Source organism: Microcaecilia unicolor, chromosome 13 (assembly GCF_901765095.1).
Source record: "Microcaecilia unicolor chromosome 13, aMicUni1.1, whole genome shotgun sequence".
Taxonomy (NCBI): domain Eukaryota; kingdom Metazoa; phylum Chordata; class Amphibia; order Gymnophiona; family Siphonopidae; genus Microcaecilia; species Microcaecilia unicolor.
In genome coordinates this window covers 54,104,569-54,248,747 of record NC_044043.1, presented here as the reverse complement: position 1 = coordinate 54,248,747, position 144,179 = coordinate 54,104,569, and the positions used below count along the sequence as shown (strand labels likewise).

The 144,179-nt window shown below is 44.5% G+C and overlaps 2 protein-coding genes across 4 annotated transcripts in view; one reads left to right on the top strand and one right to left on the bottom strand.

The window, feature by feature from the left end:
* The window catches only part of EMC6 (ER membrane protein complex subunit 6), a 3,100-nt gene extending 611 nt beyond the window's left edge, over positions 1-2,489 (bottom strand). Inside the window, exons 1-2 of one of the 3 annotated variants that reach the window (XM_030185588.1) lie at positions 2,393-2,489; positions 1-95 (exon numbers count right to left, since the gene is read on the bottom strand). The exon at positions 1-95 is cut by the window's left edge and continues 611 nt beyond it. In XM_030185588.1, the coding sequence (XP_030041448.1) occupies positions 1-69 (69 nt within the window). In that variant the 5' untranslated portion in view covers positions 70-95; positions 2,393-2,489. Of the gene's footprint in view, positions 96-1,829; positions 1,916-2,392 lie in introns of those variants that run through there. The other 2 variants (XM_030185589.1, XM_030185590.1) reach the window with 2 other exon arrangements.
* A 43,485-nt stretch (positions 2,490-45,974) lies between these two features.
* Positions 45,975-137,862, top strand: LOC115482385 (transient receptor potential cation channel subfamily V member 1-like). The gene is made up of 17 exons (XM_030222133.1): positions 45,975-46,273; positions 56,483-56,646; positions 60,307-60,459; positions 63,458-63,598; positions 65,581-65,879; positions 67,941-68,117; positions 68,211-68,369; positions 70,457-70,552; positions 71,105-71,175; positions 73,717-73,882; positions 89,979-90,045; positions 94,109-94,425; positions 95,792-95,919; positions 96,759-96,874; positions 100,375-100,519; positions 136,994-137,015; positions 137,728-137,862. Exons 1-17 carry the CDS (start codon positions 45,981-45,983, stop codon positions 137,860-137,862), a joined length of 2,649 nt encoding a protein of 882 aa, XP_030077993.1. The 5' UTR covers positions 45,975-45,980.
* The last annotated feature ends 6,317 nt before the right edge of the window (positions 137,863-144,179 follow it).

Here is a 144,179-nt window from a genome sequence, read left to right as displayed (position 1 = left end):
AGCATTCCCTCTGACTGCTGCCTCACTGATGAACTGGGGGCCTTCTCGTTTTGCCACCACTGCAGCCATCCCAGGAGGATAACAATATAACAGAACTGCAAAGAGAACAGGGAAAAAGGCTTTATACCATAGCGTTCACCAAAAAAAGTTATATTACTGATCCCTTATTGGCAATCCATGCAACAAAATTTTAACATCTGAAATTTACTCTATCTGTACAAATTCAGCTGTTGAAAACAATTTGTTCTGATTCAAATCACAAATTGTATACTCAGTACTAAAGTGTTACATCCAGTTTACTCAGCAAGCTTTTGATGGCTTTTTAAACTGTTCTTCTGCACCTAAATATAAACCTCTCAAAAATTTCAAGTGCCAACAATTTTTGCAAGACTCGCATTTAAGCGCCGAACATGTGCCGACTTAAAGCAAAACCAAAGTATCGTTGATGATACTTTGAAACCCTCTGCTCAGTGTGCTGCGGCGAAAAAGAAAGCAAATAGAATGTTAGGTATTATTAGGAAAAGAATAGAAAATAAAAACAAGGATGTTATAATGCCTTTGTATCACTCCATGGTGCGACCGCACCTTGAATACTGTGTTCAATTCTGGTCACCGCATCTCAAAAAAAAAAGAAAAAAAGATATAGTGGAATTAGAAAAGGTACAGAGAAGGTCAACAAAAATGATAAAGGGGATGGGACGACTTCCCTGTGAGGAAAAGCTGAAACGGCTAGGGCTCTTGGAGAAAAGACGGCTGAAGGGAGATATGATAAAGATCTATAAAATAATCAGTGGAGAGGAATGGGTAGACGTGAATCTATTCTTTCCAAAAATACTAGGAGATCTGCAATGAAGCTACAAAGTAGTAAATTTAAAACAAATCCGAGAAAATATTTCTTCACTCAATGTGTAATTAAACTCTGGAATTCATTGCCAGAGAATGTGGTAAAAGCAGTTAGCTTAGCAAGGTTTAAATAACATTTGGATAGCTTCCTAAAATAAAAGTCCATAAGCCATTATGAAAATGGACTAGGAAACATCCGCTGCTTATTTCTAGGATAAGCAGCATAAAATATATTGTACTGTTCTGGGATCTTGAAAGGTACTTGTGACCTGGATTGGCCACTGTTGGAAATAGGATACTGGGCTTGATGGACCTTCGGTCTGTCCCAGTATGGCAACATTTATGTACATATATACATAAGTACATAAGTATTGCCATACTGGGAAAGACCAAAAGTTCATTGAGCCCAGCATCCTGTTTCCAACAGTGGCCAATCCAGGTCACAAATACCCGGCAAGATCCCAAAAATAACATTTTATACTGCTTATCCCAGAAATAGTGGATTTTCCCCTAGTCCATTTAATAATAGTCTATGAACTTTTCCTTTAGGAAGCCGTCCAAATCTTTTTTAAACTCCGCTAAGCTAACCGCCTTTACCACATTCTCTGGCAACGAATTCCAGAGTTTAATTACACATTGAGTGAAGAAAGATTTTCTCCGATTCGTTTTAAATTTACTACATTGTAGCTTCATCGCATGCCCCCTAGTACTAGTATTTTTGGGAAGCGTGAACAGACGCTTCACATCTACCTGTTCAACTCCACTCATTATTTTATAGACCTCTATCATATCTCCCCTCAGCCGCCTTTTCTCCAAGCTGAAGAGCCCTAGCTGCTTTAGCCTTTCCTCATAGGGAAGTCGTCCCATCCCCTTTATCATATACTTAAAAGTGTCAGCACACAAGCTACTGCACTTGCTGCAAAACCTTGTGCACATGCATCCAGCCTACTCCCTTCACATTTGCTGCATGCATAAAATTAACTTACTGGTATTATGCTCGCAGTAGAAGTCATGCGTGGCTCTTCCGCAAGCCTTTCTGCATCAACCCCCTAGATTATAAGCCCTCCTGGAACAGTGAAATACCTATTATTCTTGAATGTAGGTAAGTCTCTAACACAAAAAAAAGGCATGAACTAAATCCAAATAAATACGTACAAATTTCCCTTACTTTCATAGGTGCCAGTTCTGTGTGTGCTTGACCACCATAATATTGGGCAAACTGCCTTCCTGTGAACAGGAAGGATTAATCTGTGCTGAGTTTGGTACCTCTAACTGAAGGATTTATTTCCAAAACCTGCTAAAGCCATATTAAGAAGGTTTTGGAAATAAGCCCTTCGATGGTTTCAAAAGTTGGCTCCTATGCACTCCAATGCTCTTTCAGTATTAAGCGCTTCTGCATCTTCAAACGTTATGAATCTCAATTGAGATCTGTAATACTAGCAAATTCATAAGGCATAAACCTTATCGTCTGCTCTCCTCAATCCACCATGTCTCTCTCTGTCCGCGATCCTGCACTGCTCCCTCAAAACACCCAATACTACCGTCATACCTGACCCACCAGACCCACAGCTTTCTTTCTCCGGTTCCCCGTCCGGGTCCCCTCTGACACTCTCTTCGTCTCTCTGCCACTTTGCCGGAAACAGGAAGTTACGTCCATGGCAGGAGCAAGAAGGTTAGAGTAAGAAAAGAGCAGGAGACGGCATGACGTCAAAAAGCTGAAGCTAATTAGGGTAGACTCCCTTTCCCTCTCTTCCACGCAAGTGACGAAACTGTCATCCCCGTTCATCTAACTGAATGCGAGCAAACTTATGAGCTGCTCTTTCTACGTTGTCTTTCTACGTTGTCTTTCTTTAATGTTTGGTAGCAATTTTATTTGATCTCACTTATATTTTCAAACTTGCTGGTTTGTGCAGCATGCGGATATACAAAGAGGAACTATTGGTTTCATTGGTTAGAATGATAATTAGTTCTAAATTGTAAATCATTGTGTCATTTAGAGGGGCTGGTTATAGGGACTCCCTGTATTCACCTTGTAAAGGGCCACCAAAGCAGATATCATGTTTATGAGAATGAGGTGCGTAACAATAAGACTTACTATTTATAAGTACATTTAAAAAAAACATTAATTAGGTAGAAACCTGGAAGCATTTAATATATTTTTTTTCCTGTGCCTACATCAAAAGAAAAAGATGGCATGTGGGAACTTGATCCTTTAGTTTTGTGGAATGCATTGGTATATTATAAAAATGCACTTGCCTTTTTTTTTTATTACTACTGTTTCACTGGGGGGGGGGGGGGGGGGAGGAGTATTGAATATGGAAAGGAAGGGCTTCCTTCATGCAGAAGTTCTGTCCAGACACAGTCTAAATGTGCCATCATTGTCCAATTCAGCACACTATTAGCTGCCAAGTTCATACAAAGTTAATTATGTTCAGTGGAAAATAAATCTGTTGGCTCAGGTTGCTTGCTATGTGAATGATTCCATCACTGTTTTATTATTGCTACCAAGTATTGCGTATTAAGGGCATTTACTTTAAACTTTAATTCGTGTATCCAGTCCTTACATGCACATGGTTTTGCTTTTTAAGCCCAAAGGTGAATCCTAAGAGTGGTTGAACAATAAACTGTGTTTCTGACTTTACTTGTTTTGGACTGCTTTGGGTTCTACAGATCTGTACATCTGCTGTCTAGAGTTGTGGAATATGGAATAAAATAAAAATTAACCTCCCTGTTTACTAAGCCTTACGGCAATGCTGACACAGTCCATTCAAAGTGAGTAGGCTGCGTCGGCATGCTGTGTCGGCATTAGCACATGGCAGCCACTAGCACAGCTTAGTAAACAGGTGGGTAAGTTTTGGATGTACTCTGTAGAAGTTATTTGCTTTTGCAATGTGTGTATGAATGCCTGTTCTGGTGTGTGTATGTGATAATATTTGAATAATTGTCTACTTATGGCTATGATTTCTGAACACGCGGCATCTTTAAAGGACTTTTAAATGCCCAGTTGGGTATATATGCTAATCTCAACTTTGTTAAATGTTTCAGACATATCCACCTATTTGCTCCCATGATATAAGTGAATTCTATTTCCAAATATTTTATTAATTTCCAAGAATACAAATAACAGGAAAACAATGATGGAAAAACATAGGAAGCAAGAAACACAACAGGTGGGAAAGGAAAAAAGAGAAAGGAAAGAAGAGAAAAAAAGGAGGGGAAAGCATCCAGGTGTTTAACAAATAAGTCCTTTGTACTGGTTTAAGGTGTGGCCTGAATAGTTTGGAGGTAGTTGTCCAAAATAGACCAAATTTTTTTTCTTAGATACTATCATCCGACTTTTTGCAGCCATGGCGAGCTCAAACTTCTGATGCTGCAGGACTGTATTCCACCAGAAATAATAACCTTTTGTCAGAGAACATTATTTTGCTCCGTGGCAACAGGCAAGGCTGTCCATTATCCCCATACCTCTTCAATATTGCATTAGAGCCGCTTCTAATTGCGATTAGATCTCATGCATGTGTAAATGGAATTGTCTATAAAGATCTAGAATTTAAGTACTCTGCCTATGCAGATGATGTCTTACTTTATATTTCTGATCCGAACAAGTCTATCCCAATGCTCCTGGACCTAATCGCTCACTTTTCCAAATTTTCGGGCTACAAAATCAATCAGCAGAAGACGGAATTATTTCCTCTCAACGCATTAGCGCTTCCGAATATAGCTCAGTCTTTTAACTTGGTGTGGGCCACCCCAAAATTAAATACTTAGGAATAGAATTGCACGCCAACTCCATAGATTCTATTCATCATAACTCCAACTTAATCCTGAAAACCCTTAAAGCTTTGCTACATTCCTGGCATCCTCTACACTTGTCCTGGTGGGGCCGGCTTGAAACTATTAAAATGATGATATCTCCAAAAATTAATTATATCCTCAGTATGCTTCCGATCCTCTTCCCCCTTCCATTCTACTCACAAGTTGACAAATTATTATCTTCCTTTCTATGGTCAAATAAGCCTCCAAAAATTGCTTTGAGGAAACTTAAATGCACCAGGGAAAAAGGCGGAGTTTTATTTTCCGACTTCCTCACTTATCATAAATCTTACATTTCACAGCAGGGGTGCAGATGGTTCTTCCGCACTTCTGAATACAAGCCCATGTGGCTGCAATTGGAGGAGGCCATGGTAGCTCCTCTCACTTTACCGCTTCTTCTTACTGCTTCTTCATTTCTATCACATAGAGTTAATCAGATTATAGTCTCCACGGTCAAATGTCTATTGGACCTCGACAAATTTCAAGCAATACCTTTCAGTAAGTCATCACATCGGTCACTTTGGTATAATCCGCATATCTTAATAAATAAGGCTCCATTCTTTTGGAAAGAGTGGATAGATAAGGGAGTCTTCTATCTGTCTGATATTGTTAATGCTGATAATAGTTTTTGGTCCTTTTCTGAGGTGGTATCCAAATTTTCTCTACCTCCTACTATGTTCTTTCAATGGATGCAACTTACTCATAGTGTGAAGGCATCTGTTGAGCTGGCATCATTGTCATCTCGGCTGCCTTCTTTATTTGCCAACGCCCAGACACTAGTATTAGCTGGGCACACAGCTTCATCTGTTTATAAAATTTGTATTAACGCAACACACAGCTTCAATACTGCCCTTCAACATAATTGGCAGCTTGATACAGAGTCTGTGGTAGATGAAAATATGTGGTTCTGTTTCTGGTCTAAAGTTATGAAACCTCTTTCCTCTGCAGCGGTTTTACAGTCTATGTTTTTTTTATATCATAAAACCAATTGGACTCCTCGAAAACTTGCTACTGCTGACCTGAGCTCATCAGACAAATGTTGGCACTGTTCGCTGCAAGTGGGTACTTTCTCTCATATGTTATATGAGTGTCCTCCGATCTTTGAATTCTGGAAGGCTGTTTGGAATATTATACAAAACATTTTGCCCATAACTGATGACCTGACTTATTCAATTGTAATTTTTAAGTCCGTTCATGCAACTTTTGATTTGACCTCCCCGCAATCAAAACTATTGGACATTCTCCTCACTATTGCTCAACGGCATATTTTGCAAAACTGGAAAAACGCACAGTTGCTGAATATTCATTTCTGGTGGATATAAGTGAATTCTATTATTTTGTCTCACTGTATTTTCAGATGTAAGCTACATTGAAAATCATCTTGTCCTCGATGAAGACCACCTTCTGTCAGACCGACTCCATTGCTGCATCTTGACTAAAGATCTCTGCATTAGGTTTGCTTCCTACATTTCTATAGCTGGTAAATTCAGTTTCAAGACCTTTGGGAATTAGCTATTGTTTGTCCCATTCTGAAAAAAGCTGCTCTGGATCCTGCAATTGCTAGTCATTACCAGCCTGTTTCCAATCTCACCTTTATGTCCAAAGTTCTCAAGAAGATAGTCTTTCTTCAAATCTCTGAATTTTCAGATAAGACTCTTGCCTTACACCAATGCCAGTCTGGATTTAGGTCTAACTACAGTACCAAAATGGTTCTGTCGGCCTTATTACGTGATATTTATTCTCATTTCATGAACCTCAACATGTTTACGCTGGAAGATGGGAGACAGGGGATGATAGAGATGTTTAAATACTTCAGTGACGTTAATGTACAGGAGGTGAGCCTTTTTCAAATGAAGGAAACCTCTGAAATGAGAGGGCATAAGACAAAGATAAGAGGAAATAAGCTTAGAACGAATCTGAGGAAATCCTTTTTCATGGAAAGGGTGGTGCATGCGTGGAATGGCCTCCCAGTGGAGGTCGTGGAGACGAAGACAGTGTCAGAGTTTAAGAAGGCATGGGACAGACACATGGGATCTCTTAGGAAAAGGAGGAGTTAGTGGTTACTGAGGATGGGCAGACTGGATGGGCCATACGGCCCTTATCTGCTGTCATATTTTTTTGTTTCTATTTTGGTAGTTTCTCTGATCTTTCTGCTTCTTTCAGTCTCGTTAACCATTCCCTACTGATCTCTTGCCTACCTTCACTGGTGAGGTTCTTTCTTGGTTTACTTCTTTTCTATCTAACCATTCATTTCAGGTTGTTACTTCCACTTCTACCTCTTCTCAGGAGGGATGTTCACTGTGGGGTTCCCCAAGGATCTATCCTCTCTCCACTACTATTCAATCTTTATTTAAGTCCTCTGGTTGCACTTATTCAATCACATGGTATATCCGCTTATTTCTACGCTGATTATATTCTTCTACTCCACCCAACAGACACCCTCTCTTTCTCCATTTGACCTCTACAAACTTGTTTGGATGCTGTTGCCACCTGGCTCTTTGAACACCAACCAGTTCTCAATTCTGATAAGACTGTGGTTTGCTGGTTTTCCAATTCTTTGACTCCTACTTCATCTTCTATCTCCCTCTTTTGCATGCGATTTCCCCGGTCCCACAGTTCTGTGATCTAGGAATAATCCTTGATTCTTCTCTTTCCTTTTTGTCACATATCTCACATATCTCACTTTGGTATTTCCCATTTGTCTTTGCTGGTCTGTAGAGACACTATAGAAGGAGAAATTATGGCTTACCTGCTATTTTTTTTTTTCTTTTAGTCCCTCCAGACTGGCACAGAGCCCACCCTTTGTCATATATCTGCATGGTCGGTGATGAAGAAGATGTGGATGTCGTGGTGCTTGCGGTTTTCAGCTGCAGTATCTGGTTGTTGTCCAGGTTTGTTTCAAACAAACAGACAAAAAAAAGACAAAAGAAACAATAGTCCAATGTTAATTAATTACTGTGGGGTCATGGTCAAGGGGAGGTTCACTGAGTTTGTATGGGCAGCAGCAGTGGTAGCACATGGTCTGGATTAGCTGGAGGATGGGCAGCACTAAGAGGGAATTTGTAGGTTAGCGTTTTTTGTTTTCAAAGGTCATCTGTTTGGCTATATGTGGACTGGCTGTAGGGGCCTGCACAGCCTACTTATAGGGTCCAAGAAAACAGCAAGCAAACTCCAAAGTGGAAAACAACGGAGCAGATCAGTGGTAAACGTAAACAAGCTTTATTAATAAAATAGCATATAGAGTATACTGTCCGACACAGGCCGTGTTTCGCCCAGCAGGTCTGCGTCAGGGGCTACTCAATGATCCTAGCTGCTAGGATCTCAAAGACAAGTTAAAGTAAAATTTACTGGAACAAACATTCATTATGTGGTATTTATAGTAAAGATCATTGAGTAGCCCATGACACAGCCCTACTGGGCGAAACACGGCGGGTGTCGGGCAGTATACTCTATATGCTATTTTATTAATAAAGCTTGTTTACGTTTACCACTGATCTGCTTCGTTGTTTTCCAGCCTACTTATAGGTAAGACAGTAGTTAGTGGTTCTCAGTCTCCATCGGCTGGTAGAAGTGCATACCCCATTTGTCTGTGTTGGTCTGGAGGGACTAAAAGAAAATTAGCAGGTAAGCCCTAATTTCTCCTTTAAAGAACTGAGCCAGTTAATTTTCAAGTTGAATATGGGGCTCATGTTGTTATGTTTGCTAATGGTATATGAAATGTAAAGGTGGACCTTTACCTTTACTGGAACAGATGTTTACTTGCATACTTGTGAAAACACGCTGGAGTCCAGAACACCACATCTGGACACTCTTATTAAAGATAATGAACCCATCATTGATTTTACCATTTTAGCGTCTATTACAAATTTCCTGAACTCATTAGCAGACTTTTGAGAAACAATAACTGGAACTTTGCTTCTGATTGCTATTTACTTTTAATGAAAAAAAGAAAACAAATTAAATTCTTGCAGATTCTGTCCCTTGAGAATGATAATTATTAATGGAAAAACAAAATTACAGTGATGTAGAAATTAGTCACTCATTTTCCCATTAAAGGACTAGAAAGGGCATTATATTAATTACTTACAATGGCACTGGCTGTATTGCATGTATAATTAATAAGCTTTAAATGGGTGTGTCATGCTGAAGGACCATTTTTTTGGACAGATACAACCTTTGGTTATTACTGAACAACTGAGTGTTATCCAGTTAAACAGATAAGGTCAAGCTCAAGGGGAAAAAAACTAAGGGGTCCTTTTACTAAGCTGTGGTAAAAGGGAGCCTGCACTAGCATCAGTGCGTGTTTTTGCTGGAAAAGAAATGGCCATGCAGTAAGTGAACCACTTGCCACGCAGCCATTTTGGGGGAGAGCACTTACTGCCACCCATTGAGGTAGCAGTAAGGGCTCCCGTGCTAAGCTAGCGGTAATCAGGCAGCAATTACCACTGGGTAAGCAATGGTGCTACAAAAATAGAAATATTTTTGTAGCTCTGGAAATAGCATGCGCTGGAGATGGGAACTACTGCCGGGCTCTTGCAGTAGCCCGGAGGTAGTTCTGGATTGGCGTGCGGCAAGCCTGTTGCCGCATACCAACCATTTAGTAAAAGGGCCCATAAGAGACCCAGTTCATCTCTATCAGCACAGAGGTAATGAGAAGACCTAGGCACAAACCCCTTTATTCTATATAAGTTGTCTAAAGTTGGGCACTCAAATTTGGATCCCAGATCTGTGCACAAGCTAATTAGTTAATTTGGAAGTATCAATAATTGAAGTTAACAAGCATATAATTGGCAAACAGGTGTTGCACACAGATCTGATCTGTGCCCTATTCAATGCAGACTGTCTAAATTTTCTAGCGTGTAACTCAGAAGGGGGTGTGGCCATGGGAGGAGTGTGGGCAGGTCATGGGCATTCCTAGGATTTAGGAGTGATGTTATAAAACAGTATCATTTCCTCACCCAAGTTCCAAAAGTTGCGCACCAGGATTTACACCAGGTTTCATCAGGCGTAAGTGTGGCGCGTAATGATCGCTGTGTGCCGAGTGCTTTTTGCTGAATACTCTTTTTGCACAGATCTTTCCAGCACCTAATTTCGGGGTCCATTTACTAAGCTGTGGGAAAAATGGCCCTGCAGTAGTGGCAGGGGATGTTTTTCCCATGTTCCAGGGCCCTTTTTACTTCAGCAGGTAAAAAGTGGTAACTCTGTGCGAGGTGATGCCCGATTACTGCTGGGTTAGCGCTGCACTATAAATGTTTTGGCACGCCACAAATGGCGTACACTCGAGGAAGAACTGCTGGCGGCCGCGTTGGGCTAGCAGTAGTTCCGAGTTAGTGTGTGGTAAGCCCAAATTGGGCTTACCAACGCTTTGTAAAAGTGCCCCTTTGGGTGCCATTTACTGAATTCCCCCCATACTGACTAAATTACTTGTCATATGTAAGTCTGTCAAATATATGAAATGAACAATCAAATTAGGGGTCCTGAGTGAAATACTCTGTAAGAGGACTGCTTAATTTAATCAAAAGGGAAGGATAAACCACAGGGTAAAATTGTCAACCCATAGCATGGCCAAGAGGAAAACTGTAAGGCAATAACAGGAAGGGAATGAGCTGTGTGGGAAACTCACTGGACAGTCTGTGCTGAGTCTGTGTAGTCTGGCCCTCTTAGGAGGTCACAAGCTTGTAAGCAAGCATTTCCTCCATTGTAATTCTAATATTTCAAAAAACATAGATCAATTACCGGTAGTGCTGGAAATAGGAAGATTTGTTTTCCACTAAGTGCTTGCTCATAGCAGATCACAATAAAGTTGACCACAAGACAGACAAAACAAACAATAGGTGTTTACATCTCACTAACATGGTGACTAACTTTTTCTCTTCAACTAAGTTTCACTGTATTAATCACGAATAACGAGCAAAAAATAAAATGGAATAACCTTCCATAAAGGCTTCCTTGAAGAATAAAGTTTGAATTTTCTTCTGGAAGGAAGGAAAATCAGTTTCCAGCCGAACTTTGAGAGGAAGTGTATTCCACAGAATTGAGGCTGTGCAGGAAGAAGATCTGTTTCTGGCTTTTGACATACAGTGTCTTGATCATAAGAACACGAAGTCAAGCTTCCAAGGTGGATCGAAGAGCCCCAGTGGAAATGTACTTTGACAGGACAGGTTTACCGTAACCGTCAACCAGAATGTAATTTATAAGCCACTTTGAACCGAAACCTGTTTTTGGATAATAGTGGGATACAAGAATGCATAAATAAATAAATAAATAAATAAATAAATAAATAAAATAGGAACCTTACTGTAGCCTGGGGCTGAAGAAATATCAGGTCAATATTCAACTGGTGCTAGACGTGCCGATTGCATGTGTAAATGATTAAAGAACATTAGCATTTATGTGTACATATGTGTGTGTCACAGGATACACATAACAAAAAGACGGATGGTATCCTTATGGAATATACAAAGTATGAAACAGTGAGAATATTATTTTGTAATATCCTTCCAGTGTCAAACCGACATGCCGACAAGTTGGTAGCCCTGTCTTTAGATGCCGAAAAAGCGTTTGATAGCGTGGAATGGAGGTGTTTGTTCAGGGTGTTGGAGTATTTTGGACTTGGCGCCACATTCATAAATATGGTAAAACTATTATACCAGCATCCAAAAGCATTTATTTTTGTTAACAATAGGTCCACTCCCTTTTTCTCACTGTCTAGGGGGACTAGGCAAGGCTGTCCCTTATCTCCATTGCTGTTTAATCTGGCAATGGAGCCTTTGGCAATAGCTATCCTGGGAAATGTGCATATTGCTGGATTTAAAGTTGAATCTACTGTTGTTAAATTGTCTCTCTATGCTGATGGTGTACTATTGTATACTGATGTGCCCTCCATATCACATATCTTATCTCTGATATCTTCATTCTCCTTTGTGTCTGGCTATAAGATAAACTGGGATAAATCAGAGTGTCTTCCTTTGCATGAGGCTATCTTGGCTCAAGAACTGAGTTCATTCCCATTTAAAATACAGACTTCATTTATAAAATATTTAGGGGTATATTTTGCCCGAACTTTACAAGCCACCATTAATAGAAATGCTGAATCAGTTATAACTTCCAATAGGGCCACAATTGCCAAATGGTCTCCCTTGTTCCTTAGTTGGTGGGGCAGATTGGACACCATAAAAATGACTTTGGCTCCCAAAAAGTGGTCCCTACGTGGTGTATCGAACCATACCATTCTTTCTAGCTTTGTTGACATTCAGTGCAGGCAGCAACACACAGCCTCATTGTTTTACAAAGCCTTGAGGTCTAGTGTTGCTGCATTACATAGTTCCACGCAACATGTGTGGGAACTGGATTTAAATGATACATTGTCAGATGTCCAATGGTCGCGTATTTGGTTGACTGGCCCTTGGGCGTCACTGTCGGCTGCGATAACTCAGTCTCTCTTTTTTATGTATCACAGGGCCCTTTGGACACCTAGAAAGAGTAAACTGTCCGGGTCTTCTAGTTATGATTTGTGTTGGTCCTGTAAACAGGGCCGGTCTTAGGCAGAGGCGACCAAGGCGGCCGCATAGGGCCCCGCACCTAAGGGGGCCCCGCTCAGCATGCCTCAACTCTGCCTCGTGCCTCCGTTCTGAGCTGGACCGGGACCGCATCGAGTCACTCAACCTCTCTCCAACCATAGGCAGATAAAGCATTCCTGGCATACCTTGTACACTGTACCACTGTGCTGGATCTTTTCTTAATATTTTTCCTTATTTTCTCCTTTGTTATGAGAATTGGAACTACTATTTGTAGTGGACTTGAACTGAATAATTTCGGGGGAGGGGAGGTTTCATGATGATAGCAATGTGCTTATTATTTCAATCAGTTTTTTTGTACAAGTTTAGCTTCATTTGTCTTTATTTAAAATTTCATAAATAAAAAAAATGTCTAAAAATGGAATAATCTTATCAATGGGGTGGAGCTAGGGTGGGGGCGGAGCTAGGATGGGGCCCCACCAAATTGGTCTGCACAGGGCCCCGCACTTGCTAAGACCGGCCCTACCTGTAAAAACAAAACTGGAACTCTTGTACATCTCCTGTTGGAGTGTCCACCTCTTGTAATATTTTGGGCAGACGTTTGGGAAAAATTGAAAGAGATTTTTGGATTCCAAGAATCTTTTTTACCTAAATATGTGATATGGAAATCTGTTTGTATCTCATTTCTCTTTACAGATAATGATAAGTTATTGTTTGACTTTTTGGTCTCAGTTGCACTGAAACTGATCATTTCGCATTGGAAAGATAATTCCCACGTTAATGTGGTGGTTTGGTGGAATTGGATCCTGCTTTACAAAAAATATGAGCAATCTACGGTATTTTCCATGTTTGGACATAAATCAGTTCTTCAAAAATGGAAGCCTTTGGACCTTTATCAATCCAATACGGACTGATTTTTGGTTTTGAACTCGGCTCTGTGTATTGTATTGTGTGTTTTGTTTTGTTGTATTGCCTTTTTGTGTGGCTGTATCTTTAAACTCTAATAAACATATTTTGGAATTGAAAAAAACAAACAAACAATAATCCAGATGGGACAAAATATAAAAAACAAACAGTGAGAATACTGTAGATAGAGGAGAAACACCATAAAATATAAAAAAATATATTTAATCAATGTCCATCAACATACAGATAACTCGCTCAATTACAGATGCATGTGGGGCATGGGCATAGACTGGGGGGGGCGAGGGGGGCAATGCTCCCCCAAACGACGACAAGGCGCAGCCGCGCCAGTAGTTAAAAAAAAACAATCAGGCACGCGCTCCTCTCCGTCTGCTTGGCTTCCCTGCCCTCTCTGTCTGCGTCCCGCCTTCCTCTGATGTCATTTCCTTTCGGGCGGGACACAGACAGAGAGGGCAGGGAAGCCAAGCGGACGGAGAGGAGCGTGTCCGTCTACCCCCTCTCTTCCTCCCTCCCTCCGGCGCAGACAGCAGTCTTTTTCAGCGTTTCTGGCAGCGGTAGCAATGTACACGCTGCCTTCGGTTCTGCCCCGAAGCCTTCTCTTCAAGTTCCTGTTCCCGCATAGGTGGGAACAGGAACTTGAAGAGAAGGCTTCCGGGGCAGACCGAAGGCAGCGTGTACATTGCTACGGCTGCCAGGAACACAAAAAAGCTGAAGAAGACTGTTGCCTGTGCCGGAGGGAGGGAGGAAGAGAGGGGGTAAACGGAGTCACGATCTTGGACCTCGCGGGGGGGGGGGGGGGAGGTAGCAGAAGGAAGATGGATGGAACTGGGAGGGGTGGGGAGCAGATGGAAGATGGATGGGACTGGGAGGGGTGGGGAGCAGAGGGAAGGAGCAAGAGATGGATGGGACTGGGAGGGGTGGGGAGCAGAGGGATGGACCAGGAGATGGATGGGATTGGGAGAGGTCAGGCACAGCAGAGGGAAGGAGCAGAAGATGGATGGGACGGAGGGATGGTGAGCAGAGGGAAGGAACAGAAGATGGATGGGACTGGGAGGTGTGCGGAGCAGAGGGAAGGAGCAGGAGATGGATGGGACTGGAAGAGGAGGTGAGCAGAGGGAAGGAGCAGGAGATGGATGGGACTGGGAGGGGTGGGGAGCTTGGAGCAAGAGATGGATGGGACTGGGAGGGGTGGGGAGCAGAGGGAAGCCTACTGGAAAGAAGACACTGCATAAAACAGAAGACACTGGGACCAAAGCGAATAGAAAAACTAAATGATCAGACAACAAAAGTAGATAAAAGTATTTTATTCAGAATTTATTAATTGAAATATGTCAGCTTTTTGAAATGTGCATCTGTGATATTTTGCCTGTAAATTTCAATTCCTTCCTCCATATTAGCATATTCATTTGCATATGTATATATGCAAATGAATATGCTAATATGCTCTGCCCATTCTTTGCCCCCCCCCCCCCCAAATGAAACAGTCAAACTACGCCTATGGTGTGGGGCACAAAGAAAGGGACTCAATGTGGCTGTGTTTCGGCAGTGTTGCCTGCATCAAGAGTCACTCAATCTGAACGTGGTATCACACTTGGTTCAGTAGTGAACTTATGTAGGGTGGCTGCACTATTCACACCAAACTATTCTAGATATGTCCACTTGTCGACTGTCATGGAGCAATCTCATCAAACTCACTACATACGAGTGTGTCAAAATGCCACCTGAGCACTATTCTGTAAATGTGCATATAGCTTACATAGCAGGGGCAGGCTGACAGTGCTCTGGGCCCCTGGGCAGTAAGGGAAGTTGGGCCCCCCTGGACACTGCCTGCATCCCCATCCGCACACCACCACCTCCCCTCCACACCCTGCACATTAGTGCACCTTCCCCAGTCCTACCTTGAAGGACCCTGGTAGTCTAGTGGCCTCTTCAGGGGCAGGAAAGATCCCCACTCTTTCCTGTCCACTGATGCTACTTTGCCTGACACTGCCATGTTTTCAAAATGGCTGCCGAGACTCACAGGTCTCGGCAGTCTCACGAGAATGCCACAGGGAAGTCTCAGCAAACATTTTAAAAATGCAGTGGCAGCGGGCAGAGTAGCGGCAGTGGGCAGGAAAGTGTGAACATCTTTCCTGCCCCCAAAGCGGCCACTAGACCACCAGGGCCCTTTAAAATGGAACCAAGGGGGCTGTAGTTTGCATGGGGGGGGGGGGGGGGGGAGGGAGAGAGCCAGTACCCAGTTGCCTGTGTGGTCAGTCTGCCCTTGTTACATAGTGTGCATTTGACAGATGTACACATGGGCAGAGTCTGGGCAGAATATGAGCAGGGTGCACATTTACATGCATACCTCATAGAATACCATATGTTATGCACGTATCTCTGCCATTTAAGTGTGAGCACATGGCTGGCAAAAATGCTCACACCTAACTGTGTGTATAGCCAGTTACATAAGTATTCTATATTATAGAAAAGTAGGTTGTCACTGGTTCCCTCTTCCAGTAGTAGGCCTGGGCTGCTCCTGCTTAGCTCACCACTCATCTCCTCCGGGAAACACACATCCACCATACTGCAGCTCACACATGCCTCTAGTGAGTGAGAGAAAGAGAGACTCCTTCAGCCTTGTCCTGGAGCTCCCTCAACACTACAAGATTGTATCTTCACGCTTGTACTTTCCAGGATATAAGAAGATTTATTGGTGTCCCAAAACACAAAAGTGCACCCAGGCACAGGTTCAACAGCTTCAATATAAAGAAAACCGAAAAGAAACGATAAGTTGCACCAGTCCCTCCTGAGGAGGTTTATCTTCAGGCGTGTTCCAAAACCCAAACATTCAGTCCTTCACAGTTTCAACATGACATCAGTCCCCACATTCCCTTATTGCCTCTCCCTCCCCCCCCCCCCCCCCCCCGTACTGCTCTGAGCCCTTCCCACATGCTCTTACAAGGACCTTTGAGTCGGGGAAAAAAAGGCAAGTGCCACAGCTTGCAATTTACCTTCTCTTGGCATCTGGGCTAGAGCTGAAGTATCCATAAGTTCCCCACAGCTCCCTCCTCCCCCACTGTTGGGCGCCCACTCCATAAAATCCTCTCCTCCAGGTTCTACCAGCTGACTCCCCTCCTCCTGATTAGTATCCATTAGCCAATCATCATCCACCTCCTCTGCAGCTGGGGCCTTCCAGTCCTCTTTTCCCTCCTTCTCCGCAAGCCTCTCCCTCCCCCGAGATCTCTGGGAGTTGTAGTCCCCTTTCCTCCCCTTCCCAGCAAGCCTTTCTTTCTGCCGGGATTTCTGGGAGTTGGAGGCCCCCTTCCTTTCAGCGTCAGTCAATCCCTGCCTTCCATAAACTCTACCCCCAGGGTACTGGGACTTCTGGGACCTGTAGTGAAGATTCCCCAGAGGGTGTAGGGCCCTTCTACCACTTCCCCCAACTCCCGCCTCAAGCTCCCCTGGAGGGTTCTCACAAGGTGCTTATTTCCTTTATTGAATAGGCACCACATAGGCAATGGACACCTAATATAGATGTACTGTTATAGAATTCCCACCATAGTGCCGACACAGTCCAACCAGATATTCAATGGCCTTAGCCAGATAATGCTGCTGAAAATCCGAGGAGGAATCTTGTCAGTGGGGCTTATCAGGTGGAACCATTCCTATCTGGAATGAACATAGGAACATATATATATATATATATATATATATATATATATATATATATATATATATATATAACTCTTGTCTATCCTATTTTGAGGTTTACTACTATTTTTATATGTTAGTTATATGTATGTTTATTTTAATGGTTTATTCTTTATGCTTTGATGTACATTTTTTTACTGACATTAACTGTATGCATGCTTACAGCATTCATCCACCCCTGAGGCAGCCGTTTGGCAAAACATGGCCATGTTGGGCAACCTTCTTAACAACTGGAAATTAAAAGTTCAAATAACAACTGCGTTTTTCATATGGTCTGTTTCTCTTTTGTTCTCTATGGCAGTGCCCTTATGTGTTCAGTGGCCATGTAGAGAGAAGTAAAGGCAAGTTTAAAAAAAAACAACCTTGGCAGCAAGAAGAGAGCCATGAGTACGGTGGCAGTCAGGGGAGCCACAGCTCTGCTGAAGAGAGCTGCAGGGAGGCATAGAACTAGCTGCACTGCATTAGTGGTCACAGCCTGATGCCAGAGTACATCTGGGAAGAGACTGGCTGGAAAAGGAGGCAGAAGCAGCAAGGAGATTCTCAAGAACATAAGAATAGCCATACTGGTCCATCTAGCCCAATATCCTGCTTCCAACAGTGGCCAATCCAGTCACAAGTACCTGGCAGAAATCCAAATAGTAGCAACATTCCATGTAGAACCCCAAAGAATACCAAGATTCTGGAATCCTAAAGAGTAACAAGACTCCATGTAGAACCCCAAAGGATAACAAGATTCTGTAATCCTAAAACGTAACAAGATTCCATGTAGAACCCCAAAGGATAGCAAGATTCTGGAATCCTAAAGAGTAACAAGATTCCATGTAGAACCCCAAAGAGTAGCAACATTGCATGCTACAAATCCCAGGGCAAGTAGTGGCTTCCCCATGTTTGTCTCTGAAGATGTAGCTGTTGCCATGAAAAGGTGCAGTGGGGGCCAGCCTAGCCAAGCAGGAAGAGAAGAGCTGTGAAGAAAAGTCCTTCCCCCCCACCCAGGAAACAGAGCAGAAGAATGAGGCCTGATATTATAACAGGATGCATATATGAGAAGTCTCAACAAGGTGTCTGTTTCTAGCCCATTTTATAAAGGCAACATAGCACCTATATCTGTATAGAACAGACAGCCAGAACCAGCCCCTGTGACACTCACACGCCGATGCACATTATTTTTTTTATTATTTATCATTTTACTTAATTACATTCACATTTATCACATAAATGTAAGGGAAAACAGAAATTAATATTAAAAAAAAACCATTTTCTCCCACCAATATATATTATATAATCGTCCACAACTGGGAGATCCAAGATCAGGAAAACAATCTCAAAGAAAATAAGAAAAACTCAAAATAGTTAATCTTACAATTCACTTTTTCTGAGGGAGGAAGGTTAATCGGTAATTGCAGCCGGTACAGTGGTAACTAAAAGAAGTTGCTGCAGAGGGTTCTTCATCTGTTCTTTCAACTCCACAAACTCTTGTAATTTCTTAGGTTCAACAAATAAGTAATTATTAAAATTCAAAGAAATAGAACACTTACAAGGGAATTGCACTAGGAAGGTCCCACTTAGGGCAATGATCTTTGGCTTAAAAGCCAAGAGTTCACACCTCCTAGTCTGCGATTCCCCTGATAAGTCAGGAAATATCTTTGAACCCAAAAAACTATCAACCATGTGTCGGAAATACAATTTCAAAACATTATTCCTATCTAAATCAAAGGTGAAAGACACTAGTAATATAGCTTTTCTAAAATATCAATTAAGTTCACATCTCTTTTCTCTGATAAAGAAGATTATTTAGGGGAAATATAAATTGCTTTAGACACCGAAGGGTGGCTATCAGAAAATGTTTGCAAATTATCAGAGAAATATTTCTTCAACAGTTCAATAAAAGAAAAAAATTCCATAGTCAAAGTCTCTATTTTTATGTCTTGGACTTCCACTTTGTTAGATAAGTATTGATATAAATTCTTTAATTCACATGTTTATTCCTGAAAATTTTTAAACATCTGAAGAAGAAAGTTATTCACACTCTGCAGCGCTTCTCATAATGCATCCATTGTGACATTTTTTGGCTTCACCAGGTCCAATTTCTCCACAGAAACCGCTCCAGATATCTTCGGGGGGGGGGGGGGGGGGGGGGGGAAGAACTCACTCTCCAATCCCCCAGTTGGTTTATTATCCAGAGTCGATGCTGTGCCAGGACCTCCTCGGGTCGCGTGAAAATCCTAACCCACTTCGGGCGTTTCCACTGTCGACCTCCATAGCGAAGCGTTACTGTTTCCGGTTCTTGGAGGGGTCGTGCCAACAGGGGGACTCAAAAGTCACTCCCTCTCCACTGAGATTCGGCAAAAAAGCATTGCTGTTCACCGAAGCAGGAACCGATATCCCCGACGTTATGACCCCGAATCTCTCCAAAGTAGGCTGAGAAGTGGTGTGAACCCCAGCCGTGTTCGAGGAGGACAATACCACGGCTTTACCTTGTCTCTTCCCCATTCTCTGGGGAGCGTGCCTACTTCTTCAGGTATTCTGGCATAAAACGGGAACTCAACTAACGTACGTCCTCCCTCAATGCCATCTTGGATCCTCCAGTTTGGGACACTCTTTGGTTTCTCCTCAGAGGCCTGTCTGCATAGGCGTAGTTTGACTGTTTCATTTGGGGGGGCAAAAAATGGGCGGAGCATATTAGCATATCATTTGCATATATACATATGCAAATGAATATGCTAATATGGAGGAAGGAAATGAAATTTACAGGCAAAATATCACAGATGCACATTTCAAAAAGCTGACATTTCAATTAATAAATTATGAATAAAATAAACTTTTATTTACCTTTGTTGTCTGATCATGTAGTTTTTCTATTCGCTTTGATCCCAGTGTCTTCTGTTTTATGCAGTGTCTTCTTTCCAGTAGGCTTCCCTCTGCTCCCCACCCTCCCAGTCCCATCCATCTCTTGCTCCTTCCCTCTGCTCCCCACCCCTCCCAGTCCCATCCATCTTCTGTTCCTTCCCTCTGCTCACCATCCCTCCGTCCCATCCATCTCTTGCTCCTTCCCTCTGCTGTGCCTGACCTCTCCAAATCCCATCCATCTCCTGGTCCATCCCTCTGCTCCCCACCCCTCGCAGTCCCATCCATCTCTTGCTCCTTTCCTCTGCTCCCCACCCCTCCCAGTCCCAACCATCTCTTGCTCCTTCCCGCTGCTCCCCACCCCTCCCAGTCCCATCCATCTCCTGCTCCTTCCCACTGCTTCCCACCCTCCCAGTCCCATCCATCTCCTGCTCCTTCCCTCTGCTCCCCACCCCTCCCAGTCCCAACCATCTCTTGCTCCTTCCCGCTGCTCCCCACCCCTCCCAGTCCCATCCATCTCCTGCTCCTTCCCACTGCTTCCCACCCTCCCAGTCCCATCCATCTCCTGCTCCTTCCCACTGCTTCCCACCCTCCCAGTCCCATCCATCTCCTGCTCCTTCCCACCCTCCCAGTCCCATCCATCTCCTGCTCCTTCCCACTGCTTCCCACCCTCCCAGTCCCATCCATCTCCTGCTCCTTCCCTCTGCTCCCCACCCCTCCCAGTCCCAACCATCTCTTGCTCCTTCCCGCTGCTCCCCACCCCTCCCAGTCCCATCCATCTCCTGCTCCTTCCCACTGCTTCCCACCCTCCCAGTCCCATCCATCTCCTGCTCCTTCCCACTGCTTCCCACCCTCCCAGTCCCATCCATCTCTTGCTCCTTCCCTCTGCTCCCCACCCCTCCCAGTACTATCCATCTTCCCTCTGCTCCCCACCCCTCCCCCCCGCGCGAGGTCCAAGATGGTGACTCCGTTTACCCCCTCTCTTCCTCCCTCCCTCCGGCGCAGGCAGCAGTCTTTTCCAGCGTTCCTGGCAGCTGTAGCGATATACACGCTGCCTTCGGTCTGCCCCGGAAGCCTTCTCTTCAAGTTCCTGTTCCCACCTATGCGGGAACAGGAACTTGAAGAGAAGACTTCGGGGCAGAGCCAAAGGCAGCGTGTACAACGCTACCGCTGCCAGGAACGCTGGAAAAGACTGCTGCCTGCGCCGGAGGGAGGGAGGAAGAGAGAGGAGTAGACGGAGACGCTCCTCTCCGTCCGCTTGGCTTCCCTGCCCTCTCTGTCTGCGTCCCGCCCGAAAGGAAATGACGTCAGAGGAAGGCGGGACGCAGATAGAGAGGGCAGGGAAGCCAATCGGACGGAGAGGAGCGCGTGCCTGCATGCGTTTTTGTTTTTTTTTTTACTTTTTTTTTTTTTTTTAACTAATGGCGCGGCAGCGCCTCGCGTCGTTTGGGGGGGCACTGCCCCCCCTCGCCCCCCCCAGTCTACGCCTATGCCTGTCTGATATGGGTAACCCTACAGCATAGCCCTCTGAGTCATTGAAACACTGAAACCCCTCCACCCCGACAAGGTGGTGTCCCTTCGGAGGGGCCGATGCTCATATTTATACCTGAAACAAACACATACATTTCACTCCATCATCTAAGTGAGTAATCCTGCCAATCTGAAGTATATAACACAGAAGGGAAAAGCCTTAGAGTTCTTGTAAGCACCCACTCCACTCCACTCATCAGCATGTGAAACTACCATTCAGCCCACCACATTCCAACTCTGTTGTGTTCATTTCCACATTCAATTTTTCAAATTTTTAACCTTCTTGAACGTTATACAAAAATGACATCAAGCTAAATTTGTTTATCTTTAAGTTGTTTATCTTTGAGTCAGGTCTGACCAATGACCTGCATTTCGTGGCTGAAAACAACTGTCTGAGGGATTTAGATCCACATTGTTTGATGCAGCTCTGTTATATCAACTTTAGCATGGAACAGCAGTTTTCAGCCATGAAACCCTGGTCATTGTCGTCAGGGCGGTCAGTGCTGATATTCAGTGGCACTACCCAGTTACATTCCACTGAATACCAGCAGATAGCTGGTCACATATGATTTAACTGGGCAGGAGAGCGCGGGGGGAGCAGAGAGCAGACTGGTGATGGCGCTGCTGCATATTTTAAACGTGTCAGATCGTATCAAAAAAAGACGCCAGCGCTGTCACAAATCCGTTCGGGGGAGCGGCTGCTCCCCTGGTGACCCACCTAGCTACGCCTGTGGCAGGAGCCTCTCCTGCCCAGTCAAATTGCTTAAATATTGGGCCCCAGATGTATATATGGAGTCACTCTCATTTTGAGTCTCTGGGGAGGAGAATCCTTACTATATCAGACCCCAACTGTATCATTCCAAAGGTCATCAGTCAATTCTGCACTTAGTGTCCAGTGTTCAGGAAGTTTAGTTTTAATCTCTGTAGAGACAGGGACAAAGTATAAACCGGCTCAGCAGGATGGGCCAGGGATGGATCCCTGGGGCCAGTTCTAGGGGCTCAAAGGTTTGGGGGGGCCTTCTCATTTGCATAGCAGCCTTCCTGCACAGTCCAGTGGATGTGTTTTGCATGAATGTGATAAATCCATTTATAAACCCCGCTGAAACCCTGACATTTACCATTTATTAATGCTTGTGTCAATACCCTATAACATTAACAGTAACTTGATGTTATACATGTACTTGTATAAATGTAAAACTCTTACACAGTTGCATGTATATTGTGTTCCTTGTGTGATGGATGGTAAAACAATGTACTTGGCAGTTGCAGCTGGGAAAGGGGGAGGGGGCCCTATGTGCTTGGCTCAGGGGCCATAAACGTGATTTGTCCCTGGGATGGTCTATATCCTGCTGCTACGAGACTGCAGCATTAAAGTAACTCATTGATTTTCCAGTTTCCATTTTAACAGCTCTGATAATGTTCCTTTTATAAAAAAAGATTGTTTATAAAGCCCCACTGATGTACATGAATGGATAAAAGAACAAGGTATGTAAAAAGAACCCAATAAACAGGGAGATTTTTTTTTCTGCTTTACTGGAGATCAATTGCAAAAATGTACATTTTGAAGGCTGCTTCAGCTGTTTCCTCCCTGAAAGGTCTAATGAGATTATCCACTCCTCACTTATTCTCCATAATGAGTTATCATAAAGCGCTTAGCTACTGCTGTCCCAGCTTATCACATGATTTTATCCAAAGACCCATGAGATCTGGCCTGTGCATAACAGAGACATCCTCATTCTCTCTTATTTTATGTGGTTTTCCTGTTTTCCATTATGTTGTTATGAACACAACCCTTCATGCCCATTCGTATTTGACATTTATTTTGCTTACACTCTCTTTGATGGAGGAGAGCATCAACTGGCTGCTTCAGGGTCTTATGCTGAGGACTGTACAGTAATAACACACAGCGAAAGATTAATAATAAAGATCAGTGAACACTTCAAAGACTAACCTCGAGAGTTCAGAATCAATACAGCTTACAGAATGCATATAAGATAATGCCATTTATTTAAAGGCAGAATGCAGGCTATGCCATTGTCTAAAAGAACCTTGAGTTACTCCTAATCAGACCCATTTGTTCATAACTACATAAGTACATAAGTAATGCCACACTGGGAAAAGACCAAGAGTCCATCGAGCCCAGCATCCTGTCCACAACAGAGGCCAATCCAGGCCAAGGGCACCTGGCAAGCTTCCCAAACGTACAAACGTTCTATACATGTTATTCCCGGAATTGTGGATTTTTCCCCAGTCCATTTAGTAGTGGTTTATGGACTTGCCCTTTAGGAAACCGTCTAACTCCTTTTTAAACTCTGCTAAGCTAACCGCCTTCACCATGTTCTCCATCAACGAATTCCAGAGTTTAATTATGCGTTGGGTGAAGAAATATTTTCTCAGATTTGTTTTAAATTTACTGCACTGTTGTTTCATCGCATGCCCCCTAGTCCTAGTATTTTTGGAAAGCGTGAACAGACGCTTCACATCCACCTGTTCCACTCCACTCATTATTTTATATACCTCTATCATGTCTCCCCTCAGCCGTCTCTTCTCCAAGCTGAAAAGCCCTAGCTTCCTTAGTCTTTCTTCATAGCGAAGTCGTCCCATCCCCGCTATCATTTTAGTCGCCCTTCGCTGCACCTTTTCCAATTCTACTATATCTTTCTTGAGATGCGGTGACCAGAATTGAACACAATACTCAAGGAGCGGTCGCACCATGGAGCGATACAACAGCATTATAACATCCTCACACCTGTTTTCCATACCTTTCCTAATAATACCCAACATTCTATTCGCTTTCCTAGCCGAAGCAGCACACTGAGCAGAAGGTTTCAGTGTATTATCGACGATGACACCCAGATCCTTTTCATGGTCCGTAACTCCTAACGTGGAACCTTGCATGACGTAGCTATAATTCGGGTTCTTTTTTCCCACATGCGTCACCTTGCACTTGCTCACATTAAACGTCATCTGCCATTTAGCCGCCCAAGTCTCCCAGTCTCGTAAGGTCCTTCTGTAATTTTTCACAATCCTGTCGTGAGTTAACGACTTTGAATAACTTTGTGTCATCAGCAAATTTAATTACCTTGCTAGTTACTCCCATCTCTAAATCATTTATAAATATATTAAAAAGCAGCTGTCCTAGCACAGACCCCTGAGGAACCCCACTAATTACCCTTCTCCATTGTGAATACTGCCCATTTAACCCCACTTTCTGTTTCCTATCCTTCAACCAGTTTTTAATCCACAATAGGACATTACCTCCTATCCCATGACCCTTCAATTTCCTCTGTAGCCTTTCATGAGGCACCTTGTCAAATGCCTTTTGAAAATCCAGATACACAATCCTGCTTATTTTTGAAAGAGAAAAATGCCTATAGTGCAACCTAAATCGGGAGATAGACGTTTGTCTCGCAAAGGCGCCCAAATCGGTATAATCGAAAGCCGATTTTGGGCGTTTCCAACTGCACTCCATCGCGGAAACGAATAAAGTTGACTGGGGCGTGTCGGAGGCGTGGTGGAGGCGGAATTGGGGCGTGGTTATCAGCCGAGGAGAGATGGGCGTCTTTGGCTGATAATCGAAAAAAAAAGGCGTTTTTACTGCGATTTTGGGTCACTTTTTTTGGACCCTTTTTTTTCATGAACAAGTCCCAAAAAAGTGCTCCAACTACCCAGATGACCACTGGAGGGCATCGGGGATGACCTCCCCGGACTCCCCCAGTGGTCACTAACCCCCTCCCACCAAAAAAACCCCACTTTAAAAACTTTTTTTACAGCCTGTATGCCAGCCTCAAATGCCGTACCCACCTCCATGACAGCAGAATGTGTTTGATCCTGTCACAGCCTTTCCCTGGGTCAGATGTGGCTCTCGGGTGCAGTACAGGGTCACATCAGCATTGCATTGTGGTGGGTTTAGGTTATTGGCCTCCGTGATTTCATTAGCTTGTGTTACAGTCTCACGATGTTGGTAGTTGGTAGGCTCTTCTCCCATGGTGCTTTTCCCCCTGCCTACTGGGTCAGAGTGTGCCCTGTTGTGTTTCCTGTTGTAGTCCATGCGGTAGTGGCCATTTTTGTAAGCCAGTTTTAGTTCCCTTTCCTGTGTTAGCCACGTTAGACAACTTAGTTCTTCCCTTGAATGTGGCTGAAAGGGCATTGTACAGCATTCTGCCAGCTCTGATCTACTGCTCATCTCAGTACCAGGGAGACTCGTTGTCAGTGGGACACAACCTCTAATCTGCAGTTAACTGTGAGTAAACGCGGTTATTCCAATAAAGGACGTTTTCGGAGAGATTAGTCTTCAGGTGTCAACTGGTGTGCCAATGTTATATAGCAGCAACCAGTCCTAGAGGCCTGCGTGTATGCAGGTCCCTGGAGCACTTTTATTGGGTACCGCAGTGCACTTCAGCCAGATGGCCCCAGGCCCATCCCCCCCCCCCCACCTGTAACACTTGTGCTGGTAAATGGGAGGCCTCCAAAACCCACTGTACCCACATGTAGGTGCCCCCTTCACCCCTAAGAGCTATGGTAGTGTACATTTGTGGGTAGTGGGTTTTGGGGGAGGGGGGTTGGGTGTTCAGCACCCTTGGTAAGGGAGCTATGCATGTGGGAGCTTTTTCTGAAGTCCACTGCACTGACCTAGGGTGCCCAGTTGGTGTCCTGGCATATCAGGGGGGCCAGTGTACTACCAATCCTGGCCCCTCCCACGACCAAATGGCTCGGATTAGGATGTTTTTGAGCTGGGCGTTTTTAGTTTCCATTATCGCTAAAAAAAAACCAAACGCTCAAAAACGCCCATTTTTTCGAAAATACGGTTTGGCCCGCCCCTTCACGGACCCATTCTCGGAGATAAACGCCCATGGAGATAGGCGTTTCCATTCGATTATGCCCCTCCACATCAACCGGATCCCCTTTGTCCACATGTTTGTTTACTCCTTCAAAGAATTGAAGTAAATTGGTCAGGCAAGATTTCCCCACATAAAAGCCATGCTGACTTGGTCTCAGTAATCCATGTCCTCGGATGTGCTCTGTAATTTTGTTTTTGATAATAGCCTCTACCATTTTCCCCGGCACCGACGTCAGACTCACCGATCTATAATTTCCCGGATCTCCCCTGGAACCTTTTTTAAAAATGGGCGTTACATTGGCCACCCTCCAATCTTCCGGTACCACGCTCGATTTTAAGGATAAATTGCATATCACTAACAGTAGCTCCGCAAGCTCCTTTTTCAGTTCTGTCAGTGCTCTAGGATGATTACCATCCGGTCCAGGAGATTTGCTACTCTTCAGTTTGCTGAACTGCCCCATTACGTCCTCCAGGTTTACCATGAAGTCAGTAAGTTTCTCCGACTCGTCCGCTTGAAATACCATTTCCGACACTGGTATCCCACCCAAATCTTCCTCGGTGAAGACTGAAGCAAAGAATTCATTCAATCTCTCCGCTACGTCTTTATCTTCCTTGATCGCCCCTTTTACCCCTCGGTCATCCAGCGGGCCAACCAATTCTTTTGCCGGCTTCCTGCTTTTAATACACCGAAAAAGTTTTTGCCTCTAAAGCTATCTTTTTTTCGTAATCCCTCTTGGCCTTCTTTATCTGCGCCTTACATTTGCTTTGACACTCCTTATGCTGCTTCTTGTTAGTATTCAGATGATTGTAGATCGCAGGAACCTACTTTTATCATCTGAGAGGCTTGAGGATCACATGAAGGTTCCAGAAGAGTCACTATCTGGCCAATATTCAGTGCTATTTAACTGGCCAGGAATGGCTCCTGGCCGGTTAAATAGCATTTAACCGGCTAAGCGTTAATAGCATGAGATAGCCCGTTATCTCTGCTGAATATTAGTGCTTAGCCCATAGGGGGAAATTCTATTTATATGGTGCTTAAAAACTTGGTGCTGAAATCAGTGCTGACTCAGCAATTATATAATTGGCACCTAGATTTAGGCGCTAGTTATAGAATATGCTTAGTTGATATTTCAGCGCCTAAATCTACACACATCCATTTACGCCAATGAAAATGTGACGTAAATCCCGGCACATAGGTTTAGGCACACTGGGCCATATTCTATAAAGAGGTGCGCAAATTTCAGAATGCCCATGGAACACCTATTTCCCCGCACATAACCACACCTCTTTTTGCCTGATCATGTTAGAAGTTCGGCGTACATTGTACAGAATATTCTTAGTGAGTTGTTTGCCTAAATTCTAATTAGTGCTCATTATTGCTTGTTAAGTGCTGTTTTCAGTTCTCATTAGTTTGTTAAGATTTTGACGCAGATCTCTAGGTGCGCTATATAGAATCGGGGAGATAGTAGTTAACTGGCTATATTGCATGAAATAACTGTCTAGCCACAAAGATCAGATCGACTAAATAGCAGTCCTATCTTTGGCCACTATAAACTTAACCGGCCAGCTCTGCATATTGACTTGGCTGGTTAAGTTTAAACCAGCCAACCCCCCCCCCCCCCCCAGATATTCAATGCTGGTCCATGGAAATGATCCGACTTTGAATATCCAGGCTCAGCAACACTTAGCCAGCTTGCCTTCCACAGGCTGAATGTTTGCCGGTTTGAACCCAGCTCCTAGAGATCACGTTCACTGCAATTGTCATGTCCAGGTAGAAATGGTGAGTGGTGAGCCCTTGTGCTGACCCTCAAGGGGAGGCAGCAGTCAATAAGCCAGGACCTTCACCTGTACCAATCACAATCCCCCAAGGGTTGAGCCCCCAGGTTCAAGTGACCTGCAGGGCTTACGAACTGGAGAAGCTTGAAGGGCGAGATAGCTGGGATGCTAGTCAGGAAATGGTAAGTTGGAGGCAGGCAACTGATATGCAGTGTTGTGTTGTGGTCTGGGTCTTGGCAGGCAGGGTCATGGTCTGCTCTGGATCTTGGCAGGCAGCTGGCAGACAGAGTCATGGTCTGGTCTGGGTCTTGGCAGTTAGAGTGAGAAACAGGCGGACAGAGTGAGCACCGAGACGCAGAAAAAGGTGAGACGCAGAAGGGAGCAGTACCAGATAAAGGAAGACTTCAAGCCGAAGCATCTTGCCTCCAGTGAAGCTGGGATTTCAATGGAGAGGGTGTGCGTCAGATGTGGGGAACCTCCCAATGCATCAATGATGTCACCAGCATTCCTGCATGAGGTAGCAGTGAAGCTGTTGCCTCACCCGTGCGCGCATACCCTGAAGCATGCCCCTGAAGACCGCCCGCTTCTTCCTACTATTGCCGAAGATCACTGGCCTGGCCTAGAGGATGCGGTCGCTGGTTGGCCCGGCTTGAAGGAAGTGGAACACACGGCCGCGAGGTAGGTGGCCGTGACAGCAATAGAGGGGTGTGCAGCCCCAAAATGTTTGTTTTCTGTAGTTTCTCCTGGGAATTTTTGTTTGTTTGTTTTCATATTTCCCAATAGTGAATACAAACAATGCACTATCAAGAAAGCATGCATGTTCTTCATTAAATAACTTCACTGTTTCCAACACAAAAAAGAAAATTGAAATTTCTTGTTGTTTTGGGCCATAAATGACATAGGAAATACCACTGAGATTCCCATGTCATTTCAAATGAATGGATACCCCTGCTACAATATGAAGAGTATAAAGCCGATGTCATTACTTTACCTATAGACCACATAAGAACATCAATTGGCAAATCAGAAACTTCCAAAGCTCAAAGGGTCATACTTCAATTTGCAGGAAAACAGCACCAGAGGGGAACAAGGAAATTAATTCTTTTATCATTTATTAATGTGATACACCACTTCTTTCAAGCATGAGTCAAGGCAGTTTGCCAATAATTGTAAACATAAAAAACTTAAAGCTACATATTATTAGAAAAGAACACCAAAGTTTGATAGGACAGAACAACACACAGAACCAGTAGAAATAGATAATTATTCATTCATAGACTGCTACCCCCTGCCCCCAAGCCCATGCATCCCAATTGCAAGGTCACCGGCAGTCAAATGCCATGTGAAATAAGTGTGTTTTCAATTCTGATCTAAAGGAGAAATACAATGTTTCTAATCTTAGGTATTGCAGTAGAGAATTCCATAGTACTGGGGCCAAAAAATAGAAAGTGCTGGACCTAGTTGATTCCCATTTCGCCTTGGAAGAAAGGGGTAGTAACAATCTATTGTCTGTGAGAGATCAGAGTCCAGAGTGGTGTGTAAGGAATAACCAACGAAGCAAGGTAACTCTGGTGACTGAAGGACACCAAGGATCCATAAAGCTTTTAGCTGCTTTCCTAAGACTGTTAAAATGAATATTGCAAATGATAAAGTTATTGCTGGGCAGTAATAATATCTAAAGCAGTGATTCTCAGAGTTACAGGGTACACTGGTATGTCACCACATATAGGCTTGCATGGTGTTTACAGGTGTAAATGCCCCACACATCCAAAATAAACATTCTTAGAAAGCTGCTTTTTATAACTGTAGATCTGTGGAAAGCAGTTTTGAAGGGGGCATGCTATACACATGCTTTGGGTGGGACTCAAATGTATGCCTGTGTTTCTTATTTTGCAATGGCAATAGATGCTTACGTTAAAAAAAAATCTAGACTGTGACATTTACACCTGTTCTAAGGCAGGCATAAGGACCAGTCAACTATTCGTTTGGACCTGTAGTTCGTAGGTGTGTTTGAAAGTGCAATTGTGCTTACCTCTCTGGTGTTTAAACCACCTCCAAAATCCAAAGAAGAAATAGGTAGATATTGAACAGCACTTCTCCAGGTGTCACAGCAGCTCCAACCCAGTTATGTGCCACGTACTAGGGCCAGTCACGTTCAGCAGCATTACAGGGAATAATGCTGCCTAAAATCTTTACTGATCACACTGGTAGTATCTGGATAGAGCCGGGATAGTCCAGAGGAGGAGTCAGAAGTTATCTGGGAGCTGTTGATGTTCAAACTTCTCCGGATTGGTATTTGGGTACTGCTGATGCTCTAATTTGTCTGGATAGGTATCTGGCTACTGTTGATATTCTAAATTGTTTGGATAGTTACCTGGGTACTGCAGATGTACTGTAGAACTAGAGGACATGAAATGAGATTGAAGGGGGGTAGACTCAAGAAAAATGTCAGGAAGTATTTTTTCACGGAGAGAGTGATGGATATTTGGAATGTCCTCCCGCGGGAGGTGGTGGAGATGAAAACAGTAACAGAATTCAAACATGCGTGGGATAAACATAAAGGAATCCTGTTCAGAAGGAATGGATCCTAAGGAGCTTAGCCGAGATTGGGTGGCAGAGCCGGTGGCGGTGCTGGGCAGACTTATACGGTCTGTGCCAGAGCCGGTGGTGGGAGGCGGGACTGGTGGTTGGGAGGCGGGGATGGTGCCGGGCAGACTTATACGGTCTGTGCCAGAGCCGGTGGTGGGAGGCGGGACTGGTGGTTGGGAGGCGGGGATAATGCTGGGCAGACTTATACAGTCTGTGCCAGAGCCGGTGGTGGGAGGCGGGACTGGTGGTTGGGAGGCGGGGATAATGCTGGGCAGACTTATACAGTCTGTGCCAGAGCCAGTGGTGGGAGGCGGGGCTGGTGGTTGGCAGGTGGGGATAGTGCTGGGCAGACTTATACAGTCTGTGCTGGAGCTGGTGGTTGGGAGGCGGGGATAATGCTGGACAGACTTATACAGTCTGTGCCAGAGCCAGTGGTGGGAGGCGGGGCTGGTGGTTGGGAGGTGGGGATAGTGCTGGGCAGACTTGTACGGTCTGTGCCCTGAAGAGGACAGGTACAAATCAAGGTAGGGTATACACAAAAAGTAGTTTATCTTGTTGAGCAGGTTGGATGGACCGTGCAGGTCTTTTTCTGCCATCGTCTACTATACTATGCTATGCTATGTTCTGACTTGTCTGGATGGTTATCTGGGTACTTCTGATGTTCCAGCTTGTCTGGATAGTTACTTGGGTGCTGCTGATGTTCTAACTTGTCTGAATAGTTTCCTTAACTGGTTCTTCCTGATGTCCAGGTTTTTTTTTTAATTCAGCACTTTCGGCACTTACATGCTCAAAACCCTGAAGGATGCTGCTCTTTTTGAATATGTTACTTTGTGAAATGGTTGTTTCACAGGACATGCATTTCCCTACTCCTTATACATATTTTACAAAAGACTCTGCGATCAGTGAGCCTTTTTAAAATTATCTTGGAAATGGTTCATGTCTCAACTTGGATATCTCAAATCCTACCTAGAAGCTCTGTGCAAAATCAAGTTTGTAGGCAGCAAGCCCTTGCTTTCCCTATCAGTTACTTGCGCCTCCTGGCTGTGGACAGTGCAGAGCTGGGAGCCAGGTAAGTGACAGAAGAAAAGGCAGGGAGGGAATGAATGACAGCAGGGAAATAGCCAGAGCTGGTGAGGGGATGAGAGGCAAAGGAAGGTAATGGGGGCTGGTGAAAGTCTGCGTATAGAGGTTGGAAATGTCTAGAGTACTTAAAGAACATGATCACCCTCTACACACTTCCAAGGACACTAAGGTCTTCCCAAGAAATATCCCTAACCACACCCTTTTCAAAGGACATCACATGATGTGATATCCGCCAGTGAGCCTTCCCAAGAGTAACCCCCACACTCTGGAATGCACTCCCTGAAAGGCTTCGCTTAACAGAAGACTGTCTCTACTTCAGGATGCTTGGCTCTTCAACCAGGTCTTTAATGGAAGAAGTAACTAACTTGCTAGTCTCACACACACACATGAGGAGTGACAGAGGCTGCGCATGTTTATCCACTCCTACCTTAGCTAAGATAATATTCAAGCACCTTTCTGACCTTGTTCATCTTTCTTAAATTAATCCCCTTATCTTCTTACTCCACTATCTTACCTATCTATATTTCCATCCTTACTTATACCCTAAGCTGTCTATTAAAATGTTTTATTACATATTGTGATGACATTGTAGCGTCATACTTTGGGGCCTATATTCAGACTGCAGGAGGGAACCCGGCTAACTTCTGCGGTTGGCAGTCAGTCCAGATATTCAATGGTGGACCATTGCCGGTGCCCGGATTGAATATCTGGTTTATGTTTGGCCAGTATAAACTTTAACTGGCTATGTTGATATTCGGAGATAGCCGGTTAAGCTTAAACCGGCCAGAGATATTCCAGCTATTTAAGCGGCCCAATGTGGCCGTTTATAATAGCCAGCTATGTGGTGAACATTCATGGATAGCTGGCTATATCTTGCGATATTGCTGGTTATCTTTTAGCCACTAACTGGGAATATTCAGTGGAGTATAGCCGGCTGTCCCCCCACTGAATATTGCTGGATAGCCAGTTAAGTGCAACTTAACTGCAGTGCCGTAGCGAGGGCGGCTGGCACCCGGGTCGCTACTGCGCACCCCCCCCCCCTTGGTGCACACCCCCCGGAACGCATTCTTGCTAACATAGGAAAGTGGGGAGCGGGCCCACCCCGACTGCACGTCGCTGGGAGCTGCGTCAGCTCCGCTGGTTCCCTGCTCTCTCTGCCGCGGAACAGGAAGTAACCTGTTCCGGGGCAGAGGGAGCAGGGTACTAGCGGAGCCGACACCCCCCCCCAGCGGCATGCACCCAAGGCGGACCGCCCCCCCTTCCTACGCCACTGCTTAATTGGCCATGTGCTGCTCCTGGCTGGTTAAATGGTTTTCAGTATCGGGGGGTTTGTACTTTTATTTGAATATTTTTTTCTGCTGTAATTATCTAGTCCTTATGTTTGACTAATTCTTGCAGTACGTTAACTTGAGAGAATTCCTTCAAAGAGGCGGTAAAGAAATCCTAATAAATAAATAAATAAATAAATACATTCTTAACATTCTATTTGCTTTCTTAGCTGTTGCTGCACACTAAGCAGAGGGTCTTAATGATCAGATTATTTCAATATTAGGTTAGAAGTGACTAATAATAGGCCTGAAAATCAATTTAATCTTTTTTTCATAACTCTTGGGATTGCCCCAGCACTAACCGGACAGTTCTGGAATGATCACAGGCAATGTTCCGTGGCACTAACCCTCAAATTCTATAAAAGTTACTAAAAATTGCAAGCACAGATTTGGACATATGCCTAATTTGTGCGCACAATTTAACTGAATAACAAACTAATTAGTGCTGATAATTGACTTGTTAAGCATTTATTGGCACTAATTAGATTTAATTGAAATATGCATATTCCACACCCAAATTTTATAAGCAAGATTAAAAAGGGGGCACAGAAATGGGAAAGTCAGGCAGAATGGGGCAGAGCAGGGGTGTTCCTAAAATTTACATGCGTAATTATAAAATAAGAGGGATGCGCACCTAGTTTAGGCATAATGATTTGCACCATGTTTCAGCAGGTGCAAATGATCATACCTTAAGTTAAGTGCAATTCTCGAGTGTAAGCACTATTCTGTAAATCGTGTCTAACATTAAGTGTAGTTTATAGAACAGTGCTTTTTTGGCTCCGATTTTTTTTGGCGCCATACAGTGGTGGAAATAAGTATTTGATCCCTTGCTGATTTTGTAAGTTTGCCCACTGACAAAGACATGAGCAGCCCATAATTGAAGGGTAGGTTATTGGTAACAGTGAGAGATAGCACATCACAAATTAAATCCGGAAAATCACATTGTGGAAAGTATATGAATTTATTTGCATTCTGCAGAGGGAAATAAGTATTTAATCCCTCTGGCAAACAAGACCTAATACTTGGTGGCAAAACCCTTGTTGGCAAGCACAGCGGTCAGACGTCTTCTGTAGTTGATGATGAGGTTTGCACACATGTCAGGAGGAATTTTGGTCCACTCCTCTTTGCAGATCATCTCTAAATCATTAAGAGTTCTGGGCTGTCGCTTGGCAACTCGCAGCTTCAGCTCCCTCCATAAGTTTTCAATGGGATTAAGGTCTGGTGACTGGCTAGGCCACTCCATGACCCTAATGTGCTTCTTCCTGAGCCACTCCTTTGTTGCCTTGGCTGTATGTTTGGGTCATTGTCGTGCTGGAAGACCCAGCCACGACCCATTTTTAAGGCCCTGGCGGAGGGAAGGAGGTTGTCACTCAGAATTGTACGGTACATGGCCCCATCCATTCTCCCATTGATGCGGTGAAGTAGTCCTGTGCCCTTAGCAGAGAAACACCCCCAAAACATAACATTTCCACCTCCATGCTTGACAGTGGGGACGGTGTTCTTTGGGTCATAGGCAGCATTTCTCTTCCTCCAAACACGGCGAGTTGAGTTCATGCCAAAGAGCTCAATTTTTGTCTCATCTGACCACAGCACCTTCTCCCAATCACTCTCGGCATCATCCAGGTGTTCACTGGCAAACTTCAGACGGGCCGTCACATGTGCCTTCCGGAGCAGGGGGACCTTGCGGGCACTGCAGGATTGCAATCCGTTATGTCGTAATGTGTTACCAATGGTTTTCGTGGTGACAGTGGTCCCAGCTGCCTTGAGATCATTGACAAGTTCCCCCCTTGTAGTTGTAGGCTGATTTCTAACCTTCCTCATGATCAAGGATACCCCACGAGGTGAGATTTTGCGTGGAGCCCCAGATCTTTGTCGATTGACAGTCATTTTGTACTTCTTCCATTTTCTTACTATGGCACCAACAGTTGTCTCCTTCTCGCCCAGCGTCTTACTGATGGTTTTGTAGCCCATTCCAGCCTTGTGCAGGTGTATGATCTTGTCCCTGACATCCTTAGACAGCTCCTTGCTCTTGGCCATTTTGTAGAGGTTAGAGTCTGACTGATTCACTGAGTCTGTGGACAGGTGTCTTTCATACAGGTGACCATTGCCGACAGCTGTCTGTCATGCAGGTAACGAGTTGATTTGGAGCATCTACCTGGTCTGTAGGGGCCAGATCTCTTACTGGTTGGTGGGGGATCAAATACTTATTTCCCTCTGCAGAATGCAAATAAATTCATATACTTTCCACAATGTGATTTTCCGGATTTAATTTGTGATGTGCTATCTCTCACTGTTACCAATAACCTACCCTTCAATTATGGGCTGCTCATGTCTTTGTCAGTGGGCAAACTTACAAAATCAGCAAGGGATCAAATACTTATTTCCACCACTGTATATAGATTTCACCCATAACTGTTTAAGTGCTGCAGAATATTGCCAGATTGCCAGCTCAGCGGGATTTAACCAGGCAGGAGTTTCACTTGTATGGTTAAACCTTTTTGAATAATGGGCCACCTAAGTTTGGCTGGAATAGGTTACAAATTTAAGAGCCTAAGTTAGAAGCATAAATTTAGAAGCTCAGCTTTTATTGGAATATTAAGCCCAAAGTAAATTCTGTTCAGAGGAATTCACCCTTCCCTTTGGTCATTTTTAACAATAATATAAGAGTTTTTAAACACTTATTTATTTTTAGTACATTTATACCCCGCCTTTTGCCACAATGTTGCAGCCCCAAAGCGACTTACAAAGAACCAATTAAATAAATATATAACAGTTACATTTCAACAGCCCCGGGGTGTAATGTGCAATGTGTCACATATGGTGGCAGCCTCTGTCAGGTGTGTTGCAATGAAAAAAAAGTTGTAAACCACTGTATTACACAAATGGATATGTGCAGTTCATAGCAACTGCTTAGTGATCCACAAACCAAAATGGAGCAACCTTCTAGAGCCTGATTGTTGGTTTATAAATAATGGAATGGGCTAATGAATCTGATTTCTACAACTCCTTCTGAAATCCTAATTGTTTTCTTCAGTCTTAATGTATGACAAGGTCATCCAAGGCACAGTAAAAGGAATGGAGCTCGCCAGCATGATCTCAGACACAGAATAGAAACAAGCGAGGTAACGTCAACTTAGCATGTTCAATGTCTGATTCTGATAGCAGTGTGGTCACTGGTCCTGTACAAGACATAAACGGAAACTTTAAGAGCAGCATCTTTTACTAAATGTAGTCTAATCATGCGCAGAGAGCTCTGATAACCCCTGGAGAACTGAGCAGATGCTACTACTCTGGCATCTTTGGCAATGAGTACATTACTTAAGATCTGAATGATTATATTATGTAGGATCTCGGCTGACCATCTCTTTCCTAGCTAGAGCATCTCAGAATATGCCCTACAACGAATGGAGCAATGACAGGAGCTATATGACCACTATGAAACAGGCGCAGCAATAAACGGGCCGGAAAAGCCTAGAAGACTTTTCTGCAATACAAAACCTCTCCAGTATGCATCAGGACAGAACAGTGAGAGAGACTGCCTCATAGGAGAAGCACAACTTTCGGGGAGGCTGCTCGCTTGCATGGTAAGTACTGCCTATTAATTTACGAATATGCTTGTGCATATCGTATGCCTAAAGGTTCGGTGTTTGCTTTGAATTTCATGTCCTCGTGGTCAGTGATGACTATACCAAGTTGTTTGGGATAAAAATGATTAAAAGTCATTTCAATCTGCTTTTGGGTTTGCTAGGTTATGCTTGTTTGGTTACGGTTAAGGTATACATGACAGAGAAGTTGAAGCCAATGCAGCCAAAAAGAAGCCTGACTGGAGCATTTTATAATAAAAGACTCAATGAAATCATTAAGGAAAATCTCACTTGATTTTGTAAAATCATAAAATTGTCCACATCCATTCAGGTAATAGACAGGCTCTCCCAATATAGAAAGAATATTTTCTAGCATCTGCCAAAAAACAGCTGACCAGAATTGTGAACTATTCTAGCACAACTACTAAAGAAAACAGTAGAAAGAAATATTTTAGTTCTAATTTTGCCAAATTATGCCTCAAAAATGATTAACCCTTAATTTAGGTACAATATTGCCTAAAAGAGTTTTTGAATGTTCATCTTCATCCTTAAATAAGCACATTCAGTGTTCACAGGTGGATGCACGGAATTAAATTGATTGCATATATCATCTAATGTATGTTCCTCTATGAACATTATACATGCATACACATTCAAGGATGGATCATTTGATAACCAATTCATATGCATATTTAACAAATGATCCATTCTTAATGCTGTATGTAATGTATGACAATGTTAACAAACCTCTCCTCTATGGACCAGTAAGGTGTCACGCTATGTTTTCCCTCTTGAGATGGTTCTTATTATATTTTGTGACTTTTTTCATATAAATACTGGCATTAGGAGCATATTGAGAGACACTGGCAATGACACTTGACCTTTTCAGAATGTTGCAGACGTTCATTCTCTAACTATGGCGTTTCCAATAATAATGTTTTTCATGCAAATTTTTATTTCACAAAATATCCTATTACAATCTAATACATCTCATTCAGTACTTTACTGATTATTTTTTATAAGATGCCATGATTATAAGTATTTTTATTTTATTAAATCTGCTTGAAGATCAGAAATAATAATGTGCCACAAGCCCACAATCTCTTATGGATAATAAATTTAATTCTGCACTCCTCTTCTGTTCCCTTGCCCCAGCTACTGCATTTTTTTGGGGGTTGTTGCAATCGATCAGTAACTTTTTCAGCAGAAACTCATTTGGACACTGTAGGTTTGGATTTTATTTGAAATCTGTTCTCAGAGTGATTTTTTTTTTTTTTGGGGGGGGGGGGGAGGAAGTTGAGCTTATTTGTTCATCTGAAGGTCAGTCTCTAGGGTCTTTCTACAGCACATTCTACTTTGAATATTGTAGGTGTGTTCATATTCTATTAAAAAAAAAACAGATAAAAGTGAAAGTTCCTGCATGTACAGTATATTAATACAGACCACTAAGTCAGTCAGCTTTTCAGAATATCTACCATGAATAAGCCTATCTGCTTTCATTGTTTGAAAATTTCTTTCATGATCATTCGTAGTTGATATCCTGAAAACTCGGCAAGATGTGGGATCCCCAGGGCAGGTCTGAGAAGCCTTGTTTCAGTCTCACACAATTCATTTTCTTTTTCACAGTGATCATCATTAACATGGTTAAATGAGAACCAGTGGGTCAGATGAGGAAAAACTTTATCCCGTGGACTCAGAAATGTGCTCACGGAGAACAAACTATAGATAGATGCCTCAGAAAAATTCATGGAAAATAAACAGTTTCCGATGTTCTGTTCATGATCCTCATTAGCACTTTAATTATTTATATGTACGGTGATTTGCAGCTGTGGCATTTGATGCAGAGTGGAGTAACATACATATACATAGTAGATGACGGCAGAAAAAGACCTGCATGGTCCATCCAGTCTGCCCAAGACAAACTCATATGTGTATACCTTACCTTGAGTAATCTGTTTCAGAACCATGAAGGATGTATCAGGCTTTCTTACCTTCCCATCCATCCTGTTTGTCTGTCTTGAATAGATTGTAAGCTCGGTCGAGAAGGGATTGTCTCTTACATGTTAGTGTACAGTACTGTGCATGTCCTGTGCCTGCTTGCTTTAAAAGAGTTACATCCATAAACTGTTTTTTTTGTTACATTTGTACCTCGCGCTTTCCCACTCATGACAGGCTCAATGTGGCTTACATGGGGCAATGTAGGCTTAAGTGACTTGCCCAGAGTCACAAGGCGCTGCCTGTGCCTGAAGTGGGAATTGAACTCAGTTCCTCAGGACCAAAGTCCACCACCCTAACCACTAGGCCACTCCTATGACACCCTTACTCCCTTTTGGCTGCCTCTGCTTTTTCTTCTCCTACATGGTACAGTGGAGGTCTGGCATTCTTTTGTTTTTTGTTGTTTTAAAATGTCCTCACCAGTCTCTACTGATAAGCAGAGGGTGGAGTACCTATGGGTTAGTGTGCCTGTGCTCCCTGCTCCTCTATTTAACCCTGTCCATAGGTAGGGCTGCCAAGAGGGAGGAAAGGAGGCAAGATTCCCCAGTCACGGCCTCCATGGAGGGATCAGTCCCGGCGAACAAAAGAGAGTGCTCTGCCGGCCACAGATCCTTCTTCCTGCGGTGTCTTGCCAATACGGAAATAGGAAGTTACTTCACAGAAGGCGGGACGGCACAGGAAGAAGGACATATAGCTGGCAGAGCATTCTCTCTCATTAGCTGCTGCAGGGTAGGGACGGCGGTGGCAGCATAGGGGAGCAGCGGCAGCAGTGGTGGGGGAAGCAGCAGCAACAGTGGTGGTGTGGTTGCGGTGGGGGAAGTGGGAATGGTGGCAGGGCCCTGAAGATCATTTGCCCCAGGCCCAGCTTTGTCTCTGGGCTGGTATGAGCCATTGAGGCAACAGCCCCACCAACTTGTTGCCTCACATTGCAACAGCAACTAGGTGACTGAAATGATGTTCTTCTACCCCTGCCCCTCCCTGTTATACTGGTTTTTAATCCTGGACAACCCTCTATATCAATAATATCACCTGAACCAGCATTTAACTCAATGCTTCAATCAATGCAGTAGTTTTAGCCCAAAATACAGTGTCATAAGATTTCTTATACAGGAATGACATTTCCATTTTCTATGTAACGTTTGATTGGAAGGTTTCTTTTTTCTTTCCAAAAGTTTTGTAAATTTTTGTAAAATTTCTCCTAAAAGGGAGTTCCTTTAAGTGGGGTCTGGTTTAGATGTTGCCTGCTCTGCAGCAGTGGCTGACAGATTGCTAAATATGTAATAGATACAGCTTTCACTGACTGTTACTAATCATCCTGCAATGCAGTTTGATATAAGTGAATGAAAACATTGCAGACAACAGCACTGTGCAGTCTTTATTAAGGTTATGTGACAGTACAGAGCTAAGTACTGCAAGTTCATTGATCCTTACCGGAATGCAGCGCCATTAATCAGCTATTTTCAGATGAAGATTAGACTTGTTTTTTTTTTCCAATGGGTTGAAGATTAGATTAGAGGTAGGCCACTTAGGTTTATATCTAAAAGAAAATGACATTTTGATCTGACTAATGTGATTGGGCACTATAGTGGGACCCAGTCAGGGACATCTTATTTTAAGGAAGGCCTCCAAATCTCTTTGGATATTTGCAGTATGCTGAAAGATGAGGCCTAGGTTTGTGTCTAGAATAGACGTGTCAAACATGCAGCCCCTGGAGACCTGTGTGGCCTATGTCATAGTATCTAACTGGCCAATATTCAAAGTTAAATAAGAGGGCAGGAAAGGCTCCTGCCCACTTAAATCGCTTGGGCCCGCCTAACCCCTAATTCAGCAACACTAAACCGGGCAGTACCACTGAACCGCTAGCGGTTGATATTGTGTATCTGGATTTTCAAAGGCATTTGACAAAGTACCTCATGAAAGACTCCTGAGGAAATTAGAGTGTCATGGAATAGGAGGTAGTGTCCTATTGTGGATTAAAAAACTGGTTAAAAGATAGAAAACAGAGTATTCTCACTGGAGAAGGGTAGATAGTGAGGTGCTGGGACCGCTACTTTTTAACATATTTCTAAATGATATAGAGATGGTAATTACTACTGAAGTAATTAAATTTGCTGATGACACAAAGTTATTCAAAGTTATTAAGGTGCAAGAGGACTGTGAAAAAGTTTAAGAGGACCTTATGAGACTGGGGGACTGGATATCCAAATGGCAGCTGACGTTTAATGTGAACAAGTGCATAGTGATGCATGTGGGAAAGAGGAACCCAAACTATAACTACATGATGCAAAGTTCCACATTAAGAGTTACCAACCAGGAAAAGGATCTAGTTGTCATCATTGATGATACTTTGAATCCCTCTGCTCAGTGTGCAGTGGTAGCTATGAAAGCAAATAGAATGTTAGGTATTATTAGGAAAGGAATAGAAAGTAAAAATGAGAATGTTATAATGTCTTTGTATTGCTCCGTGGTGCGACTGCTCCTCGAATACTGTGTGCAATTCTGATCACCGCATTTCAAAAAAGATACAGTGGAATGAGAACAGGTATAGAGAAGGGCGACAAAAATGATAAAGGGTATGGGATGACTTCCCTATGAGGAAAGGCTGAAGCGGCTAGGACTCTTCAGCTTGGAGAAGAGACGCCTGAGGGGAAATATGATACAGTTCTATAAAATAACGAGTGGACGTGAATCGCTTGTTTACTCTTTCCAAAAATACTAGGAATAGGGGGCACACAATGAAGGTACAAAGTAATAAATTTAAAATGAATCGGAGAAAATATTTCTTCACTCAATGTGTAATTAAACTCTGGAATTCATTGACAGAGAATGTGGTAAAAACAGTTAGCTTAGCAGGGTTTAAATAAGATTTGGATAACTTCCTAAAAGAAAAGTCCATGAGCCATTATTAAGATGGACTTGGGGGAAAATCCACTGCTTATTTCTAGGATAAGCAGCATAAAATCTATTTTACTGTTCTGGGATCTTGCCAGGTACTTGTGACCTGGATTGGCCACTGTTGGAAACAGGATGCTGGGCTTGATGGACCTTTCTTATGTGGTACTTGTGAGTTGTATGAAACTGCCACTAAGGGTCACAGTGGCCATTTTGAGGTCAGAGCTGCAATGGGCAGGAGCTAGTGAGCATCAGTTTTGCCTGTAGGATACGTTAGACCACCAGGGAGATCCAAGGAAGGCCCAGGGGTCCTACAGAAGTGGGGGTGGGATGGGGGTAGAAAACGTGGGCAGGTCAGGGGCAGTACAGGAAGCAGTGTTGAGGAGGAGCTGGGGTTATGCATGTGCCATCAATATTCAGTGCTGACATCCACATAGTTATGTGGAGTGAATTTAGGACAGCTCAAAAGCTATCCTAAATTAACCCCACTTAACTATGTGGGCCCCAGCACTAAATATCAGCTGGGACCCACATAAAACAAGTATTGCAGTTTCCCACTGCTCCCCATTCTATCCTCCCATGGTCCATAGCCCCCCTCCCAACCCAATGCTTAAGAATGAAGATCCCCCACCCATCCCCCCATTGAGGTCCATACCCCTCCCATCCCCAACCCCACCCTTCCCCAGGCCTACCGGAGGTCCCTGGTGGTCCAGCTGGGGTATTAAGGGCAGGGGTGATGCCCACTCGCTCCTTTTCCTAGTGGCAACAAATCCAAAATGGCCACCATGACCTCTACAGGCAGCCTCACAGTATTGTTTTATGCAAGCCCCAGCTGAATATTGGTAGGGACCTGCATAAGCTCTGCTGGTCAGCCCCACTGAGCTTAGCACCAAACATTCTGTGCTGGTGCCTGAATATTGCCTGGCACTGAATATCCGAGGCTGATTCAAATGCCTGACAATTAAAAACCATTTAACCTGCATAAGGAGTAGTTTAATCAGCAGGGCTTTCCCAAAAATAACCAGGAGGACAAGGAATGCAAAGAATAAAACCTTTATTCTTCAGGACCTGACACAGCATTGTGTTTCGGCATAAAGCCTACATCAGGGGTCTGTGCGCGAGATCACAGAGGGATAGTGGAGTGACTGGACAATAGTCTTTATAAAGACAATATCCAAAATAGTAGTTTCAGCGTGTAATACAGAGACAATATGTTGAAAAGCAGGAAATCAACTTGAGAGCTGGGAATAAAAAGAGAAAAAGGCGCCAAAATTGAGCATAGGGAATGCGAAGTACTTGCTGGGGACGTAAAGGTGATGGCCATCACAAAACAGTTCCAGGCAGGTTAAGTGGCACTTCACTGGCTATCTGGCAATATTTAGCATGAGATTGATGGTTATCTCCCACTGAATACTGCTGGTTAGCACTTAGCAGATAGCTGGTTATAGTGTGCGATATAATGGGCTATCCGCTAATATTTAGCGCATCGTCAGCTAAATAGCAGGTATATCGTTGGCCAGTTTAAACTTAACCAACCAGCGCTGAATATTGGCTTAGCTGGATAAATTTAAACCAGCCAAAAAAACTCCCAGATGTTCAATGCCAGTCACTGGAAATGGCTCGGCATTGAATATCTGGGCTGACTGCTAACCGCAGGAATTATCTAGGCTCCGCCCGTGGTCTGAGTATCGGGCCCTAGATTTCTAATATCTGGTTAATTACACAATGTAAATTTGGCACCTAAGGGCCCGATACTCAAACACGGTCGGCGCTGAGCTCAGATATTCAATGCAGGGCCAGTTCCAGGGACCAGCATTGAATATCTGGCTTATTTTTGGCCGGTTTCAACTTAACAGGCCAAGTCAATATTAAGCGCTGGTCAGTTGAAATTGGCCGATGCACTGAATATTAGCAGATAACCAGCTATTGGTGACATTGGTTACTAAAGGTAAGACTTTATTAAGCCAAAATATTCCTTCTGTTTTAATGCAATTTGACATTTCAGGAGCTTTCAACACTTGATCATGTATTATTGTTAAACAGGTCAGTGAGTGATTTGGGATTGCCTGAAAATGTTTTGGAATGGTTCAAGGATTTTCTTAGTGATAGACAGTACAGTGTTAAGAAAAATAGGAATTTTCAAATGCTTGGAGTTCTGTTTTTTGGTGTACCTCAGGGATCGCCTTTGTCGCCAGCGTTGTTTAACATTTTCATGAGTTCCTTGGGTAATTTTTTTAACTCGTCATTATTTTATGTTGCATCTTATGCTGATGATTTTATAAAATCTTATTTCCTTTGTCAAATGATGTAGTTGATGTAGGTGTTTTAATTTCTGAATGTATGTCAAAGACTCACTACTGGCCATCTTCAAATTTATTAAAACTTACCACAGCTAAGACCAAGCTGCTCTATTTTGACACATCTGTAACTAGAATCCCACAAACTTTGGTCCTTAAAACAGGGGAAATATTGACTTTTGATAACTCATCTAGAGTATTAGGCTTCATTTTGGATACACAAATATCTGTGAAACACCAAGTTGATAATTTGTGTTAAAAGGGTGTTTCCCAAACTACGACAGCATAGAGCCATAAGATCTTCTTTCTTTCTGGCACAATTTAGGAGTCCTTTTACTAAGGTGCACTGAAAACGGCTTGTAGTAGTGTAGGCATGGGTTTTGGGCACATGCCAATCCATGTTTCAACGTGCCTTTAAAAAAGGCCTTTTTAAAATTTTTTCTGAAAATGGACGTGCAGCAAAATCAAAATTGCCATGCGTCCATTTTGGGTCTGCGACCTTACCGCCAGCCATTGACCTAAAGGTAGTCTCACATGGTAACCGGGCGGAAATGACCTACGTGCGCCAAATGCCACTTGGTGCGCGTCTGATATGCACGTCTGAAAATATTCGGATGCGCATATCAGACGCGTGGCAAAAATGAAATTACCATAAGAGCTACACGGTAGCTGTGTGGTAACTCCATTTGGCACACATTGGGCATGCGTAGACACTTACGCAGCTTAGTAAAAGGGCCCCTAAGACCACTAATACAGGCCATAAATTTGCCACAATTAGACTATTGTAATACTTTGTATGCTGACATCAATCAGGTTCTTTTAAAAAGACTTCAATTGTTGCAGAACTGTGCAGCGAGATCGATTTTGGTTGTAAGAAATTTGAACATACAACACCACTGCTTAGGGATCTTCATTGACTACCTAGTGCTGCAAGAGTGGACTTCAAGACGGTCTGTTTAGTCTACAAGATTTTTTATGGTTGTAGTCCATCAGACCACATTACTTTAGTTCAGTATTCATCATTAACTTGACCTGCCTGTGGATATTATTAGTCAAATGTAGTCCTTCCTTCAGAAATAAGATTTGACATAAACATTTTGTGGACAGCTCCTTTAGCTGTTTTGCTGTTAAACTATGGAATTCTATCCCTATCCAATTTTGGGATATCTCGGATTATTATTTGTTTAGGTAGACTTTGAAAACTTTTTTATTCAAGAAATATTTTGATATATGATACTTGTCTGTGTATTGATTATGGGGCCCTTTTACTAGGCCGTGTAGGTGCCTACGTGCACACAACACGTGCCAATTTGGAACTAGCACCTGGCTACCACATGGCCTGGTGGTAATTTCATTTTGTACACGTGTCCAGTAGGCGCACCAGAAATTTTCCGGCACTCAGCACTAACTGAGGAGTGGAGGAGTGGCCTAGTGGTTAGGGTGGTGGACTTTGGTCCTGGAGAACTGAGGAACGGAGTTCAATTCCCAGCACAGGCAGCTCCTTGTGACTCTGGACAAGTCACTTAACCCTCCATTGCCCACCACATTGAGCCTGCCATGAGTGGGAAAGCATGGGGTACAAATGTAACAAAACAAACTGGGCAGTAATCAGCATTGTATGCATGCTGACAATTACCACCCAGTTAACACATGAGACTTTACCACTAAGTCAATGGTTGGCGGTAAAGTCTCAGGCCCAAAATGGACACACATCAATTTTCGGCAAAAAAAAAAGGCCTTTTTTGCAGGTGTGCTGAAAAATGATCCTGCGCGCATCCAATACACGCGTCTACCCCAGAGCAGGCCACTTTTCAGTGCACCTCAGTAAAAGGACCCTTATATGCTCTAACCTGCTATGATTCCTTGAGGGAAATTAGCGGGAGAGAAAAGCCAGAATAGAATAGAATATAGCTGGTTACTGCTAAGCGCTGACCATGAATATTCATCTGGAGATAACCTGCTATCTCCCACTGAATATTTATGGATAGCCAGTAATGCACCATTTAACCAGCCAGGAACCATTTCTGGTGGGTTAAATAATGCTGAATATTGAGCGGTAAGTATTTGTAAGGGGAAAATAGGGCGCATCAATATTTTAGTACAGCCCATCATTAGTCATGAGTTTGACATAACTAGTTTAGAGCCTGGGAGTCAAAGCTCCCTTTCTACTCTCTTCTGCATAATCCAAGATGAATCATTTAACCTTCTTATGTTTTATTTTACCCAAACAGAACTGAAACCACAGACTGAAAACCTTCTCACTTATGTTAAAAAATTCTCTATTTCAGATGCACTGGCGATCAAAGAGCATTTACATTCCACCCAACAGTGATTATTTCCTCAGAGTCCATAGAGCACTGTAACCTCATCTCTTCCTGTGCTAGCTCATCTCCTGCAGCCATTCTCAACCCCCATCTCCGATCCTTGAGGAAATGAAGAAATTTGGCAGCTCCTCGGACCTCGATGAATCTGACCAAACAGATGAGACATCATTTAACTTAGAAACCGATGATGTGCACAATGGTGAACTGAATCAGGCCAGCAAGCTTCGACTAGCCAAGCCCGCCATCTTTGGCTCCCCCAAGCAGAAGCGTCTGCGTTTTGGGAAAGGGGACACAGACAGAAGCATGGCACCGATGGATTCTCTCTTCAAAACTGAGAACAAGGTGCTGTCCCCCACAATCAAATTTAACTTAAATTTTGACAAATGCAAAAATAAAATCTGGTAAGTATCTTCTAAACTTGCTCTAGACAATTACTATACATAATAACGTGGAGGGACATTTTCAAAAGGACATCCGAGTCAGAATAGAGAAGTCCAGCTCATAATGTCCAAAACAGATGTCCATGTCACACGCATTTTCCAACAAGAAATGCATCAGGATTTCTTGTTTGAAAATACATGAAATAGACATTCGTGTGCTGAGGACATCCGGCATGAACAGCTTTTTTACAAACTGGAACATCCAACATATGAATGGCACAAAAAGCAGGGAAGAATGGCTATACAAATGTTCATTCATTCATTCATTTTATTTACTTTCTATACCGCCTTTACTGACTAGCAGACCAAGGCGGTATACAATCTAAAATTACAAAAGAGGGTGAGAGTAGAAAGGAACTACAATATCAGACATCCCTGCTGAGCCAAGGGGCAGCCTAGTGGTTAGTGCAGTGGACTTTAAGCCAAGGGACCCAAGTTCAAATCCAACTTTAACTTATTTACTTTCTAATTGTGAGCCATCCAGAAACAAAAAAATACCTTCTGTACCTGAATGTACACTAGCCTTGAGACCTACAGGTGGCTTATCTATCTATCTATCTATCTATCTATCTATCTATCTATCTATCTATCAGTACAGGGTTAAAGTGGGTATTGATCCTGGGTCCTTTAGTGTATCTAAGAATACCTGTGATGTCTGAAGCTGTCATAGAGTCTGGTATCCCTTTTCAGTTTTACTTTCAGGGGAGAGGGAGGGGGCAGCAACCACTGAAGGATTAAGGAGGTGTCATGTCTTAATCATAGGAACATACAGTGGGGGAAATAAGTATTTGATCCCTTGCTGATTTTGTAAGTGTGCCCACTGACAAAGACATGAGCAGCCCATAATTGAAGGGTAGGTTATTGGTAACAGTGAGAGATAGCACATCACAAATTAAATCCGGAAAATCACATTGTGGAAAGTATATGAATTTATTTGCATTCTGCAGAGGGAAATAAGTATTTGATCCCCCACCAACCAGTAAGAGATCTGGCCCCTACAGACCAGGTAGATGCTCCAAATCAACTCGTTACCTGCATGACAGACAGCTGTCGGCAATGGTCACCTGTATGAAAGACACCTGTCCACAGACTCAGTGAATCAGTCAGACTCTAACCTCTACAAAATGGCCAAGAGCAAAGAGCTGTCTAAGGATGTCAGGGACAAGATCATACACCTGCACAAGGCTGGAATGGGCTACAAAACCATCAGTAAGACGCTGGGCGAGAAGGAGACAACTGTTGGTGCCATAGTAAGAAAATGGAAGAAGTACAAAATGACTGTCAATCGACAAAGATCTGGGGCTCCACGCAAAATCTCACCTCGTGGGGTATCCTTGATCATGAGGAAGGTTAGAAATCAGCCTACAACTACAAGGGGGGAACTTGTCAATGATCTCAAGGCAGCTGGGACCACTGTCACCACGAAAACCATTGGTAACACATTACGACATAACGGATTGCAATCCTGCAGTGCCCGCAAGGTCCCCCTGCTCCGGAAGGCACATGTGACGGCCCGTCTGAAGTTTGCCAGTGAACACCTGGATGATGCCGAGAGTGATTGGGAGAAGGTGCTGTGGTCAGATGAGACAAAAATTGAGCTCTTTGGCATGAACTCAACTCGCCGTGTTTGGAGGAAGAGAAATGCTGCCTATGACCCAAAGAACACCGTCCCCACTGTCAAGCATGGAGGTGGAAATGTTATGTTTGGGGGGTGTTTCTCTGCTAAGGGCACAGGACTACTTCACCGCATCAATGGGAGAATGGATGGGGCCATGTACCGTACAATTCTGAGTGACAACCTCCTTCCCTCCGCCAGGGCCTTAAAAATGGGTCGTGGCTGGGTCTTCCAGCACGACAATGACCCAAAACATACAGCCAAGGCAACAAAGGAGTGGCTCAGGAAGAAGCACATTAGGGTCATGGAGTGGCCTAGCCAGTCACCAGACCTTAATCCCATTGAAAACTTATGGAGGGAGCTGAAGCTGCGAGTTGCCAAGCGACAGCCCAGAACTCTTAATGATTTAGAGATGATCTGCAAAGAGGAGTGGACCAAAATTCCTCCTGACATGTGTGCAAACCTCATCATCAACTACAGAAGACGTCTGACCGCTGTGCTTGCCAACAAGGGTTTTGCCACCAAGTATTAGGTCTTGTTTGCCAGAGGGATCAAATACTTATTTCCCTCTGCAGAATGCAAATAAATTCATATACTTTCCACAATGTGATTTTCCGGATTTAATTTGTGATGTGCTATCTCTCACTGTTACCAATAACCTACCCTTCAATTATGGGCTGCTCATGTCTTTGTCAGTGGGCACACTTACAAAATCAGCAAGGGATCAAATACTTATTTCCCCCACTGTAAGTATTGTCATACTGGAACAGACTGAAAGTCCATCAAGTCCAGCATCCTGTTTCCAACAGCAGCCAATCCAGGTTACAGGTACCTGGCAAGATTCCAAAACAGTACAAATACATTTTATGCTGCTTATCCTAGAAATACTATCAAAAAAATAAACGGCTTATGTTTTCTCCAATAATACTATTATTCAAACCCAATACAAAATAAAGAAAGGAGAATATATCTAGATACACTTGTGAATTACTATCGAGGTAGAGTCTCATACCGCTTTGCACGGTTTATCACATCACTCCCATGGTGACTCTGTACACGTGCATCAAACTTTAATCATTGACTCAAACCTCCTCCATCCTATGTTACAATCTTTCTGTTTCATATTTTTATTAAGGTTTTTCAAAACATAAATCAGAAAGGAAAAATCAAACGATAACAACAATCCAAGGCAAATTAAATAAGCATAAATGAGAAAAACAGAACATTTTCAGCATTCCATGACAATACATTTAGACAATCAGCAGTTATACAGTGGTCAGTTGGTGCTATTAAGATCTTGACAAAATAAATCCAAACGAGCCCAAGTCTTTAAGACAGACTTAACTCTCCGATGTTTATGGGCCAGAATTGTTTCATATTTTCCAATCACACACACGTAACTCCACCATTCATTATAATTTAGATGCACATTGTTTTTCCAATTTGAAACACACACCAGTTTGGAAAAATAGAGCATATTGACTCAAGCTAAGTGTCTTTGGAAACATAATTATGTATAAAAGTGAATAACACAGGATGACAAAGTAATTGTTAGTATCATTAAGATTGTAACATAGGATGGAGGAGGTTTGAGTCAATGGTTAAAGTTTGATGCACGTGTACAGAGTCACCATGGGAGTGATGTGATAAACCGTGCAAAGCGGTATGAGACTCTACCTCGACTGTAATTCACAAGTGTATCTAGATATATTCTCCTTTCTTTATTTTGTATCCTAGAAATAAGCAGTGGATTTTCCCTAAGTCCATTTTAAGAATGGCTTATGGACTTTTCTTTTAGAAAGCTATCCAAACTTTTTTAAACCCCACTAAGCTAACTTCTTTTACTACTTTCTCTGGCAAAGAATTCCAGAATTTAATTACATGTTGAGTGAAGAAATATTTTCTCCAATTCATTTTAAATAGTAACATAATAACATATTAACATAAATGACGGCAGAAAAAGACCTGCTTGGTCCATCCAGTCTGCCCAACAAGACAAACTCATATGTGCTACTTTTTGTGTATACCCTACTTTGATTTGTACCTGTCCTCTTCAGGGCACAGACCGTATAAGTCTGCCCAGCACTATCCCCGCCTCCCAACCACCAGCCCCGCCTCCCACCACTGGCTCTGGCACAGACCGTATAAGTCTGCCCAGCACTATCCTCGCCTCCCACCACCGGCTGGCTCTGCCACCCAATCTCGGCTAAGCTCCTTAGGATTCATTCCTTCTGAACAGGATTCCTTTATGTTTATTCCACGCGTGTTTGAATTCTGTTACCGTTTTCATTTCCACCACCTCCCGCGGGTGGGCATTCCAAGCATCCACTACTCTCTCTGTGAAAAAATACTTCCTGACATTTTTCTTGAGTCTGCCCCCCTTCAATCTCATTTCATGTCCTTTCGTTCTACTGCCTTCGCACCTCTGGAAAAGGTTAGTTGGCGGATTAATACTTTTCAAATATTTGAACGCCTGTATCATATCACCCCTGTTTCTCCTTTCTTCCAGAGTATACATGTTCAGGTCATCAAGTCTCTCCTCATACGTCTTGTAACGCAAATCCCTTACCATTCTCGTAGCTTTTCTTTGCACCGCTTCAATTCTTTTTACATGCTTCGCAAGGTACGGCCTCCAAAACTGAACACAATACTCTAGGTGGGGCCTCATCAACGACTTATACAGGGGCATCAACAGCCCCTTTCTTCTGCTGGTCACACCTCTCTCTATACAGCCTAACAACCTTCTAGCTAAGGCCACCGCCTTGTCACACTGTTTCGTCGCCTTCAGATCCTCAGATACTATCACCCCAAGATCCCTCTCCCCATCCGTACCTATCAGATTCTCCCCACCTAACACATACATCTCCCGAGGGTTTCTATTCCCTAAGTGCATCACTTTGCATTTCTTCGCATTGAATTTTAATTGCCAAACCTTAGACCATTCTTCTAGCTTCTGCAGATCCTTTTTCATGTTTTCCACTCCCTCCCGGGTGTCCACTCTGTTGCAGATCTTAGTATCATCCGCAAATAGGCAAACTTTACCTTCTAACCCTTCGGCAATGTCACTCACAAATATATTGAACGGAATCGGTCCTAGCACTGATCCCTGAGGCACACCACTACTCAGCTTTCCCTCCGAGCGAATTCCATTCACCACCACCCTCTGGCTTCTGTCCGTCAACCAGTTCCTAATCCAGTTCACCACTTCGGGTCCTATCTTCAGCCCTTCCAGTTTATTTAAGAGCCTCCTGTGGGGAACCGTGTCAAAAGCTTTGCTGAAATCTAAGTAGATTACGTCCATAGCTCGTCCCTGATTCAATTCTCCTGTCACCCAATCAAAGAACTCAATGAGATTTCCCTTTGGTAAAACCATGTTGTCTCGGATCTTGCAACTTATTGGCTTCCAGGAAATTCACTATCCTTTCCTTCAGCATCGCTTCCATTACTTTTCCAATAATCGAAGTGAGGCTTACCAGCCTGTAGTTTCCAGCTTCTTCCCTATCACCACTCTTGTGAAGAGGGACCACCTCCGCCGTTCTCCAATCCTTCGGAACCTCTCCCGTCTGCAAGGATATGTTAAACAAATCTTTAAGAGGACCCGCCAGAACCTCTCTGAGCTCCCTCAATATCCTGGGGTGGATCCCATCCGGTCCCATGGCTTTATCCACCTTTAGCTTTTCAAGCTGTTCATACACACTCTCTTCCGTGAACGGTGCTCTATCCACTTCAATCTCATTTGTACTTTTTGCAGTCCATCGCGGTCCTTCTCCAGGATTTTCTTCTGTGAAAACAGAACAAAAGTATCTATTTAGCAAATTTGCTTTTTCTTCATCATTATCCACATAGCGGTTCGCAGTATCTTTTAGTCTCACAATTCCCTTTTTAGTCATTCTCCTTTCACTTATATACCTGAAGAAATTTCTGTCACCCCTCCTTACATTTCTAGCCATTTGTTCTTCCGCTTGCGCTTTCGCCAGACGTATCTCTCTCTTGGCTTCTTTCAGTTTCATCCTGTATTCCTCTTCGTGTTCCTTTTCTTTAGTTTTTGTGTATTTCTGGAACGCCAACTCTTTAGCCTTTATTTTCTCAGCCACTTGCTTGGAGAACCATATCGGTTTCCTTTTTCTCTTGCTTTTATTTACTTTCCTTACATAAAGGTTCGTGGCCTTATTTATAGCTTCTTTCAGCCTGGACCACTGTCCTTCCACTTCTCGTATTTCCTCCCAGCCCATCATCTCCTTCCTCAGGTATTCCCCCATTTTACTAAAGTCAGCACGCTTGAAATCCAGAACTTTGAGTTTTGAGTGGCCGCTCTCCACTTTAGCTGTAATATCAAACCAAACCGTTTGATGGTCACTGCTGCCCAGGTGGGCACCCACTCGGATATTTGACACGCTATCCCCATTTGTAACTTCATTGCTCAGGTAATCAGCTGCTCAATCAAAGCACCCTTTTGTACCCTGGACGTGACTGAAACAGGTCTAATTTAGGACATCCCTCTTTTTAGGTTTGGATGTTTCTTCCCATTTGGTAATTACTGTTGGGATGTCCTGATTTTGGGTCCTTCCTAGTCTCACCCAATAACAAGCTCACAACACACACCCTTGCTATTTGGATGTACATTGGACATCTCTTTTCTGCATTTGCAAAACTGGGATTTGGACGTTTCAAGCACATGGACATCCATTAGGATTTTGAGACGTCCATATGCTTTGAAAATAAGCTCCTTACTACTACTACTACTACTATTTAGCATTTCTATAGCGCTACAAGGCATACGCAGCGCTGTACAAACATAGAAGAAAGACAGTCCCTGCTCAAAGAGCTTACAATCTAATAGACAAAAAATAAATAAAGTAAGCAAATCAAATCAATTAATGTGAACGGGAAGGAAGAGAGGAGGGTAGGTGGAGGCGAGTGGTTACAAGTGGTTACGAGTCAAAAGCAATGTTAAAGAGGTGGGTTTTCAGTCTAGATTTAAAGGTGGCCAAGGATGGGGCAAGACGTAGGGGCTCAGGAAGTTTATTCCAGGCGTAGGGTGCAGCGAGATAGAAGGCGCGAAGTCTGGAGTTGGCAGTAGTGGAGAAGGGAACAGATAAGAAGGATTTATCCATGGAGCGGAGTGCACGGGAAGGGGTGTAGGGAAGGACGAGTGTGGAGAGATACTGGGGAGCAGCAGAGTGAATACATTTATAGGTTAGTAGAAGAAGTTTGAACAGGATGCGAAAACGGATAGGGAGCCAGTGAAGGGTCTTGAGGAGAGGGGTAGTATGAGTAAAGCGACCCTGGCGGAAGATGAGACGGGCAGCAGAGTTTTGAACCGACTGGAGAGGGGAGAGGTGACTAAGTGGGAGGCCAGCAAGAAGCAGATTGCAGTAGTCTAAACGAGAGGTGACAAGGGTGTGGATGAGGGTTTTGGTAGAGTGCTCGGAAAGAAAGGGGCGGATTTTACGGATGTTGTAAAGAAAGAAACGACAGGTCTTGGCGGTCTGCTGGATATGAGCAGAGAAGGAGAGAGAAGAGTCAAAGATGACCCCAAGGTTTCGAGCTGAGGAGACAGGGAGAATGAGAGAGCCATCAACAGAAATAGAAAACGGGGGGAGCGGGGAGGTGGGTTTGGGGGGGAAAATGAGAAGCTCGGTTTTGGTCATATTTAATTTCAGGTGGCGTTGAGACATCCAGACAGCAATGTCAGACAAGCACGCTGAAACTTTGGTTTGGATGCAAGGTGAGATATCAGGGGTAGAAAGGTAGATTTGGGAGTCATCAGCATAGAGGTGGTAGGAAAAGCCATGGGATGAGATTAATGAACCAAGGGAAGAAGTGTAGATAGAAAAGAGGAGGGGACCAAGAACAGAACCCTGAGGTACACCGACAGGCAGAGGGATAGAAGTAGAAGAGGATCCACCAGAGTGAACACTAAAGGTGCGGAGGGAGAGGTAGGAAGAGAACCAGGAAAGGACAGAGCCCTGGAATCCAAGTGAGGACAGGATATCGAGAAGTATGCTGTGATCGACAGTGTCAAAAGCAGCGGAAAGATCAAGAAGAATGAGGATGGAATATTGACCTCTGGATTTAGCCAGTAATAGGTCATTGGAGACTTTAGTAAGCGCAGTTTCAGTTGAGTGGAGAGGGCGAAAACCAGATTGTAATGGGTCAAGAATAGCATGTGAGGAGAGAAAATCAAGGCAGCGGCGGTGAACAGCACGCTCAAGTAATTTGGAGAGAAAAGGAAGGAGGGAGATGGGTCGGTAATTAGAGGGACAAGTAGGGTCAAGTGAAGGCTTCTTAAGGAGAGGTGTGACCACAGCATGTTTAAAGGAAGCAGGGACAGTCGCAGTGGAAAGTGAGAGGTTGAGAATGTGACAGATAAAAGGAATAAGAGTAGGAGAGATGGCATTAAGAAGGTGGGTGGGAATGGGATCAGAGGAACAGGTGGTACATTTTGAGGAAGAAAGGAGAAGTGTAGTTTCCTCAATAGTAACTTCAGGAAAGGAGGAAAGGGAATGAGGGGAAGGAGAGAGAGGGGAACGGACTAGTGGAGGGAGAGCTGGTGAGGTAGAGAAAGCAAGGTTTATCTTTTGAACCTTGTTGTGAAAGAATTCAGCAAGGGTCTGAGGAGATAATGAAGGGGGAGTTGGGGGAGGGGGCACCTTGAGGAGAGAGTTCAATGTGGTGAAGAGAAGTCGAGGATTAGAGCCAAGAGAGTTGGTCAGTTGGATATAATAATCCTGTTTGGCACGTAAAAGAGCAGATTGGAAGGAGGTCAGCATGAACTTAAAGGCGTGCTGAAAAATGGCTTGCGGTAGTGTAGACGCGGGTTTGGTGTGCGTACCAATCCATTTTTAGCATGCCTGTAAAAAGCGCTTTTTCTTTTTTGCCGAAAACGGATGTGCGGCAAAATCAAAATTGCCGCATGTCCTTTTTGGATCTGAGACCTTAACCCCAGCCATAGACCTAGCAGTAAAGAATCTGGATGGTAATGACCTACATGCATCAAATACCACTTGGTGCATGTCCATTACATGCGCCAGAAAAGGAAAAAATATTTTTAGATGCACATAGCGGATGCGCGCCAAAATTGAAATTACCGCAAAGGCCACGTGGTAACCAGGTGGTAACGCCAATTTGGCACGCGTTTGGTGCACGTGGAGGGGCATAATCGAAAGGGACACCCAAGTTTTGCTGAGGATGTCCTCGCAAAACGTCCCGATGGAGGGGTGGGGAAACCCGTATTATCAAAACAAGATGGATGTCCATCTTTTGTTTCGATAATACGGTTGGGGACGCCCAAATCTTGAAATTTAGGTCATCCTTAGAGATGGTTGTCCCTAGACTTGGTCATTTCTGATTTTCGGTGATAATGGAAACCAAGGACACCAATCTCAGGTATGACCAAATGCAAGCCCTTTGATCATGGAAGGAGCCATCATTTGTAGTTCACTGGTCCCCCTGACATGCCAGGACACCAACCGGGCACCCTAGGGGGCACTGCAGTGGACTTCATAAATTGCTCCCAGGTACATAGCTCCCTTACCTTGTGTGCTGAGCCCCCCAAAGCCCACTACCCACAACTGTACACCACTACCATAGCCCTTATGGGTGAACGGGGGCACCTAGATGTGGGTACAATGGGTTTCTGGTGGGTTTTGGAGAGCTCACATCTACCACCACAAGTGTAACAGGGGGGGATGGGCCTGTGTCCGCCTGCCTGAAGTGCACTGCACCCACTAAAACTGTTCCAGGGACCTGCATACTGCTGTGATGGACCTGAGTATGACATTTGAGGCTGGCACAAAATATTTTGAAAGATTTTTTTTTGAGGGTGGGAGGGGGTTAGTGACCACTGGGAGAGTAAGGGGAAGTCATCCCTGATTCTCTCCGGTGGTCATCTGGTCAGTTCTGGCACCCTTTTGTGCCTTGGTCGTAAGAAAAACAAGACCAGGCAAAGTCGCTCAAGTGCTCGTCAGGGACGCCCATGTGTGTCTGGGGGCTTTTTTACCAGCTGCGGTAAAAATGGCCCTGGCATGCAGGAACAATGGCCCCTGCTGCTAGCGCAGGGCCCTTTTGCCTGCAGCTTGGTAAAAGGACCCTATAGCCGGTTAAATTAGAACTGGCCAAAAACCCCTGGATATTCAATGCTGGTCATCGGAAATGGCCTGGAATTGTATATCCGGGATCAGCGCCGATGGCAACAGCTAACTGCGATGTCTACTGCTGGCTGAAAATTGGGGGGATTGTAGATATGTGCTACTATTTAAATCATTTATATGCATTATCGTTGTGTAAATATCATCAAATTACCCTCTATCTGGGACTCTGCATTAGCTGCATCAGAGCATATGATATTTTTGTTCACTTGGAAGATTGATTTAAAATGTTCATGATTAATTATCAATTTTTGTTTTATGTTTTTCGTATTTGTTTTATTCTATTATGTACATATGTTGGATCCCGCTTTGCTTGTAAGAATATAAAATAATGATAATTATGCCACAGGGTTATGAGGTCTGTTATCCAGTTACAGTGTTTTTGATCTCCCTGACTAGGCACAGCTTATCCATAGAGTCAACTACCAGCTGCACAGAGAAATCCTTTCAACTCTATGACCAGAGAAGGATCTTTGATGCTGTCTCAGAAGGTTGCAATGAGGAGCTGGAGGGTTTGCTGGGCTACCTGCGCAAGACTCTGAAACATCTGACAGATGAGGAGTTCAAAGGTGCCACTAAGGCTTCTCTTCTTCAGCAGCTTGAAAAATCTCACAGAAGAGGGGCATTTGGTTCCATTTTGGGGGATAGGCTGTTACAGTTCTGGTTTTGCCTTATTGAATGCACAGAATTAAAGTCCAACTTTTTTCTTTTGGTGAAATTAAAAAATAACTGGCCCATGCATTTTGGGGGTAAAATCAGGACTGAAACAAGCTGAAATGCAAAATAGGAGAACTAAAGGATGTTATTGCATGTCACTGCAAGGGTGTGTACATGTGGCGTACCTCAAATACTGTGTGCAAGTCTGGTCATCGCGTCTCAAAAAAGATATAGGGTATTTTCAAAGCCCTTAGACTTACAAAGCTCCATAGTAACCTAAATGTTTTGAAAATGAACCCCATAGTGGAATTAGAAACAGTCCAGAGAAGGGCGACGAAAATGATAAAGGAGATGGGATGACTTCCCTATGAGGAAAGGCTAAAGCGGCTAGGGCTCTTCAGCTGAGGGGAGATATGATAGAGGGCTATAAAATAATGAGTGTAGATGTGAATCACTTGTTTACTCTTTCCAAAAATACAAGGACTAGGGGGCACACAATGAAGCTCCAAAGTAGTATATTTAAAATGAATTGGAGAAAATATTTATTCACTCACTCTGTAATTAAACTCTGGAATTCTTTGCCAGAGAATGTGGTAAAAGCAGTTAGCTTAGCAGGGTTTTAAAAAGGTTTGGATAGCTTCCTAAAAGAAAAGTCCATAAGCCATTATTAAGATGGACCTGGGGAAAATCCACTGTTTATTTCTAGAATAAGCAGCATAAAATGTATTATTTTGTTTTGGAATCTTGCCAGGTACTTGCAATTTGGATTGGCCACTGTTGGAAACAGGATGGTGGGCTTGGTGGACCTTCAATCTGTCTCAATATGGCAACAGTTATGAACTTATGGGCGGGACATGGGTGTTCTAGAATGCCTAATGTGTGCCTAAAATTTACATACCCACAATTACACCAGCCAAAGACTTGGTATAACTGCAGGCATGTAAATGTGGCGGGTGCATGTAACTTACTGTATCCTATAAATTATGAGTTTAAGTGGGACATAAACCCATGTCCTCCTATGTGTACCTCTGCTCCCCTTGCGTTTACGTGCAAAAGCACTTATGCATGCCCTTTGTCAGTAGTATTTTCCCTGCATTTATGCAAACAAGAGGCATGTAAATACAGGGATGTATTATAGAACGTCCCTTAATATGATGCATTGTGGGAAAAAGTAACTAGTTTTCTTTGTTTTAAACTTGTCACCTGATAGTCTCATTGGGTATCTAGAATTATGAAACATGGTGACTGATAGGTCAAGTAGCCTAAAGTGGCCTGAGAACTGGCAGCGCTATAGAAATGCTAAGTAGTAGTAGTAGTAGTAGTAGTAGTAGTAGTAGTAGAACTGGGCTCAGTTCCCACTGCAGCTCCTTGTGACCCTGGACAAGTCACTTAGCCCTCCATTGCCCCAAGTACAAAATAAAGTACTTGTATTTAATATGCGAAACCACTTTAACTGTAACTACAGAAAGGCAGTATATCACATCCCATCTCCTTTCCCTATTTGCTTTCTTTACACCTTTCATATTTTATATTCCTCTGTCATATTTCTCCTCCATTGTCTCACAGTTTTAGGAGTCTTTCCTCCTGCAGAAGTTATTACATACTCCAAATCTTCTTGGTTGGTTTTCTCTGAGGGGCATAATCGAACGGGGAGCTGAAGTTTTCCTGAGGGCGTCCTCGCAGGATGTTCCCTCGAAGGGGCGGGGAAACCCATATTATCGAAACACGATGGGCGGCCATCTTTCATTTCAATAATACGGTCGGGGACGCCCAAATCTCCACATTTAGGTCAACCTTGGAGATGATCGTCCCCGATTTTCAGCGATAATGGAACCCGAGGACGCCCATCTCAGAAATGACCAAATCCAAGCCCTTTGGTCGTGGAAGGAGCCAGCATTTGTAGTGCACTGGTCCCCCTGACATGCCAGGACACCAACCGGGCACCCTAGGGGGGCACTGCAGTGGACTTCAGAAAAAGCTCCCAGGTGCATAGCTCCCTTACCTTGTGTGCTGAGCCCCCCAACCCCCCCCCCCCCAGACCCACTCCCCATAACTGTACACCACTACCATAGCCCTTAGGGATGAAGGAGGGCACCTAGATGTGGGCACAGTGGGCTCAGATTTACCACCACAAGTTTAACAGGTAGGGGAGGATGGGCCTGTGTCCGCCTGCCTGAAGTGCACTGCAGTACCCACTAAAACTGCTCCAGGGACCTGCATACTGCTGTCATGGAGCTGGTTATGATATTTGAGGCTGGCATAGAGGCTGAAAAAATATTTTAAAAAACTTTTTTTTAGGGTGGGAGGGGGTTAGTGACCACTGGGGGAATAGGGGGAGGCCATCCCCGATTCCTTCCAGTGGTCATCTGGTCATTTAGGGCACATTTTTGTGGCTTGGTCGTAAAAAAAAAAGACCAAGTAAAGTCGGCCAAGTGTTAGTCAGGGACGCCCTTCTTTTTTCCATAATCGTCCTAGGATGCCCATGTGTTAAGCACGCCCCAGTCCTGCCTTCGCTATGCTTCCGACATGCCCCCAGGAACTTTGGTCGTCCCCATGACGGAAAGCAGTTGATGGCGCCCAAAATTGGCTTTCGATTATGCCGATTTGGGCGACCCTGGGAAAAAGGACGCCCATCTCCTGATTTGTGTCAAAAGATGGGCGCCCTTCTCTTTCGAAAATGAGCCCATCTGTACCTCTTATAGGTGCCCCTTTGGAATGAGATGCCCTGAACTAAGCTTACATCACTCTCCAAGGCATTATCAATGTTGCTCGTTATTGCTGAATTTATTCATTGTTGGCTAGGAGATGGTTTAGAAGAATTCCTCATTCATGTCCTCCTGCATACTGAAGCTCAATACCATGCCATCAGAGACAGGCACAGACCACATGGGCTATGGGTTTATCCCTCACCTTTGCTTGGTTGTGTTGGATAAAATTTCACCTTTTTTCTGATGTATTTGTTGTAGAACTCTTATAGATTGAGTGTGTGGCAGCATCTATTAGAACAAGATTTTAAAAATCACTTAAAAGGAGGAGGAATACCACACAAAGGGACCCTTTTACCAAGCCACGTTTGGATCTACGAGCGTGCAGCATGCACCAAAATGAGACTACCGCCAAGCCAGCGTGCCCTCCTGGTGGTAATTTCAGATTTGGCGTATGCCCATAACACTTGGATGAATTATTTATTTATTTCCTCCTACATGCCAGCTGCTCACCGTGTGTGTATCGCATGAGTCTTTACTGCTAGATCAATGGGTGGTTTTCAGGGCTCAGGCCAGTTTTGGGCATGCACTGGTTTCATTTTTACTGCAGGCCCTTTTCCCGTCCCATTAAAAACCCCCATTTTTTGTAGATGCGGGAAAAATTGGCCCGCTGCACACCCAATGCACACGCCTACACTACCGCAGGCAACTCTTTACCGTGGCTTAGTAAAAGGATCCCAAAGTAGGCACTCTGTTGGAAGCAAAGACCTAAGAGTTGGAAGGAGAGAAAATGCAGAATTAAAGATGCAGCCATCCTTCAGGGAATGAGGAAGGAGAGTTTGATGGAAAGCCGACTTTGTTTCCTAGAGCCAGAAACTGGGAAAACGTGTCTGCTGAAAGCCATGCTGAATCTGAAAAATGGGAAGAATAACACCATCCCAATGCTGTTGGAAGTGGCAGAGAAGACGGATAGCCTGAAGGAATTTGTCAATGCAGCGTACACGGACAACTACTACAGGGGTAAGAGAAGCTTGTGCTAGCCTCCTGCCCTCAGACATTTCTAAACTATTGCATTTTGGAAGGCTTATTTAGCTCTTACAGGCTGAGCCAGGAGAAATTTCCTGGCTCTAGTGTTGGATACATTAGTAATGCCCAGTCGCAGTACATGCAGGAAAGTCCTTCAGACTGTCTGCAGGTTAAAAAAAACTACCCACAGATGTGAAGCTGAGCATTTCCTGTGCCCTCCTGATATGTCTTGGAGGAAACAAGAAGATGGGGCTCCAGCAAAGACCTTGCTTGGATTCTGGTTTGGATTAGTCCATCATGACTCAGAATTTTCTTTGGGCTTCTGGGCCACATCTTCCCCTTTTGTGTTAATCAGATGGACTCTGTCCAGCTTCACAGGTGGGAAGAGGAAAAGACAGGCTTGGTGCAAGAGTGTTAGGTGGCTCAGGTGAACTTCTAGTCTTGTGCACACCTCCTCTACCTATTGGTACAGGTTGTGGCATAACAAAGATGCAGCAGCAATCCAGGGAACAAGAAGAAAGCAGCTAGAAGAACCAGCCAGTGGCTGAAAAGTCAAAACTTTGTAATCTGTGTTTCCATGCCTGCTTTAATTGGGGTTGTAGTGAGAGAGGTACCATGTGATCCTGATAATTTAATTTACTGATACATATCCCCCTGTCCTATTTTGAGGTTGGTACCATATGACCTCTAAGGTTTTTACACTTCTGGCTACTCTGGGAACCCTGCTTTTTATAGTTTTTAAAATGCTGGTGGTTTACAGCATTGCTGCTATCCGTGCTTCAGATTATGTGATCTGGAGAGCACTTATTTTAATTAACCAACCACCCTGTTTACAAAGCCGCACTAGCGGCTGCCGGTATGGTAATGCTGACACAGCCCATAAGATTAGGTGGAAGGTCCAGAGGTTTAAAGGCTCCCCCCCCCACCCCCCCATTCCGGTGTCCTAGGTAACTGCCTAGTTTGCCTAGTTGAAAGCTTTGTAACTGGCAGGGCTTTTTTTGAGGGGGTATTTGGGGGACTGAGTACCGGCACCTTTTCTATTGTCTGCTAAAATTGACCCATGATCCCCAAGTTTTAATGAAAGAGCTCAGGCTCTACACACCAATTCTGCCTTGTCATAGATTCTGTGACTGGTTGCAGGTAGGGTTACCATATGGCACCAGAAAAAGGAGGACATATTGATCCAGTCCAGGTTTTGCTTCCATTGAACGCAATGGAAGTAAAACCCAGACTGGCTCAATCTGTCCTCCTTTTTCTGGAGCCATATGGTAACCCTAGTTGCAGGGGGCCTGGCTAGTGTGAGGTGGGTTCCTCAGCAATTACCCCACCCAGTGGTGTGCTGGTAAATTTTTAACAACAGGCTCTCTCCCCGGTCCACCTCGGCGCCCCCCCCCCCCGTCCACCTCTGCGCCCCCCCCCCATCCACCTCTGTGCCCCCACATCCACCACTGTGCCCCCCACCCACCTCTGCACCCCCCCAAAAAACATTGCAGAGCTGGCTATACCCGGGGGAGGGGAGGAGGCGGCGGCCAACACATTACTCTCTCCAGGAAAAAAAAAATTAAATGATCCCAGGTTCCAATCTAATTCATGTTTAATATGGGATAAAATGCCATAAATAAATAAGTAAATAAACATAAACTTTTAACGTTCAGCATCTGATTCTCAAAGTGGACATATTCCAAACACTATAATGAAAATAAAATTATTTTTTTTCTACCTTTGTTGTCTGGTGACTTTGTTTCTCTGATCATGCTGGTCCAGTATCTGATTCTGCTGCTCTCTATTTGTTCCCTTGACTCCGTTTCCAGGGCTTCCTTTCCATTTATTTCTTTTCTTTCCTCCTTTCTTCTTCATTTCTGGTCCTCCGCAGACGACTGTACAGTGGATCCAGCTTCTGCCTATTTTCTCCATCCATGTGCAGTTTCTCTCATCACTTCCTTTTCCCTCATCTAATCTCCTTCCTCTATCTTCCCTCCATGTCCAGCATTTCTTCTCTCTCCCTTCCCTCCCCTCCATCCATGTCCAGAATTTCTCTTGCTCTCCCCTCCATCCATGTTTTGAAACTCTCCTCTCTCTCCCCTGCCCCTCTCTATCCATCCATACCCAGCAATTCTCTTCTCTCCCCTGCCCCCTCTGCCCATCCATGCCCAGCAATTCTCTCCCCTGCCCCCCTCTGCCCATCCATGCCCAGCAATTCTCTCCCCTGCCTCCCTCTGCCCATCCATGCCCAGCAATTCTCTCCCCTGCCTGCCCATCCATGCCCAGCAGTTCTCCTCCCTCCCGCTCCCATCCATGTGTAGCGATGTCCTTCGCCCCCCATCCTCCCCTGCTGCTCCCATCCATCAGTTTCAATTACCTGCCTCGAAGCGCCGCATTATTTAAGGCCTGCCTGCTGCCCGTCTCCAGCTGCCTTTCCTGCTTGCTTCTCAGGCGTTCGGTTCGCGCCCTTAGTCCCGCCGCGGGAAAAGGAAATGACGTCAGAATGACGTCAGAAGGCAGGACTAAGGGCGTGAACCGAACGCCTGAGAAGCAAGCAGGGAAGGCAGCTGGAGACGGGCAGCAGGCAAGCCTTAAATAATGCGGCGCTTCGAGGCAGGTAATTGAAACTGATGGATTGGAGAGGCAGGGGAGGATGGGGGGGCGAAGGACACATTAGACATGGATGGGAGCGGGAGGGGAGGTAAGCATGGCGCCCTCCTGCCATGCTTACCTTGTGCAATGGAGCCGGCTCGCCCTGTACAACAACCGGCTCGCAAGAGCTGTCAAAATTTAACAAGCGGCTCTTGCGAGCCGGTGCGAGCCGGCTCCAGCACACCACTGACCCCACCCTGAAGGGTGGCCAGGCATTTGAGTACTGGCACCTTTTCGCTAGAAAACATGCACTGGTAAATGGCTTCTATTAACCTCTCTTCTTGAAATAGCTTGCATTAGCTCCAGATAGCCTTGACTGTTGTTGGTGTGATCTGACCATTAATGACTGCTTCCCTAGGACAGACTGCACTGCATATAGCTATTGAGAGAAGAAACATGTATCTGGTGGAGCTTCTTGTACAGCATGGGGCAGATGTTCATGCCAAGGCAGATGGAGAGTTCTTCAGACAAGCAAAAGGAAGACCTGGCTTTTATTTTGGTGAGAACCCAGCACAAGGTGGCATCTCAAATTCTGCTGTCATTAATAAGTGAAAAGGTGTACTGCCTAAAGATTATGAGAGGAGGGAAGGTCACAGAAGCGGAAGACTGTGGTCCACTACGTATAAGAGTCCACACAAAATGAATAGTGTGACCAGCAAGGCTCTCCCAATGACAACAGGAAGACAGAATTATAGTGAAAAAACTTTATTCTTATAATGCCCGACACGGCACCGTGTTTCGGCCAAATGCCTGCCTCAGGGGTCTCAATATGAATAGCCAATGTACATAAACTTGAAAATTTAAAGTACTTGCTGTCTTGAAAAAGATGCAAAGTACAGAAGGAACATCAAAAGGGCTCACAATGAGGGTGATTGCTGTAAAACAGGATACACCGTGTATTTTATTATTATAAGAATAAAGTTTTTTCAATGTAATTCCGTCTTCCTGTTGTCATTGGGAGAGCCTTGCTGGTAACACTACTCATTTCGTAAAGATTATGGGAGCAATTCCAGAAGGAACAATCTAGGTGCTGTTGGGCTTGCACATGGATGGAGTTTGGGCAGAGTGCACAGGTACATGCCAAGATCTAGGTGCGAGCATTTACCCCCTTATGAGAAGCTCTATTCCTGTTTCGATCATCTGAAAAATTTAGATGTCCATATTGCATAGACGCTCAAATCCCAGTTTTATAAAGCCAGGATATAGATGTCTGAAACTGCAGTATGTTCATATGGCAGGGGGAATGGTCTGGGCGTGTTTTGGGTGGGACTAGGGAGAGGCCAGACATCCAACTCTGATTTCAAAAGGGGAAAGGACACCATGTCCAAAAAGATGGGCATCGGTATTGAGACTTGGTATTTGGCATGTCCAGATTACAGAAAGGTGCTCCAATTGAGTAGTTCTCCACCAGAGTGAGTTGGGGAAGTCACAGTAGGTATTTTTGGTGACCCCGGAGGGCTCATTATTTAAATAAATCAAAAAAGGAAAAGAAAGATTCAAAGGGCTGCATTGGGATTTGAACCAAAAATAACCAAGAAAAAACTCAAAACTACCCAAAAATCTCCAAATGAGAACTTCCACTAAAGAAAAATATGGACATTCCACATTTTTCTTTAGTGGGATTTGAACCAGCATCCTCTGGTTCTCAGCCAGCTCTTCTAACTATTACGCTACTCCTCCTCTCAGATGTCTGTGTGGCCATTTTATAATATGGATGTTCTTATGCTGTCACAAAGACGCCCATGCCCCGTGGATGTTTTAGTTTGTAAAATGGATGTTCATGCTGGATGTAGCAGCACTTAGATGTTTATTTCTTGTGTATTTTAAAACAGCCTGTATGTCAGTAGATCCTCTTCTAAAATACGTGAGAAATGGATGTCCATATGCAATGTACTGGCTTGGATGTTCTTATGCTGAGTTGGACATCCTTTCTAAACTCTGCCTCCACATTTGTGTGTTTTCTATCATTTGTGCTGCTATTCTGAGCTGTAGAATAGGCTTAAAATAGGTACCAAAAGCAGTTACCAATTACCCTCTGCATGTCATAGGTTAGACTGAAATTAACTACAGCAAAGTCTTGATTATCTGATGTAAACAAGACCGAGCTGTTGTTGGATAAGTGAAAAGCTGGATAATATGGAAATCAATGGTAACCACTCAAACAATGTATAAACAAAGACTGTAAAAGCAGGGTCCTGGCTCACAGTGGTGCTGTTTTGCTGTAAAAGCAGGGTCCCAGGTCTGAAACAAATTGTCTCAGGTGCGAAATTTTCCTCTGTGCTATGCTGGATAATGGAAAGAGACATGATGATATGCTGGATGGTCGGATTAGCGAAGGTCGGAAAATTGAGACTGTACTGTAGAAGGAAATTAGACTATAGAAGATATTCACAACAGCAGGGGAGTTGTTATAAGAATGTTTATTATAGCTGGAGGTTGTAGTGTTTGATTGTGACTGGTAATTTGGTTTATTTACTCTAGGTGAGCTTCCTCTCTCCCTGGCAGCCTGCACCAATCAAATAAACATAGTGAAATACCTGCTGCAGAATCCATACCAGCCTGCTCGCATCACAGAGCAGGACTCAATGGGCAACACAGTCCTGCATGCACTGGTGGAGGTGGCAGACAACACCAAGGAGAATACCAAGTTTGTGGTTCAAATGTATAATGACATTCTGATCCTGGGTGCAAAGATCAGCCCAACAGTGAGGCTGGAAGGGATCCTGAACAAGAAAGACCTAACCCCCCTCACCCTCGCTGCAAAGACAGGCAAGATAGGGGTAGGTGCACCTAGAAAATATTAGCTAGAATTGTCTTATCTAGCAGAGGAGGACCACAGACAACTGATTTCAAATGCAGTAACTATATCATTTGACCTACAGGATAATCTCTATTAGCTTGCAGCAGGGTTTCTCAGCCCAGTCCTCGGGGAACCTCCAAGCCAGTCTATTTTTCAGGATATACACAATGAATATGCATGAGATAAATTTGCATGCACTGCATCCATTGTTTGCAAATATATCTACTACATATGCACTGTGGATATCTTGAAAACCAGGCTGTCTTGGGGTTCCTTGAGGTCTGGGTTGGGAAACCCTGGTTAGCAGTACTATGATCAATATCCAAATCCTGCAGTCAGCATTAAAAAAAAAATAACAGCTGTGGGAACCGATATTTAGACCATGGGAGGGTCTAACTCCCACAGTTGGCGGTCAGCCCAGATATTCAATGTCAGGCCATTTCCAGTGACCGGCATTGAATATCCAGTTTATTTTTTACTGGTTTAAAGTTAACCGTCTAAATTGATATTCGAAGATAGTCAGTTATCTTTAAACACGCTAAAGATATACCAGCTATTTAAGCAGCCTGATGTGGCCACTGACAATAGCCGGATATGAATTGGATATTCGGGGATAGCCAGCTATGTGGAATGATATAGCCGGTTATTTTCTACGCACTACCAGGGGATGTTCAGTGGGGGATAACTGGCTATCCCCCACTGAATATCACAGGATACAATAAATGAGGTAAACAGTAAATTGAAACCTAATAATAGGACTAACATAAAACAGTATCAGAAACATACACGTTAACAGCACTGCAGAACAACCATATAACAAAAATATGATAAATGTCAGTATAATACAAACAATACCATAATAGACAGCATGGAAGAACATTCAAAGAGATAATACGTCTGCATAATCCCAGTGAAACATCTAATAAGTACACATTAGAACATTCAAGTAATATACATATGATTTTCTACAATACAGCTTACCATGCAGCCAAGGGGCCAAGTGCAGATATTAGATGGGGACAAGATGGGTAGTGCAGAGTCAGTTGGGATAAATAGATGGGTGGCTAAACTCAAGGGAAGTTCTATACACAGTTAAACACAATTTGAGGAACTGGTTTAAGTTATAGCATGATAAGCAAGTTTGTTTAGCTATGTAGTTTAAGTTAAGGCAGTTTTGCTGGCCTTAATTTTATCTGCATAGTTATAGAGATAACAACTGAATCTATAGGTTAGGCAGAACCCCCATGCTCAGCCCTCACTCTGTCAGACAGTGTTAGGGTGGCATTTAAGAAATTTCAGCAGCCCTATCCAGATACTTATATATATATATATATATATATATATATATATATATATATATATATATATATATAATTATTTTTGAATTTAAGGCTGTGAATATTCTCTTTTTTATGCTACAAGGATGTGCATAATTTCATACTCAAAATTTCACTAAACTCCTAAATTCAGGAGCATAAAAAGTGAGTGGTAATGGGCGGATAAAGTGGGGAAAAAGTTAGGAGCTTAGCACTGATTTTCAGCACCAGGCTTATAAATCTAGACAAATAAATGACTGCCCCATGACTTGTAAGCTCCTAAATCAAGAAGAATTTTCAACTGAAAACTTAGACTCCTAAATTCGGCTGAAAATAAGATACAAATTTAGGAGCCTAACTTAGGCGCATAAATTTAGGAGCTCAGCTGTTTTTTTATATTGAACCCATGGCTGTTTTTTTCAGTGTCACTTGAACTGCACACTCTCTGTCAGGAGTGGAGTAGTTGTCTAGTGGTTAGTGCAGCAGGCTTTGATCCTGGCAACCAGGCTTCAATTCCTTGTGACCTTGGGTAAGTCACTTAACCCTTCATTGCCCCAGGTACAAAAAGATTGTGAGCCCTCTGGGGACAGATAAGGTGCATAGCACTGTATATGTCTAGTAGTGCTATAGAAATGATCAGTACTAGTAGAACATAACATTATTGGAGTTATGAGTGTTATGCTGATTTAGACTGTGACATCTTATTATTATTTTTTAATGCTTAGGTATTGGCATACATTCTCAGGAGGGAGATTAAGGAGCCCAAATGCAGCCACCTGTCTCGCAAGTTCACAGAGTGGGCCTATGGGCCGGTGCACTCCTCTCTGTATGACCTGTCTTCTGTAGATACCTACGAGCGAAACTCGGTGCTTGAGATCATTGCTTACAGCAGTGAGACTCCAGTAAGCAGCACACCGAGCCCTTACAACTTATTCCACTCTCTTGTGCAAGTGGCTGCCTTTTAATCTGAATGGCTTTCATTGTTGTTCCACCAGAACCGTCACGACATGCTGCAGGTGGAGCCTCTGAACAAGCTGCTGCAGAGTAAGTGGGATCGTTTTGTCAGACGCATCTTTTATTGGAACTTCTTGATGTATCTCACGTATGTGATCATTTTCACGATATCTGCCTATTACAGGCCCATCAAAAAGGAGGTGAGTCCTGCTGTCAGCCTGGTTTTCAAATGCCAAAATAACTTGACGAGGCTGTTTTATGCCATGTTGGTTCGTTGAGTGGGTACCATAGAGCTCTCTTTAGTTCAGAGTAAACTCTTTGGGTTGAAGGTTGCTATTTGCTGAACAACAGGGTTAAGGCGGCAGTGCTACAACAGGGACCTATTCTATACAGTGACTTGGGTGGCCACGTGTTGTACATTTGGGCAGCCAATATTAGTGTACATTTATGTGTCCCCCATTTACACCTGCCATGGACTTAGCATAAATGGGGGCACCTAAATATAGCATACATGCGGGCATCTTGCAGTATTCTCACAAAAACGTCCAAATCAGTATTTTCGAAACCTATTTTTAGACAGTTTTCTATGAAGTCGATCAGTAGTACATCCAAATCTCAAGGGGGCATTTCAGGGGCATGTTCAGGGCAGGACTTGGGCGTTCCTAAGACTTGACGTTTTTCAGCCATAATGGAACAAAACAAAAACGTCCAGGACTAAAACTTAGACGTTTTGAGCTAGACCTGTTTTTATAATGAATAAGGTACAAAAAGGTGCCATAAATAACCAGATGACCACTGGAGGGAATCAGGGGTGATCTTCCCTTATTCCCCCAGTGGTCACCAACCCACTCCCACCCCTCAAAAATGTGATGAAAAACATTACTTGCCAGCCTTTTCTGCCAACCTCAGATGTTATACTCAGGTCCATTAGAATATCATGCAGATCCCTGGAGTAGTCTAGTGGTGGTGCAGTGCACTGCAAACAGGTGGACCCAGGCTCCTATCTCTCCTACCTGTTACACTTGTGGATGAAACTGTAAGCCCTCCAAAACTCACCAGAAACCCACTTTACCCACATATAGGTGCCCACTTCACACGTAAGGGCTATGGTAATGGTGTACAGTTGGGGATAGTGGGTTTTGGGGGGTTCAGCAGACAAGGTAAGGGAGCAATGGTGAGATGTGTACCTGGGAGCTTTTTATGAAGTCCACTGCAGTGCCCTCTAGGGTGCCCTATTGCTGTCTTGGGATGTCAGGAGGACCAGTCTACTAAAAATGCTGGCTCCTCCTACATCCCAATGGCTTGATTTTGTGCGTTTTGCACTTGAACGTTTTTTTTTTAATGAACCCCAAAATAAAATGACTAAATCACAAAACGTCCAAAAACAAAATGACCAAATCATTTTCGAAAAAAAAGATAGACATTTTTCTTTTTCGAAAATAACCTTTCCTATTTGGATTTTGGACGTTTTTTTTCAAAACGTCATTTCAAAAATGCCCCTCCATGTAACTTTGCAAGTCTAAGCGCTGTGAAAATACACCTCATGAGTGCCTATTTGTAGACTAGTACTTAGGTGTCCAAATGACATTTTCATGGGTAACTGTACACTTAGGCGCTTAACTGTCAGTATTCTCTACATTTAGGTGCACAGTTGGCATGCAAATGTAAGTAACGTGTGATAGAATTGCATTTTAAATGCCTGGGAGGATGTGACAGCAGTTTGCATGATATTGGATTTAAATATAAGAAGAGGAGACAAATTTCTCCCACTGCTCTTCGAAGGCTATCTTTTTCCATTTTTGTGTGCATCAATTGATGGTAGGTACCTTTTTCCCAAAGCCTCTACAAATAGCCAAATCCCACTTTATCGCTCTATAAAGCCTTTAAACTTGCCACTGTGTGGCAGGTTTCCAAACCCCTGTCTTCAGTTCTAGGGTGCAAACTTCTGACAGGGTGATAAGTAACAGTACAGAAGGTACTGAGGGTTAACAAATGTACCAGAACTGTGTACAGTTCATTTATAATCTTTGTGAACTCAGAGTGGTTTAAATGCAAACTTACCACCAATATTTCACCTTTTTCCCATTAGCAAAAGCCCTGTTATTCTATATCCTATCAGTCTCCCAAAAATTTGGGCATAACCTCACCCCTACCAAATTTTCTATGAGCTGTATAATACTGACAGTGAGGAAGGTCCTTGGGCTCAGTGGCAGGGAAAACTTCTCATTAATCTTTAGTTCTGGTCTCCAAAGAGAGTCATTGTGAGTTTTTTTCCCCTGTTCTGCAGCCTCCCTTCCCTGTAGAGCATAGCACTGGTGCCTACCTGCGTTACATCGGAGAATTAATAACTGTCCTGGGAGCCGTCTATTTCTTCTTCAGAGGGGTGAGTGCTCTTGAATAAGGTTGGGGCTGAATATAATAGAGAGAGGACTGTTTCAAAATAAGCATGTGTTTTCATAACTAGGTGAGTCTAGGGCAGAGAGAGGCACTGGCCCTATTAGATCCTTTTAATGGGGTGGCAGCACTCACAGCCTATTATAAGATGGTTATGTGGGAGCCCTCTTATTTGGTGATAGATATCTGTCATCTACTGGAGCCTGAAAAACATCTTCATTGAGGTGAATGGTAGTGTCTCAGTGTGATGAATAGGTACTACAGTGTCATCGTATTCCGTCCACTTTGGGCTCAAGCCCACCCAAAATTGGATGTCTGGAAGGGTACAGAACAGCATCCATGATGAGTTATAGCATTATCTTGGGTTTCATCTCTCCAACCAACCTGTAGTAGCAAAGGCTCATAGGCTAGGCACATCAGTCACAACACTGGCAACCCCAGATTAATAACGTCTCATCTGTGATTGCATTAATAGATCAGCTAGAATGTATTACATTTGGTTTGTTAGATAAAGTGATCTTTATTTCCTTTCTCGACTCAGATTCAATATTTCCTACAGAGGCGTCCTTCCATGAAGACCTTATTTATTGACAGCTACAGTGAGGTTCTCTTGTAAGTGACTTGAGTCTCTGCTTTATGTATGGTGCGAGGATGACTGCGTGGCTGTTTAACATGTAATCCATCTACCCCTGCTGCCTACAAAGTGTGTTGAGAAGGTTTTAAGATTTGTGAAGGGCAATTAGAGCGGACAGATGTGAAGCGTTTGTTTACACTTTCAAACAACAACAAAACCAGGGGACACAAGATGAAGCTAGAATATGGTTGATTTAAAATAAACAGAAGAAAGTTTTTCTTTACTCAGCCTGTAGTTAGACTCTGGAACTCGTTGCTGGAGAATGTAGTGACAGCAGCTGGCCTTACGGAATTTAAAGGGGGTTTGGACAGATTCCTGAGGGAAAAGTCCATTGAACATTATTAATTAAAAAAAAATTTTTTTTTGGGGGGGGGGGGGGGGGGGTGGTGCCAGGTTCTTGAAGCCTGGATTGGCCGCTGTTGGAGACATCATATGCATTGATGTGTGGGGTTTCTTGTTCTTGTAGACTCCTGAGGCAGACATATTTGTGCCGAACTGCTTCGACTCATTTATCCTACAGCTACACAAGAATTGTTCCTTCAAGTATTGAATTAAAAATCTTTTGGCAATCCCATTGTTTGTTGAGCCTTCTTCCATTTCCCACTTTTTGGTGTTGTCCATGTAAAATACAGACATATTTACAGACTAGCACTAAGGTGGCATTTTGGCATTTACACAGGTCTGTTTACATATATGCATGTTTATGCCATTATTCTAATCATTTGCATAAATGTTAGCACTCACTTTATAGAATCACTCAGCTTTTTCATCTTTTCTGAATATTGTCTCCTATTGATGTCAACATTCACTGAGAAAGCAAATCTGTTTTCTTTTAAAGCAACTTGAACCTTAAGTTGTGGGGTTTTTAAATTCAATATCTGTGTTAATAGCTGAGTGCTCTCTGCTTCCCTCTCCTGGTGGTCAGCTGGTACTAAAAGAGGAAATGGAGAAGGATAACAAGGCGATAATTCTACAAGGTTCGGCATAGCTTTAGGTGACAAGTGCATGCAGAAGTGCCGGTATTCTACTTATTTACACGTTTAAGTGAACACATAGGTGTGCAAATTGCAATATCCAGCTATGCATTGTTATATGAATACACATCTATTTGTGATGGCATATATTTTGGAGGTGTGCATTCACTTAGGCATAGTTTGGGCAGAGCATGGGTGGAAGGTACACTTAATCTATATAGGGGTCAATATTCAGCCATCAGCAGAGAGCATTATTGCTCCCTGCCAACGGCATTACTCCCGCATATTCAAAGCAGGGATCTGAGCGGGCTCCGACTTTGAATATCCAGTTATTTGTAAGCCAGTTAAAACATAGCTGCTTAAGCAACCATGGGTTACCACATAAAAATAGGACAGACTTTTATATGGTCCCATTTATGAGGTAAAGCTGACTGCGTAAGGGCTGAGTATCAGCTCTTAAACAGCCACCTGTTGGCTCCGCCCCCAAATGGCCCCAACATAGCTGGCTTTGAGTTTGGTGCTAACCGTGATATTCAGCGACACACAGTTGGGGCTAGCCACTAATATTCAGCGGCACTTAACCGGCTAAGTGATTTAATCGGTCAGCGGCCACCTAAATTGCTTTGAATATCAGTTTAAAGAATACTGTAATTTATGTGCCTGTCTCTCCAATCTAGGTGCTAGTTTTATGGCTGGCGTAAATACTGGCACATAAAAAAATATGTGCATATTTACCTGGTTACGCTAGTATTCTGTAAAAAGAACTGACATCTACTTTTCTTAATAGAACAGATTCAAAATAGTCTCATTCCTGGCAACTAAAAATAGGCATTTCTTATATAACTTCTTCAATGCTTTTAAATATGGACAAATTATTATGATCTTTTGGGGCTGTAGCACTTAATCCTGGCAGCTGTAACATCTCTTCCCATTTCCATGTCCGTAGTAGAGAGCTGATTGGGAATGGGGATTGTGGGAATCCCGCAGAGGTAGAAGAAATTGCCATGGGATTCCCATGGGGATGGAAGAAGCTGCCACGGGATTCCCAAGGGGATGGAAGAAGCTTCCACAGGATTCACACGGGAGTGTAATCAAAATCTCTGGTGACTCCAGAATGAGGCTTGGAATACACTGAGAGAGGCAGTTGGAACACCAAACTGAGGCTTGGAACCCTCATCGGTTGAATAGTGAATGCCATCCAAAAAGCCACGGGAGACTGTTGGGATTGGGAGGAAACAGAGAGCTGTGAGCAAGTAAATAATAGTGTCGACTTCTGCAGGTATGGATGAGGATGGAGGACATTAATTGTGGGGAAGGGTGGGGATGGGTTAGATTCCATGTTCATAGCACTGTATGATAACAGTCTTATTGAATGTAGACATTTCAGCATAGCTAGCTTTCAGGCTGCCTTTATGAAAATGTTTTTTTAAGGCTAGTGATACATCTGTAGATGGCTGATATGAAATGAATGGCTCATCCCATATCACAAGAAACCTTTTTCTCTCAAGTGATATGGACTGACGGGTGCCTGCACTTCCCTTTCAGCTTCATCCAGTCTCTCTTACTGTTGGCCTCTGTGGTGCTGTACCTATCTGGTAGGCAGGAGTACGTGGGCATGATGGTTCTGTGTCTTGCACTGAGCTGGACAAACCTGCTCTACTACACTCGGGGCTTCCAGCAGATGGGGATCTATGCAGTTATGATCGAAAAGGTGAGTTATAGGAAAGGATGAGATGGATGAGTATGCTACACTGACTGAGAGAAGAGGGCTGTTAGGAGCTGTAGTATTAAATGGGCAATCAATGCTTTTCCTATTGCCACTCTATCAGAGCTGCCAAATGTGGCACCAGTGTCCTCTGAAATTAATGTTTGATTCAACTATGAAACTCTTAGGGGCCAATATTTAGACAGCAGGAGTTAGACTGGCTCACTCCTGTGGTCATCGCTAAGCCAGGATATTCAATGCTGGGCCTTTTCTGGTGACCGGCATTGAATATCCGGTTTATTTTTGGCCGGTATGAAGATAGTCTTCAAAGCCAATATTCAGCGCTAGCCAGTTATCTTTAAACCAGACAAGGATATCCCACGTTTTCACGTGGCCAAATATGGCTGCTAAACTGGCTTTAAAAATCGGCAGATAGCCGGTTTTATCAGGTTATATAACCAACTATCTGCTAGCCACTAACCTGCAATATTCAATGGGAGATAGCCAGTTATCTCATGCTGAATATCACCAGATAGCTGACTATGTACCATTTAACCGGCCAGATGCCGTTCCTGGCTGGTTAAATGTTTTTGAATATCGATGGTGGGGGTGGGGGGGGTACTGTTTAATGGAAAATATGTTAATGAAGACTCAATACGTTTACTATGGGCTGACTTAACCATTAGACAGACTAGGTCAGTGCTTCCCAACCCAATCCTTGAGGTATACCTAGTCCCATCAGATTTTCAGAATATCCACAGTGAATATGCATGAGATAGATTTACATACCATGGAGGCAGTGCATGCAAATCTATCTCATGCATATTTATTGTGGATATCCTGAAAATCTGATAGGACTAGGTATGTCTCAAGGACTGGGTTGAGAAGCACTGGACTAGGTGGTCACCTAGGACAGCAGGGGGACTGGCAAAGAGCAGCTCCAGTCAAAGCAAAACAATAGGTCCTGTCACAATCATACCATATATACATACATACAGATATGATGTCCAATTATGTGGTTTGCAGGATCGTTCTGGGTGGTGGTGGTGGTGGGGCTATCACGATTGTTGAGTTTAGTAATTAGAATCTTGGGAGAAGAGGCACCTAGGGGCCTGAAAGTTCATGGGGTGAGGGGTGACAAAGCTGAAGGTTTAACTAGGGTGCCTAATACTCTTACTCTGGTCATGGGTAACTACAGTCAGTGCAGTCTTATGACAGGCATATTAAGCAAGTACTCCTTCCCAGTAAAACAGAAACCGACAAAGTTGGTATCCAAATGCCCTTATACTGGCCCTACAAGGATTTAAAAAAATATCCCAGGCTAGAGAATACATAGACTTTTGGCCAAAGTTATATGGCTTTATTTGGGGAGGGCCAAAAATGGTGATCTTCAGCCTCTCTCCATATATGGTTAAGAAAACCGCACAAACAGCAGGTATAACTTTATACTGATGTATACAGTAGTTATATGTGACTTTTCAGCTGAGACACAAATATATAAATCAGCTGAATATACATCATTTATGCATCATTTCTAAGACAGATTAAACACAATATATTGATTTTGGGAGCAAGACTCTCTAATAGATACAAAATGGATACCCACACCGTGGTCAGACCACTACAAAGCATACATCTCCCAAACGAAAACCACAATTAAAAAACAAGAATGAACAACCTACACCACGAGAGGTAAAATAGACCCGGTAATATTCTGGCAACAAATCTACTGTATCGGATGGACAACAAAGGCAGACACAACCCAATTCCTCCTAGACTGAGTCGATAGATGCAGAACAATATTAGACAACATTGCCCCAACTCAAACCAGAACCTCGCAGAGAAAGAACTCAATACCGTGGTTCAACGAGGAACTGAAAAAACTCAAAACACAAGTTGGGAAATTAGAACGTGCGTGGAATAAAAAGAAAGACAATCCCACACTTAACGCTTGGAAACAACTCCAAAGAAAATATAAATACACCATAAGACAAACCAAAAGACTATACTACAAAACTGAAATTGGACCAAACTCTTCCAACTCGTGAACAAACTACTAGACACCACATCAGTCACGAACAACAGCAAAGACACACCAGGAGCTGACAACCTCGCGAAGTACTTCAAAGAGAAAATCGTACAACTGCTACTTAAAATACCTGTCATCCCCATCGAATATGCTACCCTCCTAGACTGTCTAGACCCAGACCCTGGAGTATGCTAAATAGTAGTAGTAGTAGTAGTATACCCAGCAGATAGGACTTGGACTGAATTCGAGATACTATCGGAAGATCTCATCTCCCAAACGCTTAAAAGATTCGCCAAATCTCATTGCAAACTAGATATATGCCCAAATAACCTTATGAAATCAGCCCCTCAACAATTTATAACAGACCTAATGATACACGTGAATTTTATGCTACAACATGGACTCTTCCCAAAGGAGAAAGGAAACATTCTACTCACCCCCATACCCAAAGATGCAAAGAAAAATGCAAGTGAATTAACCAACTATAGACCAGTAGCATCCATTCCCTTAATAACCAAAATAACAGAAGGGATGGTGACCAAACAACTCACAGACTATCTAAACAAGTTCTCAATACTACACGACTCCCAGTCAGGATTTCGTTCTAATCACAGTACTGAAACAATACTAGTTAAGCTCATGACTAAATTAAAACAAATGATTGCAACTGGCAAGAACATACTACTTCTACAATTCGACATGTCAAGCGCCTTCGACATGGTTGATCATGGAATTCTACTACACATCCTTGAATACTTCGGTATTGGAGGCAACGTTCTTAATTGGTTTAAGGGATTCCTAACCACACGCTCATATCAAGTGACATCAAATTCGACTACATCAGCCACATGGACACCTGAATGTGGAGTTCCACAGGGATCCCCCCTCTCACCGACCATATTCAACCTAATGATGATACCCTTGGCCAAACTACTATCAAACCAAAACCTCAATCCATACATATATGCTGATGATGTAACGATCTACATCCCATTCAAACAAGACCTAAAAGAAATTTCCAATGAAATCAACCAAAGTCTACATATCATGCACTCCTGGGTGTCAGGTTCTCAGGTTCAGAGCCCGCGGGGCCGGGCTCTGGAGCAAACGTGAGCCCTTGGGCTGCTGACGAGGAGCGACAGCAGCAGGCAAAACCCACCAACCAACACTGGGTAAACATACCGGCAGGGACTGCAGGCACTGCCCAGCGAACCGGAACACATGGACTGGAATCCCCCGGACTGGAGGACACAGGACTGGAACACTGGACTGCAATCCCCCGGACTGGAACACACACCGGACCGGAACATACTGGACTGGAGCACACCAGACTGGAACACACACCGGACCGGAACACACTGGACTGGAGCACACTGGACTGGTCCGCACAGCTTCACCTGTGCTTAGCTACTAAGCCCCCCAGGAGTTGAGCTTCTGGGTTCGAGAAGCCGACAGGACTTACTGGATACCGGGTGACATAGGGACCAGGACTGGAAACAGAAGTGCTCCTAACCCTAAACTAGCAGGAGTGTTCCTAACAGTAAACTGACAAAAGGACTTCCTAAGCCCTATACTAAAACAGGAGCTCCTAAGCCCTGCTCAAGAAAGGGACTTCCTAAGCCCTAAACTAACAGAGCAGGGAACTAAACACAAAGCTAACACAGGTGCTACTAAGCACCAAGCTACAAGCAGAGCTTTACACTAATAAGCTAAACACAGAACTAACCAGCTATCTAAGCACTGCTCTAGCAAGCTAGATACAACTAACAAGGTGCTTCCTAAGCACTACTCTGGCAAGCAACCAGAAGAGCTCCTAGCACTAAAAGGGAAGACAGGGGAGCCACAAGGAAAAAGCAGTGAAGCTAACCCATAAGCCAAAAGTGCTTCTAAATCACCAAACACCAACAGCAAAGACTGCAATGCTCCCAATAGCACAAACACCAGAAGTACTTCTAACAGCAAACTCTGCAGTGTTCCTAACAACACCAAACCCTGAAGTACTTCTATCAGCAACAGAGCTTCCAAAGCCCTACACATAGCAATGCTTCCAAAACCAAGAGGGAAAAGCAGGGGAACCATAAGGGAAAAACAGGAAAGCTAAACACACAGTCACCAGTGCACACTGCACTAACACTAACCTGGACCTTAGCAAAAGCAAGCAGGGAAACTAGACACAACGTCAGAAGTGCACACTGCACCACCCTACCTACAGCAAACACCACTGTTGCAAAGGCCCTGAAGGAAACAAGACCACTTCCTTATCAAGGCCCTCCCTGATGATGTCACACTCCCTAGACCTAGGCAAAAACACACTGATCCAGAGAGGCCCAACCCACACCAATGCAAAACCGTGAAACACTTGAAGCCAGTACACCCAAAGAGAGTTAGAGCAACTCAGGCAACACACACACAGCTGTAGTGAAGTGAGACAATTAACCCCATGCTGCTGGAAGCTGCCAGCACAAAGAAACAGAAGCCAGCTAAGAAGCTGACCCCCAGGAAAGAGGTAAGTTTGAGAGGGGTTCAGACCCCAATCATAACAGCACCTCCCCCTCAAGGCTCCCGTGTCCCCACGGGAGCTCCAGGTCTCAAAAGACAATTTAGGTCTCCATGGGTAGCTGTGATGAAATCTCCCAATGGGTTTCACAACATAAATCTGGGCGGCTGGGCAGGACGTGACAAGTACATCTGGAACTAGGAAACCAGAATGGATTTGGCCGCCATGAGGCTCTTTAGAACGGCTGCTAGGCAGGATCAGAGTCTTGGATGCAACAAGTGGAGTCCTATTCAACAGGAACCATCTCTTGAAGGAATCCACAACTTCCTTGACTTCCTGGCACTCCACTGTAGCAGCCAGACCTGGGCTAGAGCCCACACCCATCCTGGAATCTAAAGCCGGACAGGAACTCGAACAGGACCTCAGACTGGACCTTGCCTCTTGGCTGGAGCTGGAACTCAGGAGGGGTTCAACGTCTTGGCTGAAATGGGAACTCGGAGTAGACTCAGCATCTTGCCTGAGACTGCAACCTTGTCCGGCCTCAGCATCTTGGCCGGAACTGCCACTCAATTCTGACTCAGCCTCTTGGCTGGACTCGGTACTCAGCGTAGACTCAGCATCTCGGCTGGCACTGGAACTCGCTCCGGACTCAGCATCTTGGCCGGAACTGCAACTTGACCCGGACTCAGCCTCTTGACTGGGACTGCAACTTGACCCGGACTCAGCATCTTGCCTGGGACTGGAACTCCAACTTGACCCGGACTCAGCATCTTGACCGGGACGGCAACTCTCACCGGACTCAGCATCTTGGCCGGGACTGTAACTTGACCCAGACTCAGCATCTTGGCTGGGACTGGAACTCCAACTTGACCCAGACTCAGCATCTTGGCTGGGACTGCACCTTGGCCCGGACTCAGCATCTTGCCTGGAACTGGAACTCCAACTTGACCCGGACTCAGCATGTTGCCTGGAACTGGAACTCCCACTTGACCCGGACTCAGCATCTTGCCAGGGACTGGAACTCCAACTTGACCCGGACTCAGCATCTTGGCCGGGACTGCAACTTGCCCCGGACTCAGCATCTTGCCTGGGACTGGAACTCCAACTTGACCCGGACTCAGCATCTTGACCGGGACGGCAACTCACCGGACTCAGCATCTTGGCCGGGACTGTAACTTGACCCAGACTCAGCATCTTGCCTGGGACTGGAACTCCAACTTGACCCGGACTCAGCATCTTGACCGGGACGGCAACTCACCGGACTCAGCATCTTGGCCGGGACTGTAACTTGACCCAGACTCAGCATCTTGCCTGGGACTGGAACTCCAACTTGATCCAGACTCAGCATCTTGGCTGGGACTGCACCTTGGCCCGGACTCAGCATCTTGCCTGGAACTGGAACTCCAACTTGACCCGGACTCAGCATCTTGGCCGGGACTGCAACTTGACCCGGACTCAGCATGTTGCCTGGAACTGGAACTCCCACTTGACCCGGACTCAGCATCTTGCCAGGGACTGGAACTCCAACTCTCACCGGACTCAGCATCTTGGCCGGGACGGCAACTCTCACCGGACTCAGCATCTTGGCCGGGACTGTAACTTGACCCGGACTCTGCATCTTGCCCGGGACTGTAACTCAATTCTGATTCGGCATCTCGGCTGAACTCTGCACTCGGTGCAGACTCAGCACTCATCGTGGACTCATTGTCTCGGCTGGACTCTGTACTCAGTGCAGACCCAGCATCTTGACTGGACCTGCAACTCGATCCAGACTCAGCATCTTGACTGGAACTACAACTCGATCCAGACTCAGCATCTTGACTGGAACTGCAATTCGATCCAGACTCAGCATCTTGACTGGAACTCCAACTCGATCCAGACTCAGCATCTTGACTGGAACTACAACTCGCTCCAGACTCAGCATCTTGACTGGAACTGCAACTCAATCCAGACCCAGCATCTTGACTGCCACTGCTGCCACTCGATCCGGACTCAGCATCTCGGCTGCCACTGCTGCAACTCGATCCGGACTCAGCATCTTGGCAGGCAAAGCCCTTCAAGCTGGACTCAGAAGTTTGGCGGGAAAAATCAGGAAGCCACCTTCTTTCAGCTTGGGCTTCAGGAGTATCCCGCAGGGCTGGATCCGAGAGAAGCTGGAAGAGATAAAAGAAGAGCTTGGTAGCAGGGTCAATAGCAGAAACTGGGTTTTCTTCGAACCCAAGCCAGGAGACACGCCTTCTCTCTGCTGCAGCTTCAGGAGTATTCTTCAAGGCTGGATCAGACAAAAGTGCAACCCGGTAATCCTGGAGTGTCAGAAACGGATCCAGATCAAAAATGGGGTTGGAACTGGGATCCACACTGGTACTAGGAGACTCCATAGACAGCGCCACTTGAACTGGACGCAGAGACTTGGCTTGACGTGCTGCTTGGACTGGAATCGGAGACTCGGTCAGAAGCACCCCTCGGACTGGACTCAGAGGCTTGAATGGAAGCGCCACCTGAACTGGGATCGGAGGCTCGGTCAGCAGCGTCCCTCGGACTGGACTCTGAAGCTTGGCTGGACGTGCTGCTCGGACTGGATTCAGAGGCTTGTCTGGGCGCGCTGCTTGAACGGGACTGGACCCCTGCTGGGCCCAGAGCGTGGAATTCCCAAGACGTCTCCTCTCAGCGACAGCTTCAGGAGTATCCCACAAAGCTGGATTCAAGACCAGGCTGCGGCGATATTCAGCGAGCGTGATAAAAGGGTCCATATCTGAAACTGGGCTTTCAGCGATTCCAAGCCACCGGACACGTTTTCTCTCAGCTGCCGCTTCAGGGGTCTTCTTCAAAACAGGATGAGACAAAAGTTTCCCACGATACTGACGAAGAGTCATAGCAGGATCAAGAACAATGACGGAGCTGGACCCCAGCTGGGTCAGCTGGGCGGGGGTTCTTGCCGGGCTCATGGCCTTTGCAATCTGTCAGGTTCTCAGGTTCAGAGCCCGCGGGGCCGGGCTCTGGAGCAAACGTGAGCCCTTGGGCTGCTGACGAGGAGCGACAGCAGCAGGCAAAACCCACTAACCAACACTGGGTAAACACACCGGCAGGGACTGCAGGCACTGCCCAGCGAACCGGAACACATGGACTGGAATCCCCCGGACTGGAGGACACAGGACTGGAACACTGGACTGCAATCCCCCGGACTGGAACACACACCGGACCGGAACACACTGGACTGGAGCACACCAGACTGGAACACACACCGGACCGGAACACACTGGACTGGAGCACACTGGACTGGTCCGCACAGCTTCACCTGTGCTTAGCTACTAAGCCCCCCAGGAGTTGAGCTTCTGGGTTCGAGTAGCCGACAGGACTTACTGGATACCGGGTGACATAGGGACCAGGACTGGAAACAGAAGTGCTCCTAACCCTAAACTAGCAGGAGTGTTCCTAACAGTAAACTGACAAAAGGACTTCCTAAGCCCTATACTAAAACAGGAGCTCCTAAGCCCTGCTCAAGAAAGGGACTTCCTAAGCCCTAAACTAACAGAGCAGGGAACTAAACACAAAGCTAACACAGGTGCTACTAAGCACCAAGCTACAAGCAGAGCTTTACACTAATAAGCTAAACACAGAACTAACCAGCTACCTAAGCACTGCTCTAGCAAGCTAGATACAACTAACAAGGTGCTTCCTAAGCACTACTCTGGCAAGCAACCAGAAGAGCTCCTAGCACTAAAAGGGAAGACAGGGGAGCCACAAGGAAAAAGCAGTGAAGCTAACCCATAAGCCAAAAGTGCTTCTAAATCACCAAACACCAACAGCAAAGACTGCAATGCTCCCAATAGCACAAACACCAGAAGTACTTCTAACAGCAAACTCTGCAGTGTTCCTAACAACACCAAACCCTGAAGTACTTCTATCAGCAACAGAGCTTCCAAAGCCCTACACATAGCAATGCTTCCAATAGCACAAACACCAGAAGTACTTCTAACAGCAAACTCTGCAGTGTTCCTAACAACACCAAACCCTGAAGTACTTCTATCAGCAACAGAGCTTCCAAAGCGCTACACATAGCAATGCTTCCAAAACCAAGAGGGAAAAGCAGGGGAACCATAAGGGAAAAACAGGAAAGCTAAACACACAGTCACCAGTGCACACTGCACTAACACTAACCTGGACCTTAGCAAAAGCAAGCAGGGAAACTAGACACAACGTCAGAAGTGCACACTGCACCACCCTACCTACAGCAAACACCACTGTTGCAAAGGCCCTGAAGGAAACAAGACCACTTCCTTATCAAGGCCCTCCCTGATGATGTCACACTCCCTAGACCTAGGCAAAAGCACACTGACCCAGAGAGGCCCAACCCACACCAATGCAAAACCGTGAAACCCTTGAAGCCAGTACACCCAAAGAGAGTTAGAGCAACTCAGGCAACACACACACAGCTGTAGTGAAGTGAGACAATTAACCCCATGCTGCTGGAAGCTGCCAGCACAAAGAAACAGAAGCCAGCTAAGAAGCTGACCCCCAGGAAAGAGGTAAGTTTGAGAGGGGTTCAGACCCCAATCATAACACTGGGCAGATGCATTTCAGTTGAAACTTAATGCAGAAAAAACCCAATGCCTAATACTCACCTCTCAACACAATATGAACAAATTTACCACCAACAACACACCAAAACTAAATCTACCAATTTCAGAAACTCTAAAAATTCTTGGAGTTACCATTGATCGGCACCTAACACTTGAGAATCACACGAAAAACACAACCAAAAAGATGTTCCACTCAATGTGGAAATTAAAAAGAGTAAGACCATTCTTCCCAAGGACCGTCTTCCGTAATCTGGTACAATCATTAGTACTCAGTCATCTAGACTACTGCAACTCACTCTATGCAGGCTGCAAAGAGCAAATACTCAAAAACCTCCAAACAGCCCAGAACACGGCAGCCAGACTCATATTCGGAAAATCAAAATATGAAAGTGCAAAACCCCTACGAGAGAAGCTACACTGGCTCCCACTCAAAGAACGCATCACGTTCAAAGTATGTACCCTAGTTCACAAAATCATCCATGGCGATGCCCCAGCCTACATGTCAGACCTGATAGACCTACCACCCAGTAATGCTAAAAAATCATCTCGCACATTCCTTAATCTTCATTTCCCCAATAGCAAAGGTCTAAAATACAAATTAATGCATGCATCAACCTTTTCCTATATGAGCATGCAATTCTGGAACGCGCTGCCATGCAACCTAAAAGCGACCTATGAACTGACCAACTTCCGCAAACTACTGAAGACCCATCTCTTTGACAAGATATACCACAAAGATCAACACATGTGAAACTCCCCACATATATCCAGAAATGTTTAATAATGCCTTCTGTTATATTACTATCATGTATTCCATTGCCATGCAACCCAAAATCCTTCTTTAATACCAAATGTCTATTCTCTTCTTATTTCCACTATCCATGATGTATTGTAAACCACATTGAGCCTGCAAAGAGGTGGGAAAATGTGGGATACAAATGCAATAAATAAATAAACAAATAATAGGAATCAATCCATTATCATGGAGCCTTCCATTAATTAGATTTGCATAACCTTCTTTTATCACAAGAATATGATAACAATATATCATGCAATTTCAAGCTCAAAATGCAGATAAAACTGAAAAAATACTATCTGCTGAGTTAATGAGTAATCAAGGTAAGTGCCCCGATGCTGCACAGTGTAGCCAAGCATTACTTATAAATCTACCCATTTTCGAACAAAGACAACAAACAAAATGAAGAGAACAAAACCCCTACGCAAAATATCAAGCAAGTTCACAAAAGGTAGGGGGTGGACCAAGCTAATTTCAAAAAGAAGAGGTTGAGGACTGTATCATAAAACCTTTAATAAAAAGAATAATATTTAAATGAAAAAACTGTACGCAAAAAATGTCCAGCAGAGGATATAAAATGCAGAGCACAAATACAGATGGACTCAAACGTTTGGCATAGCAACAGGAAATGTATGTTAGGTGCCAAAACAGGGCTGAAAGGGCAGTTAGGTGCTATTCTGTTACTTGGCACCTAAGAGGTCCTTTCACGAAAGGGTTGGAGCGTGGCAACAGGCTTGCCGCGTGCCAATCTGGAACTACCGCTGGGCTACCACAGCCTACGCTCCGCCCCAGTGCTAAAACTTTTTAGCACATGGGTAGTGCGTGCCGATCCCAAAACTAGTAAGCTTAGTAAAAGGACCCCTAAGATTGTAAGCTGTCCAGGGATAGGATAATACTGTACCTGAATACAGCTCAATCTGAGCTACTACCGGAAAGGAGTGACCTAAATGCAAAATCATCATCATACTTTCGTTCTCTATTGTCAAAGCCCAACTCAGGCTTACCACACGCTAATCTGCAACTGGCCTAATGCGGGTGCCAGTGGCATTTCCTGACGCAGTGCACGCCATTTGCCTTGCTAGGGAAAATAGCTAAATATTTTCTAGTGCGACGCTAACACTGCGGTAATCGGGCAGCACCATGCGCTACCCGGTTACCACTGGGTTAGCACAGGAGCTCTTAACACCACCTCAATGGGTGACGTTGTGTTCCCCACCGCATGGACACATGCTAGGTGAAATCTTACTGCATGACCATGCTATTTTTGGGACTTTTAACCTGCTGCTGTAAAAAGGGCTGCAGCGTGCAGCAAAAACAGCAAAAAGTTCTTTCCTGACTTAGAATCACTTGATTGTCACCGACCCCCTAGAATGTAATTACGTGATTATATCAACCCACTACCTTTATTCATCTGAAAACGTTCAGTTTACTTTTAAATTGATTTTGTGTTTTACATATTCTAAAATGTTACTATTCTTTGAGTGAAAAAATCTTTCTGCTTGGTATCTCCTGCCAGTAGAGATAGTATTTGCATTTCATCCCAAAGTACTCACTTATCATTATCAGTAATGTTATCAATCATCTGATTGCAGCAATAAAGATCACAGCCTGACAATCTGACTGTTTCTCCCAGCTATGCAGTTTAGAGTAAATGCTGCCTAGATATTTACTGTATGGGTGTACTTGGGTAGTTCACTTTTCTTACTAAGTCAGTTTTTCAGTGATGAATAATGTATATGTGCTTGGTAATTAGGATGTCCACTGATGATGTTTTCTGAAGTGAATTGGCAGCTGAAAGAAGACAAATGGAAAAATTCATGTCGTAGAGCCAGGAGAAAGATTTTGGGTTCTTTGGCAGTAACGTCATGTTTGCTTTTATATGTTAAATTCTGTGTATTTTTTTTTCACAAAAAATTACAACAAATAAATGAAAAAAAGATTTAGGCAGAATATGCTAAAGTATTTTTAAAAAATTCAACCTTTAAAGATAAAAAATTTCACCATAATTTTGCTTAAAATAATCAAATAAGAAAAATGGGAGGAAGAAGACAGATAAAAACATTAAAAAGAAAACAAGGAAGTAGAAATGTCCACCACCACTCTTTTACTAAGATGCGTAAGCGTCTACGTGTGCCCAACGTGCACCAAAATGGAATTATTGCACGGCTACCAGGTGGCCCTTGTGATAATTTCATTTTTGGTGCGCGTCTGCTACACACGCCTGAGGCATGCGTCAGCTATGCACACCAAGTGGCATTTGGAGCATGTGGGTCATCACCGCCCAGAGACTTTACCATGTGAGACTTTACCACTAGGTCAATGGCTGGTGGTAAGGTCTCAGACCCAAATGGACGCGTGGCAATTTTCATTTTACCACACGTCCATTTTCGGCAAAAATATAAAAAGGCATTTTTTGTAGGTGTGCTGAAAAATGATTCTGCATGCTCTCAAAACATGCGTATACACTACCGCAAACCATTTTTCAGCGCACCTTAGTAAAAGGACCCCTTAGAGTCCTTGACAATTGGTCTAATGACAGCTTGCCTAATGGACAGTTGGGACCCTCTTTACTAAGGTGCGCTAGTATTTTTAGCGTGTGCTAAAATTAGTGCACTCTAAACGCTAGAGTCTCCCATATGTTCCTATGGGCAACTTAGAGGGGAATAATCGAACGTCGCTGGCGAAATAGGTTGCCGGCGATCTATTTTGACGGCGGTGCAACAGCTGGCCGGAAACGTATTTTCAAAAAAGATGGCCGGCCATCTTTTTTTTCGATAATACGGTGTGGGCCGGCGAAATGCCTTGGATTTCGCCGGGTTTGAGATCGCCACTTTTGTTTTTCCGCAATAATGGAAAAAACTGCCGGCGATCTCAAACCCAGCGAAATCCAAGGCATTTGGCCGTGGGAGGAGCCAGCATTTGTAGTGCAATGGTCCCCCTCACATGCCAGGACACCAACCGGGCACCCTAGGGGGCACTTCAAACATCTTTTATAAACAACCAAATTAGCTTCCAGGTGCATAGCACCCTTCCCTTGTGTGCTGAGTCCCCCAAATCCCCCCCAAAACCCACTGCCCACAAGTGTGCACCATTACCCTAGCCCTAAGGGCTGAAGGGGGGCACCTACATGTGGGTACAGTGGGTTTTGGGGGGTTTGGGAGGGCTCAACATTACCCACCACAAGTGGAACAGGTAGGGGGGGGGGGGGGGGGGAGATGGGCCTGGCTCTGCCTTTCTGCAGTCCACTGCAACCAACAACAACTGTTCCAGGGACCTGCATACTGCTGTCTGGGTGCTGGGTATGACATTTGAGGCTGGCATACAGGCTGGCAAAAAAGGTTTGTATTTTAATAATTTTAGTGTGGGAGGGGGTTGGCGACCACTGGTGGAGTAAGGGGAGGTCATCCCCCATTCCCTCCGGTGGTCATCTGGTCAGTTGGGGCACCTTTTTGAGGCTTGGTCGTGAAAATAAAAGGACCAAGTAAACCCGGCGAAATACTGCTTATCGCCGGGTTTTATTTTTCCATTATCCGCGAAAGCCAGCCATCTGGTAGCCACGCCCAAGCCTGCCCACGTCCCGCCTTCACTTCGCTGCCAACACGCCCCTTTGAACTTTTGCCGGCGAGGCGAAGGGAAAGCAGCGAAGCTATCACAAATGTAGCTTTCGAATATATGCTTTTCGCCGCTTTTGCGAAATCGCCGGCCATATCCCGATTTGTGTCGGGAAATAGCCGGCGATTACTTTCGATTATAAGCTGGTTAGCGTTTAGTATGTGCTAATCATTAGCATGCACTAAAAACGCTAGCACATCCTTAGCGCGGCTTAGTAAATTTATTTATTTATTTATTTGTTGCATTTATATCCCACATTTTCCCACCTATTTGCAGGCTCAATGTGGCTTACATAGTACTGTAAAGGCATTCACCAATCCGGTAGAAACAGTTACAATGTGATATTCTGGTCGGATAAGGTACACATGTTTCCGGTACAATGGGGTCGAAGAGAGGAAAGGTTGTAAAGTGTCCATTTCGAGCTTTGGTTTTTCTGTGTTGCAGTTACAGTGGGGGTCGAGGAGAGGAAGGTTATGAAGTGTCCATTTCAAGCTTGGATTTGCTGTGTTGCGGGGTGTAGGTGGGTCAGTGAGATATGCCTTTTTGAACAGGTTGGTTTTTTGTCATTTCCTGAAGTTTAGGTGGTCGTAGGTTGTTTTCACAGCTTTTGGCAGTGCGTTCCATAGTTGCGTGCTTATGTAGTACCCTTGGTCTAAAATACACAACAGCTAATGGGTCAGTTGGTTTAAAAGACAGACAATTGGTCTAATGGCTCAATTTGTCTAAATAAAAGAAGAGACAGGATACTGATGCAAAAATCAGTGTAATTTTGTAGAAATAAAATACAGCAAGATACAGGTCTAGTCCTGTTGATTTTCAGAAATTAAAGATTAACACACAAACTTGAGTTCAGCTAACCACCAAATTATCCCAACTGACTCTGTACCACGCATTTTGTTCCTATCGTATATGTGCTCTTGGTCCCTCAGCTTTTTTTTTTTTATTTATTTCAATTTAAACATTACAAGTTACATAATTCACTTGCCATTGCAATACAGAGAATTCAATTATAGATAGGTATATTATATAAAGGAATCAAATCACTCTTCCTTAGACCTCATAAAAGTTAAGGGCGTGACAAAGAAAAATTAAGGAGTTATACAGCAAGAAAAAATAAAAATTAATTATCAGTAATTGGTCTGGCCATTTTCTACTCTCTTTTTCTTATTCTCTACCTCTATTTCTGGATCCATCAGGTGTCTTTTTTAATTTCAAAAAAGCACTGAGTTGTTCAGGCTCCCAAAATACATATTTGTTTTCTAGGTACGTTACTATGCATTTACATGGGTAGGCTAATAAATATTTAGCTCCTATCGATCTCGTTTCCTCTCTTAATGTTAGAAATTTTTTCCTTCTGTCTTGGGTAGTTCTTGTGACATCAGGGTAAATCCATAGTCTGTAACCGCAAAAAGGTTTCATAGAATTTTTAAAGTATATCTTTAGAACCGAATTTAAGTCTTGCTCAAAAACAAATGAGACAATTAAAGTGGATCTTTGTGTTATATCAGACAATGAGTTTTCCAATATAGCAGAAATATCATGTAATCCTTCACTTCCAATCTGTTGAGGTTTCTAGGTCCCTCAGCTATATGGTAAGCTGTATTGTAGAAAATCGATAGCAACATATTTATGTTAGTTGAATATTCTAATGCATTCTTATTAGGCGTATCATTAGTATTGTGCTAACTTTTTATTATATCTCTGGTATTTGAATTCCAATGCTATTAAATGTGTATATTTTTTATACTGTTTCTCAGTAGTTCTATTATTAGGTTTCAATTTACTATTTTCAAGTTTACCTCAGTTATTGTATTTATGTTTATTCTTGGTTATTTTACTATTGTTATGCTGTTAACAAAATTGTAAGTTTTTTTGTTAAACTGTACCTGCTGTATACCGCCTTGGGTGAATCTCTTCATAAAGGCGGGTTAATAAATCCCAATAAATAAATAAATAAATAAACACATTTATGGAAGAGTGTGTTTTTGATGTGTGCCGAGGCCCCCTTTTACCACAGCAGGTAAAAGGTAGGTCTTTCTTGTTTTTGAGGAAATGGCCATGTGGCAAGTGAAGCACTTACCACGTGGCCATTTCAGGGGGGAGCCCTTACCGCCACCCATTGGCGGCAACCGGGCAGCGCGAGGCACTGCCTGATTACCGCCAGGTACACACCAGCTATACAAAAATTAATATATTTTTGTAGCGCCGTAGATGACGGTGTGCTAGGGGTGGGAAGTGCCGCTGGGTTGCTGCGGTAAGCGGTACTTCCTTTTTAGTGAGCGGTAAACTGCGTTGGGCTTACTGACATTGTTTAAAAAGGCCCTTAACTTTTACATGACTTGTCTCTTTGGACAAATTGGTCTTTAGATGAATTGTATCCTTAGACCAATTGACCATTTGATGAACTGTCATTAGCCGAATTATACCAAAACTGTATGCAAACTATTGTTAATCATAGCCTGATCTCACTATTTTTGCTATATATCTTGAATGTTTTGTTTGTGATTCCTTAGTGTTAGAACCTAATATTATACCTGTGTTTTAAGCATGTCAGAAGGGATTTTGCTCATAGTGTGCTTCCATTCCAGATGATCCTGCGAGATTTACTGCGTTTTATGTTTGTCTACATTGTCTTTCTTTTTGGATTCGCAACAGGTAATGTTATAGGTTTATTGTAATAAAGGCCAACCAAATTTCAATTTCAGTCTCAGTTTTGGTGTCAAAACTGACCCAAGATCATAATTTGCTCCTTTTTCAGTTTCAGCCAAAAAGACACATGTATTTTCAGCTGAAACTGAGACTCTGGTGCAGCACCTGCTCCCTCCCTGTCCCCCTGGAGTAGCTCCCATCTGAGGTCTGAGGCTCTCTCTAGATCTTCCACCCCCCCATGAGGCCGCTCCCCCCCCCAACCCCACCCCGGGCTTACATTAAAAGCTTTGGTGGTGCAGTGGGAGCAGGAGCAATTGGCACTTGCCTCTGCCCCTGCTGGTTCCGCTGTCAACATGGCTGCCGGGGCTTCAAGCGGCAATCTTGTGATTCTGCTACCAGAAGTCACAGCAGCCATGTTGAGATTAGAGTACAAGCAGAACTGAGGGAGTCAGCAACACAAAGAGCAGCAAACCAAATCAACAGTGGTCCTCAGATGAAACATCAACAGGATGCAAGGATAGTAGAAGCCAAATTTTATTCAAGGACCTGACACGGTCCATGATTGGGTGTTCTTGCCTGTATCAGAGGTCAATATCTCATAAAAAGGCTTCCAGGATTTGGATTATGACTGTATGGTCATTGTTGGAAGCCTTTTGTGAGATCTTTATTGACCCCTGATGCAGGCAAGAACACCGAAACACAGGCCGAGTCAAGTCCTCGAATAAAATTTTGGCTTCTATTATTCTTGCCTCCTGTTGTTGTTTCATCTGAAGGACACTTCACAGTTGATTTGGTAGGTTGAGATTGGAGCCTGCATGGGTAGGACTGATTGCCTATCCATGCTGGCTGCAATCTCAATATGGCTGCCATGATTTCTGGTGGAAGTCTCGTGAGAAGTCTGTTTGAAGTCCTGGCAGCCATGTTGACAATGGCGTCTGCATGGGCAGGGGCACGTGCAGATTGCTTCTGTCCCCACTGCACCACCAGTGCTTTTATGGGAAGCCCAGGAGTGGGCCCTACAGTCGGTGGAGTGGAGGTCCAGAGGGAGCCTCGCCTTGCCTTTGTTCTGAGGGGGAGCTGGGCCTCAAAGGGGTGCTGACCAGGCCTTGGAGGTGAGCTGCCCCTGTTTGGGGGGGGGGAGGGAGGGAGGGGGAACAGTTTCATTTAAGGTTTCTGTTTTGGCCGAGACTGAGCAGCAATATTTGGTCACAGGTTCGGTTTTGGCTGACATACACACACAAAAAACGGTGTTGGCCTCTATACTGTAAATATTTATTATCTGGAAGGAGTATAGTGCTTTTGGATGGGCCAGATTCATGGGTATGTTATTTCATTGGAGAATTAAATGGAAAGTTGAACTATTTATTATGTTTCATTTTCAAAATAACAGCTGCAACAAAGCTACTATATTTGTTTCCTTTAATTTTGTATTCTTTCCAACCCAACGGAAGATGGAAAGAATTATACAAAAGGGATTGAGAAGGTTTGTCTGGCTGGCTGCCTATCTCTGGGGAAAATAAGTTTCTGAAAATGTAACAGAATGGGATAAAACTTGGCTTATGGAGAAAACTGGTATAAGACATATTACATTTAAAAATGGGTCAAACCAGGCCACAAGTTCCAGAAAAATAAGCCCCCTCCCAAATGACCCAATGCATTTCTGTGGGAGAAGGAGTCTTAACTTCTTCTAGTGCAGAAACTTACACACACTGAAACACTGAAACATAGCAGTGGTTAATATACAGCAAGACGGGCACCACAGGTAAACTGTGGCTAGTTTGAGATATCATAAGCCTGATTAAACAGCCAAGTCTTCAGCTCAGATTTAAATTCTTTAATGACAAATTACCACAAATAGTTAATGGGAGATTGTCCCAAACGTGAATGGAGAGAAAATAAAAAGCACTGTACCTTGTGGACTCCAACTGCATGGATTTTGGGCTCGGCATGACAAGGCGCTGATCATTTAAAGAACGAGGAGAGCGACTGGGAAAGTAAGGAATTGTCAAATCAGCCTAACCTAAAAGCTTTGAACGTCCAATATAATCAAAAGCCGATTTTGGACGTCCCCAACTGCTTTCCATTACAGGGATGGCCAAATTTTAAGGGAGCATGTCGGAAGACGTCCTTCACCCATGATCAGAAAAAAGAAGGATGTCCCTGGTCGTGTTTTTCTTATGACCAAAGCACAAAAAGGTGCCCGAAATGACCAGGAATCAGGGATGACCTCCCCTTACTCCTCCAGTGGTCACTATGGTGGTGGTGCACAGTTGGGGGTAGTGGGTTTGGGGGGGGGGTTGGGCGCTCAGCACACAAGGTAAGGGAACTATGTTCCTGGGAGCAATTTATGAAGTCCACTGCAATGCCCCCTAGGGTGCCTGGTTGGTGTCCTGGCATGTCAGGGGGACCAGTGCACTACAAATGATGGCTCCTGCCATGACCAAATGACTTGCATTTGGTCATGTCTGAGATGGACGTCCTTGGTTTCGAAAATCTCCGAAAATCAGAAACGTCCATGTCTAGGGACGACCAAATCTAGGGACAACCAAATTTCATGGTTTGGACGTCCCTGACCATATTATCGAAACAAAAGATGGACGTTTCAAAAATATGGGTTTCCCCGCCCCTGGATCGAGACATTTTGTGAGGACATCCAAATCAAAACTTGGACATCCCTTTCGAAAATGCCCCTCCATGTAAGTTATCCTCTACTGTACAGGTAGCCAATGATATTTTTTTTAGTAAGTGGGTAACATGATCAGTACGTCAAGCATAGCAGAGCAACCTGATAGCTAAGTTCTGAAGGGTCTGTGTGGTTTCTTTAGAGCAGTTTATGTCAAGCCACAGTAATCCAGTCTTGAAACAAAAAATGAAAGGATGAGAGCATGAAAAAGTGATCCAAAAGGAGTCTAATATCTTACAATTGTTGAAACACAAAAAAACTGCAAGAATCTTGCATATTCATTACAGTAATCCTGAAAACCCAACTGGCTAGGTGTGGTCCAGGAGAGGATTGAGAAGCACATGCTGTGTTGTTTCCAGGAATTTCATTCAGGGTTTTACAGGAGCAATGCCATTCAGAGTGCACCATCTTCACAAATAGTGCATACTGTTTGCAAATGGAAAAATACCAAAATGTCCTGTTTTCTGCTTTTTTCATTTGTTAATGATATGCAGTGACATTTCCCATGTCATTGCAAACAATTGCCCATCCATATGATACGGACAGGTTCAGCTGAAAGAAACTAAGCACCGTGCAGAACATGGTTTCCACTGACTTGTTAAGGAGCTTAAGGACGGTGTCTTAAGCAGTCTGTCCATAAAGCCAGGGGAGATCAGGATGCTGAGAAGTCAGTTCAAAGGAGAAAAGCAGGATGGATGGGCTGGAGCTGGAACAGTGAGGCTCCAAAATGGGCACAGGTACAGAAGCTTAGAAACCAAGGACAGTGGCCACTGTCTCTTTCTCCAAGCTGTAGAACTAGCAAAGGCTTTGAGCAGGAACTGAGTTCATTGTCCTGGCCAATAGGGTCTGGCTTCTGGGAAACCCACAGGGAACTGGCAGGGTGGAGTTACCTTACTGCTGCCTACAAATCAAGGTATTTGGAACCAGTGTAAGGAAGAGTCCACTGAACTGCAGGTCTTCACATTCCCAGTTCAAGTCTGAGTACCTTGATACTACTCAATACTTTCTCGCAACCTAATATGCTGAGCTCAGTCTAGGTTTCCATATATTTAACATTTATATCCCGCACTATACCCAAAAAGAGAACTAGGTGGGTTGTACAGCATAAATATGCAGATTAAAACCAAATATGGAGTTAAAAACACAATAATAGCATTTTCCTATAACCTCACTTCAAAATGTGCATAAAGCTAACAGATTATAAATAATATCCCTTTATAACCAACCATCTTGCAACTGAATAAAACAAAAACCAATTAGATATTCCCCCAAACAATAAATCCATGTAACATTCAAAAATCTATTTTCACAAAGAACGTGAGCTAAAAATTGTTTTATGTTCTCCACCTCTGTGTCCTTTGCTTCTTGTTTCCCTCTGATAAACAGCTCTGGTCACTCTACTTGAGGATGGGGAAGATGTTGATGATATATGCTCTTGCCCTAAACAAGAGAGACATGGCAAACCCATGAACCCCCAGTCCTACAACAACCTGTACTTCACCTGTCTAGAGCTCTTCAAGTTTACTATTGGAATGGGGGACCTGGAATTCACAGAGAATTATAAGTTTAAGGTCATCTTCTACCTCCTGTTAATCTTGTATGTTATTCTGACCTACATTCTACTGCTCAACATGTTGATCGCATTGATGGGAGAAACTGTGAACAAGATTGCTCAGGAAAGCAAAAACATTTGGAAACTTCAGGTATTGCTTGCTAGGTTTCTTTGATGAGGAAAGATTTAGGGGTGAGAATTCAGTAATTAATCCACGAGAATATCTCTGTGGGACACTGTAGTAGAAATTAAGAAAGTGGTGCCTGGCATTGTTTCAAACCTTGTTAAAATGAAGGGGCGGGTGCCTGCAGCCAGCCAATGATTTTTATTTTACCTTTCTGACCCTTGTAGTTACAGCTGTCAAGCAAGTGAAGCATGCTCTGTCCAGGGTGCTGGACAGTCAGTTCAAAGAAAAGGAATAACTTAGACCAGTGGTGGGCAACCACCATCCTTGAGGGCCACAACCCAGCCGGGTTTTCAAGATTTCCACAATGAATATGTATGAGATTGATTTGCATACAATGGGAACAGTACATGTAAATCAATCTCATGCATATTCATTGGGGAAATTTGAAAACCCGACTGGGTTGTGGCCCCTGAGGACCGAGGTTGCCCATCCCTGGCTTAGGGCTTAGGGCTTAGGCTTGCCAATCGTGCTTTAACTATTGGCAAGTATTTTCAGTTATGTCATGCTTGCCTTGAGACAGCTCTGACAGCGAAACTCTGGCCATAGTCGGTGTGACTGACTGACTCCTTTTGCATGTTTATCTCCACATATGCTTTGGAAGTTCAAGTTAAGCTAAGTTTTTTTTTCAATTCTAATTTGTATTCTTGGATCCACTGACATTATTCCTGTGAAGTTTTAGCTAAAAGAATATTGGGAATTGAGATAAGGGTTTTTTATGCCGATGAAGAAATTTTACCCACGGTTTTTCCTTCCCACCCTATAAAGTTATATATTGGGTGGAGGTGTGGGCGCAGAGGCTTTTTCCCATGTTCATATGTCTTTGCACTTCACAGGAATTTAGTACCATTAAGTACTTTGCAGTCTCTATAACAAGAGGTTGGTTTGTCTGATAGTTTTGATTTCCTCTTGTCCTCTTTGTTTTTTGATCATTACGTTTCTTTTCTTTCCACTTTTCCTTTTTTGATGTGTAAACAAATTCATTTTGGAAAGCAAACAATAAAAATAAAGTTTAAAAGACGGACGTTGTAAGAAGAGGGTGGACAAGGTTACATCTAAGCTACCATGACATCTCAGGAAATGATCTTCATGGAGTAAAAGTTAATTTTTACACTCACTCCTTATAACAGTGATCATAGCTGCTTTTGTGTGTAACACTAATGCACATGCAGACAAATCTGTCACACAGAGTAAATATCTCAAAGTTGCAAGACAGTGAAAAGTTTCAGATTCATTTTTTATGGCAAAGGGCTTGGTGCTGGTCTGGCAGTGCTCCAGGCATAATTGGCAGTAGTAGTGGTGTCCTTCTCACTGCTTTATTCTGCTTTTCTAGCGAGCCATCACCATCTTGGACATTGAGAAGAGCTTCCTGAACTGCCTCCGCGATAGTTTCCGATCAGGGAAGCCTGTCTTGGTAGGCACCACCCCAGATGGCAAAGAAGACTACAGGTGGTGCTTTCGGTAAATACACATCCCTCTGTTTAATGCTAATCAGCTGAAAATGCCACAGAAAGGAAGAATATTTTCAACATATCTGGAACATAAGAACATTAGAGTAGCCATGCTGGGCCAGACCAATGGTTCATCTAGCCCAGTATCCTGTTTTCCAAACAGTGGCCAAGCCAGTTCACAAGTATTTGGCAGAAACCCAAATCGTGGCAACATTCCATGTAGAACCCCAAACAATAGCAAGATTCTGGAATCCTAAAGAGTGACAAGATTCCATGCAGAATCTCAAGGAGTAGCAACATTCCATACTGCAAATCCCAGGGCAAGCAGTTGCTTCCCATGTCTGTCTCAATAGCAGACTATGGACCTTTCCACCAGGAATTTGTCCAAACCTTTTTTAAACCCAGATACGCTAACCACTGTTACCACATCCTCCGGCAAAGAGTTCCAGAGCTTAACTATTACTTGAGTGAAAAAATATTTCCTTCTATTTGTCCCCTAGTCTTTGTACTTTTGGAATGAGTAAAAAATCGATTTACTTCTACTTGTTCTACACCACTCAGGATTTTGTAGACCTCAATCATATCTCCCCTCATCCATCTCTTTTCCAAGCTGAAGAACCCCAACCTCTTTAGCCTTTCTTCATACGAGAGGAGTTCCATTGTCACTGAGGTCTGGTATCACACATTCCTGGTACTGCTGTAGCAATAGAGAAGAAAGAGAACCATAGGATTTCAGAAGTAGAGATACCTATTTAAACTTTTAGTTTCGTGGTTCTTGATTTCTTCTCTCTCTCCCTCTCGGTCTGTTTGTATCTTTTTTATCTCTTTCCTCTTTCTGTCTTTCTCCAGTGTGGATGAGGTGAATTGGACCACATGGAACACTAACCTGGGGATTATCAATGAGGACCCAGGAAACAGTGAAGGATTCAAACGAACCTTTAGCTCTTCCATCAGGCCCAGCAGAGGTGAGCGACTCCGGGTCAGATGAAAAATCCACTTGCCTTTTCTTAGACTTCTTCTTGGTAGCTCCTCTTCTGTTGACATGTCAGTCAGTAACTTTGGTACATTTGTGATTGTGACGCATGTCAGAAAGAGCAAAGAAAGGAGTGTATTCTTTGCTTTCAGAGCCCAGTTGCTGTGAGTTGCTAGCTGGCTACAGCTAGAAGCTCAATGATGGAGGGAAAAATCCCTCTTAGCAAGTAGTACACCAACTAATATGAAAAGGACCAGCAGCTAACAGTTCTGTGAGGGATTCCCACAGCGTAACATCCTATTTTGCAAAAGAGAGAACCAAATTAATGAATAGACCAGGTTAAAAGTAGTGGGGAGGGGGTTGTTCCATATATTGAAACGTTTTTGTTTTTCCAGTTTCAATTTCTGGACTGTCTCCCTGAGTTCCGGTGTTTCTGAATAAAGCTACGCAAATGAATATCTGTAGACTCAAACGATGGTGCTAAAGGGGACCTGCAGCTTACTTACAAGCAGATTACATTCCAAAGAGAGATTGTATCAATTCTTTGTCACTACATTTTGCTACTGGTCCTAACCTTTTAAATTTTTTTTCTTGAGGGGCTGAATCTTATATAAACTTGGACAAGTGTTGGTTTTATGCAAATCTTCATTTTCACTCACTGGTGTTTTCCTGTGCCTGGTTTTAAGCATGTTTGTGGTGTGTAAGTCTTAATATATGCCATGGACTGCCAACAAGCTGCAGATGTTTGTAAGCAGCTGTCTGAATTGCTTGTGGTTGCTTAGAGTTTGCAGTGGAGGTGCTGTGCAGCTGAATAGAGGTGTATCAATTTCTATGCGTCTTTCACATGGATCCATATGGTTTGCTTTCTTTTCTGTCCCCTTCTTTCTGTATTTGCTTGTAGTGTTCACCCCATCCCATCTTTTATTCACTAAGGGGCCCTTTTACAAAGCGATGTTAAGCCCAACGTGGGCTTACCGCTCACTAAAAGGGAAGTACCACTGGGCTATCGCAGCAGCCCGGTGGTAGTTCCCACCCCCAGTGCATGCCATTTCTAGTGCTACAAAAATATTTTTATTTTTGTAGGTTTGGTGTGTACCCTGCGGTAATCAGGCAGTGCCACGCTCTGCCAGTTACCGCCAGGGTAGTACGGGAGCCCTTAATGTAGCGGTAAGAGCTCCCACCCGAAATGGGCATGCAGCACGTTTTTAACTTGACACACATCCATTTCTTTAAAAAAAACTTCTGCCTTTTACCCGCTGTTGTAAAAGGGGGCCTCGGCACACGTCACAAACATGCACCGATGCCAGCACAGGCCCCCTTTTGCCACAGCTTCCTAAAGGACCCCTAAGGTCTCAATTTGGTGGAATCTAGACATATCCCCCCCCCCCCCCCGATATTCCTAGTTTTGCTGTCCGCTGCCAGCATTAAACCTGGATACTCAACGCCGGGCCATTTGCTGCGGCCGGCATTGAACATCCAGGGGTTTTGTAACCGCTAAAATGTTAACCAGTTATGCCGATATTCAGCGCTAACCAGTTAACTTTTTAGCGTCAAAGATAGGACAGCTATTCATGGGGGTGTTTTACTAATGCTTAGCTCAAGTAATCTGCAGCAGGGCCAACAGGAATAAAATGGGCCCTACTGCAGCTAACTCGAGCTAAGCTAAGGGGTCCTATTTGACTGCTAACCTTATCCAGTTAGGCACTGAATATCTGTGCCTAACTGGATAAATCATGCGATATAACCAGTTATGCACTAGGCACTAACTGGCAATATTCAGTGGGAGATAAACTGGTTATCTTCTGTTGATTATTAGCAGTTAGGCACCGATAAACTATTTAAATATTTAAACCCGTTAAATAGCACCAAATATTGAGGAGATTGCTAATTGTGTGGGTCCAGAACCAACGATATCCTGAAAGTCTTTTGCAGCACAAGGAAAAAATGCTTCTGGCTTTAGTTGCAGATATTTTCTCATTTGCAAGGCTCAGATATTTTTGCAAAATTGAGTGCTCTGTCTCTCCTACATGAGCTGTTTGTATGAGTCTGAGTAAATTTAGAAAGTTCAGTTTTACAGAAGTTATAAGCAACAAGTAAGACATATTAGGAGCTGGCATAAACTAAAGCATTTTTTAAAACCCAAGAATGAAAAGAGGCTCTTAATTTTGCATTGAGACACACAACAGTACAGTATAGTTGTAGTTAAAGTGTGCAAAATGTTTAAGAAAAAAACAATTGTGATGTTTTTTTCTTGTTGTGAAATTGATTACAAATAATGTAACTTGTACATTCAAGGCTTATGTGGATTCACTTGTGTACTTTTCCGCTTTATTCTGTAACTGAGACTTTGGTTTCACACTTTTAATCTCCTGCTTGAATAAAAGTTTGGTTAAAGAAAAGATAGATGGATTACAGATCATTTTAATTTTCATGTGAAAGAAGTTATTGGTTTTGATGTAAGGGGAGAAAGTTATGAGGGCACACTAGACACCTCCTTTGTGCTGGATGACTATGGAGTTTTCCATCATTCATAGTGCTGATGCCAGGTTTGGGAATTTAAAGATGGAAAACTGTGAATGACTGGCCAGTAAGATGTGATAGACCTGTACATTTCTTTTCTTTTTTTTTTTTTTTTAGTATGTTTTCTGTGTAAATGTTTTCTGTATTCTTCTTCTGAAAAGGTATTAGGGCTGGGTATTCAAAGGGACTTATACTTTTACACAACAGCTGCTAAGCATATGAATCCCCAATCTCTGAATTTACAGCAGCACTATATGAATCGTGCCACTGATAATTTCCTCTCACATCTCTGGCACAATCCATGTACTGCTAGGGTAGAACAAGGGCTCTTTACCCGGCTGTAGGTAAGACTGCAATCTTCAGCCACTATCTGTACAGTTTAATTTAAGACATAAAAAATAATCCTTTCTTAACTTAAACTACATACCCATACACAGGAAGTGCAATTCTGTAAACTAAGTGCTCACATTTATGCATACATTATGGGGGGGGGGGGATTCTATAAATGGTGCTGATTCTATATATCGTGCCTAGATATCTGTGTAGAAATCTAAGCGTATTCCGTAATAATGCGCATAATCTAATTGATTTACAAGCCAATCAGCGCTGTTAATTGGATGGTAACGAGCAATTGTCAGCACTAATTGGCATCAATTAGAACTTATGTGCAGAACTCACTAAGCGCATTCTATAACGTGATGCGTGTAAATTCTAATGCGCTTTGACAAAAAGGGGGCATGGCCATGGGCATGGAACAGGCGTGTCATAGGCATTCTGACAATTTACACGCACAGTTATAAAATATACCTACACTGTGCCTAACTTAGGTGCTGGTATTTAGAGCAGATTTTACTTGGCATAATTCCTCACACTGTAACAATTTAATATTTGCTGATTTAATGGTTAAATGTGAAATATGAGTTTGTCTTTTGTGCAATAGACTTTTACAGCTTTTTTCCCTATCCATTGCAGGGAAGAGTTGGCGAATTCTAGTTCCACATCTCCGAGATATAAACAGCCGAGCCACCTCTCCCAAAGTGACAGAAGAAGTCTGTTTAAACTCTGTTGCAGCTCATCCCTCAGAGCATGAAGACCTCAAGGGACTGACCAAAGCTGTGTAAAAAGGCACATTCTTATGTGCATGTAAAGAATTATCATATGGGAGTAATGTGTAGCCTGATAGAGAGTTGTTCTTTCCTCTGGACTTAGCAGTCAGCTTCTGCCATAGCTGAGCTTCCCAGGTGGACCACTTAATATTCTTATCTTCTTCCTCTCTACCCTATTCCAGGTGCACCTGGATAGAACAGGGATAATTTAATCACAAGGCTCCTGTATTATGCAAGCAGCATAGGTGCCTATGTGCCTTTATAAATAGGCTCATACAGTAACACCCAGTAGAACTCAAATTCTGTCACACGAATTTACTAGTGATGTGAATTCATCTGAAACCACATAGCAACTCTTTCCATGTCATTTTGTGCCATTTTTTTGCCCAAAATGACAGGAAAAAATACTCATGAAATATAGTTTTTTTTCCTGTGTGCCTGATAGGACACACATGCATGGATTATTTGTGTGAATAAATGGCATAGCAGGTAATGCAAGGGGGTGATGGAGCATGGAAGGGGCATGGGTGGTGCTGCTACTTAGGCTCTCAACTTCTAGAATGCAGCATTACGCGTGGCCTTACTTCATTTAGGTACCCACAGTTACAAGGTCTATACTAGCTTTCTGCAGCAGAAACTGGGTGCCCAGAATAGGCTCTCACCACGCAGCATTGGGTCATGAAAGTAGGCATCGGTTGATAGAATTGCCCTCTAACCCCCAAATTTGATAAAAGTCGCTAAAAATTGCGCATACAATTTAATTGAATCATGAGCTAATTAGTGCCAATAATTGGCATCTTAACAAGCAATTATTGGCAGTAATTAGATTTATTTATTTATTTATTTATTTATTTATTTCTATTTATTTATTTATTTGCATTTTGCTCACACTTTTTTCAGTAGTAGCTCAAGGTGAGTTACATTCAGGTACTCTGGATATTTCTCTGTCCCAGGAGGGCTCACAATCTAAGTTTGTACCTGAGGCAATGGAGGGTTAAGTGACTTGCCCAAGATCATAAGGAGCAGCATGAGTTCAAAAGGGGGGCGCAGAAATGGGAGGATCATGGGAAGAACAGGGGTGTCCCTAAAATTAACATATGTAGTTATAGAATAAGGGTGAAACATGCCTAATTTAGGCACGAAGATTTGCATCATGTTTCAGTTGGTATAAATGGCTGCAACTAAAGTTAGATGCAACTCCCCGGCATAAGCGCTATTCTATAAACTGCGCCTAAATTTAAGTGCAGCTTATAGAACAGCACTTTTATCAGCCCCAATTTTTTCGGCGCCCTAAGTGTATTTGCAATTAGTACTTCAGCGGCTGTAAATGTGCACACATTAATTGCACAAGTGACAGTGCATGGTAAAGTACTACACACTAACTGCAATGTTCAATCCATGCCCATTTCCTTCCCCATAACACATAAACACGTAGTACATGAATTAATGCACTCTGTCACTGTGGTAACGGTTACTGTGCTTGTGCTAATTTATGCACTGAGAGGGAAATTCTATGGAAGAAACATCAGTATTCTATATAAGCTCACATGTAAGTAGGATTGCCAACTAGATCCACGTTCGCCCGTCAGGGTTGATCCAGTCCTAGACATAACCCAATGCATGCTGGGACTTGTAGCCTTGCTTTTCTTAGGGAATCCAATGGGGAAATCAGAATCACATCCCTGCATGCAATGGGGTAAGGACAGGACTGGATCAACCCTGTTGGGCGAATCTGGATCTAGTTGGCAACCCTATGTGTAAGTGGCATAGCGCGCAATTGAAAAGGGGATGTACATGTGGGAGGAGCATGAGCGGGACATGGACATGTCACACATCAATGTGTGTATCTTATAGAAGACTATCAGATATGCGTGTTGATTGATGGATCTAGGGACTCCCTCCTACACCTGCCATTGACTTGCATAAGCAGGTGTGCCTTCTTTGTGGCACACCAGTGTAGGAGTCTGATGCATTAAAGGTGATTAGTGCCAAAGTAGCGTGCATTCTAATGTGTGCAGAATGTTCAGAGGGCTCTAACACAGGTATCAACATGCGTGCCAAAGTTGGCCACAAATTGTATTTAAATGTATTGAAATGAATGTTAATGAGGTTGCTTGGTATTCCCTCCCAATGCTCAAACAACAGTGCAGAACAAAATGCTGGCCTTAACACTGAAAACTTATCACCAGCTCAAGGGAGGCATTGAAGGTCTTGAGGAGAGGATTTCTTCTGAATTTCTTCCATTAAACTGTCAACTTTGTGTTGTTTTGGAAGTGAAAGGAAGCCCGTGCAGCCTCTACACACTGATAGTGAGAAACAAACACGTGCAAGTCTGAGCGAAAGTGAAAGCACACATCGGTGCCTGTTTTTCTGCACTTAAATATGAGCCTTTCAAAAATTGAAGTGCAAACGATTTTTGAAACGTTTATATTTAAAGGTGCAGAAGAACAAGAACGGTACCAATGTGACCTTGCACTGCCGGTTTTGCCTGAGCATGTGCACAAGAGCTGAGCTTACCTCAAAAATGTTCTGCACATGTGCCAAGCACATTCCCTCTTTGCTTTCGGTTCACTAGCGTGCATAAAATTTGAATGCTATTTGCTTTGAGCATTGGAGAGTAGGTTTCTGCTTTGTTCTTGTGCTTTGGGGTTTGCACTGTTGACTTTAGTACCAGACCTTTGAACATCAGGGTCTAGGTTTGCACTAGTATTCTGTAACAGCATCAGGACATCCTGATGCCATATACAATTGGCATGCCCCACGCTGCCAAAAACAGAATTGCTGCCTAACTGCTTAGAGCCCTGTAGTAAACATGCCCCTAAGCGCGATCTCTGTTAAACAATGTGTACTCTTGTGGGTAGACATATCTCCAGGCAAGTGTACACAAACACAGTTTTATAAGAGCCATCTGTGTGTAAAATATAATTTATTTGCAGAAAAAGCTGTAAAAATTGCTGTAAAAGATGTCTATATCTGGTTTATAAAAATAAAGGGTCTCATATTCAGCTGGCAATAGTTTTTTTAAAATGCTGGCTGCTGCTGGGTTAAATTAGACCCCCATATTTCGTGCTGGCCCCTCTCTGAATACTGGCATGGACTATCTGGGTATAAAGGGCTGCCAAGTATTGCCACTATCTGTGCATTAAGTAGCATTTTACTTGAAGGAGGTGCCATCTCTAAAATTGTACAAGACAAGAGTGCTTAATCTTATGCACATACACCTTGCATATGCATAAGTTTGTCTGAACTGATCAGAGGTATCCCCAGGTGTAGAATTCGGGTGGAGTTGGCATGTATGCATGCAATTTATGAAATAGAAAAAGCAAAAAATAGAGATGGGATAAGCGAGCAACAATGGTACTGACCTAATTAGAACATAATATAGATGGATAGTCGGTTCTAGAGACAAAAAAAAAAAAGAAAAAAAACAATAGTGATTATAAAAAAAAATCATGTACAGCTAGATTAAATAGAATCAGGGCTGGCCCAAGGCAAGATGCCACCTGAGGTGGAGCTAACATGGTGCCTCCCCCCCCCCCCCCCAGGTAGATGCCGCCTCTTGGTGGTGTTTTCCTTGTCATGTTCCAAACTTGGCAGGGGCAGCGATTCCCATACACTGCTCTGCCGCCTGCACCCTCCTCTTCCCTTTACTGTGGCTGCCTGAGCCTCTGATGAAACAGGAAGTTACATTAGAGAGGCGGCTGCAGTATAGGGAAGAGGCGGGTGCTGGCAGTGGCAGGGCAGTCTATGGGAATTGCTGCTGCTGCCGGGTTTGGAATGTCACCGTGAGGTAAAACACCACAAAGGGGGAGATGCCACTCCTGAAAAGTGCCGCCTGAGGCCCCCACCTCAGGTGGCCTAATGGTCGGGCCGCCCCTGAATAATAACTCTTTCATAATGGGGGAAACATTTGTTTTATGTCCATAACAGACAGTGCTTTAATGAAAGGTGGCATTAACAGTACCCATGTTAAAATCAGAGCATTGTGATACATCTGGTAAACTACATCACAAACCCAGAACACTGAAAAATATATTTGTAGATAAAGAGTTGAGGGGTCCTTTTACTAAGCTGCACCTAATGAAGAAAAAGATGGACTACTATGGGACATGCTACAGTACTACTACTACTACTTAACATTTCTAGAGCGCTACTAGGGTTACGCAGCGCTGTACAAATTAACGAATAAGGACGGTCCCTGCTCAGACGAGCTTACAAGGTAGTTTTTGAATGTGTGCTTGCTAACCATGCACTAAATTATAGGCATGTCAGGGGTGAGAGTGGGTGTTCCTGTGCTAACCAGTTAGTGCATCTGGTGGAGTGGAGGAGTAGCCTAGTGGTTAGTGCAGTGGACTTTGCTCCTGGGGAACTGAGTTCAATTCCCACTGCAGCTCCTTGTGACTCTGGGCAAGTCACTTAACCCTCCATTGCCCCTGGCACAAAATAAGTACCTGAATATATGTAAACCGCTTTGAAGGTAGTTGCAAAAACCTCAGAAAGGTGGTATATCAAGTCCCATTTCCCTTTCCTTTCTCTTATATTACTACACACTGGCTAGTGCATGGCTAATGCAGGAGCCCTTACTGACTGCAAAATAGGTGATGGTAAATGCTGCCATGGTCATTTTTTAAAATGGCCGTGCGCTAATGGCCAGTTTTTACCATGGACCCCCTAAGATAGGTAAGTGCAGGGGAAGGCCTTTATGACTGATATTATTTAAGACTCAGTTTTGGTCCCCTTGAGACAGAATTTATGCAAAACACTGCTTGAACCAGGACTTTTGGCTATGTGACATTTCAGTGTGGTCTTGTTTGCCTTGTTAGTATCATTAGTACTACCTGTACCAGCTTCACTAATTACAAGAATTCAGTTAAGTATTTATATATCTTTAGGCATATTTCACTAAAGTGACAGCACCATCCAGGGAAGGTCCATCCATGTGTCTGTCTGTCTGTCCATCTTGCTCATTGTAAGCCACTTAGATATTAATAGGTGGGGAATAAATAAATTAAATCTGTCTGTATGTTTCTATCTTTTTGATGCATGTGCCAACAAACAGATGTGTAGGGCATCAGTAGAACAGAGAGAGCTGAGCTGAGTAGAGCAGTGGCAAAAGTGAAGAGCTAATGGGAGTCCCCAGGTCCCACTGACAGAAGAGCCAGTGGGAGTCTCTCAATCTTGCTGGCAGAAGAGGTGGAGCAGCAGCAAACGGGGGGGGGGGGGGGGGGGGGGGGGGGCAAGTGAGAGTCCAAGCATCAAACAAGGGAGAGGGCAGGGCACAAGGGAAGGAGCAAGTTTGTAGAGGACTAAAGAAAAGAAGGGTGGGGTGAGCGGGGTACAGCCTAAGGAAAGGGGCAGGGATAAAGATGAAGAAAGGAGAAGGCAGGGTCAGGGGGCAGAGCAAAAGGAAAGGGGTGGGGTTAGAGAGAACAGAAGGAAAGGCCAAAGTCCTGTTTGTTATTTCAAGTGCTATATGGTCTTACTAGTGAATGATATGATTAAAAATTTTATATTCTCTCATTTTGAAATGCCCACAACCCACCCATTCCATGCCCGTGGCCATGCCCCCTTTTCCACTGTGCACATTAGAATTTACACACACCGCCTTCTAGAATAAGCCTAGAAAGTTGTATATAAATTCCAATTAAAGCCAACTAGTGCTGCTAATTGGTTGTTAACTACCAATTATTGGCATTGATTAGCTTGTTAATCAGTAAGTTGTGCACACAATTAGGTCATGCAGCCAAATTAGTGCGCAAACTTAAGACGCCATGTATAGAATTTGGGGTAAGAGTGATCGATTTTTTAAATATTTTAATTCCTTATTGTCATTTATTGTAGTTCTGGTTTGGAATTCTTTACCAACAATAGTATGTTTGGAATCTTCTTATCTTGTTTTTAGAAAGAAATTGAAATTTTTTTTATTTGATAATTGTTCAAATGAACATTGTTTAATGCTCACTATGCTGTTATTTGATACTATGTACTGAATTTGTGTATGTTATGATGTTTTCTTACTATTGGTTTGTTGTAAACCATGGTGAGCCCTTCAGGGATGTAGCAGTATATAAACAATAAATTGATATTGATATTCATGATAAAGCGTATGGGGACAGTCTCAAAGATCTCAATATGTATACTTTGGGGAGATATGATAGAGACATTTAAATACCTATGTGGCATAAATGCACAGGAGGCGAATATCTTTCACATGAATGGAAGCACTGGAATGAGGGGCATAGGATGAAGATGAAAGGGGACAGCCTCAGAAGTAACCTGAGGAAATACATCTTCACGGAAAGGGTGCTGAATTTGTGGAATGGTCTCCCGGTGGAAATGATGGAGACAAAAACAGTATGTGGATTCAAGAGAACTTGGGACAAGTACATAGGGGCAGTAGATGGCATGGATGAGTAGACTGGATAGGCCATACGTTTTTTATCTGCCTACATTTTTCTCTGTTTCTATGTTACTAGAATACTTGCATTTATGCACACACATATGAACATACATGTGTACACGCAAGTATTCTGGCTATGTGCTGTTCCCTAAGATGGTGCCTAAATACGATGCCACAACATTTGGAGGGGGGTGTACACATGAGCAGAGCATGTCACACTGTGGGGTCAATATTCAGCCAGCTGTGCTCAGCATTTTGCTCACCGCCACTTGCATTATGCCTGGAAATTCAATGTCGGGCTATGTTTGGGCTTCAACATTGAATTTCCAGGTTTGTGTAGTCGGTAAGTGTGATATTCAGCATTTAACAGGCTATGGGGCACCACATAAAGACAGGACTGACTTTTATGTGGTCCTATTTATGCAGTTACCTTGGCTGGTTAAATGCTGAATATCGCCCTTTAACCGGCCAAGTGCTGACTCTGTCTCCGGAACGCCCCCCAAATAGCCAGTTTGAACATAGGCGCTGACTGGACATTTTCAGTGGTACTAACTAGTTAAATGCCACTGACTAGATAGCCCCAACCAGGGCCACCGAGAGGGGGGGGGGCAGGGGGGACAAAATTCCCTGGGCCTGGGTCTCCAAGGGGAGCCCGGCGCCACAGCCCCCGATATCACCCGCCCCTCGGCTCCGTCGACCGTCCGCCACCGGGCCGGGCCCCCCACATTGAAATCATCACAGCGCCTCACGTGTCACCTCCGTGACTGAAAGCGCAGCAGTGGCAGATCAGATTCGCCTCCCTTCGGGTCTTCCCTCCCTGTGTCCCGCCCTCGTCTGATGCAACTTCCACGATGGCAGGACACAGGGAGGGAAGGCCCGAAGGGAGGCGAATCCGATCTACTGCTGCTGCGCTTTCAGTCACGGAGTGAGGTGACAGGTGAGACGCTGTGATGATTTCAATGCAGGGGGCTCGGCCCGGTGGCGGATGGAGGGGGCAGGTGGGGACTGTGGCACAGCGGCGACGACCTCAGGGGCGGGGCCCCAGGGGTGGCCTTGCCCCGGACCCGACCCAGTCTCTCGGTGGCCCTGGCCCCAACCAAGTGATTCAACTGGCCAGGAGCAGTTTCTGGCTACTTAAATCAGTTTGAATACCAACCAGTATAAGTTATATGTATGTTTTAGCAGTCTAAGCACAAATATCTAACCCAGATCTTTGCTATTGTATCTGGTCGCAACTAACTTATATGCACATCATTTGCCCTGCTACGTTAGAACTGTAAAATGAAAGCAGAGAATATAGTACACAGTTCTAGCGTACCAAGGGTGGGGAGGTGGGGGTGGTCCATCCCAGGTACAGGCAACAAGGGAGTGCATGGAGCAGTCACACAGCTGTCTGCTCCTCCGGTCCCCTGCCCCTCTGACATTACTTCCTGTTCTAGGGCAGGGGACCAGCAGAGCCGACAGCCGCACAACTGCTTTGTGTACCCCCTTGCTAGGAAGAAGGGTGGTGGGGATGATGTGCTTCGAGGGACACAGGGGTGACACACTGGGGGGCACAGCAGCGACCTGCTCCGGGTGGCAACCAAGCCAGGTACATCACTAGTACAAAGATTAGGATTAACCCAACTGCAAAAAAAAAAAAAAAGTTCAAACAACAAAATACCCCAAAAATTATTTTCACTTTTTAGAAACTAAAATGTGTCAACTTTGCAAATCTGCATGTCTTTGTATTTTGTTCAGTACAAGAGGAAATGTATTTCTGTTTCTTTTGCTTTAGTGTTCCATGGCTCACAGAGTGTATTTTCTTGAGTTTTCCATTTCATTTTTTGTTCTGCATATTTGTTTCTAACATATGTAACCAAAGTGAGCAATTCCATTAGTAGATAGGGTCTTTGTAGGAATCTGTAGCAGCCCAGCTTCAGTTGGAGGTGTTCTAGAATATTTGCCATGCTGACGTTTCACAGGTAGGGTCGGTGCAGTTTGAGATCTTGGACTTGGTGCTGCTATGATATGGTAAACGTCTGAATGTCCATTTACAGGGTTTAATGCTATTTCACACAATGTCTAGTGGTGGAGGAAATTTGTATTGTTGTCACTGGTACAGTGGTGGAAATAAGTATTTGATCCCTTGCTGATTTTGTAAGTTTGCCCACTGACAAAGACATGAGCAGCCCATAATTGAAGGGTAGGTTATTGGTAACAGTGAGAGATAGCACATCACAAATTAAATCCGGAAAATCACATTGTGGAAAGTATATGAATTTATTTGCATTCTGCAGAGGGAAGTAAGTATTTGATCCCCCACCAACCAGTAAGAGATCTGGCCCCTACAGACCAGGTAGATGCTCCAAATCAACTCGTTACCTGCATGACAGACAGCTGTCGGCAATGGTCACCTGTATGAAAGACACCTGTCCACAGACTCAGTGAATCAGTCAGACTCTAACCTCTATAAAATGGCCAAGAGCAAGGAGCTGTCTAAGGATGTCAGGGACAAGATCATACACCTGCACAAGGCTGGAATGGGCTACAAAACCATCAGTAAGACGCTGGGCGAGAAGGAGACAACTGTTGGTGCCATAGTAAGAAAATGGAAGAAGTACAAAATGACTGTCAATCGACAAAGATCTGGGGCTCCACGCAAAATCTCACCTCGTGGGGTATCCTTGATCATGAGGAAGGTTAGAAATCAGCCTACAACTACAAGGGGGGAACTTGTCAATGATCTCAAGGCAGCTGGGACCACTGTCACCACGAAAACCATTGGTAACACATTACGACATAACGGATTGCAATCCTGCAGTGCCCGCAAGGTCCCCCTGCTCCGGAAGGCACATGTGATGGCCCGTCTGAAGTTTGCCAGTGAACACCTGGATGATGCCGAGAGTGATTGGGAGAAGGTGCTGTGGTCAGATGAGACAAAAATTGAGCTCTTTGGCATGAACTCAACTCGCCGTGTTTGGAGGAAGAGAAATGCTGCCTATGACCCAAAGAACACCGTCCCCACTGTCAAGCATGGAGGTGGAAATGTTATGTTTTGGGGGTGTTTCTCTGCTAAGGGCACAGGACTACTTCACCGCATCAATGGGAGAATGGATGGGGCCATGTACCGTAGAATTCTGAGTGACAACCTCCTTCCCTCCGCCAGGGCCTTAAAAATGGGTCATGGCTGGGTCTTCCAGCACGACAATGACCCAAAACATACAGCCAAGGCAACAAAGGAGTGGCTCAGGAAGAAGCACATTAGGGTCATGGAGTGGCCTAGCCAGTCACCAGACCTTAATCCCATTGAAAACTTATGGAGGGAGCTGAAGCTGCGAGTTGCCAAGCGACAGCCCAGAACTCTTAATGATTTAGAGATGATCTGCAAAGAGGAGTGGACCAAAATTCCTCCTGACATGTGTGCAAACCTCATCATCAACTACAGAAGACGTCTGACCGCTGTGCTTGCCAACAAGGGTTTTGCCACCAAGTATTAGGTCTTGTTTGCCAGAGGGATTAAATACTTATTTCCCTCTGCAGAATGCAAATAAATTCATATACTTTCCACAATGTGATTTTCCGGATTTAATTTGTGATGTGCTATCTCTCACTGTTACCAATAACCTACCCTTCAATTATGGGCTGCTCATGTCTTTGTCAGTGGGCAAACTTACAAAATCAGCAAGGGATCAAATACTTATTTCCACCACTGTATGTCACCAGAGTTTGAATAAAATGTTTTTTGTACGTTGAATTGTAAAGTGAGCGGCAAATAGACAGTGAGGCAGTCAATCAAAAAAGCAGCGAATAGTAGAACATTCTACTTCTGCTCTGTTCCTGTTGTTGGGAGGTTTTATTGGTCAGTCCAGGAAATGTCCCTTGTGAATGAATGATTACAGAAGATATGATTTACATAAAAATTGTATGGAAGAATGACTAAATGTAAAGTGAGAAATCACGAGAGGAACTAGGTGACAGAACTTGGACCCAACCAAACAAAAAGGTGTTCTTCTACCCCTGACAAAATCTGCAGAAGAAACAAGTTTGTTGACGTTTCATGATGGATTATTTCATAATTGTAACCACATTTCAAAAACACTGCTCATCTTTGTTGTCCAGAGTTTTATTTATTTATTTTTTGTTACATTTGTACCCCGTGCTTTCCCACTCATAGCAGGTTCAATGCAGCTTACATATTATATACAGGTACTTATTTGTACCTGGGGCAATGGAGGGTTAAGTGACTTGCCCAGAGTCACAAGGAGCTGCCTGTGCCTGCAGTGGGAATCCAACCCAGTTCCCCAGGACCAAAGTCCACCACACTAACCACTAGGCCACTCCCTGCATGATACGGAAAACAGCCAAACCAAGTAAAGAAAAAACATGAGAAAGGGTGAAGATGAATTAAGAGCAAAACTACTTCCTACACTTACAGATTAATCTAGAGCAGGGGTGGGCAACCATGGCCCTTGAGGGCCATAACTCTGTCAGGTTTTCAAGATTTTCACAATGAATATGCATGAGATCTATCTGCATATAATGGAAGCCGTTCACGCAAATCAATATCATGCATATTCATTGTGGAAATCTTGAAACCACGACTGGGTTGTGGCCCTCAAGGACTGGGGTTCCCCACCCTTGATCTTGAGGAACACAAGAGCAGAGGAGGTGAATAGACCTGCCAAGTCTCCTGCATTTAGCAGGAAACTCCCACTTTCACAAGTCATCTCCCACACTCCCACTGGGGAGCTAGGGACTCCAGCTCAGCAGCCTCCCCCTCCATTGGCAGCAAAAGATGATGCCTTATTAATGCTTACAGGAGGTAGGCCGGAAGACACATTCAGATATAGGAGTGTGAATATACAAAAACACTTCTTCCCTTATCTGGAAAAACAGGGTTCTGGGACACTGATCCATTGGAGCAAGACCAGATTGCTGAAAGGATTTCTCTATCAGTTTCATACAAAAAAATAATCAGAGAGGCAGGTGTATCATTCCCAACAATAACTTTACTGAAAGATACTAGGGTTTAACTTACAAACAGGAATAACAAGGCAATACAGCATTTACAGTGGGGGAAATAAGTATTTGATCCCTTGCTGATTTTGTAAGTTTGCCCACTGACAAAGACATGAGCAGCCCATAATTGAAGGGTAGGTTATTGGTAACAGTGAGAGATAGCACATCACAAATTAAATCCGGAAAATCACATTGTGGAAAGTATATGAATTTATTTGCATTCTGCAGAGGGAAATAAGTATTTGATCCCTCTGGCAAACAAGACCTAATACTTGGTGGCAAAACCCTTGTTGGCAAGCACAGCGGTCAGACGTCTTCTGTAGTTGATGATGAGGTTTGCACACATGTCAGGAGGAATTTTGGTCCACTCCTCTTTGCAGATCATCTCTAAATCATTAAGAGTTCTGGGCTGTCGCTTGGCAACTCGCAGCTTCAGCTCCCTCCATAAGTTTTCAATGGGATTAAGGTCTGGTGACTGGCTAGGCCACTCCATGACCCTAATGTGCTTCTTCCTGAGCCACTCCTTTGTTGCCTTGGCTGTATGTTTTGGGTCATTGTCGTGCTGGAAGACCCAGCCACGACCCATTTTTAAGGCCCTGGCGGAGGGAAGGAGGTTGTCACTCAGAATTGTACGGTACATGGCCCCATCCATTCTCCCATTGATGCGGTGAAGTAGTCCTGTGCCCTTAGCAGAGAAACACCCCCAAAACATAACATTTCCACCTCCATGCTTGACAGTGGGGACGGTGTTCTTTGGGTCATAGGCAGCATTTCTCTTCCTCCAAACACGGCGAGTTGAGTTCATGCCAAAGAGCTCAATTTTTGTCTCATCTGACCACAGCACCTTCTCCAATCACTCTCGGCATCATCCAGGTGTTCACTGGCAAACTTCAGACGGGCCGTCACATGTGCCTTCCGGAGCAGGGGGACCTTGCGGGCACTGCAGGATTGCAATCCGTTATGTCGTAATGTGTTACCAATGGTTTTCGTGGTGACAGTGGTCCCAGCTGCCTTGAGATCATTGACAAGTTCCCCCCTTGTAGTTGTAGGCTGATTTCTAACCTTCCTCATGATCAAGGATACCCCACGAGGTGAGATTTTGCGTGGAGCCCCAGATCTTTGTCGATTGACAGTCATTTTGTACTTCTTCCATTTTCTTACTATGGCACCAACAGTTGTCTCCTTCTCGCCCAGCGTCTTACTGATGGTTTTGTAGCCCATTCCAGCCTTGTGCAGGTGTATGATCTTGTCCCTGACATCCTTAGACAGCTCCTTGCTCTTGGCCATTTTGTAGAGGTTAGAGTCTGACTGATTCACTGAGTCTGTGGACAGGTGTCTTTCATACAGGTGACCATTGCCGACAGCTGTCTGTCATGCAGGTAACGAGTTGATTTGGAGCATCTACCTGGTCTGTAGGGGCCAGATCTCTTACTGGTTGGTGGGGGATCAAATACTTATTTCCCTCTGCAGAATGCAAATAAATTCATATACTTTCCACAATGTGATTTTCCGGATTTAATTTGTGATGTGCTATCTCTCACTGTTACCAATAACCTACCCTTCAATTATGGGCTGCTCATGTCTTTGTCAGTGGGCAAACTTACAAAATCAGCAAGGGATCAAATACTTATTTCCCCCACTGTATACAAGAGAAAGAACCAGTATATAAACATAAAGATAAATACTACTTCCTTTTAAATAGCAAATGTTACTGTAAAACCAGGGATATCAGTCAGTTAATTGTCAGACTGCTATGCCTAATAATTAAGGGAGGATTATAGTATTTCAGTCTCTGAAGGAAAATATCTTCAATCAGATCACAGAGCACCCACAGAGTAAATATTCAGTAACTATCAATAGCAACATATGAACAGTATTTATGTGATTACAGTGCGCTCATATAACTTGAAGGACTGTCACAGACCCAAAGGTCTTCTTATCTTTCGTCCTTTAACTTCCAATCATTGCACACTTATCCTAAAAAAGTTTTGTATGTACTATTTACTTTTGATAATTGTGTACAATTCCACTCCAAATTGAATACAAGTTCTAAATGTCAAAAAAATGTATCTTTTTTTTTTAGGAAAAGTGTGCAATGATTGGAAGCTAAAGGATGAAAGATAAGAAGACCTTTAGGTCTGTGACAGTCCTTCAAGTTATATGAGCGCACTGTAATCACATAAATACTGTTCATATGTTGCTATTGATAGTTACTGAATATTTACTCTGTGTGTGCTCTGTGATCTGATTGTTATGCCTGACAAAGAATGCACTAGGTTCAGTTCAATAATAATATAGCAGGGGGTTGGGGACCAGTTGGAGCTCTTAGTGCTTTCAGATCAGGGGCATAGCTATGGGGGGCCACGGGGGCCTGAACCCCTGCATATTTCATCTGGGCCCCTGGTTTGGCTGGCGGGGGGTCCCCAACCCCCGCCAGCCGAAGTCTTCTTCAGTGCCGGTCTCCGGCGCAGCCGCGTTCGCTGCCTGCCCCTTGCTCTTCTTTCTTCTTGCTCCTCCTGTGCACACTGACGTCAGCGTGCACAGGAGGAGCAAGAAGAAGAGGAAGGGGCAGGAATCGAATGCGGCTGCACCGGAGACCGGCACTGAAGAAGGCTTCGGCTGGTGGGGGTTGGGGACCCCCGCCAGCAAAGGTATTTGTTTGTGAGGCGAGGCAGGGCACTTGGGGGGGCAAGGAGGCGAGGCGGTGGGGGAACGAGGAGGCAAGGCGTGGCGGTGGGGGGGGGGCGGCAGGGCGGCACTCAAAATGTGTCCCCAACCTCAGGCTCTGGCCCCCTCCCACCGTGAGGTCTGACTACACCCCTGTTTCAGATAGGATTCCAAACACAAGATATAACAGCCCTCTCAGTGCTGTATTACAGTTGAAAGGTATAAATATACAAAAACCCTTTTCCAGAGATGAGAAGGTGGTAGAACTAGAGGACATGAACTGAGGTTGCAAGGGGGCCGACAGAGGAATAACGTCAGGAAGTACTTTTCACAGTGGTAGATACCTGGAATGCCCTCCTGTGGGAGATGGTGGAGATGAAAACAGTAACAGAATTCAAAAATGTGTGGGATAAACACAAAGGAATCCTGTATAGAAGGTATGAAACCAAACAAGCTTAGTGGTGATTAGATGGCAACACCAGTAATTGAGAAGCAAAGCCAGTGCTGGATGGACATCTACAGTCTGTGCCCTGATCATAGTTGCACAGATTTGGATGGGCTGGAATGGGACTTCGACGACAACTTCAGTAGTTGGAGAGCAAGGCCAGTGCTGGGCAGACTTCTACAGTGCATATCCTGAAAATGGCAAGGACAAATCAAGATCAAGTGTGCATATGTAGTATTGCATCATACCTTATGCTATGAGTTTATCTTGTTGGGCAGACTGATGGACCGTACAGGTCATTATTTGCCGTCATCTACTATGTTACTATCGGGCTTATTTTTGAAAGAGAAGGACGCCCATCTTTTGACACAAATCGAAAGATGGACGTCCTTCTCACAGGGTCGTTCAAATCGGTATAATCAAAAGCCAATTTTGGACGTCCCCAACTGCTTTCCGTCGCAGGGACGGCCAAAGTTCAAGGGGGCGTGATAGAGGTGTAATGAAGGCGGGACTTGGGCGTGCCTAACACTAGGATGTCCTCGACCCATAATCAAAAGAAACAAGGACGTCCCTGACGAACACTTGGACGACTTTACCTGGTCGTGTTTTTCTTACGACCAAGCCTCGAAAAGGTGCCTGAAATGACCAGATGACCACCGGAGAGAATCAGGGATGACCTCCTCTTACTCCCCCAGTGGTCTCTAACACCCTCCCACCCTCAAAAAACATCTTTAAAAATATTGATTGCCAGCCTCGGATGTCATACTCAAGTCCATGACAGCAGTATGCAGGTTCCTGGAGCAGTTTTAGTGGGTGCAGCGCACTTCAGGCAGGCAGACCGAGGCCCATCCCCCCCCCCCCCACACCTGCTACGTTTGTGGAGGAAACAGCGAGCTCTCCAAAACCCAACACAAACCCACTGTACCCACATCTAGGTGCCCCCCATTACCTGTAAAGGCTATGGTAGTGGTGTACAGTTGTGGATAGTGGGTTTGCGGGGGGGTTGGGGGGCTCAGCACACACGGTAAGGGAGCTATGTACCTGGGAGCAATTTATGAAGTCCACTGCAGTGCCCCCTAGGGTGCCCGGTTGGTGTTCTGGCATGTCAGAGGGATCAGTGCACTACAAATGCTGGCTCCTCCTGAGATGGACGTCCTTGGTTTCAATTATCGCCAAAAATCAGAAACGACCAAGTCTAGGGACGACCAAATTTAAGGATTTGGACGTCCCTGACCATATTATCGAAACAAAAGATGGATGTCCATCTTGTTTCAAAAATATGGGTTTCCCCGCCCCTGGATAAGTACATAAGTACATAAGTAATGCTATACTGGGAAAAGACCAAAGGTCCATCGAGCCCAGCATCCTGTCCAAGACAGCGGCCAATCCAGGCCAAGGGCACCTGGCGAGCTTCCCAAACGTACAAACATTTTATACATGTTATTCCTGGAATTGTGGATTTTTCCCAAGTCCATTTAGTAGTAGTTTATGGACTTGTCCTTTAGGAAACCGTCTAACCCCTTTTTAAACTCTGCCAAGCTAACCGCCTTCACTATGTTCTCTTGCAACGAATTCCAGAGTTTAATTATGCGTTGGGTGAAGAAATTTTTTCTCCTATTTGTTTTAAATGTACTACACTGTAGTTTAATCGCATGCCCCCTAGTCCTAGTATTTTTGGAAAGCGTGAACAGAGGCTTCACATCCACCTGTTCCACTCCACTCATTATTTTATATACCGCTATCATGTCTCCCCTCAGCCGTCTCTTCTCCAAGCTGAAAAGCCCTAGCCTCCTTAGTCTTTCTTTGTAGGGAAGTCGTCCCATCCCCACTATCATTTTTGTCGCCCTTTGCTGCACCTTTTCCAGTTCTACTATATCTTTCTTGAAATGCGGCAACCAGAATTGAACACAATACTCAAGGTGCGGTTGCACCATGGAGCGAAACAACGGCATTATAACATCCTCACATCTGCTCTCCATACCTTTCCTAATAATACCCAACATTCTATTCACCATTCTAAAGGCTGGGGAGATTCTGTGAGGACGTCCAAATCGAAACCTGGACGTCCCTTTCGATTATGCCCCTCCATGTAATATGTCCCCTCTATGATTACATTTAGAAGGAGAGATTACCTTTTTTCCCCTTTCAAGAGTAATACACCCCTCTCTTCTACAAAGAAGTTTATGACAGTTTTTCCTTTCTTTCACTGTCTGTGAGAGGCATAATAGTTAAAGCATCCAGTGGCTGGATGTTTTCTTTCAGGTTGGTGAAATCCATATTATTTCTAGTGATTAGTCGGGTCCTGTGTGAGTTCCTGAAGCTGACTCTCTTCTCTCCAACTTGCACACTCTTCTCAAACACTCAGGGCTGCCGAGAGACTGAACCGGGCCTGGGGCATGGCTGCTGCCGCTGGGCCCGGGGCAGGGCCGCTGCTACCCCCGCCCCCACAATTGTTGTCTGATGCCCCCCCACTATTGCTGCCACTGTCGCCCCTGATTGCTGCTGCTGCCACCCCCGTCGCTTCTGCTGCTGCCCCTGATCGCTGCAGCCCCCCTGATCGCTGCCGCAACAAGATTGAAATACCTTGGCTGGTGGGGATCCCAAGGCTCCACCAGCAGAAGACGTTTTCCTCCAGTGCTGAGTGCCTGCCCCTGTGTCTGCTTTTCCTCTCAGGGCATGCTCGGTTTCAAAACTGAGCATGCATGCCTGAGAGGAAAAGCAGTCACTGAGCAAGCAATGGGCAGAAGATCAGCGCTGGAGGAAGCTCCGGGTCCTCCCCAGCCTCCAACGGGGGCCCGGCACCAGAGTTTTCTCTCTCCAGCTCCTGTCGGGATGCGATCACTCGGGTCCCGTCAGGAGCATGACAGAGAGAGAGAGAGAGAACCCGGTGCTGGGCTCCCCTTGGAGGCCCTGGCCCGGGGAATTTTGACCCCCCCCTGCCCCCCTCCCTCGGTGGTCCTGCCAACACTCTCTTTTCCCTTCTGGCCCTTGCTCTTTCAAAGTAGCTAATAGTAGGAGCTGTGGTCATGCAATGGGAGGAGTCCAGGCAGTGACCCTTTACTTCCTTGTTGCAATACAGAGGCCTGCATGGTGCTTTTTTTCACAAAAACACAAGGTGCTTTCAGATCCTGGTGAGTGCCGTAGACCAATTCTGTTGATATCCTTTATAAATAGTTAATAAAGGAATTTCTGTATGAAACCTTCTCACATATCTAATAGAACCATCTGATTAAATTAGGTGTGTGTGTGGGGGGGGGGGGGGAAGGCTTCAGTGGGCACTGCCAAACTGGGTCACATTTAATCTGTGGGTGGAGAAAGCAAGGTTAAACAAATGGGTTTTTAACAAGGCCTTGAATTCGAAACAGGATTCTTCCACATCCAAATCCCAAGGTGAGGAATTCCATGGTAATAGGGCTAGGAAATAAAATGCAGATGTTCATGCTGAGTCCAGACATGCCTGCACTGGGGAAGGAAGCACTAATAGCAACTCAGTGGAGGAACAAAGATATTGGGATGGTTTGTAGGGGAGCAACAAGAATGCCAGATAAGGAGGGCAGTGTGAGCAATTATAAGAATTTAAAATTGGAGCGTGGAAACTGTTGCACGGCAACAACAATATGAATAATAAACAGAGACTTCTGGGAGAAGTTCTAAGTGTAGTTCAAAGAGATAATTTTATTTGGAAGGGTAACCTCTTGCTGTAGTCTTGCAAGATTACAGCAAGGGTTCATGGGTGCCATTCTAAAGGCTGGGGATGGATGGAGCAGGAGTGGAAGGGGACCACTCCCAATCCCCACCTTTAGACCACCAGGATCCACTCCGGGTAGGTCTGGGGGTGCGGGAAGGGTTACTAACTAATGGGAGGCTTGCCATAATGGGAGGTTTCTAGAAAGGACCATAGAGGGCTCTCCAAGGGAGAAGGAGGATCCTGGGAGGAGGATCAGATCAGGGCCAGTTTTGTAATCTCAGGAGGGCTCTGATCTGGGATGTGCTATATTTTGGGGGGCTGTTTTGTAGTCTCAGGGGGGTGTCTGATCCAGGGGTAGGGGGTTGGTATTGGGGGAGGGTGTGTCTGATGGGGGAAATCTGTCAAACTGGGAGAGCTGTCTGTTGGGGGTGTGTTGTGGGGGATTAGATCGTATCAGGGGTCTCTCTGTTCCCGGGGGAGTGGGTGGAAATCTTGGTGGGGAGGAACCAGTAAGGTGTGGTGAAAGAACAGCTGTTACCACACCTTACTAGTCACCTTATTTATTTGAAGGAGCAACTCCCAACATTTACTGGTGGGGACAACTACAGTACATTTATTCCCTCTAAGTTTTCTTCTGCAGTCATAACTTTTTTTTGGGAGGGGGGGACTCCAGTTTGTAGGAGTTTTAAAATATATTTATTTTACAGTGGGTGACCAATAGTGCTTGTTTGCCTACACCAAGAAGTTACCCTTCCATATATAATTACCTCCTTGAATTATACTTGGTGTGAAATGGACAGACTGGCATTGCTCTTTGAGTAAACAGGAAAACACTATGATGACAGCAATGATGAACAAGCATCCAGGGGCCAGCTGAACAAAAATCCTGGCACATGTTGTTTATAGGAAGGAAAGAAGAATGTGGATGAGAAAGGACATTTAGGAAGGACCTGGAAGCTCAAAGACTGAAAGGCAGAAGCATTGACTTAGCTTAGCTTCCTTTTCCACCCATGTCCTTCATTTCAAAGACTTGTTTCTGATTAGATATCAGAGATGTAAATGGTTTATTTCAAAAAAGCATGTCAACCACACATCCAGTCAAAACTAATCTGTGTGATCAACAACAGTACATTCACAATAAAATGCAAACTCTGGGAAAGTCACCTGATGGACTTCAACTGCTAAAAGCTGACTTCAACCCCCCTCTTTCATCCACTGCATAAGAAGGAAGACAAAATAACTCAGGGGAAATAGACACTAATCACTTTAAAAATACCTGCAGGGCAAGGCAGGATTAACCTTTGGTGGGCCCTAGGTAAACAAGTACATTAGGTCACTCACTCATGTAACATAAATACACTTTAAAACTCCCACAAACAGGACGCCCACTAAATGGCCTATACAGGGAAGGGTATTACCAAGGTGTGTGAATTACGGCACTGCTGAAAGTCTTGAGTTAGTAAAGGAGGAGCCACAGCTTTCTGGTATAGAGAGGTGCATGAGTCAGGGGCATAGCCAGACATCAGATTTTGGGTGGGCCTAGGCAAGAAGTGGGTGGGCACCAAGTGCCCCCCCCCCCCCCCGCAACCACCACCCCAAAAAATATCTCAGCTGGTGAGAAAACGCTTCTTTCCATCTTGGCAGTCTTCAGCAGGCATGCACTGAAAACTGAGCATGCGCAGGTGCCGTTATTGTGGAGAGTAGCGTTTTCATTACCATCAGGGGGAAATCTCGAGCTGGCCGAGCCTGGGATCCCCACCAGCTACCGCTAAACGTGTGTACTGTTGGGCAGGCCCACCTGTGGCTACGCCACTGGCATGAGTTAACAATCAACTGGCAATTTCATATGGCTAGTAGAGTTGCAAAGTCCTTGGAAAATACTGTCAAAGGAAAAAGTACTCACATATAGTTGCACCTTCGTTTTCCATGGGGACTTTGCTGACTAAAGTAATGTGTGCTTACTCAAATGTGTGCATTGTTAGAATCCCCGCCCTAATCACACATCAGGCACGCCTCCATTGAATGCGAGGAAAAATACATGCTTTGTGAAACTACATGCCAACTTTTACCCATACACAAGGCGAGCAGTTTTCAAGGAGCCCATTTCCATGAATGAAATGCCGTTTTACCCATGGAAATGCTTTTCAAAGTTGCCTTTAAAAATATTCAATACGCTGTGTTCAGCATGGACCAAAGTTAATTCGATTTAATTTGAGGTCTTATAATCTGCTTAACCTTATCAATTCAAGGTGGAGTACAACACATTAACTAGTAAATTCTATTTATGGTGCTCAAATTTGTGAGTGCAATTTAATTGAATAACAAGCCAACTGGCACCAGTAATTGGGTTCTAACAACAATCAATTATTGGTGTTGCTTGGCAATAATTTGAATTTGCATGCGTGTTTTCCCAGTTGGTATTGTATAAATGTGCATGTGTAAATTTTTAAGCATCGATCTGAAAAGAAGGCCTGGTCATGGGAGGGGCATGGGTGGGTCAGGGGCATTCCTAGAATTTGCATGCAGTGTTATAGAATACGGCAGATCCGCGCCTAATTTAGGCGAGAGGATTTACACCAGGTTTCATTTGGTCTAAATCTTCATACCCAAAATTAGAAGCGGATCCTAGCGCTAAGCACTATTCTATAAACAGCACCCAACTTTATTTATTTAGATTTTGCTCACACCTTTTTCAGTAGTAGCTCAAGGTGAGTTACATTCAGGTACCCTGAATATTTCTCTGTCCCAGGAGGGCTCACAATCTAAGTTTGTACCTGAGGCAATGGAAGGTTAAGTGACTTGCCCAAGGTCACAAGCAGCAGCAGTGGGATTTGAACTGGCCACCTTGGGATTGCAAGACTGGTGCTCTAACCACTAGGCCACTCAACTTGGAGCGCCATTTATAGAATAGTATTTGGGGGGATTCTTTATATGGCACCAAAAAAATCCATGCGGAAAACATTTCTGGTTCATGATATTCTATAAGCAGCAAAAGTTAAAATAAATATACATGTACATATACACACAATTACATACATATGTGATAGGAACCGTAAAAGCATCGGAGTACAATCACATTATAAATGAACGTAATGATATACCCATGTATACATTCATATACAGTGGTGGAAATAAGTATTTGATCCCTTGCTGATTTTGTAAGTTTGCCCACTGACAAAGACATGAGCAGCCCATAATTGAAGGGTAGGTTATTGGTAACAGTGAGAGATAGCACATCACAAATTAAATCCGGAAAATCACATTGTGGAAAGTATATGAATTTATTTGCATTCTGCAGAGGGAAATAAGTATTTAATCCCTCTGGCAAACAAGACCTAATACTTGGTGGCAAAACCCTTGTTGGCAAGCACAGCGGTCAGACGTCTTCTGTAGTTGATGATGAGGTTTGCACACATGTCAGGAGGAATTTTGGTCCACTCCTCTTTGCAGATCATCTCTAAATCATTAAGAGTTCTGGGCTGTCGCTTGGCAACTCGCAGCTTCAGCTCCCTCCATAAGTTTTCAATGGGATTAAGGTCTGGTGACTGGCTAGGCCACTCCATGACCCTAATGTGCTTCTTCCTGAGCCACTCCTTTGTTGCCTTGGCTGTATGTTTTGGCTCATTGTCGTGCTGGAAGACCCAGCCACGACCCATTTTTAAGGCCCTGGCGGAGGGAAGGAGGTTGTCACTCAGAATTGTACGGTACATGGCCCCATCCATTCTCCCATTGATGCGGTGAAGTAGTCCTGTGCCCTTAGCAGAGAAACACCCCCAAAACATAACATTTCCACCTCCATGCTTGACAGTGGGGACGGTGTTCTTTGGGTCATAGGCAGCATTTCTCTTCCTCCAAACACGGCGAGTTGAGTTCATGCCAAAGAGCTCAATTTTTGTCTCATCTGACCACAGCACCTTCTCCCAATCACTCTCGGCATCATCCAGGTGTTCACTGGCAAACTTCAGACGGGCCGTCACATGTGCCTTCCGGAGCAGGGGGACCTTGCGGGCACTGCAGGATTGCAATCCGTTATGTCGTAATGTGTTACCAATGGTTTTCGTGGTGACAGTGGTCCCAGCTGCCCTGAGATCATTGACAAGTTCCCCCCTTGTAGTTGTAGGCTGATTTCTAACCTTCCTCATGATCAAGGATACCCCACGAGGTGAGATTTTGCGTGGAGCCCCAGATCTTTGTCGATTGACAGTCATTTTGTACTTCTTCCATTTTCTTACTATGGCACCAACAGTTGTCTCCTTCTCGCCCAGCGTCTTACTGATGGTTTTGTAGCCCATTCCAGCCTTGTGCAGGTGTATGATCTTGTCCCTGACATCCTTAGACAGCTCCTTGCTCTTGGCCATTTTGTAGAGGTTAGAGTCTGACTGATTCACTGAGTCTGTGGACAGGTGTCTTTCATACAGGTGACCATTGCCGACAGCTGTCTGTCATGCAGGTAACGAGTTGATTTGGAGCATCTACCTGGTCTGTAGGGGCCAGATCTCTTACTGGTTGGTGGGGGATCAAATACTTATTTCCCTCTGCAGAATGCAAATAAATTCATATACTTTCCACAATGTGATTTTCCGGATTTAATTTGTGATGTGCTATCTCTCACTGTTACCAATAACCTACCCTTCAATTATGGGCTGCTCATGTCTTTGTCAGTGGGCAAACTTACAAAATCAGCAAGGGATCAAATACTTATTTCCACCACTGTATAAAAAATTAAATATACATATAAATGACATTCAAAATGTTTATGGGTGATATATGTCATTTATACGTATATTTAATTTTTTATATATGAATGTATACATGGGTATATCATTACGTTCATTTATAATGTGATTAGTACATAAGTACATAAGTACATAAGTAGTGCCATACTGGGAAAGACCAAAGGTCCATCTAGCCCAGCATCCTGTCACCGACAGTGGCCAATCCAGGTCAAGGGCACCTGGCACGCTCCCCAAACGTAAAAACATTCCAGACAAGTTATACCTAAAAATGCGGAATTTTTCCAAGTCCATTTAATAGCGGTCTATGGACTTGTCCTTTAGGAATCTATCTAACCCCTTTTTAAACTCCGTCAAGCTAACCGCCCGTACCACGTTCTCCGGCAACGAATTCCAGAGTCTAATTACACGTTGGGTGAAGAAAAATTTTCTCCGATTCGTTTTAAATTTACCACACTGTAGCTTCAACTCATGCCCTCTAGTCCTAGTATTTTTGGATAGCGTGAACAGTCGCTTCACATCCACCCGATCCATTCCACTCATTATTTTATACACTTCTATCATATCTCCCCTCAGCCGTCTCTTCTCCAAGCTGAAAAGCCCTAGCCTTCTCAGCCTCTCTTCGTAGGAAAGTCGTCCCATTCCCACTATCATTTTCGTCGCCCTTCGCTGTACCTTTTCCAATTCTACTATACGGAGACCAGTACTGAACACAATACTCCAGGTGCGGTCGCACCATGGAGCGATACAACGGCATTATAACATCCGCACACCTGGACTCCATACCCTTCCTAATAACACCCAACATTCTATTCGCTTTCCTAGCCGCAGCAGCACACTGAGCAGAAGGTTTCAGCGTATCATCGACGACGACACCCAGATCCCTTTCTTGATCCGTAACTCCTAACGCGGAACCTTGCAAGACGTAGCTATAATTCGGGTTCCTCTTACCCACATGCATCACTTTGCACTTGTCAACATTGAACTTCATCTGCCACTTGCACGCCCATTCTCCCAGTCTCGCAAGGTCCTCCTGTAATCGTTCACATTCCTCCTGCGACTTGACGACCCTGAATAATTTTGTGTCATCGGCGAATTTAATTACCTCACTAGTTATTCCCATCTCTAGGTCATTTATAAATACATTAAAAAGCAACGGACCCAGCACAGACCCCTGCGGGACCCCACTAACTACCCTCCTCCACTGAGAATACTGGCCATGCAATCCTACTCTCTGCTTCCTATCTTTCAACCAGTTCTCCTACTCATAGTAACATAGTAACATAGTAGATGACGGCAGAAAAAGACCTGCACGGTCCATCCAGTCTGCCCAAGAAGATAAATTCATATGTGCTACTTTTTTTATTTGTACTGTCCTCTTCAGTGCACAGACCGTATAAGTCTGGCCAGCCCTATCCCCGCCTCCCAACCACCAACCCCGCCTCCCAACCACCAGCTCTGGCACAGACCGTATAAGTCTGCCCAGCACTATCCCCGCCTCCCAACCACCAGCTCTGGCACAGACCGGATAAGTCTGCCCAGCACTATCCCTGCCTCCCACCACCGGCTCTGGCACAGACCGTATAAGTCTGCCCAGCACTAGCCCCGCCTCCCAACCACCAGCTCTGCCACCCATTCTAGGCTAAGCTCCTGAGGATTCCTTCCTTCTGCACAGGATTCCTTTATGTTTATCCCACGCATGTTTGAATTCCGTTACCGTTTTCATCTCCACCACCTCCCGCGGGAGGGCATTCCAAGTTAGTTGCTGTTGAGACTTGGAAGGAGGAGGAAGTGCTGCCAGAGGCTCTGCAGGCTTCCAGGGGGAAGGGAGTGAGGCCTAGCTCCTTCCCCAGAAATGAGGAAGGTCCCTGGGGAGCAGTCCTCAGGAAAGCCCCAGGCCAGGGGGTCTCCTGGGGCCAGGGACCAGAAGGCCAGGAGAAGTAGTTCCCTCTCTGGCAGGACTCCAGAGAGGAGGGAAAGGAGCCCTGTGGATCGAAGAGTGCAGGCTTCCATGGGAGGAACCCAGACCGGTACCCCCCTCACAGTGGCACGCCATCTAGCAGGTGAGGGGGGGAGAGAGCTGGGGGAGGCCCCAGAGAACAGCAGATCGGAGGAGAGAGAGGAGAGAGCAGAGGTAATGGAGATCTGCCGGGAGGCCCTACCGGTGTCAGAGGAGGAGGACAGTGACTCCTCAGAGGAGGAAGATTTCACAGACTATAGTCAGGATCCAGAGGACCCGACCAGTGGCCTGATTCAAATGGTGAGAAAAATAAAAAGCACAGAAAAAGAGGTGGTAGAGTTGGGGAAACGGGTTAAAATGGCAAAAGCCCTGTGCAAACTAGCCCCAGTGGAGCACCGCAAGACTTATACAAAGGAGGTAACCCGTTTACTCAAGCTTCTTCAAAAGAAAGAACATTTGCTGGGGGCATTGAAAAAGGGCCCTGGGAACCCTCTGAGAGAAGTTTACATCAACAGAGAAAGAATGGCCTTGGGGGGAAAAGCCCTGACAACCTTCAAAAAGTCACAACAGCAAACAGAGAAGGAGAGTAGGAGCTCAGACCTTGGACCCCAGAACACCCAGGGGCCAAAGGAGCTTCCTGGGCCCAGTACCCAAAAGACATTACAGTATATGCAGTACCTTGCTAGTCAGTCTCTGGCAGCTTCTGAAGCAAGCAGGACTGGAGGTGGGGCTGGAGAGGCATCCTCGTTAAGGGAACCTGAGGTTGGAAAAACTGAACAGGAAAAAAGTTTTAAAACCCAGACTTTTCATCTTGTAGAAACAGGGGCTGGAAGTTCAGGAAAGAGACTCTTTTCTACACCAGTGGAAGCAGAACTGAAAAACTTACTTGAGCAAGAAGCAAGAGGTCAGCAGAGGCAGTTGCAGCCACAGGTTTTGTGCCCATTGCCTGCAGCAGGAGTTGAGAGCAGCAAACAAACACTGACTCCATTGCAGCTGGGGAGGCCCCGCCCACGCAGCACTGAGGGGCTGGAGGTCAGGGCCAGGCAGGCTGCAGCACTGCCAAAGACTGAGAATGGTGAGGTTTTAGCAGAGGAAAACCTGGTGACAGAGAGTGCTGCAGCTGGACAAACAGCAGGTGAAAAGGAGGGGTTCTCGATAAAGAAAGCACTGGAGGATCAGGAGTGTTTGCAACAAACCAGCCTGGCAGCAGAGGCTCCAGCCAATCGGGCTGTGGGAGCAGGAAAGACTGCAGAACAGCTACAAAGGCTGGCAGGGGAAATAGCTGCAGCGCCAGAAGATTCCCCATGTGTGAGAGGGCAGGCACTTCTGGAGTGTGGGAAGCCTCATCCGCTTGGCGAAACAGCGGGGCTGGAGGATCCGAAGGAGCAGAACGTTGGAGGAAAAAGGGACCCGGTCCAGAGAGCAGGTTTTGGGCGGGAGGGAGGGGTGCTTGCCTTGCCATGCGCACCAGAAGTAAACTTAACTGGTGGTACTAGGGATTCTGATTCCGGCCAGGCAGCGGGGTGGTTGGCTCTGGGGGGAGGGGTTGATTCGACGGGAGGGGGGCAGGGGCACTGGGAGGGGACCAGTTATATAGGGGAACCTGCTCTCAAAGTTCCTATGGACCAAATCGATAGGGAGACAGGCAGGGTTTCTGTTGCAGGAGGCATTGAACTGATGGACACTGTGACTACAGGGGATACGAGTGCTCGGGGGGTGAGGGGTGCAGGGGACCAAGGTTTGCTGGTTGAAGGGGTACAAGGCATGTTGGGGGGAGGGATAGGGAGGGAGGGGAGGGAGGCTGAGAAACGGGGAAGGCAAGAGAAGGAGGATATGGTGCATCAGGAGCGGGGGGGTCCCCGCGCTGCAGAAGGGGGGGGACGGTGGGGTGGGGGTCCGTCCTTTGCGGCGGTGGTGGGTGGAGGAGGTGGCCGCAGGGGAACTAGGGGGGTAGGGGGCAGCGGGGAAGGATGGGGAGGGGGGTGGGGGGGAGGCCAGGTTCCCAAAAGGAGGAATGTGGTACAATTGAGATGGGTGGGGGAGGGGGGGATGCCAAGCAGGGATGCGGTCCTGAGATTGGTCCTTGGTCTAGGATTCCTCCCAGAGGACCTCTATGCCTGTATTCATCCGGTGAATATACCAGAATACGATGTCAGCTTTCTAACCCAGCGAGGCATGGAGGTCTTCTGGGAGAGATACGAAGGGGTACGGGGGAGAGGGGACTGGAAGAACTACCGGGCCGTACCGATCAGCAGACCCGACCTGGTGCAAGTAAACCTTCTTGTTCGAAATGAGTCTCTATCAGGGGCGGACCTGGCCTTCTGGCTACAACGGTACGCAGAATTGCGTACCCCCTTGTCCAAACTCCCGGACCCCAGTAGGGTGTGGGCTGGAGGTTGGGGTGCGCAGGTTAGGCTGAGGCAGGCAGGGCATGTCACCCAGCACATTCCCTCCTCGGCGTTCATCGGCAGGGATCGGATTCTCTGCTTTTATAAGGGGCAGCCACGGCAGTGTCACAAGTGCGGGTCGTTTAGACATTTTAGTATGTCATGCCCGGTTGTGCAGTGTGGAAAGTGCGGGTCTAAGGAGCATCCCACGGAGTCCTGTATGTCTATTCGGTGCAACTTGTGTGGGGGTCTGGGGCATGCATTTCGAGCCTGCCCTTGGGCCTCCCATAATGGGGGTGAGGAGGAGATAGATAGGGATGGTTCAGGTCAGGGGGAGGGGGGAGGGGAAGCAGACCATGATCAGGTTCCCGGGGCGGGAGGGAAAGGGTCCAGGGAAGGACAGGGACAGGTAGAGGGGGGGGGCTTGGGGGAGGGTCGGAAGCGGCAGGAAGGGGAGGATGAGGGCTGGACGCGGGTGTCCAAGAAACAGCGGAGAGGAAGGGTGGGAAGGGGGGTGGGAATGGGGATAGAAGTAGGGAATAGATTCAGGGGTTTGGAAGAGGAGGGAGGGGTTGAGGAACTGGCTGGTGAGGAGGTAGAGGATGGGGGTAGCCGGCAGGACGGGTTGGGAGGTAGGGGAGAAGGAGTGAAGGGAACAGCGGGTAAGAGGAAAGAGAAACGGGAGGGGAGGGTTTTGAGGGACAAAGAGGGGGGAAGGGTAGGGGGGGAGGTGGGTGGATCGGGGGAGGTGACGGCTGATGCAGGGAGGGCGGGAGAGGAAAGGAAGGTAAGAAAGGATGTAGTAATGCAGGCCCGTGAGGGGAGGGAGGAAGGGTCGGAGGCGGGATTGATGGGAAGGGTGGAAGAAGAGGAGGTAGTAGGGGTGGAAGAGGGAGGAGAGGAGGGGGGCAGGTCGCTTGATGATCCCCAGGGAGGGAGGGAGGTGGGTGAAGACAAAAAGAAGATAGGGAGGAAGAAAGCAAGGGTGGGGGAAGGGATGTTTAAGCTAGGGGTCCGGGATTGGGCGGAGGAGGAAGAAGAGGGTGGAGGGGAAGGGACCACGGATGATGGTGTGGAGAGAAGGGAAGGCAGCCAGGAAGGCGGGGGGTGTGGTAGCGAGGACTGATGGCGGGACTGCTATTGGTGTTCGCCACACTTAATGTGGCTAGTGTCGCCTCCCAGAGGGCAAGAAGCTTGGCATTTGATGGCCTCTCTGCTGTGGAGGCGGACTGTTTCCTCCTCCAGGAGACCCGGTTGCAGACGCTAGAGGACATCCGGCGGGCAAAGAGGGCCTGGAGATGGGGACCCTCTATTTGGGGTCTGGCCGGGGAGAGGTATGGGGGGATAGGCGTCCTCTTTAAAACCAATAAAGTAGAGATTCAGAGGGTGGTGGAGCTGGGTATTGGTAGGTGTTTGGTGTTGGACGTAATATTGCGGGGGGTGGCCTTGCGGGTGATTAATGTGTATGGACCGCAAAGCAAACAGGGAAGGTCTGCACTGTTCAACAAAATTAAGCCTTACCTATACACTTCAAGGCAGTTGGTGTGGGGAGGAGACTTCAACACTATCTTACGGAAAGAGGATAGTGGGGGGCGGGCACCACAAGTACGTTATGATGGGGTTCGACTAGCGGGGATTATGAAAGGAGCAGGGCTGGTGGATGTACATATTGCACTTGGTGGTGGGAATCAGGGTTTCACCTTTTCACGGGGCACCTGTAGGAGCAGAATTGACCGGTTTCTAGTTCGGGAAGGGGCATGTAGGCAGGCACCTAGGGTGGTGGAAGTAGATTTCTCTGACCACAGGATGGTGATGATAGAGTTGGGGGGAGGGGGGGCGTGCAAGCTAGGGAAAGGGTTGTGGAGATTGAATCTCAAATGGTTGAAGGAGGGGGTGTTGCACCAGGAGTACCTGGAATTCCTAGCAGACCAGGTGTCCATTCAGGGTGTCTTCCCTTCCCTCAGGGACTGGTGGGAAGTACTGAAACACCGCACCAGAGGGTTTTTTCTCCGTCAGGCAAGGCGGGAGGGAAGGGAGGCCACCCGGTTGGGGATCGCCCTGAGAAAGCGACGGGATAATCTAATTTCCCGGGGGGGGAGGAGGGAGGATATTGAGGTACTGCAGCAGGAGGTTGAAAGAGTACAGTACAACCGCTACTCTTCCCTCGTCTACGAGCGGGACTTCGGGAAGCTGCTTGGTCCGGACCCGTATGACTGCTGCAAGGAACGAAGGGAGAGGAGGGTGGTGGTGGGGTTTAGGGATGAGGGGGGGGTGCTCCAAGAATCCAGGGAAGGTATTTTGCGGGTGGTGGGGACGCATTTTGGGCGGGTTTTCTCGGACCTACAGTTGGGGACAGAGGCCATGGGAAGATATATTGAGGGGACCCCGGGGGTGGGTAACTGGGGGCCCCATCTTCAGGTCTTAACGCAGCCGTGGACGCTGGGTGAGGTGGAGGAGGCCATTGGGGCCTTGCGGCGCAGAACAGCGCCGGGGCCGGATGGACTTCCGGCGGAGTTTTACCAACGGTTCAGGGACCAGCTGGCGCCGCTCTTGCTGGAACTCTGGGAGGAGGCGCGAACAGGAGGATCCTTGCCAGAGTCTATGGGAGGATCAGCATTGGTCCTCCTTAGCAAAGGCAAGGATCCTCAAGACGTGGCGAACTGGCGACCAATAGCACTATTGAACAGCGACCGGAAGATCTTCGCCCACATGCTTCATGCTCGCATGAGGAAGGTCTCCGGTGAAGTGCTAGCAGTCCCGCAGAGGTGTGGGGTCCCAGGAAGGGGGGTGCTGGAGGCAGTAGCCTGGGTGAGGGAGGGCTTGGAACATAGCCGGGTGGGAGATGGTAGGTTGGTCGTGGCCTTGGACCAGGACAAGGCTTTCGACCGAGTGCAGTGGGAGTTCTTGTGGAAGGTCCTGGATCACTATGGCTTCCCGGGGGAGTGGATCGCACAACTGCAACTGTTGTATGCTGGGGCGCGATTTTTTCCCCTGGTGAATGGATGGAGGGGGGCGGAGGTGGGGGTCACGGCAGGGGTACGGCAGGGGTGCCCATTGAGCCCCCTGCTGTACGCTTTTGCCATAGATCCCCTGGTGCGGAGGCTGGGAGGGGGGGGGGAGGGAGGGCTCATAGGGGTAGAGGTTGGCAAAGGGAACGTATTGAGAGTCATCGCTTATGCAGACGATGTCACCGTTTGGGTGGCAGACCAGAGGGAGGGGAGGATGCTGCGGGAGACCCTTGAAGAATATTCCAAGGCATCGGGGTCACGGGTAAACCTGGGTAAGTGTACTAGCTTGTGGGTGGGTCCAGAGGAACGGCGATTTAACCTAGGGGGCGGGTTTCCTGCAGGGATTGAAAGAATGCGGGTGTTGGGAGTGTATTTTGGGGGGGGGGATTACGGGCGGGAGAGTTGGGAGCAAAAGATATCGGAGGCAAGGGAAAAGGTGGATCGTTGGAAGGGGTGGCGGATGTCCATGGCAGACAGGGTCCGGTTGTTGAAGACCCAGATAGTCCCCATGTTTCTCTTCTTGAGTTACATCTGCCTTTTGCCGGAATGCTGTTTCACTTCATTGTACAGCGTGTTTTTTCAACTTTTGTGGGGCAACAGGATGAACCCGGTAAAACGCAATATTACTTACCGGTCACGGGAGGAAGGGGGGGTGGGGATGGTAAACCCTGTCCTGCTATTCTCCTCCCTGTTCATCCAGTTTAACCTTGGGCGGGGGGGAGGGCCGGAGGCCCCAGGGTGGGCACAAAGTGTTGTGCAGTGGTGGGAGGGATTTTGGGGCCCTTGGTGGGGAGGGGGGAAGGTGGGGAGGTTGCGGAAGGGTTTCCCGGAGGGGGTAGGCTACTACAAATCCTTAGTAAAGCTGGTCCGGTTGTGGGACATTACATGGGAGGAAATAAGGGCGGGGCAGAGGGAGAGCTGGGTGGAGCGGGTTCGCTCCCAGCATTTCTCATCTCCCCTGACTCCTAGGGATGCTCCAGGGCCCGTGCTGAGGCAGGGCCTGCGCTTTATTTCATCTAGACGACTCCCGAACAAGTACAGGGACATTGCCTGGCTGTCCCTTCACGGTAAATTATATGTTAGGGCAAATATGCACCGAAGCATGCAGGACCGAAACTGCCCGAGGGGGGAGTGTGCTGGTCAGCTGGAGACGATGGACCACTTCCTTATGGTGTGTCCATTCTCCAGAGCAGTTTGTGGAAGAGTGGCCGCCTTGTTGGCCATCCCCAGCTTCACGTCCTACACCTATGCAGACTGGGTGTACGGGAGGCAGCAGGGGACGGGGCGGCTGGAGCCAGGTACCGCCTTCCTCATATCAGTCATTATCAGGTACTGCCTGTGGGTGGCTCGATGCGGGGTGTCTATGCGCCAGGAGTGCAGGTCGGCTGAGCAGGTTTCCTGGGACATTGTCCGAGCCGTCCAGGAATTGGCACGCTGGGAAAAGGTGGAGGGGGGGGTACATAATTTTGGGGTTTGGTGGAAGCATGTCCGCTTGAAGTTGATTTGAATGTATGGTGTGGGGGGGATTTGGGGGGGACGGGTTTTATCGGGTTTGTATTTTTTGTATAAAAGTGTAGTGGGGCTGGTTTTACAACGGCATGATGTAATGTCTTGAATATTGGTTTTTTCCGTTTTATTTAATAAAGGAATTCTCCAAGCATCCACCACCCTCCTGACATTCTTCTTGAGTCTGCCCCCCTTCAATCTCATTTCATGCCCTCTCGTTCTACCGCCTTCCCATCTCCGGAAAAGGTTCGTTTGCAGATTAATACCTTTCAAATATTTGAACGTCTGTATCATATCACCCCTGTTCCTCCTTTCCTCCATGCTTTTACGGTTCCTATCACATATGTATGTAATTGTGTGTATATGCACATGTATATTTATTTTAACTTTTGCTCTTATGGTTATTATAGACTCCTGAGGCAGACGCTTTGCGCCGAAACACGGACTGTGTCGGGTCCATTCAAGTACTGTTTCTTCAACATATGATTAAAGACTTCAATCCCCATTTTTTGGAGGCCCTTGGTGCTTTTTGTTTTTTGGCTTGGTTTTTTGTCTGTGCTTTGCTCCCTCTCTCTGTTTCATTCTATAAGCAGCGCCATATATAGAATACGCTTAGTTGATATTTCAGCACCTAAAACTACATGCGGCCATTTACGCCAATTAAAACATGGCATAAATCCGGGCATGTAATTTTAGATGCAGTGGGCCATATTCTATAACTATGTGTGTACATTTCAGAACGGCCAAGAAACACCCATTTCCCCACCCATAACCACGCCTCTTTTTGCATGTGCACATTAGAAGTTAGGTGCAGTATGTTACAGAGTACGCTTAGCGAGTTGTGCACATAAATTCTAATTATTGCCAATTAGTGCTCATTATTGCTTGTTAAGTGCCGCTATCAATGCTGATTAGCTTGTTAAACCAATTTAGTTATGGGTGTTGTTACAGAATATGCTTGGATTTTGGAGTGGAACACTAGGCATGCTATATAGAATCTGGGAGTTAGTGCTCATTTTTTTCAGCACCCACATTTGGGCACCATTTACTGAATTTAGCCCTAAAAGACAAACATAATCCTATCCCATTCAAAATTAAAAACAACAAAAATTATAATTAAACCAGGGCTTTTTTTGAGGGGGTACTGAGTACCGGCACCTTTTTCATTGTCTGCTAAAATTGACCCATGGTCCCCAAGTTTTAATGAAAGAGCTCAGGCCCTACACACCAATTCCGCCTTGTCATAGATTCTGTGACTGGTTGCAGGGGACCTGGCTATTGTGGGGCGGGTCCCTCGTTGATCACCCTACTCCTGAAGGGTGGTCTGGTATTTGAGTACCGGCACCTTTTTCACTAGAAAAAATGCACTGAATTAATCCCAATAATACACATACAAAAGGCTTTTAAATTGTAGGTGAATCAACAATCTCTTAGCAAAACAACCAGTTCCCAAACCAGAATAGTTTATTATGAATGAGCTCTTACCAGAGGGACTTACCAAACTATGCATTAGGCTGTGAGGCATAATCAGCAGATTCTAAAAAAAAAAAAAAATGGAAAGATTAGCGCCAGTGTTCACCGATGAGCTGGGAAGTTTTCAGGGGCAGTACACTTGAGATCCTCTGTCATGTGATAAATGGACTCTTGATGTTTTGAAGATAGCAATATAGCTCAACCGGGGTGTGAAGATTTTCACCTCGGCGAGGTGCTTGTGGTGGAATATAATCATTGGGAAGAAGCTCACGATAAGTTAAGTGAATTTAAATATTCTTTTCAGTGCATCTTGAATATATGAACTATGAATTAGTCAATAAAACCTTACAAGAGGGATAGTGGCACGAGAGATACCTGTTGGACTGTTACTTTTAATACATTTTTTGAAGTGTTTGAGCACTATTGTGGTTTTCGTGAAGGGAACACGTATTCAAATAAAAAAGAATAAAAAACCACGGAGAGGCTCTATGATTGAGATGCTCAACCACCCAACGAGATGCACAGATGTTGGGCAAATTCTCGTGTTATAGGGTGAGTTAATACTCTGAGAGCCCTCCAAAAAATTAAAAAATTAATAACCATTTAAGGAGTATTTTATCAAACAATAGTTTAAAAGAGCAGTCCTTCTTTCATAGTACTCCCGTATCCACCAGCCTGGTCTCTTGGTAGCAGAGTAGTTATTTGATAAGTACCTAGGCATAACGCTGGGATTATTTTTGTTATATGTGATAAATGGTGGCACTGCTCCAGAATGCTTTAATCTGAATGTACTAGTTAACTATTAAGGGGGTCAGTTTTTAAAAGGTTGAACTAGTAACTTTGGGAATTAGCTAGTTAAACCACTGGTTTTGAAAATTCCCTCTCCTCTCAAAGCTCCTCTTGAAGACCCCCACCTCTCCCAGGACACAGTCAAGTAGTTCGTACAATTTTGGGAATGCTCAATCACCTTCAGAACTGGATCCTATGGATTATGACATTTGAAGGAGGAGTTTAAAAAACAACAACAAAAGATATCAGGCATGTAGGCAAATTAGGGGACACTGGCTATTGGGGAACAAAGTTTTGAGTGTTTTTTATACTAGCCTGCGTCCAGCGCGATAGAATGTATGTCCAGCGGCAGCTGGAAATTCATCCACAACTCTTATTTATTTCTTGTGAAGATCAACCTTGACCCCTGAGGCAGGCGCTTGTGCGCCGAAACACGGCCCGTGTCGGGTCTTTTTCACAATAAAGGATGGCAATTATCTCTATCTTGAAGGCCCAGTGTTGCTTTTTTTTCTGGTTTGACTTTCATTGCTAACCAACTATGTTTAAGCAGATAACAACATCTACCTTGTTGGGCAGACTGGATGGACCGTGCAGGTCTTTTTCTGCTGTCATCTACTATGTTACTATGTTACACAAATGAAGCCCTAAGTCCAGCTGGTAAAATTTCAAATGGCTAGATTTTGGAGAATTTTCGGCCGAATGTCTAGCTGGTTAAGTTCCACTGAAAATTTGGTTAAAAATAATTAGCTAAAATTTGTGTAGCACTATGGTCGTGCCCTCTTTATGACTGCAGAGATCTTTAGAGGCTCTATTAGGAACAATGGAGCTTGACTTAAATAATGGTGGGAGGAGTCACTCCTTGGAGGGAAATCTGAAGTAATATAAATAAGCCCAGGAGAGGTTTTTGTCTTTGGATCTTGCTCCCTGTCCACTGCACCATTTATGTGAGGGGAGCTGGTGACTGGCTAGCCGAACTAGTGCTCAAGGGACGAAAAGGAGTGTGGAACCAGTGTCAAGCCCATCCAGCTGCTGTACTGATCCATGGTGAAAACTGGAATGGGGACTAGATCACCAGCACTGCCTTCACAGGAGCAGATAGTAAGGAGCAATAAAGAGATCTGCTTAGAGGTGCCAGAGGGGATTGAGGGGGATCTCAGCAACATCTCCAAAGACAAAGGAATCTGCAATAGAGTCTCAACTGGGGAAGACACCCCACATAAAAGGGACTTTGTGCTTGAAGGCTCAGTAAGATCTACTACACTTCAAAGGGTATACTAAGATTATATCAGAAGCCTCTGTCCCAGAGGAGCCCTATACTGAAAACCAGCTACATATTGTAAGTGTTGAAACTATTTTACTATTGAGCTTTCACCTGCATATAGTTACTATTGAACACTGTCTCAAGTTTTGTATGAAGAATCCAAATTCCACTCAGAACTATAGTTTAGAACTTATATGCTGGCCTGGACTGCTTTATTAAGAGAGAAAGGAGAGTGATGAGTGAGTGGATTGCAGTGCCAGCTCGCCTCCCAGCCAAGATCTGGTCCAGGCCTTGACATCCCTATAAACTTTAACATTTACATTAAGTACCCTGCTCTGATCGTTACGGGGCAAGAAAAGGTTACATTAAGAAGTTAATTTTGCCAACTCAGTGGCTTTTTGAAAACTGACCCATAAATGACTATATTTCTACACGTAAGACATTCATCTACCTTCCATATTATCTATTGCTCCAGGATCTTCATTGATGCGTCTCACTTTCTTGGTCCAGCATTCCCAGTTTACCTCATTCACCCTGAATTTATTGAGGAGAAAAGACAAATTAATATGTCTGGAATTCTTGATTCTGTCTGTTTTTCTTTTTCTTCACTGTAAGCAGTTGGAAAGGAGTCTACAGTTTCTGAAGTCTGGAAGTGATTCCTATGATGGGGCTGCCCTTTCTCCATATATCAAAATCCTGCCTAATTCTGGATTCATACACAAGTGACTGATCATGTCAACATGAGAAATACCAGAGGCACTTTGGTATATAAGTGCATCTATAGGACTGGTAACACCTTCTTGTAGTGTAACCCCTCCCCCACTCCTGGGTTCAAAAAGGATATCGCCTGAGCCGAGTGTTTCACCCAGCGCAGAAGAAGGGCACAAAAAAACTTATAAATCACAATTGGTTAATAAAAATTTACTTTATTCTAATATGGATTTAAATGAACACAATATATTTCACACCCCTTAATAACCTTAACATTTCATTTCTTTATTTCCTATAGATTTCTCTATTCTCTATAAAGCTCCACTTCCGTGTTACTTCCCATCAGATAAGTATCAGTTCAACTTCTTAATAAAAGTTAAATATGCATGCAAAATTATATTTTAATATGAGTCCCTTATATAGAGTTGATTCTTTGTTTCTTTTCTTCTTTTTCAGGTTCTGCGCCGGAGACTTCAAGGTAAGTACACTATTTTCCTTTATTCCAAAAAAAGTTTCAAAAGGATACTTTGATACACATCTCCTCTGCTGATTTTGTATCTTCTTATTATTCCAATCGTTGGGTACCATGGACTGTAGAGTTGAACCCTGGCCAGGGTACAGGAATCAGGGACTGAAGACACCTACTACTCTAAGCTATAAAAAAAACAATAACCCTAAAACCTAACTAATTCACACAATTTTCAGGTGCTTAATGCTCACACTTTCTATCTAGCTTCCCAAAAAGAACATATAATTAATAATCCCTATTCTATTTCCCTTCCCCAAAGTTTAATTAATTCAAAGAGTGTGCTAAATAATAATTTTTAAATAAGTACGGGCCAAATTCTCAATTTCAGAAATCCCCTTTCTCTTTAAAATCATTTAGGGTCTTTCAGGATAGCTTTTCACTTTTCAGCTCTTTTTACAACCATCCAGGTTTAAAAGTCTAAAGTGTTCCTCAGCTATCACTGGCAATACCTTTTTAACATAACACCCCTTGATAAGATATCAAGATTTATAAGATCCGTTTATTTCCAGTACTAGTGCACTGCCATTCATTCCTCTCTAAAGCCATTAAATACGCGGCAGGCTTTCAATTTACATTACCTACTGATCACCTTTCAAAACACACTCATCAGATCCCTTTTTAAGTACTTTTTTCTCTATTTTTACACAAAATTTCCCCTCAGCTGAGCACAGCTCTTAAACACAGCTCTGCCCTGCTCAGCACTTACCTCCCAACTGACAAACCGTCAAACTTGGAACCCTTACCCTGGCTCACGCTGCTAGCACGAGCTCTGCATTCCAAACCCCTCAGTACATAAACACAGCATTTCCAAATTAAAATGAACACCTTCTAAACATATACAAACAACCTGCACTTTAAAACAATATAATTTATGTACCTGCATGTCCTTTGAAGTCTAAAAACGTCCCTTTTTCATTCTCCACGCGCCTCCCGCTGTTCTGTCACGAGCTAGCACCCAGCTCGTGCTGCTGTCTTCTGTTCCAGTCCTCACGTGCCTCCTCTCTAGCGCGAGCCTCTCTGCCATCTCTCCCCGGCTTAAATAAAAATAAAAACGCCGGAGAAGTGCACCGGAGCACTTCCCCCTTCCTTCTTAGTCCCACGCTGGCCTCTCTCGCGATCCGGAACCAGCTCTGCCCCTTAATTTCAGCCGGTTCCTTTAAATGAAAGGGATTCCCTGGCCCTGCGTCGGCAACGTGCGTCTGACGTCAGACGTCAACGTCAGACACCGACGCAGGACCAATCAGCACTCGGACTCCTCTTTCCTCTTCTTCCCTGCCGGGCCCGAAAACCCCCAGCGACGCCAGGCCTCCCAAAAAGAAATCGCCGCTCTACACGCCGCCACCGCTTCCAAAACCTCCGATCAGCTGAACAGCTGATCGCCGCTCTTTCCTTGCACTCCCTTCCCCCGTAACGGCCCCGATACCAGCGCACCCCAACAAAACACGTGGCTGCCGGATCTCCCTCCATAAGCAGCCCCAGGTACGTTTATTTTAACCCCTTATGGGTTACATTCGGCCTAGCCAAGTTAAAAAAAAAAATTGTATGAAATAACATTTTTTTTTTTTTTTAAAATCATTCCATCCACTTCACACACCTCCACACTTCAATATATTCAACAATTTTCCTTGTAAATCATTCTATTACATTACTTCCATTTCTGTACTACCATTATTTCATAATAAAATGTTCCCTTAGAAATACAGGAATTTTCCCTTTTGTTGCTCTCTCCGAAACTCGTACCTCAGGTTCATGCCCAACAACAACACTTTCCCTTTCTACATCTTGCTCATTTCTCTGAGGATTATCCCTCCTGGTAATAATGAGCCAGGATGTATTAGGTTCACTAGACACTTGTTCATTCTCTGGGAGCTTTTTAGATTCTCTTTCACTCATGATATTTTCCTCTATTGAATCTACGTCAGACATGTCCCAATTGATCTGCTTCAATTGGTTTCTATGCAATATTTTCTTTATACCCGTTTTGGTACAGATTTTATATACATTATTTCCAGACCCCAACCTTTCTAGCACTTGGTAGGGTTCTTCCTCCCATATATTCTGCAACTTATGCCGACCCCCAAAATTTTGTCTCCTTACTAGCACCCACACACCAGGCTCCAGAGTTGAACCACATGCAAGCCGATCATAAGCTCTTTTTGTCTTAAGCCCACTTTGATCTGAGCATCTTCTCGCTAACTCACGGGCCTCCTGTAAGGTCTCTTCATGTGTTCTCAACCACTCTTCAGTGGACAACTCCATCTTTTCCGCATCAAACATCCATTCCTTATATGGCATTAAGGTTTCTTGTCCCAGAAATAAATAGGCGGGAGTATACCCGGTGTTACCATGTATGGTGCTATTGTATATCTGGCAAATTTCTTGCAAATACTCAGACCACCTTCTTTTCTTCTCAACTTCCAAAGTTTTTAGTAAATGGTGTAAGGTCCGATTAAAACGCTCACATCTGCTATTGCCTTGGGGGTGATAAGGTGTTGTGCGAGATTTTTGTATTCCATATCTCTGGCAAAGTTCCTTAACAATTGCTGCTTCAAATGTTTTTCCTTGATCTGAATGAATTCTTTCAGGGCAACCATAGACCATGATCCATCTCTCTAAGAGTACTTTTACAGTAGTTTTTGCAGTCTGGTTTCGTGTTGCCACTGCAATAGTGAACCGGGTAAACATGTCCGTGATAATCAACACGTTTTCAAACCCTCTTGTATCTTTTTCTAAAACGGTGTAGTCCAACGCAACCACTTCCTGAGGTTTTGTAACTACAAATGGTTGCATAGGCGCTTTCTCTTTAGGCACCATTTCTCTTGCCCATCCACAATTCTTGCAACATTGTATCCAATCACTGACATCTTTGGTCAAATGTACCCAAAAATATTGCTTTCTTATTTGTTTACATGTGATCTCCGTTGCAAAATGCCCCCCCTTATTATGGTATCTCTCCAGAATCTTCTTTTTCTCAATATCTGGCATTACCATCTGTATAATCTCTTTCCCATCTCTATAATCTTCAATGACTCTACACAATATTCCATCTTTGAGCATCAGCCTCCTTCTGTGTTTCCATAGTTCTTTTGATTCTACGGACCACTCTTCATAATCATTAGGCCTTTCTTGTTTTATCTCCAGTGCTTCAATAACAGGCCTTAAACTTGGATCATGTCGCTGCAAATCAAACAATTCTTCTGCCACTACTGCCTCTTCACTACTTTTTGACGCACCAGCATTCTGGACACTTATGTGACCCCTTCGTTTATCTATTTTACTTTTCACGCAGGCAACAACCTCTGTGTTGGACAGGATAAAGAAATCTTTCTCTTCATCGCTGCTGAATTCACCTTCACTGCTCTCGCTGCTTGCCTCCTTCTCTTCTTCTTTCTCCTTTGCTTCTTTTTCTTCAGTTTTTACCCCACTTTCCCCTTCCTTATCAGCACTAGGCGCCCTTTCTTCTATCTCCTTTTCACCATCCTTCCCATCACTCTTTGGGGTCCCCACCTCACCATACTCAGTGCTGAGGTGTCCTTCTTCCTTGTTCTTACTACTGGGGTTCTCTGCCCCATCCTTCTCATTGCCAGCAGTCACCATCATATTTCTTGGCAGATTCACTGTAGCTGTTGCAGTTACAAGCATTGTACACGCCGTCATACCTCTAACACTATGACATTTACCGCTCAAAATTTTCTCAGACAAGGGCGGTATGATATGTTTCTCCTTGCCTATCATTTTGATGAACCCTAACCTTTTTGAAGGGTCATGTTCTTCAAACTTCCTTTTCTGTACAATATCATGCCAAATTCGGGTAACCCCAACATGTTTGGATTCTGGTGATAGTTGAGATAGATCCTTAAACAACCCTTCCAGGGACTGTAACACATTCATGCCTAATATGCCTGTGATGCAATTCTTCTCAGTTTTACCAGTATTTAAATTATCCCGCACAATAAAAATGCAACAAGATGGCACTTTTTGTCCCAGGCATTCCACAGTGGTCTCGATACATCCTAATACCGGCAAGTCTGTACCATTTGCTGCAGTTAACGTGATCCAACTTGCGTCTTGTAATTGATTTATACTATCACAATACTTATAAAAATGACTTGCCACGATGGTGGTGACATCTGATCCGGTGTCCACAATGCACTGCGTTTTAACTCCTCCAAAGGACACTGTTAATACCGGACTACTCCCGATTGCTCTGTCCTTAAAACTTTCCCGATTGGTGTCCAAATTCTCTTCCTGCACCCTCTGCACTCTTACTGTGGGTGTCTGTGTTTCCCCTTCATGTGCGGATTTCACTAGTGCTTTCCCTTTTCTTTCAAAATTAGCACCGGCACTTGTGGATGGCCGATTGTTCTCCTCTGAATTTCCAGCTTGTGACCCAGATGTCACCCTCCTCTCACTTTGGCAAAATCTGGCTATGTGTCCGGGTTCCTGACATCTGTAACAAACTAAAAGCCCTCGGTCATCCCGTAGAGGTGTTCTCCGATTAGTACCTCCATATGGTGTCGTCCTTTCTCTTCTTGTATCATTAGGACGACTTATGGTTTCTCTTCTCTGCCATTCTAATATTTCATCCTGCTTCCTCCCCATCTGCCCCAGCAGTTTTGAAATCTCAGATAGTGTGGTCACCAGCCCTTCCGTTTCTGTGGAGACGGGACGCTCTGAAACTTCGCTCTGTCCCCTTTGAAGAATCCTTACTCGAGAAACCCCTGGCTCAGGTATCCGCTCTTCCTCAGACCAACGGATGGCAGCTTGCATCAGATCTGTAAACCGTATTTCCGGATTGTCTTCCCACCTTCTGGTCATCTCTCTTCTCAGTGACACATCTTTAAGGCCTAACAGAAATTGCTCCTTCAGGACATTCTCTGGCTGACTCACTCGAGAACTATCCCGAGCTCTGATCATCTCTAGCTTCTCTTGAAGTTGGTATGCGAATGCCCGGATAGTTTCCCTATCACCTTGTCGCCTATCATAAAACTCCTTTACTCGTATACCCAGAGGGACTTTGTCTCCATATACTTGAGTAAGTAATTCATAGATGTCCTCAACTGTTGGTTCTCTTTCTCTGGCCATATACTTCACTGTGTCTTTAGCCTGACCCTTGATGTGATCTTTTAAAATCTCCAGTTGGTCCTCCGATGGCACTCTCAGGATCTTTAAGGCTGATTTGGCCGTCACAATCCATTCTTCTACCGGGATGTCACCTGCACGGGTGGGAAACCCGTAAAAATCTGGAATATTCTTCTCCTTTTGAAGTACCACTGTAGTGGTCTGCTGTTGGCTTGGTTCACCTCGTCCCCGTCCTTCCATTGAGTTCCTCAATTCGTCAATCTGACGCTGTAGTTCCTCCATGTTCTTCTCTGGAGCTGATATGTGGGCCCAACAAACAAACAAAATTTCCCTCCCCACACAACAGTTGCCCCAACCGTTCAAATTTTACTTTTCACCAGAGATGAACAATTGCCTTTACATGAATTGCTTAAAAACAGTAAATACCTTTTTACCATACATACACATATATTTCTGCCCCTCTGTTTCACTTTGTTGATAAAGTGAAGGCACTATCCTGTCCGTGACGCCATTTTTGTAACCCCTCCCCCACTCCTGGGTTCAAAAAGGATATCGCCTGAGCCGAGTGTTTCACCCAGCGCAGAAGAAGGGCACAAAAAAACTTATAAATCACAATTGGTTAATAAAAATTTACTTTATTCTAATATGGATTTAAATGAACACAATATATTTCACACCCCTTAATAACCTTAACATTTCATTTCTTTATTTCCTATAGATTTCTCTATTCTCTATAAAGCTCCACTTCCGTGTTACTTCCCATCAGATAAGTATCAGTTCAACTTCTTAATAAAAGTTAAATATGCATGCAAAATTATATTTTAATATGAGTCCCTTATATAGAGTTGATTCTTTGTTTCTTTTCTTCTTTTTCAGGTTCTGCGCCGGAGACTTCAAGGTAAGTACACTATTTTCCTTTATTCCAAAAAAAGTTTCAAAAGGATACTTTGATACACATCTCCTCTGCTGATTTTGTATCTTCTTATTATTCCAATCGTTGGGTACCATGGACTGTAGAGTTGAACCCTGGCCAGGGTACAGGAATCAGGGACTGAAGACACCTACTACTCTAAGCTATAAAAAAAACAATAACCCTAAAACCTAACTAATTCACACAATTTTCAGGTGCTTAATGCTCACACTTTCTATCTAGCTTCCCAAAAAGAACATATAATTAATAATCCCTATTCTATTTCCCTTCCCCAAAGTTTAATTAATTCAAAGAGTGTGCTAAATAATAATTTTTAAATAAGTACGGGCCAAATTCTCAATTTCAGAAATCCCCTTTCTCTTTAAAATCATTTAGGGTCTTTCAGGATAGCTTTTCACTTTTCAGCTCTTTTTACAACCATCCAGGTTTAAAAGTCTAAAGTGTTCCTCAGCTATCACTGGCAATACCTTTTTAACATAACACCCCTTGATAAGATATCAAGATTTATAAGATCCGTTTATTTCCAGTACTAGTGCACTGCCATTCATTCCTCTCTAAAGCCATTAAATACGCGGCAGGCTTTCAATTTACATTACCTACTGATCACCTTTCAAAACACACTCATCAGATCCCTTTTTAAGTACTTTTTTCTCTATTTTTACACAAAATTTCCCCTCAGCTGAGCACAGCTCTTAAACACAGCTCTGCCCTGCTCAGCACTTACCTCCCAACTGACAAACCGTCAAACTTGGAACCCTTACCCTGGCTCACGCTGCTAGCACGAGCTCTGCATTCCAAACCCCTCAGTACATAAACACAGCATTTCCAAATTAAAATGAACACCTTCTAAACATATACAAACAACCTGCACTTTAAAACAATATAATTTATGTACCTGCATGTCCTTTGAAGTCTAAAAACGTCCCTTTTTCATTCTCCACGCGCCTCCCGCTGTTCTGTCACGAGCTAGCACCCAGCTCGTGCTGCTGTCTTCTGTTCCAGTCCTCACGTGCCTCCTCTCTAGCGCGAGCCTCTCTGCCATCTCTCCCCGGCTTAAATAAAAATAAAAACGCCGGAGAAGTGCACCGGAGCACTTCCCC

What these genes read in the sequence shown, in the direction of transcription:
- LOC115482385 (XM_030222133.1), top strand. Translation starts at nt 45,981, where the DNA reads ATGAAGAAATTTGGCAGCTCCTCGGACCTCGATGAATCTGACCAAACA. An exon ending in CTTACAGCAGTGAGACTCCA is followed by an intron (nt 68,118 to 68,210) that starts GTAAGCAGCACA and finishes TTGTTCCACCAG; the next exon opens with AACCGTCACGACATGCTGCA. An exon ending in AAGGGACTGACCAAAGCTGT is followed by an intron (nt 100,520 to 136,993) that starts GTAAAAAGGCAC and finishes CTTCTTTTTCAG; the next exon opens with GTTCTGCGCCGGAGACTTCA.